This window comes from Microplitis demolitor, chromosome 2 (assembly GCF_026212275.2).
Source record: "Microplitis demolitor isolate Queensland-Clemson2020A chromosome 2, iyMicDemo2.1a, whole genome shotgun sequence".
Lineage (NCBI taxonomy): Eukaryota > Metazoa > Arthropoda > Insecta > Hymenoptera > Braconidae > Microplitis > Microplitis demolitor.
The window spans coordinates 5,856,399-6,000,577 of record NC_068546.1 but is presented as its reverse complement, the minus strand read 5'-3'; the positions used below and the strand labels follow the sequence as shown (position 1 = coordinate 6,000,577).

Here is a 144,179-nt window from a genome sequence, read left to right as displayed (position 1 = left end):
ATAAAGATAATGCTCAATAAAACTTTTCAATAGTAACAAAAGCTTTAAATGCAATTCATGATTATAATTATGAATAATAAATTATATTTTACTCAATAATGATTAAATTATTCTCCGCGAAACATAGATAGTAAATTTTCATCATTAATTTGTCTATTTTATCCTTTTTTTAGTTTATAATTTTGATAATTTTAACAGAGGCTTATAACGGGTTGTCTGGTACGAAACTCCTTAGAGTGGTTAAGTGAGGGAACCTGTTTGGGCTCAGTAACTCCCGATCAGAGGAAGAGGCTTATAAAAGGCAAGTTTATGACAGGTGGTCGACTGTAATGTTTACATTTATTTATTTCATTATATCCGTAAATAGTATATTTTTTACGATATAAAAGTTCATTATGCGTCTCAGTAATCAATTGCAAAAAAATTAATTCGATGTTTTTTTTAAATATTGAGTATTTTTTGATTCTCATGTTGTATTTCTGACAATTACGTGGAATTGATAATCACCGTTTATTAGTACTGCAGTATCAGCGACAATAAGATTATGTTTTTATATTTTTTTTATAACATGATCAATTCTGAGAGTAAAAAAAAAGTAAATGAAAGTTTCAATTCGATCGCAATTTAAAAAAAATATATAATTTTATTAAAAAAAAAGTAATTGATGACTTTTAGGGGCGAAAAATTCTTTTAACTTTTCAAAAGTGAACTTTGCATATTCTTCGAGTTTCGGTCTAATGTAATTCATTACTGGTATAATTGCCCAAGTGACAAAATGATAAATAAATATGATAATAGCTGATAAAGCTGCAGATTCCACACCGGCAAGTATCAATAATGTGACTCGCAAAAAGAAATATTTCAACAAATATTGAGTCAATGTGATAGCTATATTAATAATGAAAGAAATAAGTTGATCGACGTTTTCCATACGAGGTAATTCAGTAACTAATTTCATAGCTAAGTTTAATATCGCATTCCATATTTCTCGAGGCATTTTATAATGCTCCATTGATTCCAATGTTTCTTGTAAATCATGAGGAGCACGAAAATGATCAGCCCGAAATCCTGTAGCTCTTTTTAAATAATTAAAGAGATCTATCAAATAGTGTACAACTCGAGGTCCTTCCCGAGGAATAAGACTTGATGAGTCGCCCTGTTGGAAAAATAACATAAATTCATTAGGTAAATCATGTATATAAGTCATTCCATGCAAAATCACCTCATTTTTTAATTTCTTTAAATTTTTGATTTGGCTAACTTTTAGTAAATTTTACAATAATCTAGGTATTGTTTTTGTCTTAAGAATAGAATTTTCATATAATTTTGTCATCATATATCCTAATTATTTAAGCAATTTCTATTGAAATTGAAAAAAACAATGAAATACTATTAGCTACTAAGGCGCGAAATTCCAAAAGGTTTGAATATACATTTGTATATTTTATCATCATTATCATTTTTCAAATCATTCAAACGTTTTAAATTATTTTATTTCGGAAGCATTCACCGAAAAAAATCAACTATATTATAAAATTTACTATTTGAAATGTTAAAATTCCCCATACTGACACCAGGGTTCCGGGTTATAATTTCAAACAGTAATTTTTAAAGTTTCTTTTTTCCGTGTTTAAAAGAGTTCATTTATTCTTTATTTGAATCACACAAAATAGCCTTAGAAAGAGTATAGAAAAAAAATTAGGTGATTTTCATAAATTCCACATGAAGTCAAATAAAAATGAAAAAAATATTTTACTATTATATAAAAATTCTGAAAATAAAAAAATTTTCGTTAAATTTTTTAGTACTGAATTTCGTTCACCCACTTTGCCCTTTTCTACAGTTCAATTTTTCATCTACTTTCATCTTCATTCTGAATATTCTGATATTGCTTCATTAATACAAGGTAAGAGACCCAATACCCGATCAGGGAACTCGTACTTGATCACTCATGTATTTCTATTTGTATATCTATATTTACTGAATTTTACTAAATATAGATAAAAAAAAATACATGGAGTGATCGGGTATTATTTCCCTGATCGGGTACTATAGGCAGGTCTTTTACCTTACCATTATTTTCATGTTTTGAAATAAAAAACAAATTTTTTTTTAATACCCCTTTTTGGCTTTAAGAAAAATTTTCTTAAAGTCAAATGGGCGTTCCTGTTTAGAAAATCTAGAATTCAATAGATTTTCATAAATTCTCATAGAGATTTTATAAGAATGAATGAGTTTTATGAGAAGTGCTATAGTTAAGTATAGGGCCTTACACATACAGCTATAAGAATCTATCGGATTTTTTAAACAGAGGTATATTTTGAGATGTGTCCTTTTGAGGTTAGTAATTCAAAAATTTTTTTTATTGATCTTAAAGTTTTAAACAATTTTGGGTTGAATAACAAAAAAAAAATTTTTTTTATACGCCCATTTGCACAAAACTCTTTCTAACTGCTGTAGTAGGCCCTTTTGGCATTTGTCACAAGATATTTTCACACGATAAACTGTTAATATCTCATTATACTAAGGCTTTTTAAACTTCATTTTATTTTTATGGCATAATAGTTACTCTTTTTTTTTCTTTTTCATCGTAAAATTAATTCTATCATTGTTTCGTATTACATACATTTCTTAAATCAGTAATTCAATGTTAAATTTGCTTAATATCTAATTTTAAAGAATTAATGAATATATTTATTTCTATTAATTTTGATAAAAATAAAAAAAAAACATTATTTAAACCATAAAATTTTGCAAAAGTTATTACGGCTTGAAATAAAATTTCTCAAAAATTATGGCTCTCTTAATTTCTACCTAAATATATATCATGCATGACTTTATTATAATTACCATAGTTTCCAAATTGTTATTTCTATTTTTTAAATAAAACAGAAAATATTCGAATGAAACAATTAACGAGAATCAGATCCCCTTCTTAGTACTTTCACTGATATTGTAAGAAAAAATAAACGTATAAAATTTCGTTGATGTGGCGTCATCAGCTACTTCGAAATAATCAGGGGAATTCCACTGAAGTATCGATATAATTAATCGATTTAAATTTTACAATACTTTGATAACTCATTCGATTTTTTTTTTTTCAAATTTATTTTTCGAATGTGTTTCTATATCAGAATTTGTAATGATAGATTCGAAAATAATCCTAATTTTTATGGTTAATAAGTATACGTTGATATATTTATAATGTGTAGAACAACATTATATATTTTATTGTATATTATGTCATAAACGTACTTCATTCCCAGAAACGCTGTTTCAATCGATAAAATCGCTAAGCCAAAATTTTCATCTCACTAGATGACGTGCAGGTTGTGTTAATTAAATATTTCATCAAATGATAACTTTTTCTGCGAATTATGAAAATTCACCTTTTCATTACAACCCATTTTCATGATTCGCAGAAAATATTTTCGGCAATCAACCAGCAGCAAAAATATTACGCCATCTATAATTCAGATTTTGAATCGTAGATGAGTCAGATCAATGAAATTTTAAGGACCAATTTTTTAAACCGAGTTTATTCTGGTTTAAATTAATATTACTAGGGCAATATCTATTATAAATATATGGATATACCAGCAACAATAATTTAAACCAGGATTTTAAAAATAAATGGCCCTAAAAAAGGATGCAATTTCAATAACGTGTTATGAAAGGGCCTTAACATGTATTTCTAAATTCTTCAATTTATTTATATAATTGTAATATAATGAAATGTTAGGTTGAAACATTGGCAATCTGTATCATTAAATATTACTCGCGAGCTAATTCTCGGTAGATAAATTTGCATATTTGATCAGCTTCACAAATTCTCCGCCATACAGGAACATAACAGTGTATATTTATTTTTAATTTTTATGTTGGCAATTCTTGTTTTTTATGCAAATTTTCGGGTGGGCTCTCATTGCAGCGTGAACAAATTAATTTTTTTTTTTTTAATTTATTTTTGTTTTCATAAATCGATTGTTGGATTTGTTCTTAATGGATTATTGTAATTTATTGTTTATTTGACTTATGTTTTATTTCTAAAAAAAAAAAAAATAATAGGCACATAACTGTAAAGTTGACTTCATGGTGCACCATATACTATTTCATTTTGTTTTTTTCATGTATTAACATCTTTTTTGTTTTATAGATTCGAAATAAAAATCGTTCGTTTGGATTTCATTGAATCTATAAATTATTGAAAATAATTTTTGTACTCAATTGTTATTTTCGCTGAAAAATTTAAAATAATTGTCTATTATCACTGAAAAAAACTAAATAGTTAAGAAAATTTATTTAATTTTATTATGGATTATTAATAATATAAATAACTTGCAAAAAATAAATCATAAATGTTTATGTATGGAGTATGTATAGAAATTGACCATAAATGCTCTATATATAGGGATATAAGAATAAAAAGTTAAGCCTGTGGGCCAGCTTCAAAATTTTCCTCAGTTTTTGAAGTTAAGACTGGACTGTACCTAACAAATTCTCGAATTTTAAATTCCCATACGTATGATAAAGCATGATAAGACATGAGTAAACATGACCAGGGTTAAAAATATTTTAGTAATTTTTATGATTGAAAATTCTCATGTGTGATCAGATATGAGCATAACTAATCATTCATGGTCATGCATGATCAGACATTACCACACGTAAAAGTTCGTATTGAGGAGCGTGACTCTTTCGAAATGACCATAAATGACCTGACGTGGTCACTAGGGTGTTTAAAAAAAAAACAAATTCTTTTTTTTTATGGTATCCAAAAATTGAAAGTATAACTGAAAATGGAAATTTTGGTACCAATCCGGACTTTTAATAGTGATATTAAGGTTTGCCTCAATCCATTTTTCTATTTTCCATTTAAATAACACGGGGAAACATTTTTTTTTATAATTTTCTAGCTCACAAACCAATCGATAGATTTTTATGCCCAGTAAATGTTTTTTCCTAGGAAATTGAACGCTCTACAAAAAAAGTCTCTTATTATTTTTTGATAAATCCCACTGTTCAACAGTTATTTAAGCTTCAAGTCAAATTTATAGTAAATTTTGAGATTCTGAATCAGAAATCTATTTTTTTAAGAGCTTGACATTGAAATCCAAATAACTTGTGAGCAATGTGAAATTCCGAAAAAGTTTATTCGTGATAATTTGTAAGGAATAAAATCATCTACAAAATAGTTTCTACGACATTTTTTGATAAAACTGATACCTTTGCCAGAAAAGTAAAAAAATCTCAAAATGTACTATAACTTTGACTCGAAGCTTAAATAACTGTTGAATAGTGGGATTTATCAAAAAATAATAAGAGACTTTTTTTGTAGAGCATTCAATTTCCTACAAAAAAATTTACTGGGCATAAAAATCCATCGATTGGTTTGTGAGCTAGAAAATTATAAAAAAAAAAAAATGTTTTCCCGTGTTATTTAAATGAAAAATAGAAAAATGGATTGAGGCAAAACTTAATATCACTATTAAAAGTCCGAATTGGTACCGAAATTTTCATTTTCAGTTATACTTTCAATTTTTGGACACCATAAAAAAAAAGAATTTGTTGTTTTTTTTTAAACACCCTAGTGGTCATGCATGATCGTGTTTGATTGACTATAAATTATGTATTTTCAGTTATGAATCATAAATGATCAGATATGAATCCTACATGATCAAGCATAATCATTCTAAAGGATTTGTCCTTTGGAAAAGAATACTCATGCTTGCTCATGCATGACCATGTCTGGACCATGGATGAATCATAGTGGATCATGTTTGATCATGCATGATAATATAAATCATGCGTGATCATGCATGGATTGTGCATGGTCATGCGTGGATTATGCATGGTCATGCACGCCGATTTTTTCCCGGGTATGGGCATGTTCAAGGATTTTTCTGTGACATTTTTATAAATAATATTTTTCAGCAACATTATTTTAAATAATATTAGATAAATTTAAAAGTTTATTTAAAAAATGAAATATTAATTATCCGTACGGTTGTACAGAGATTTTATTTTATTTTTATACATCGATACAGTTAATATATAATACATTTAATGTGTGTTAAAATAATACACTTGTAACACACTTGGTTTTAGAAAAAACCGAATAACCCTGTTCCGCAGTACCTTCCGAAGACATTGTGAAGACAACGGTCAAAACAGCATTCGTCATTTTTTTCACACTGATTTGAAAAATCATAATTGAAATAATTATCATTAATATTATTAATTTATAAAATATATATTATTGAAAAACTTACACTTTTCATATATCCTGTGCAACCTTCAGCACCAAATTCCATCATCGAAATAATGGCTACCATTGCAATAAAGAAGAAAAGTAACTTGGACATTTTTTTATGGCTGTTGATTTGAAATTACGAATTATTTTAATTATAAATTGATTACAGATAATAATAAATTATCAAATTAACAAAGCGAAGAAATAAAAGTAATTACTGAAATTTATAGTCAGGAAACAAGACAGAAAAAAAATTACAGTTTCACACAGAAAGAAAAAGATTTCTTGGCGTAAGAAATTTTTTTCATTATGAATTGAAAATAAAAATTTTCTTAGGACAAGAAAAAATTTAATGGCTCAAGAAATTTTTTCATACCCTAAGAAAATTTTATTATTATTTTCAATCCATAGTAAAAAAAATTTCTTGCGTCAAGTAAAAAGTTTTTACGCCAGGAGATACATTTTTTCTGTGTCTAAATTATTATTTCATTGTTTGACAAAATTCTTTAAAAATTATAGTTTCAAATAATAATTTTATCAAATATAATTCTCAGCAGTATGTTTGACAGTTCCTAATGTATTTTTAATTAAATTCTTATGAAAAGAACCAATTTATTGAATTTAAATAAAAATATGTAATATAAAAAATGAATTAATAATTTTATGAGTTTAAAAATACACAGAAAAAAAAAGAATTTCGCTGCACAATAAATTTTTTCTTGTCTCAAAAAAATTTTCGTTTTTAATTCATAATACAAAAAAATTCTTGGGTCAAATAAAAATTTTCTTGGGGTGCGTAAAAATTTTTTGCACCAAGAAATTTTTTTTTTGTATCGTTTGAGTCCATTTTATTTTTTGCTCCAAAAATCACGTTTTTAAATAATTTAAAAATAAATGACTTCATACTCACTTTATTTTTTATACTGCAGGAGCTAATATATTGAGTGTCGTTACAAACAAGAGTGTGAATGACAAAACGGAATTTTGTTGGGTATTCAGTAAAGAGAAACATACCCCCACATTACAGCAATGAAATTTATGATAATAAAATCAAAAGCCGTCATTGACGGCATACTTACGTATCCATAATGACGTTTTTAACTTTTTAAAATTTTAAATCTAATTAAGAGTAAATAACGTCAATATACTTAATTGTTTTGTAGAAGCGGTTGAAACTTAATTGTCATTTATGACGTAGATGTCCCAATACCGAAATGACGAAGGATATACAACTGATTTGTATCGTTTGAAAAATATTTCAGTAGATAAAAAAAAAAATTTTATTACATCATATAAAATCGACATTTCACTATTTCAAAATAATCAAACTATTTGAATTTGCTTAACTTTAAAATATGTAAAAAAATTTTTCAGCAATAACCGAAAGATCCAATACCGGAACACTAAAGAAGCCTTGTCCCAATACCGGAATTTGGTTGACCTACACTGTAAAAAATTCGCGGAGTGAATGCGGATTAAATCCGGAGTGAATTCGGAGTGAATGAATTTTTAATTATTCACTCTGCTCAGAATGAAATTCACTCCGTAAGGGAGTTTTGAAAATATAATTAATAAAATATAACTTCACTCAATATAATCGAAGTAAAAACTCGTGTATCAAATTACTGATCAGCTGATACGCACGCACACACGCACATATTTACACACACGCATACCTTTGCACACACACGCACACATTTGCATGCACGCGCACACATTCGCACACACGCACTCATTGCACACCCGAACACACACACTGTTTAACAGTTTAATATAAATGAAAATAAACTTTTTCAAGTATTAAAACTCCGGACAGGAGCGAATTGGGAGTGAAATAAAATCCGCGTCACTCCACCATCACTCCGCTAAAAGAAACTCCTAATTCACTTCGCATGTGGAGTGATTTTTTTTAAAACTCCGGAACTCCGAGTGACGGAGTGAATGGGAGTGAATTCGGATTTAATTTCACTCCGGATTCACTCCCGATGTTTACAGTGTAATACCGAAACCTTAAATTAAATAAGGTATTTTTTAAGTAAATGAGTTCAAAAAGTTTTAAAAAATAATTATCAAAAACATTATGATTTCTTTTTTTTTTTAATTTTCATTTTCCATTAACTTAAAATGCATTTAATATTCCTAACCCGGGTCAAAAATAAAACTTGATTCAGGCTCGCTTCACCTTATTTTCTTTTAAAGTTATCAATTTGCCGACGATTTTTTGATAAGATCTCGACTTTTTCGACTTAAATTAAATTTTTTTCAACTTTTTGAACTTTTTTAACTTCCCGCTAAGAAAATCGACGATTTTCAAAAATTTCGGGAAGTTATTGTTTTCACCCCGATTTGTGAAAATCGAGTTTTCATCAGATGTCGACGTTTTGAGGTCCTAGGAAGCTATTCTGACTATTTTCAGAATGATGTCCGAGTGTGTGTATGTATGTATGTGTGTGTGTGTGTGTGTGTGTGTGTGTGTGTGTGTGTGTGTGTGTGTGTGTGTGTGTGTGTGTGTGTGTGTGTGTGTGTGTGTGTGTGTGTGTGTATGTATGTATGTAAACTCTTTGTAACTTTTTAACTAATGAATCGATTTGGATGGTTGAGGTGGTAATCGAAAGAGCTTGTTGGCCATCAACTTTCCTGAAAATTTCAGATTATTTGATCGAATAGACTCGAAAATATTTGCGAATTACGAAAAAAAAAAAAATTTTTTTTTAGTTTTTTATTGATTTCTCAAAAACGACTTATACGATCTACTTCAAAATCTAAGCAGCTCTAGTACTCAATAAAACGCGTCGATTGCCACCTCAAACATCAAAATCGGATAATTCGTTCGAGAGTTATCGCGGGAGAAAGAAATGGTGAAAAATGGTTTTTTCTAAATATTTTTGAAACGACTGACGCGATCGATTTCAAATTTTAACCAGCTCTAGAATTCAATAAAACGCGCCGATTGCCGCCTCAAACATCAAAATCGGTTAATTTGTTCGAGAGATATCGCGGGAGAAAGAAATGGTGGATAATGGTTTTTTCCAAATATTTTCGAAATGACTGACCCGATTAATTCCAAATTTTTTTTTTTAGTATTTTGAAAGTATTTCAAAAACGACTTGATGAATCAATTCAAAAATCTGATCAGTTATAGAACTCAATAAAACATGTCGATTGTCGCCTTGAACGTCTTAATCAGTTTATTCGTTTGAGAGAAATCGTTTGAAAAAAAATCGTAAAAAACGTTTTCTTTCGAAAACAAAGGCATACAAAAGTATTTTCGAGCTCGAAGAGAAAATGTATCTACAGCAATTTTCTGAGCTCAAGGAGCTCGAAATAGGCGGGAAGTTTTGGGGCTGGCCCGCAGGGTCAACCGACAGACCGATTTTTTTTTTACATTTCAATTTAATTCAACTTACATGAGAACGTGAAATCTACTATAGAACAATCTTTCAGTTAATAAATTGTATTAAGAAACGGATAGAAATAAACTGTTAAGGTTTAAAAAAAAATAACAATAGATGTACATAGACCGCTATAATTTTTTATTTTTTTAATAAAAATAAGTGAAATATTTACAAAATATTGTTAAAATATCAATAGTGATACTGCAGTCAACAGCGAATTAAATCCCTCTCTTCTTCGGTCCATTCGATCGAATAATCACAAATCAACAGGAAATTCAACGGCTGATAAGCTCTTTCGATTGTGGCAAGAACGATCTAAATCGATCGATTGACTAAAAAGGTATAGAAAATTTACACACACACACAGACACCCATACAAACACTCGGATATCATTCGAAAAATACCCAAAATAGCTGCCGATATGACCTTGAAACGTCGACAACTGATGGAAAGTCGATTTTCGCTAATCGGCGTAAAAATTCCAAAATTTTTCAAGGATCATCGACTATAGTATAGATATATCATAGCAAGAAGTTGAAAAAATTGAGTACTTATTTTACGGAAATACTAAGAGAATTCCTACTACACGGAGAAAAAATTAAAGGAACTGTTCCTAGTACGTTGATGAAATATTGTCCCATACCGTTATGGTAATGATTACTAGCGATTATGGGATATAGACCCATACTTTTTGGAAAGGTTTCCATAAATATGGTAACAATTCCTATCATTATGGTAACAGTTCCCATATCGCATATGAAAAAATCATGGTAATGATTACCATACTCATAGGAATAGTTCCCATAAGCAAATAGGAACCAATCCTATAACCACATTGTAACAGTTCCTATAATATTATGGTAACCATTCCTATAATATTATGGTAATCATTCCCATAATGTATGGGAATGTATGGGTGTGATATAGCAGACATCAGACAAATTTAAAATTATTAATAAATCGAGTAAATAATTAATAATATAAAATTTTAAAAAATGCAAATTCAAAAAATTTTGAAATTAATAGTGCTTTTTCTGTAAATATTATTTTTTTAATTATTTATCTTATTTATTTATAATTTTAAAGTTCTCTGACGCCTGCTACATTCATACTCGTTTTACATTAATATTATTTAATAATTATTAATATTTTCACCATGAATAAATGCAAAAAATAACTTATTTTATTTACTGTTCCGGTATTAGGACAACCGAATTCCCGTATTGGGACACGGCTATTTCAGCGTTCCGGTATTGGGTCTTTTGGGTGTCATAGAAAAAATTTTTTTTTTTATATTAAATTTAAGAAAAATGAACTAATTTGATTATTTTTGAATTGGTAAATGTCTATTCTATATGATGTAATAAATTATTTTGGTTCATAATTTATTTGAATATTTTTAAAATGATAAAAATCAGTCATATACCCTTCGTCGTTCCGGTATTGGGACATTTACCTTATACGTGAGAAACAAGCAAGCTTTCCAGAATGTGTTTTTACACACAGAGAAAAAAAACAGTAACCATTGCTGCCCTGGCACATGGCACTCCAGAGTGAAATTCACTCCGGAGAAAAATTTTGAAAATATTATTAAAAAAAAAAACAACTAAATTAAATCGAAGTAAAAACGCACACGCACACACTCGAACACGTGGACACATACTCACACATTCGCACACACACTCACGAACATTCGAACACACGTACGCACATATTTGCACACACGTACATACACTTATCCATGGATATATATTTTTATGATACCATATTTTTCATCTTGATCTCATTGCGTTTAGATTAAATCGACATTGGTTGACACCAAAATCATTATTGATTAATTACATAACATGCATAGTTTAGAACAGGAAAATATGGATCATGTTACTCTCGCGCCGAGTGCTCTTCTAGTTGAGTTATCCGAGCCTATGGCATATTTCGATCAATTTATCTATTATTTATTGAGCCAGACTGTTTATCGTACGATAGCGTTTTTAAATATTTTTAATAATGCTGTTAAGCAAAAAAGTATGTTTCCATACACGCACATACAGAACTGTATACGTGAAGCGTTAGTCACTTCTGTAAAATGAGAAAGGAAAATTAGGATAGGAAGGGATTGGTCAGGATAAGAAAGAAACCTTCTCAATGAAAAATTTATGAATCAATATTTCATACAAAGTCACCGATGCTCAAAAAAAATCTACGATCAACCGAGGCTCGGCTACCAATGCTCGGTCGAGTGTCGCTGTACACTATGATCAGCTTATGGCTGGTACACCATCGGCCACCCAACTATATTCATAGCAATGAAAATATCACATCAGCTATTTTTAAACATTATTTATCTGTATATACTTTTCATAAGACAGGATCAATCCTTACTGAATATAATAGAAAATAAATTGATCATTGTCATTAAAAAAAATTTTGTGGTTTATAAAACTATTTCTGACCGTGTAGAAAAATATCGGGGATTAAGAAATACATAGATAATAAATCCCAACCGACTAATATACGCTCACTGTTAATTGTTAATGATCATATTACAAATGATCGTGATCATAGACTGTTTCCGTAAAAAATTTTATGAATTAAGATTTTATGTATTTAATACCTTAAGATTAGTGGTGGTGATAAGGACCAACATGATAAAATGTAATTTGAATGATTAATACATTAAAAATTACATTTACACTGTGAAGATTCGCAGAGTAAATGCGGATTGAATCTGGAGTGAATGGATTGTTAACTATTCACTCCCTCCGGAGGAAAATTTTGAAAATATTATTAAAAAAAAAAAAAAAAAAAAAAAAAAAAAACTAAATTAAATCGAAGTAAAAACTCGCGTATTACGTTACTGTTCAGCTCATAGGCGAACACATGGACACATACTCACACATTCGCACACACACTCACGAACATCTGAACACATGTACGCACATATTTGCACACACGTACACACACACACCCGAACACACGCACACACGTGAAAAAAATATATATATGTAAAAAAAGATATTTACAAATTAACACGATATCTGTGCACGTCGTTTCTTCACATGATGGAACAAAGCCCAGACATCTCGTGGCTTTTGGAAACTGGCTGCATCACTCGCAATTGTCTCCGCTGAAGATCTGGCTTCACTTGCTTGGGAACAGTGATCAGTTCTACTTCCTTCTCGACAACGACTGGTTGAGGCATCCGAACCATCTTCTTCTTGGGCACCATTTTTGTCTTTATGTTGACGCTAATGGTCGTTTTAACTCGTTGAACGTTCACTGGATGAAAATTTAAATTACCGTCCAGTCCACATGTTGGCAAAGAAGTGTTGGATGGAGTCACTTCGCTAAATTCTTCAATTTTAGGTTTTTTATATTCAGCATCATGCTCAACATCAAAAATATCGGCGCACCGTTTGAATCCAGTTGCAGATTGTGGACTTGACGACACTAAACACTTCACATCACTCATGATGATTCAATTATGAAAATTTGGAGTTTGAAATTTCAGTTATACCCAGAGACAACTTGGCTAGAGTTTGAAACTCAATGATGTTGAAATTTTAAGGACCGACGTTTAAATGCACTGCAATATTTCAGGGAGGGGATTTTGGATCCAATGGGACATTTGCACCGTAACATCAGTAATTAGATCTTTATGGTAAGGGTCAATGGCTACACTGAGAGAAAAAATCTGTAACTGCAACTACAAAAAAATAGTGAAATAATTTTAGTTACTTCAACTATTTTTTTAAAGTCATCTGAATAATAAATAGTTGCAATAACTATTTGAATTCGTTACACTAACTAAATTAAAATAGTTGTCTCTTTTTAGTTATGGCAACTACTGAGATTTCTTTCAGTGCAGCTAAGAAAATCGATGATTTTCAAAAAATTCGGGAAACTATTCGTTTCACCCCGAGTTTTAAGAATCGGGTTTTCATCATATGTCGACGTTTGAAGCTGCTAGGATACTATTCTGACATTTTAAGAGGTGTGTGTGTGTGTGGATGTTAACCCCTCATATCTTTCTAATGAATGAACCAATTTAGATGGTTCTTGCGGCATTCGAAAGATTTCTTCTGAACTTAGATTTCCAGAAAATTTTAGATCATTTAGTCAAATAGACTCTAAGATATTTAAGAAATACGGAAAAAAAAAAAAAATTTTTTCCGTTTTTTGTTTTTGATATTTTGAAAACTGTTGATTCGATCAATCAAAAATCTAACCAGCTTGAGGTCTCGATAAATTTTATGTTATTTTGCTCAAGTAAAGCATAATATAATGTACTAAAGTGCATTCAAAATCATACCAACTCATCGTCGTTACGGTTTTTTTAGACCGCCATGTAATGTAATGTAACTCATTCTTCAGTTTAAATAATATTATCGAAAAAAAAATTTTAAATTCACCGTTTTTAAAATTTTTCTTGGATATTTCATGTATTAATGCTTTGATATGAGTCAAAACTCATTTAAATCCTTATTTCAATCACTTACATTGATTTTCGCCTAAATATACTTTTTTTTTTTTTTATTGAACATAATTGTGAATAAATATATAAAAAAACGCTCATTCATTAATTATTTTCGAGCTCGAAAATGTATTTATACTAATGTTTTCGAGCTCAAAAAGCTCAAAAATAGCAGGATGTTGTGGGTTTGGCCCGTAGGGCCAACCAATGCCCAGATTTTTTAATCGAGTTCAAAATATTTATTTTTTATTAAATATTCAATCATTTCTCGGGTCAAACAAAAACTTGATTTAGACTTGGTTTACCAAGTTGAAATTTGGAGCTGTTTTTCACAAGACAAACTCAACTTTTTTTTTACGTAGATAATAAAGTACATTGAGTTTTCCCTTGGTTTAGACTTAACTGGCTTACTTAGTCACGATTTAAGACGAAAAAGTCTAAATCAAGTCGTAATTGACTTGGTTTAGACTTATCCGACTTAAATTATAAGGCGAAAAAGTCAAAACCAAGGTGAAATAATTTTTATATATTAAAGCAAAAGTAAGGTGAATGACTATCGTGCTTGAAGTAAACACGAATAAGTTCAAATTAAGACCAAAAAATACAAATAAGTTGAAACTAAGATAAAAAATCTGGGCGTCGGTTGACCCTGCGGGCCAGCCCCAAAACTTCCCGCTGTTTTCAACCTCAAAGGGCTCGAAAACATTAGTGTAGATATATTTTCGAGCTCTTCGAGCTCGAAAATGCTATCACATGCAATTGTTTTTTTACGATCTTTTCAAGCTCTAACAAGTTACCTGTCATGCTGAAGTTTGAAAATTTAAGAATCGAAAATCATCAATGAAGCGGTTTTTAAAATTTAGTTCCTGGTTACGTTCAGTAAAATAAGTGTATTGAGGCAGAAATCAATGTCAGGGATCAAAATCAAGATTTAAATAAGTTTTGACTCATGTAAGAAACAACGAAATATGAAATATCCGAGAAAAATATTAAAAACTACATTTTTTCGATTTTTTGTTGATAATATGATTTAAACTAATAACCAAGTTCGATGACACTATATGATCGAAAGAAACCATAAGAAGGATAAGTTGGTATAATTTCAGATACATTTTGGTAGGTGATATTATGATTTATCCGGAAAAAATAACATAAAATGTTATTTTTTTAACTTTTCCACGCCGATATCTTTCGAACTAATCAATCGATTTTGACGTTTGAGGTAGCAATCAACGCGTTTTATTGAATTCTTGAGCTTATTAAAATTTGAAATCGATCGCGTCAGTCGTTTCAAAAATATTTAGAAAAAACCGTTTTTCACCATTTCTTTCTCCCGCGATAACTCTCGAACGAATTATCCGATTTTGATGTTTGAGGTGGCAATCGACGCGTTTTATTGAGTACTAAAGCTAATTAGATTTTGAAGTAGATCGTATCAGTTGTTTTTGAGAAATCAATAAAAAACTAAAAAAAAATTTTTTTTTTTTTCGTAATTCGCAAATATTTTCGAGTCTATTCGATCAAATGATCTGAAATTTTCAGGAAAGTTGATGGCCAACAAGCTCTTTCGATTGCCACTTCAACCATCCAAATCGATTCATTAGTTAAAAAGTCACAAAGAGTTTACATACATACACACACACACACACACACACACACACACACACACACACACACACACACACACACACACACACACACACACACACACACACACACACACACACACACACACACACACACACACACTCGGACATCATTCTGAAAATAATCAGAATAGCTTCCTAGGACCTCAAAACGTCGACATCTGATGAAAACTCGATTTTCGAAAATCGGGGTGAAAACAATAACTTCCCGAAATTTTTGAAAATCGTCGATTTTCTTAGCGGGAAGTTAAAAAGCCATTTTCATGGAATTTCATCAGCCCATTTGTCATACAAAATATTATAAAATCGTTTTCTCACGAAATGGATTTTCATAAACGTTTTAATGCTAACTTTGTTACCAATTATTCATTATAGACGCCAGACAAGTAAAGTACTCAAGTTATTTATAAGGGTGATGTGTGTTAGTATACATGTATTTTGGTCAATAGGTAATATCGTATAAACAATGTATCAAATATTTAATGCTTTAAAAATGTCTTTACTCGAAATATTCGATACCCGTACCTAAATAAAATGTATTTTTTCCTAGAGAAAGCTGCAGACATACACAGGTATAATTATGTCGCCGGATATTCCCTTACCTTATCTGCACAAATCCTTAGGATTAATATTAAAATAAGTCTAAATGGGAAAGTAATGAACGATGTAAAGTAGCCATTGACCCTTACCATAAAGATCTAATTACTGATGTTACGGTGCAAATGTCCCATTGGATCCAAAATCCCCTCCCTGAAATATTGCAGTGCATTTAAACGTCGGTCCTTAAAATTTCAACATCATTGAGTTTCAAACTCTAGCCAAGTTGTCTCTGGGTATAACTGAAATTTCAAACTCCAAATTTTCATAATTGAATCATCATGAGTGATGTGAAGTGTTTAGTGTCGTCAAGTCCACAATCTGCAACTGGATTCAAACGGTGCGCCGATATTTTTGATGTTGAGCATGATGCTGAATATAAAAAACCTAAAATTGAAGAATTTAGCGAAGTGACTCCATCCAACACTTCTTTGCCAACATGTGGACTGGACGGTAATTTAAATTTTCATCCAGTGAACGTTCAACGAGTTAAAACGACCATTAGCGTCAACATAAAGACAAAAATGGTGCCCAAGAAGAAGATGGTTCGGATGCCTCAACCAGTCGTTGTCGAGAAGGAAGTAGAACTGATCACTGTTCCCAAGCAAGTGAAGCCAGATCTTCAGCGGAGACAATTGCGAGTGATGCAGCCAGTTTCCAAAAGCCACGAGATGTCTGGGCTTTGTTCCATCATGTGAAGAAACGACGTGCACAGATATCGTGTTAATTTGTAAATATCTTTTTTTACATATATATATTTTTTTCACGTGTGTGCGTGTGTTCGGGTGTGTGTGTGTACGTGTGTGCAAATATGTGCGTACATGTGTTCAGATGTTCGTGAGTGTGTGTGCGAATGTGTGAGTATGTGTCCATGTGTTCGCCTATGAGCTGAACAGTAACGTAATACGCGAGTTTTTACTTCGATTTAATTTAGTTTTTTTTTTTTTTTTTTTTTTTTTTTTTTAATAATATTTTCAAAATTTTCCTCCGGAGGGAGTGAATAGTTAACAATCCATTCACTCCAGATTCAATCCGCATTTACTCTGCGAATCTTCACAGTGTAAATGTAATTTTTAATGTATTAATCATTCAAATTACATTTTATCATGTTGGTCCTTATCACCACCACTAATCTTAAGGTATTAAATACATAAAATCTTAATTCATAAAATTTTTTACGGAAACAGTCTATGATCACGATCATTTGTAATATGATCATTAACAATTAACAGTGAGCGTATATTAGTCGGTTGGGATTTATTATCTATGTATTTCTTAATCCCCGATATTTTTCTACACGGTCAGAAATAGTTTTATAAACCACAAAATTTTTTTTAATGACAATGATCAATTTATTTTCTATTATATTCAGTAAGGATTGATCCTGTCTTATGAAAAGTATATACAGATAAATAATGTTTAAAAATAGCTGATGTGATATTTTCATTGCTATGAATATAGTTGGGTGGCCGATGGTGTACCAGCCATAAGCTGATCATAGTGTACAGCGACACTCGACCGAGCATTGGTAGCCGAGCCTCGGTTGATCGTAGATTTTTTTTGAGCATCGGTGACTTTGTATGAAATATTGATTCATAAATTTTTCATTGAGAAGGTTTCTTTCTTATCCTGACCAATCCCTTCCTATCCTAATTTTCCTTTCTCATTTTACAGAAGTGACTAACGCTTCACGTATACAGTTCTGTATGTGCGTGTATGGAAACATACTTTTTTGCTTAACAGCATTATTAAAAATATTTAAAAACGCTATCGTACGATAAACAGTCTGGCTCAATAAATAATAGATAAATTGATCGAAATATGCCATAGGCTCGGATAACTCAACTAGAAGAGCACTCGGCGCGAGAGTAACATGATCCATATTTTCCTGTTCTAAACTATGCATGTTATGTAATTAATCAATAATGATTTTGGTGTCAACCAATGTCGATTTAATCTAAACGCAATGAGATCAAGATGAAAAATATGGTATCATAAAAATATATATCCATGGATAAGTGTATGTACGTGTGTGCAAATATGTGCGTACGTGTGTTCGAATGTTCGTGAGTGTGTGTGCGAATGTGTGAGTATGTGTCCACGTGTTCGAGTGTGTGCGTGTGCGTTTTTACTTCGATTTAATTTAGTTGTTTTTTTTTTTAATAATATTTTCAAAATTTTTCTCCGGAGTGAATTTCACTCTGGAGTGCCATGTGCCAGGGCAGCAATGGTTACTGTTTTTTTTCTCTGTGTGTAAAAACACATTCTGGAAAGCTTGCTTGTTTCTCACGTATAAGGTAAATGTCCCAATACCGGAACGACGAAGGGTATATGACTGATTTTTATCATTTTAAAAATATTCAAATAAATTATGAACCAAAATAATTTATTACATCATATAGAATAGACATTTACCAATTCAAAAATAATCAAATTAGTTCATTTTTCTTAAATTTAATATAAAAAAAAAAATTTTTTCTATGACACCCAAAAGACCCAATACCGGAACGCTGAAATAGCCGTGTCCCAATACGGGAATTCGGTTGTCCTAATACCGGAACAGTAAATAAAATAAGTTATTTTTTGCATTTATTCATGGTGAAAATATTAATAATTATTAAATAATATTAATGTAAAACGAGTATGAATGTAGCAGGCGTCAGAGAACTTTAAAATTATAAATAAATAAGATAAATAATTAAAAAAATAATATTTACAGAAAAAGCACTATTAATTTCAAAATTTTTTGAATTTGCATTTTTTAAAATTTTATATTATTAATTATTTACTCGATTTATTAATAATTTTAAATTTGTCTGATGTCTGCTATATCACACCCATACATTCCCATACATTATGGGAATGATTACCATAATATTATAGGAATGGTTACCATAATATTATAGGAACTGTTACAATGTGGTTATAGGATTGGTTCCTATTTGCTTATGGGAACTATTCCTATGAGTATGGTAATCATTACCATGATTTTTTCATATGCGATATGGGAACTGTTACCATAATGATAGGAATTGTTACCATATTTATGGAAACCTTTCCAAAAAGTATGGGTCTATATCCCATAATCGCTAGTAATCATTACCATAACGGTATGGGACAATATTTCATCAACGTACTAGGAACAGTTCCTTTAATTTTTTCTCCGTGTAGTAGGAATTCTCTTAGTATTTCCGTAAAATAAGTACTCAATTTTTTCAACTTCTTGCTATGATATATCTATACTATAGTCGATGATCCTTGAAAAATTTTGGAATTTTTACGCCGATTAGCGAAAATCGACTTTCCATCAGTTGTCGACGTTTCGAGGTCATATCGGCAGCTATTTTGGGTATTTTTCGAATGATATCCGAGTGTTTGTATGGGTGTCTGTGTGTGTGTGTAAATTTTCTATACCTTTTTAGTCAATCGATCGATTTAGATCGTTCTTGCCACAATCGAAAGAGCTTATCAGCCGTTGAATTTCCTGTTGATTTGTGATTATTCGATCGAATGGACCGAAGAAGAGAGGGATTTAATTCGCTGTTGACTGCAGTATCACTATTGATATTTTAACAATATTTTGTAAATATTTCACTTATTTTTATTAAAAAAATAAAAAATTATAGCGGTCTATGTACATCTATTGTTAATTATTTACTCGTGACATGAACTTCTGTTTTATAATCAAAATATATTTTTTTTAGCGTGATATGTGAATTTTTTAAGTCCTGAAGATTAATTTGTGAGCGAAAACAATGGTTGCCCTAACTAAATTAATTTTGTTGCTGTAACGAAGTGAGTACTTGTACGCTTAGCTTATAAGTTAAGTAACGTCTAATATCCTTCACTGTTAGTGCAACTTTAGATATATTATTACATTATTAGTTAAGATATTGATACTTGAATGGAGAAGTTGAATTTTTAAATTGAATAATATGGTACTTATATTAAATAAGTCTATGTTTAAATTAATTATCCGAATAGTTTCGTTGAAAATATATTGAACTTGATTAAAAATAAAAAACCATTAATTAAATGTAAAACTATTTGAGGACAGTGAACATATTTGAATCAATAATAAATTTATCATATTTAGTAAAGTGGCTAAGGCAGTCGGTCGGTACGCACGTGGCTCGGGCGATCACCAAAGTTGAGTAGCATCGAGCATGATTACTACTTGGCTGGGTGATCGCTTGGCCACGCGTTGGACTCGAACGAAGATCTTCTAAGCTTTAGGCGCGGGATGAAGATCTAGTGATCGGTAAATGGGAATTTTATCGACCGCTGGAGCTTTACTCAAACCGAAACCGTGACTCAGAGAAAAATCCAGTAAATCTAACTATAAAATGACAGTTAAATAGCGCTTCAACTATTTTTTCGGAGTTACTACACAGTAATACATAGTTATTATAAATATCTCTAAATAGTTGTGTTAAATCGTTTTTAGTTTAATTAATTATATAAATAGTTAATGTAACTTGTAACTGATTTTTAAATTTGTATTCAATTAGGACTTTTTAATTTGTTGAACTGAACTTAAATAGTTAATTCATCTATAACTTTTTCATTAAAACAAACAAAAATATTGAGTATCATTACAATTTTTTTAAGGTAATTTAATGTATATTTTTTAATTAAATCAATTAAATAAATAATTAACGTAACTGCCCGGGTATAAAAAATTATATTGAATTAAATACTTAATTATATTGCTTTACAAATATATCACTCACATGGTTTTAATTATTAAAAAGAGACTCTATAGTTTTAATTATAATTAATTTTTTTTTGAAAGTTCAATTTTAATTTTAAAGATAAATTATTTTTTGAACCATTAATTCGCAAATGAGTTGTGAAATAATAAGTATTAATGTCTCGATGTAATATAGGATATACTATAATATGATCCAAAAATGTACTTGTCACTTTGTCAAATGACAGAGGTGTACTGGTACCGAAATTGTTGTCAAGTTTGGAATATAGCAGTTCTGAGATATATCTCTTGCCAGGGACACTACAAGCGGCTGTTGGAGAATTTATTTATTTTTTTTAAATTTTATATTGTAATAAAATAACTTTTTTTTTTTTTTTTTCAAAATAAAATTACCAGAGTTTTTAATTCCTTTAGCTAAAAAAGAACTTCATTACAAATTTACAATAAATTAATTTTTCAGACCAAAAAAGTATTTTTTTTTTCTGATAATACTGAGCAGTTTTTCATTGATAAAATAATTTACTCTGCTCTTAGTCTCGTTAACGAATCAAGCTGTTAATAATTATTATAATTTTTAATAACTTAATATTAATTATATTATGATCCTTACTATATTAATTTACTTGAAGAGATTAAGAAAGAATTAACATCTGTAAACTTTGGATTAAATAACAAGTAAAAGTCAATTTGAATATACGACAGATAATTATAATTTTAAATGCACAGCAAGGAAAGTTTTAATCCGTATCTTTTTTACAGGTGAAGTTTACATTACTATAATTTAATTGTTTTACAAAGTTTTATTTCAGATTCATCAAACTTTTTTGCCTTACAATTGATCCTGTGACGAATAACTTCATTGGATATTTGTAAGATAATAAACATTTTTTATTGCCATTATACTTTTTTTTAAATATTCACAAACATGTGACGGGCTAATACCCTGGCGGATTGATTAAACCGATTAAAAGAGATTTAATTTGAGTTTCGATTTATAACAAGTGTTAACAAGATTTATGTTGAGTTTAAAAACCTATTTTAAACTGAAACTAGAAGTTTAGCTGTGCAAAAAAAATCTTACATAAAACCGTAATTAAACCAGTTTATTTTTGGTTCGCAAACTGTAAGTAAACTGGATCCAAACTGTTTTTAAACGAAAGAATATTTAAATTTTTCTGATAGTAGATGAGATAATGCATTTAATAGAGTTTTAATTTGGGTTTTGGTTCGAGCTCAAGTTTAAGAAGGGTTTATTTCATTTAATTTTGAAACCTCTTTGTAAGTGGTTTAATCATAGTTTGCTGTAGAACTACGAGTAAGGCTTAGTACTGTTTTATTCGCTCTATTCATGTTTGTAAATTATAAATTTTTTCAGATTAATGCTGGTTTATTTTCGGTTCAATTGTGGTTTATTCTTAATATTTTTATTTTTAAAAATAGTTTATAATCAGTTTAATAATCCCGGATCAAAAAAATAACTTCAATTTGATTTTTTTGACTTAAATTGAAGTCAGCTAAGCCAAAATTAAATCAAATTCGAGTTTTTTAACTTAAATCGATACTAATTAGGTCAAGTTTGCCAAAATCAAGTTAGAAATGGGGGAATAGAAACCACATTTAATTTTGACTTGCTTTTGGCTAACTTGACGTACTTAGTATCCATATAAGTCAAAAAACTCAAAAAGGTTTTGTCGACGATTACGCAAAGTCTTATCTACCTTTTCGTACGTCAACTATATCTAAAATACGTTTCCTCGGCTACTTGTCTTCAAAGATTGAATTTACGCTTTCAACATCTATTACGTTCGATCTACGATTTAAATTTTAAGGGATTTTGAATTAGTTTTTTTTTTGCACAATTGAACCATTTAATTAAAGTTTATATCGTAATTTTTTGAATCCACTAGGATTAGAAATAAGATTGTGTATTCATAAAAAATTTCTATAACTCTTTGCAGCTTATTTAATAAGCATTATATCTGTGAGAATTTACGATATATACAACATGTATAATATTATGTAAGCATATTATTAGATAAAATTTATCTGAATGAGTGGCATTTTTCTATTTCAACTGATCAGTTCAATATGTTTTCCTCAATCGGCGCTCAATTCGTCATAACATAAACTGGAGATATGTCTTCATATTATATATATGATCAAATAAATGGAATGAGCCTATAAACTTTCCTTACTTTTGTATCTCACATTGCATATACTTGAGATTATTTTTTTATTAATATTTATAAATATAAAAAAAGAAATTTTCACAGATAAATTATCTGTAAATCCATGGAAATAACGTTTTCCTCATATTTTAAGTCAATACCATTGTATATTTTATTTTTCCATACGACTATATATATATTACGACCAGCTTTTATTATTATAATACAATACAATTATTATAACAATGACTCCAATATAATTTCATCAATCGTTAACTAGGAGTGTAATGTGGGCGTCTGACTAACATCAGAGACTAAACAAAAAATATAAGATCAAACCCCAATTTTTTTACTTAATATTGTTCTACTAATTAATACCTTCAGGAAAAAATTGTCAAGATATCAGATAATATTGATTACGTTTGATTTTAAGACTTAATGCATTGATTTTTTAACGAAAAACTGATAAATTATGACCTACTTTTTTATTTTTTTTTTTTTTTTATTAGAAATCTAGGAAGAAAATAAAAAAATAGAAATATTAATAGGGATCTTAGTAAGAAACAATTTTGTTTACTGGAACAATTAAAAAAAATTATAACAAAAAATGATATAAACCGCATTTGTCTGTCTACACTAGACATATTATATTACCATATATTGCAAAATATCACGTGGGTAAGGAGCTTTCCGTTCATCGCGCATCATGTTGATTCCTACTTGGGTATCCCCTCTGAGCATCTTTAGATTATAAACGTCGCTACAATGAAAGTGGGACACTAAAAACAATCCACCCAATTGAGAATTAAATTAAATTATAGTCCTAACAAACTATTCGATGATCTCATCCACATAAACCAAATAAACAGTCCCGACAAAATGATAAATGTTAAAGCTTATATAAAAAAAGTTTTATAACGAAGAGAACATATAAAATGCAAATGATCATTTTTCCTCAGCGATTTTTTATTTTGTGTTGCTGTCGAATTACAAAAGCAGAAATTAACTGTCATAATTTTCCCGGCTTATTGATTACGATCTTAAAACAAATTTTAGAACTCTACACATATTTCGAAATCGAATTGACTTCAAATTGACAGCAATTTATGCCGAATAACTTCTTGGTTTCGAAAGACCGTTCAACTTTCACAATAAAGTCTACATTGGCGCGAAAATTTAAAAATCAATCACCTGTCGAAATTCGACCCATAAAACAAGTTCGTATCGTTTATTAATATTTATATGATTTAAAAATATAAAAATTGTTAATTATCTGCTGATCTGCTCCCATTACAATCGTTAGTCCTCAGGAAAATTTGCGTGAGACAAACTTTATATTGTACATCAAAATTGTATGATATAAAAATATTTTGACATTGATGTCAAAAAAACATTTATTTCAATTTCGAATTTCGGCGACGCCAGTTAGTCTACGAAAAAATCACGAATTGATCTAACTCTTGTTCCATTTACCTTCAGATTTATACAGAGCAGATGTTGATTTATTGTTATTTTTAGAATTTTTATCATTTTCTTATATGAATAAATTATATTAATAATTGACCATTGTCAGCATTAGGTTGATTGATTTCCTTATCTCTTTCCATTGATTTAATTTTTTAAATCAATACATAAATCATTTTTGTGTTTAAATATCAAACGTAATTAATTAATGAGTATGAATATAGCTGACAATTGGCAATTTTTTAAATTTTAAAATGAATGAATAAAATCTAAGTAGAGTAAGAATTAAAAAATGCGTATTTAAATAAATACAAAATCGGTAGATGCATTTTTTTCAATTTCATTATTGTAATTAATTTATTTATTTATTTTAAATTTATAAATTGTCTCATATTTACTACATTCACGCTCATAGCTAATGATATGTTTTTTAAGCAGGTATAATTTGAAATCCTATTTTTAAATTAAAAGAACAGTATTGTAAGTAAGAAATCATTAGTGTGATAATTTATGAGTTTTAGTTGATAACATAATCGTGTAAAGTGTTAATACAAAAAAAAGTAACAATTATTTATTCACAAAAAAAAAAGGATTTCTTATCACAAAAAATGTTTACTTGTCCCAAGAAAAATTTTGTATTATAAATTAAAAACAAAAAATTTTCTTAGGACAAGAAATCTTTTCTAATCTTGAAAAAATTTTTGTTTTCATTTGATAATGCCAAATATTTCTCACACCAAGAAAACCTTTTTTTCTGTGTATACTTAAAACATAAGACCCTGAAGTTAGTCGACGTCTGATAATTTTTGGATTTTTTTTTCAACAAATCTATTCCAAAACAAAAAAAAAAACTGCACATGTAGAAAATTAAAACAACTAAGGTAAAGCCCATATACCCGCTTACTTTTCATTGGAGTGAGATTAAATCACACAATTTAAATTAATAAATAAAATGAAAGACCATATTTTTTTTTTTTTATAATTATTTTTTAAAGTTTCGAGTATTAGAATAAAATTTTAGTTTGAAGAATAATGTTGATAATTAATTTTTTAAATAAGGTCCTTGAGTGTACCCATAGTCGCTCACTAAAAGTTGTGATGCACCATTACTCGATCAACACATGGCCCTATAGTCACTCAAAGACAATATCAATCAAACTATCATAAGTTTATTGATTTGGAAAATAATTTATAAACTATACTTCTTTATTCTTTCATAATATAAAATTTCATGAATTTTAAAAATATATTTAATAAGATATAGTTATAACAATTCTTAAAAAATTTGACGTAACCTAAATTTAATCTAACGAATGAACGTTAAAGTAAAAAATGCCCGGCTGAGCGCGATTTTGAAAACAGTAATTTAATTTAAATTTATATTCTATTATAAAATAATTTGATACATCATATTTTAATATATTTAGATTTACAAATAATTATTTATTAATAATAATATTTTTAGTTGTAATTTTATTTTTTTTAATTATAAAAAAACGCCTTAAACAGTTAAAGTGAGCGACTAATGGTACTGAGCGGGTATAGGGGCTTTTACTTAATAGATGCAATTTTTAAAAATAATTGTTGTTTTATATTTCACTGATTTTAAAATTATCAGACGTCAGCTAACTTCAGGATCGTTAAAACTTAGATATTTATCATCTCAAAATAATATTCCATAATCATTTTTTGCCTCAGCTTTCTCTTAACAAAAGTCGAATTATAAAAAATTATAAATCAAACAATAACTATTTATATTAATAACTGTATTTTACGAATTCAAAATATGTTAATTCAAAATTTATGTTTTTTTTCTTTCATTGAATAATTTTTTTATGGCAAAAGCGTACGTAAATAATGATTTTTATGAAAATCTAATACAAAATTTCATTAGACGTAATACACATCATACATATAGCAACTCGTGAGTAAAACTGCACAGAATTAGCATTTAACCTTGGAGAGGTGAACTTGAAGTGTAAATTTTGCATTAGAAATTAGCTATTGGCTTCTATCTATTTTATCAAAGATATTTATATATATAATTTTTTAATAACATAAATAAAAGTAGGTGTGTACGATAATAAAGGTGTCTCTATGAAAAATGATACAAGATTATAATAAAATAAAAAACATCTGCTACTCTTGATATGTAGTAGAAATACCAAGATCAATCGAGCAGTTGAACTCGATAAACAAATCCTTTTTTTTTAAACCATCATGTTACTCTATCTACTTCTTCATATTACATGTTATCCTCATCAATTTATTTTTTTTCTTTTTATCTTTTAATTAGTACTATAAACTCCACTTAAAGTAAGCCTCGCCTTCACAATAAAATTCTTTATTATGAAACAAAAATACTCAATTGAATTCCAAGAAATACATATACATATAAACAATAATTTTAAAATCATCCCAAAAATTATAATAAATTATCTTTAAATTACATAATATATTTTTGCATGTAAATTAATAAAATATTAATGCTCTTATTTTTTCTATAACGTTAATTAATTTTTTCATTGTTATTAATAATGATTCTAAAGTTAACAGACAATTAACAATTTTCGAATGTTCTTTTCCACAATTTAATTTAAAAAAAAAAAAAAAAAAAAACTAAAAATTTGGACATGTAGAAAATTTAAAAAATTTTATGTGCAATTTTTTAAAATATTTTTTTTTAAATTTGACGTTCAAAAAAAAAAAACAAAAATTATTAGACGTCAAATAATTTCAGTATCATTATTAACAAGTAATTAAGCACTTTATTTATTTGTAATGAAACTAGATCACTATATCAGCATGTGTAAAAACACGTGATCTCACTTTCCTAGCAAAAGTTTTTTTTTTTTGTTTTCTAACATTCAACTTACACATTATTACTTATCTATATAAATATACATAACATAACAGTTTCGTGTTATATATATGTATATAAATATATACATCGAAATGCAATGATAAACGATCATTCTACCGTAGTATGGACCTCACACATATATATGCATACCTATATATGACTTGTTATTGTATTTTTACAACATTCTCTTCTATGAGTTAGTACGTTGCTAAGCGTTCTTGGAATGATTACCGGCCAGCTTCCTTCCGATCGATAAACTCATGGACTATCACGCTACGATTTTATATTACGTCAACTTAATATAAAATCTCATTTATTTTTTTTTTCTTAGTAATATTAATCTATTAGGTGGATCCAAATATAGTAAACAAAATTCCCCTGATGCCGAAGCTTAGCCGACGTCTAATAATATTTCCATTTTTTTTTAAAACCGATAAATTACAAAAAAAAAATATTTAAAAAAATTGCACCTTTAGTTTTTTACATTTTTGAAAAGTGCATATTTTTAGATTTTTCTAAACATCCAAAATACTGAAATTATCCTACGTCAAATAATTTTTTTAAAAACAAATTATAAAAAAAACACTATTTCAAAAAAATTGCACCTATGGTTTTTAAATTTTGTACATGTGCATATTTTTTTCGATTGATTCCTTAAAAATAAAATTCAAAAATTGTTAATTGTCTCCTGACTTCAAAATCATAAAATTTTCATGATACTGAAATGAGCCGTCTAAAAATTTTTGAATTTTTTAAAAACGATAAATTATAAAAAAAACACTATTTAAAAAAAATTGTACCTTCAGTTTTTCAAATTTTTTACACGTGCACAATTTTAGTTTATTTTTTAAAATGATTTATTGACAACAAAACCCGAAAATTTTTAATTGTCTCCTCCAGAATGAAATTTTCTTAATAAATTTAAAATTCAATTATAAACAATTAAAGTTATGACTCAATAATTAATTGCACTTAATTGATTAATAGTTGGGTTCAAAGATAGTCTAATAAATGACAGATTCAAATTGTTATAAATTAATATTATATTAAATGTATATTAATAATTTTAATTAAAGGTCAATCGACAAATAAAAACTTGGGGATGTTTCTTAATCCGTTAATACAAAGTGAGTGGAAATTGGTCCTTGGTACTTTTTTTTATTAATACACCAGTATAATTGTCTCTACGCAAGTAGATGTATGGTAATTAATATTTTATTATATTTTACAATAAGAAATATCACACTTTTTTTCAGCCGCAGCAATTAAATGATTACTCATATTGTTAACTTGAATAATAGTTAATATTTAGCGGCCAGTTAATCGTTTAAATTATATTGCACACGCTCTTCTACTTGACTTTTGCTGATGTAATTATTGCACAGTAGAACTATATATATATATATATATATATATATATATATATATATATATATATATATATATATATACATATATATATATATATATTGCTATGTATAGTGTAGAAGTAGTTTGCGTATATCACACTAGTTGAAGAATCTATACCGAGCAGAATCACTCTATGAGTCGGTTTTGAACGGTTTCTATACTTATTCATATATAGGCCTGTCTACAAATACTTATAAATATATTTAAATATTTATATCTATAAAAATAGTATTATACATACATTCATTTATATCTAGAGTCTATAATATATAATATCTGTTTTATATTATATATTTCGTATAGTAGTTCATCCATGTTCGCAATTCTACCAGATGTAAGTAACGTTTTCAGTGGAGTCTTTGCACTTCTACATGTGCGTGTGTGTTAACGTCACGTCATATGGTTTTTTAAATGTTAATTTGGTTTCTGTGGTGGGTTCTTAGTTTTCTTGGTCTGGGTCTTTACCAGTGTCTTTACTTCGTTTATTATACTACAGACTACGGGTTTAGATTCAGTCGCATTTAGTCGTGAGTCAGTGAGGTTTGTTATATTTTGTGATATTGTTTGGTGCGACTTTTGACTTTCTTTTGGTTTAATAAATTATTTTATGTATAAATATAAAGATTATTTTTTTATTTTATATATTTATATCACTTGTTTCAAATTTTATTACTGAAACTTTTGAAATGTAGGTTAATTTTATAAAATTTAAATTTTTAAATTATTTTCAAATTTTTATTATCGATTTTTTTTTATTTTATATTTAAAAAAAAAGTTTTTCGTATAAATTTAATTTAAGTTATTTTTTAAATTTATAATTTGTTAAGTTTATTCATAACTTATTGATATGATTTATAATTATTGATAATTTTTGAATGTTTATAATTTATTTCATTGTTTAAGTCATCAATAAATATGAAGATTAAATTTATGTTTTGTTTTAATTTATTGTATAATGTAATTAAATATAAAGCCAATTTTTTTTATTTTTAATTTAAAATAACTCACTCTTATATATTTATAAATATTTCAAGGGTAAATTTCATATATATTTTACTATTGCCATTGTTATTAATATAGTTCTCGAATATATTCGTTATATATTCATTATATAAATAATATTTAATTTTTATAATAAATGTTTTCTTATCAATTTTTGTTATTCAATGCATCTAAAATGTTAATTATAATTTATACCTTTCTTAAAATTATTTATTGATTAATAAATCATATTTTTACTCAATTTAATTTTTTTTATGCAAAATTACGAAATCACCCAGTAATTAATTTTTTTTTCTTTGCTTACAGAAATATTAAATAATGATAATTACTGATTCGTTCCGTCGAAGAGTTGACGTCAAACTAGTGCCTTAAAAAAAATAATAATAATTAAGTAGGAAGTAATTAGATTACAAGAGAATAACTGGACTGTACCCGTTTACTCATAATTTTAATTTCGATGACAAAATTTATTAAGTGATCAGACGTTTCACACTCATCTTCCTTTTACTTAATTTTTTTTTTAAATATCAGTATTTTAAACTTGGCTGTGAAAATATATTAATTACAACAATGGATCCATACTCATTAAGGTAAGATTTACGTAATTTGTTAAATAATTTACATTTTAATTTTTTAGTCGTTAAATTACTATGCATGTTTTGTATATTATTTATTGCATAAACTTTTACTATAAGTACTTATTATATCGTTACCATGTCTACTTACTAACGTACATTGTGATAAGTTTGATTGAAAAAAATGTATATGTAAACATACATATAATTATAATAAAATTTTTTTTATGAGATTTCAAATACATAATTAATTTTATTTATTAAATTTCAAATAAGATTTGTTTGAATGATCGGAAATGATCCAAGTTAACAGACAATAATTTTTGGATTTTTTTTTTCACAAATCTATTATAAAATAGAAAGAAAAAAAAATATACACATGTAGAAAATTTAAAAAACCATAGGTGCAATTTTTTCAAATTTTGTTTTTTATAATCGTTTTGAAAAAAGCCTAAAATTATTAGACGTCGGCTAATTTCACTATCATCATTTTTATGATACTGAAAGTAGCAGACAGTAAAAAAATTTTTTTCTTTCTAATAAATGAGAAAAATACTTATAAGAAAAACTTAAGAAAATCGTACATGAAAAACTATAAAACCTTTTTGTACAAAGTATAAAAATTGTATTCTACTTACAACTAATCAATTCATAAAAACTAAAAAATTGTCTGATGTCTGCTACTTTCAGTATCATTTATTTTTAGAGTGATAAATATCAGCTTTACGAATTTGTATGCTTTTTAAATGTAACTAAAGTGTAAATATTTAATATACTAAAATTTCTTAGTTAAAGTTTATTTTATAAATTAAAATAAATTTAATTTTCAAAATATTTTAATAAATTTTCTGTTCGCTAAAAAATACAAAAAAAAAAAAAAAAGAACAGTTAAGATAAAATTAAGTAATAAAAATATTGTTTCTTGAAGAGTATCAAAAGTTTTTTATTATAAAAATAAAAAATGAATTATGTAAATAAATTTTAATTAATATGATTAACAAATATTTGTTATAGATCTAATAGAAAAATAATTTTTAAATAATAAAATAGTTGATTCATTAGTGATAATCTGATAATATGTCAAGAATTAACTTATATTTTTTCGTAATATATACACAAAGAATTTATAAATTTTTTGTTGACACAATCGTTTGCAATTTTATTTGTTACACCAATGTATATCATTTGACTCACATATGAATTTTTAAATCGTGAATCGATGATGATAAGTCACGATCTATTACATACATATACATAAGTATAAATGTTTATATATTTTCATGAAGATAGGAATACATATGTACAGTTATCTATGTATATAAATTTATCCATAAACACATTTGTATTGAAGTTCGAGGTTACATCTAACTATTATTTTGCCGAGGTCATTGTTGACCGTTATCGCGAAATACCAACAGATAAAATATTTTTTTAATAATTTTATTTACTCAAAAAAAATTTTAATTAAATGATACAATTTTTTATTGCAAATAAAATAAAAAAAATTTCATTATTCATTAATCAAAATTTTATTTCTTATAATTTTGGATTAATTACACAAAAAAAAAAAATTAGTATTAATTTTTTAAATTAGTATTAACTTAGTATTAATTTTTTTAAATAAAAAAAAGTAAAGTAATGAAAAAAAATTTTTAACTTCTGCGGAATATTATTCTTGATTTGTCAGCTTGTTTAAGGATTAAATGAAGATGATGATACGTTGAGGACGTTTGTTGCAAAACGATTACGGTCATTTAATCTGACACATGATATGCTATATTTATTCACATGTATGTCTGTATAATCACTTGTATACAATGCAATACCCCAATGCATCTATTCTGCACGTGAATTTTATTGTAAAAATTTTTTTTTCTTTTAATCATTCGTGCTAATACTTTTATCACCATATTTTATTGAGTTTATTGTATTTATTATCATTATTTAAGTAGTTTGTAATTTTTAAATAAAGCTCAAGATTAATAGATAAGTAGATTTTTAATTTATAAACAACTTGAATGAATTTTATATAGATTAGAAATTCGAGGTGTTTTTTTTTTATTAATGATAAATATAAAAATTTATTATGTGTATTTACAGATTAATTTAATTGAGTGCAATTGCTTTTCTATCTAATAAATAAAAAACAAATTTTTTTATTTATGCTATTTATAAAATAGGTTTTTTTTTCAAATCTTGGACTCTAAATCATATTTTTAAATTTACATATAAATATCATATATATCTTCTTTTATATACATTATTAATCAGTAAATTTTCTTTATTAATTATGACTATTAATGTAAAATAATTAATAAAATTAAATAAAAAAAAAAAAATCGCATTTAAAAAATTTTCAAATTAATAAGTGCATTTTTCACAAATATTATTTTTTTCATTATTTGCTTTATTTATTTATAGTTTTAAATTTGTATGATGTCTGCTACATTCACACTCATTATTAATTATTTTAATAGGAATAAAAGTTTAATAAAAGCAATAAATAAAAATTAATAAAATTGATTTATTAATATTATTTTTTGTCAATTTATTTTACATATTTGACAATAAAATATAATTTATTATTGAAATCTCTTTATCGATGATGTTTTATTAAGGAGACAATTTATTAATGATAATAATAATACATAAATAAATAAATTTGTATACAATTGATATTAAATGACAAATGTATTTTCTTTATTATTCTATTTGTATGTTGAGGACACTTGTTCATTTGTACTTTGGACCTAACTCAATGTATAGCAAGCTAATCGTTTACTGTCAATATAGTAATAGTTACAAATTAACATAGGATTGTTAATAAAAATAACTATTGTTTATTATAAATTATTTCAAAATAAATAAATGAATTATTTAAATTGACTTCTTTTTTTTATTTATTTAAAAAAATTTAACAAATCCATTTTTTTGTCGTCATTAATAATTAATTTAATTGTGAAAAAATTTAATAAATAAATTTTTTTTCTTTTTTATTGCAGTGTTGAACGTGAGGCCTCGAAAAATATTGAAGAGAATGAAAGAGAGTGCTTCAAGGATGCTATTGTATCCAGTAGAAGTCTCAACAAAGGCTATGTCGAACGGACACAACTTAAGAATGCAATACCTGAGGTAAAAATTTTATTTTTCACAGGTATACATTTTTTTTCTTCTTATACCTAGGAAATTCTTTAACAATAGAATAAGATGAATTTTTTTTCTACGAGTAACAAGGAAATGATTTTCTATTAGAGAAATAGATAAACTGATAAATGTTACTGTTGTAATTGTTTATGTGTTTTTACTTAAAAATGACTTTTTTTTTTCTTTTAAGATTGCTGCCTGTATTTTGACGACAACTTTTCATATGGTCGTTGGATTAGGTATGGCTTATTCAGCTATTTTAATTCCTCGTTTAGAAGAAGGCGCTTTAGGTCCTAAAGCTACAAAAATGGAAACTTCATGGACAGGTAATTCAAAAATTAAAAAAATTTTCTTATTGAATAAATTTCGTTTTTAGTTAAAAGAACTATTTAAAAAATAAAAAAAAGTGCCTAAGTTGAACTCGCTCTATTTTGAATTGTAAAAATATTTTTAGCTAATTTTTCCGGAAAACTTTTTTTTTTTAATTGTTGGATGTTGGATTAATGGAAAATTAAAAAATTTAATATCCAAATTTTTCACACCAAATTTTTATTTGCTTCAAATTATTTTTCAATAATTTGTGTTTTATTTTTCATCATTTTGTTAAATCAGCAACTAAAAAATATATATATTGAGAAATTGACAGCCCAGAATAAATCACTATACATAATCTATGATAATTCATACGTGTTCCATATAAATCATTTATGATCAGTTGTAAGTATTTACATCCTGAGTAAAAAAAAACTCAGGTAAAAAAAAAACTTGCTTTGAGTGGCTTTGACTTCATTCCTTCTGAAGTTTTTAGTTCATCGATGTATCCTACAGATAACATGTCATTTTTTATAACTTTTGTAACTTGTTTTTTATTTATTTAACATGATATTGGCTAAACTTCTTAACTCATCTAGTTGACTTGCTAAGTAAATAAAAATTGCTCCAGGCTTATTTTTCTCTTGACTTAAAGAACAATAAGTCAGAAGAGAGTCAACATCAAGTCATATTTTTTGAAGTAAAATTACTTTTGTTAACTTTATTATTTAAAAAATTTTAATGAATTATTTAAAGATATCATAGATTTAAAAATTTAATAATTTATAAAAATATTGTTTATTAATTTGTATTTACCACGTTGAAACTTTCTGAAGTAAACGGAGATTTAATCCTGAGTGAATGCGGAGCCGATGATTTTTATTTACTTTCATCCTCTTGGAGTGAAATTTATTCCGAAAGAGAGTTTATTTTAACATTAAAATTCTGGATTAGAGAGGATGCAGATTAAAATAAAATCTATATCATTCGAAAAAATGACATTTAGGTCAACGTCACCGACGCATGACTTAAAATTGATTTTTTAACTTAAATCAACGGTGAATAAGTCAACGTATCAAGAAGGAAGTAATTTTTTTGATCTAGGAACCTTTTCTGAATGGTCATTTCAAATAAATATAAAACTCATGGTTGATCATAAACACAGAAAAAAAAATTATTGGCGCAAGGAATTTTTTATCGCTCCAAAAAAATTTTCGTTTTTAATTCATAATGCAAAAAATTCTTAGAGCAAATAAAATTTTTTTTCGAGAGAGTAAAAATTTTTCGCGTCAAGAAATTCATTTTTTTGTGTACACTTGAATTTTTTACTTCAGCTTTTTTTCTTAAATTATGAGAGCTAAAAAAAAGTGATGTTATGGGAATCATTCCTATAATATGTAGGATTCATTTTTATATATTTTAGGAAGCATTCCTATAATTATAGGAAATTATTTCTTAGCTCAAGAAATTTTTTCTCGCTTCAAAAGAATTTTCTTCTCCCAAGAAAATTTTTGTTTTCAATTCATAATGCAGAAAATTTCTTGGAGCAAGTAAAAATGTTAATGGGGCGAGTAAACTCCGAACCATTAAGTTATGAAACACATCAGTTATTTACTATGCTAATTTATATAATTTAGATTTATCTTGATTTTTAATGTTTAAGTTGAACATCTGTTATCTTTAAGCCTTTTATCTCCAGCTTAATAACACTAATAGTTAAGTAACTATTTAATTTGAATTAAATGTAAGTTTTTAAAGGCATAATCTTGTCATATTTGAGAAGAAAAAAAAAATAACAACATCATATGAAACAAAAATGAATTTCCGAACTTTCTTTTATAGTCTAGGCGCTGTATTACCTTTCCGTATATATTTTGAGCTCTTCGACTAAAGTAAGGTTTTTTTTTTGTGTATTTTGACCCGTAAAATCTGAATATCGTTTTTTTTTTTTTTTTTTTTTTTTGTAAACCCGAGAAGTCAATTGTTTCATCAATTATTCGAAAAATGTTTTTTTTCGTGATCGAATATATTTTTTTTTAGATATTTTTACCAATTTAAAATCGCAAGTTACTTTAATGAAACTTTGCTAAACTCAATATTTTTTAAATTTTGATTTTTTTAATATCGAAAAAATTCGATTTTCATAAACTTTGAGCATTAATTACATAAACAAAAATTAATTTATGACTTCATACAGATCATCGGAAAAAGCTTTCTTTCTACTTTCTATTTATGCTATCATAATGCCAAAAATATAATGTTATCGTTCTCATAAAAGCATTTGAAGTTAGTACTTTCATACTAATTAGAAATGATCCGCTATACGGAAAGAAAATTATGGGAATGGTCCCAGGAACAGCACCCATAAGAACGTTACCCATACAAATTATGGTAACCATTTCTTTTTATATAGTTTTCATTCCTATACGATATGGTAATAGTTTATATGTAATTATGGTAATAGTCCCTATGTCATTATGGTAATCATTACAATATATTATGGTAAAATGATTATCATAATATCATAGTAATGATTACCATAATATTATAGTAACCATTGCCATACAATATGGTAACGATTATTTTATATTATGGTAATAATTCCCATAACACAAAGAATTTCTAAATGTTATCTAACCATTACTATAATAGCCCGGAAACGATTATCATAGTATTTTCTTAAATTACGAGCGTATCACTCATAATTTCTAGTAATTTTTACCATGACGTTATGGGTTGATATTTCATAAGTAATCATAGATTTTAATTCTTATAACAACGTAAGAATATATAAGAATTTCTCTGAGAATATCTTATAAATTATTTACTTAATTTCTGATGAAAAATTTTTATAAGAATTTATCAAAAGTTTAAACAGAGTTACATCGGAATTTTTTACAAGCAAAAATAGAGTGAACCTCACTTATGCGCTTTACTTATTATCTTTCGAGTAAACAAATTTTTCTCATATCTGCACCAAAAGTTTAAATTCCTCCTCTGTTTAGAGAGAAAAAATTCGTTCTTTCCTTTAATGAGAAAACAAATGATAAGAATTAGCGCATGCGCCATTCTTGCCACAAAATCAGGCAAAAATTTAAACTTTCAGGTGCAGATTTGGTGAAAAATTGTATATACACCACGCTGTAAAAAATTTTTCGGACCCGGTGTAGTGTAAATGACGGTGTCAAAATTTCGGTGAGAAAATTGCACGAAATATCGTGTTAAATTTGGCGGTGTGAATTAAAAATTTTTACATTGTCACGCATGTAAATGTATAGTTTACGATAATTTTGCATTGAAGAAGAATAGCCCTAAAAATATTTAAATGTTAAAAATACTATTTAGTATCTAAATAATATTACTATAGTTATTGATGAAATAATTAAAGATGTTCAATGATCATTTGTTGCGCGTCAATCAAAATTAACGAGTAACACGGAATGGTATGAAAAAAGTAAATTACACCGTACTAAAATTACACGGATGGAAAATTTACACCGTTATTTCACACTACACGGTCGTGTAAAGTTCTCCGAGTCCATTATTACACTGAAATTTTTTACAGTACACGGAGGAAAATAGGATCTTCCAATACACGTGTTTGCCGGTTAGGCAATCACGCACATGAGTTGAAATGTCCTACTTTCCTCCCCAGGTGTATAATACACTATTAAAACTGTTGAAAAAACATGAATAATTTAAGTTTTAATTTAATAAATTGTTTAATATATGAATAATTTAATTTACAGCTAGTATAATTGTGGTAGCTGTACCAATAGGTTCTTTAATAGTTGGTTTTTTAATGGAAGCGTTTGGTCGTATTCGAACTCTTCAATTAGGTGCAATACCCTGTATAATAGGTTGGATTCTAATAGCAAATGCCCAAAATATCCCTATGATATTGGTTGGACGTTTCTTAACAGGAATAGCCATACCAACGGCAACCTCACCTTCAATAGTTTATATAACAGAAGTAGGATCACCAGATCTTCGTGGTTCATTAATGTCATTTGGTCCCACATTAGCATCATTTGGAATGTTATTATCATACTTAAAGGGTGCTTATTTACCATGGAGACTGGTGGCATGGTTGGCAACTATTTATGCAATAGTACCAATATTTTTAGTACAATTTTTTGTTCCGGAATCCCCGGTCTGGTTAGTATCAAAAGGCCGTATTGATGATGCTAAAAAATCTCTTGCGCGACTTTATAAATCTGAAGAAAAAGAATTTGGAAAAATGTCAGTAGCAGAACAAGCATTTACAACTATTATGAAAGAAAATGAAATAAAATTAAGTGAACAAAGAAGAAGCAAACGAGGAAATTTATCAACAAAACTTCGTGCTTTCTTAAAACCAACTGGATGGAAACCAATGCTTATTCTTTTTCTTTTCTTTTTGGTCCAACAATTTTCTGGTATTTACATCACCTTGTTTTATGCTGTTACATGGTTCCAGGTGTGTAATTGTTTCATTTTTATTTAAAACGCAATCTTAGTTACTTGGAAAATAGAATTTCTTGGCGCAAGAAATATTTTGCATTTTTAAATGATTGAAAATTTCTTGCACCTAAAATTTTTTTATTGTCCCAATAAATCTTTTTACCGCCCCAAGAAAATTTTTGTTTTAAATTCGTAATGCAATTAATTTCTTGGGACAAGTAAACGATTTTTTGCGCCAAGAAATTTTTTTTTCTGTGCAGGATTCCCTACTTTTCAAATATCTCCAATAATTTTTTACTGTCATAACTGTAATGAAATTTGAATAATTAATTTTGAAAAAATTAAAGCATTAGTTGGAAAAATGAAAACGTAGTTACAATTTCGGCAGGGTATAGATTAAAAAAAAAAACATTAATTCTATTTTTTTTAAATTACCTGTTTAACAAAATTTTGTAAATGAATTTAAACTTCCAAAGCTTTTAATCCCGAATTATAATCTCGGCTAATTGGATAAACTAAAAAATTAGGGAGGGAGGAGGTTTGCATGAAAATATTTTAATTTTACATACTGAGAGACAAAAATAAATACTTTTATAAAAAAAATAAATTCTTGATTCAAAAAATTTATTTAATGCAAATTTGCAATAAAGTTTTTTTTATTGAAGGAACTACAAACTAATTGATAGTAATTTTTTTTTTTACTTATTGCAAAATAAATTAATAAATTCTCTTATCAAAACTTACATGATAAAAACCAATAAAATATATAAATGTATGAAAAGTTTATTATCAACGGATATTTAAATTATTGGTAAAAGAATTTTCTTCAATAATTATTTATACTATAGCAATTGATAACTTTAATCAATTTTTAGTTATAAAAAAATATCAAAACATGCAATAAATTATTGATTAATAAAATCATAGATGTATAAAGAGTGTGATAGTTATATAAAAATAAGTATTTTTTAATTTAGTTATTTAAAAAATACATGAAATTAATAAAAACATCTACTCTTATCAATTTTGGACACCCTCAGAAAGTGGCCACTAAAATTCTCAGAACATTACATTTTGTCATCATAATAAAGACCGTTTAAAACTTATGAACGGAATAGTAGTCAATATTTTGTTAAATGTTAAAAGAAAATGTTAAGTGTCTACTTCAGGTTCAGTTTCCGAAATCGGTGTTTTTGCTAGGGTTGTAAAAATAATAATTAAAAAATAATACACTACGGACTATTTTTTTAAATAGTCAATTCAAATTATTAAGATTTCCCCTAGTAACACATGTTTGAGCGAGGTTCTGGAATAAATATCTTGAGCAAGATCCCTAGCCGTTAGTGTATTTTCTACGCATGTGTCTTTCGCAAGATTCGTGTTTCAAGAAACCTATGTCAAGATTTGTGTATGTCTTGCTGATGTCATTGTACGCAAGAATATTAAAGATATTTTGAACACGGTGCATGAAAAAGTGTCTGACGCATTTTTTGCACCAGTAACTTACAGTAGGTACTGACGCATGACTTACTCAAGATCTGCACAAGGCTCAAGATCAATTTTGAGTGTTGAGCAGATCTTGAGCATGTCATGCACAACTATTTTCAACTACAGTCTTCCTTCAGAATTGAGTTATAATCTGGCACGAATTTCTTGTGTAAGGCTTGCAATTTAAATCTGGTTACAAGTATCTGCAGCAAGACATCAACGTAGAAAAAGATACTAGCATCTATCGATCTTGAGAGCAGACATGCTCAAGAATTGAAAAAGATTTTTATATGGGTATTAAATAAAAAAAATAATGACTTCAAATTTTTGAAAATTTTCAATTTTCTTAGCGGGAAGTTAAAAAATTCTTGATTCAAATTTTTAGATTATGATTTTTAAAAATAATCCGTAATTAAAATTTTGAAAATACACATTATTATTTTTAAACATAATTCGTAATAGAAATTTTGAGATTATTAATTTAAAAAAAAATCCCTAATTCAAATTTTTGGATTATTTATTAAACAAAAATTTCTAATTCAAATTTTTGAATTATTAATTTTTAAAAAATCCCGAATTAAAATCTTTAAATTATTAATTAAAAGGAAATCCTAAATTCAGATTTTTGAATTATTAATTTTTAACAAATCCCAAATTCAAATTTTCCAATTATTAACTAAAAAAATTCCTGATTAAAATTTTTGAATTATTAATTTTAAATAAATCCCAAATTCAAATTTTCGAATTAATAATTGAAAAAATCCCAAATACAAATTTTCGGATTATTAATTTAAAAAAAAACTAATTCAAATTTTTGGATTATTAATTAATAAAAAAACTCTTATTCAAATTTTAGGGATTATTAATTGAAAAAAGTAATCCGTCGTAAAAATTTCAGGATTATAAAGTAAAAAAAAATTTATGACTCCGTAATAATGCCTTACTTGCAACTCTGATTTCTACCGCATCATTTAAAATATTTTAAATAACTTAATTTCTTGAATAAAGAATATGTTTGTTCCATAAAAGTAATTTTCTCTCTCAGTGTATGTAGTGAACTAATATCGAGATTTTTTTTGGTTGCTATAAATAAATAATAATTTTAAATATATTTTTTTTAGGAAGTCAAAGCTGGTGTCGATGAATATGTAGCATCTATTTTAGTCGGTCTTACTCGTTTCTTATGTTCAATGGTCAATACATGGCTTTTGAGACGATACAAAAGACGCCCACTCTGTATAATTTCATCTTTAGGAATGGCTATTTGTATGTCAGTATCGGGGTACTTTACATTACAAATTAAAAATGGTAGTACCAGCGGTAACTGGGTACCCGTATTAGGTCTTCTGCTTTATGTCTGTACTTCAATGATTGGAATGCTTACTATTCCATGGACAATGACCGCTGAATTATTTCCATCGGAAATTCGTGGAGTCGCACAATCTTTCAGTTACGGAATGGCTAATGCTCTGATGTTTGCAGCAGTTCAAAGTTATCGAGATTTATCAGCATTCTTAGGAGGTTTGTTCAAATTATATTCATTTATTAGAATAGATAAATGTCTTCTACATTACCTTTACTTTGTTACTGTATGACCTTGGTGATAGGGTCGAGGTTTTGTCAATAATCTAAAGGGTCTGAAATACCCGTATTTTTTTAAATCCGACTAGAAAATATTTTTTTATGTTAGAGCCTAAAATAAAATATGAACTATACATTAAATGGTATTTTGATTAATTTTTAAAAATGACACAAATTTTTGAAAATCGTTTTCTCTTGATAGTATTTTTTTTTATTTTAAATAAAATTTGACATCTGAATTTAAATTAAACAAAAAAAAAAAAATTGATAAATTTTTTCATAGAGTCAAAGATCCAATTACATGTGCAGTGAACATTTTTTTTTCTTTGTATAGTTTATAAAATTTGATATTATTTATTTTGAAAAAAAAGAAAAAGAATCATAAATTAATTGGAACTGCGGATGTCAACTTGTATGATTCTTTAAAAAATTAAAAATGAATTTGATGTGAGTAAAAAGTACATCAAGCTTAATTTGAATAATGTTGCAAAGCATAAAATTACATATGCAAAATTGCTGTAACTTTTTTTTCAGAGCATTTGTTTAAATATTACAGGGAGAGAAAAAAATAGTTCTAATTCCTGTGTAGAATGGTAACCATTACTAATTAATAATAATTATAGGAATGGCTTCTATAATGCAACTGGGATGGTTTCCATTCTATCATGAAAATATTAATTTGAAGAAAAGTGTGGGAATCACTTCTACAATACACAGAAATATTATTAAATATAAAAACAAAAATTTAAACATTGAAAAAAAATTCGTGTTTGGCAAAAACATAAAAATTTTTTGTCAGCATAGAACATTCAAGAAAATTAAAATTTTGGAAATAAAAATTTAAATTTCGATAAAATCTCAAATTTCGAAAAAATTTCTGCACTATTTTGCAAAAAAAAATTTTATGTTATGATAGGAATAGTTGCTATAACATTATAGGAATAGTTCCCATAACATTATGGGAATAGTTCCAATAGGTACAATTCCTATACCATTATAGATACTATTGCCATAATGTATAGCAAAAGTTCCCATAATCTTCTTTCCGTGTAGGCAATTATACACCTGAGTTAAAATCGTCTATTTTCCTCTCTTGGTGTATAAAATACTCTTTTACATACCCTTATAGTTTTCAAGTGTTAAAAGGATGTAAGGTACCCGCGGGTAATAAGACCTGTCCGATAATAAGGCCTAAGTGACAGAAATGATATTTAAAATAATCACCTCCACTAAAGGCTATTTTTGTAGAAGGGTTTTACATAGAGATGTTACGACAAATTTATAGAGTCCCGATACCGGGTTCCCTGTTTTCTATGTTTTTCATCATCCGTCATATTCTGTCGTAGCGCAGAAGAAATTATAAAAAAACAATCTAGTCTTCTGACTTTTAAAAAGGATACTGATAGTTTTAAGTGATGTTGAGCAAAGCAATCTAGTCTTCTGACTCTTATAAAGTATTGTTGCTAAATTTAAGTGATGATTCATCTCTAATACCAATTTTATTAAGTATAATTAAGCTATTCCAGTTTGTTTTACCCGTAGGTCTTATTACCCTACCGTAGTAAAATAAGGCCTATTCGTATGGTTTTTGTAAAAGCATAATTTTTTGTTTGTTTATGTGAAAAATTACCATTAGTTCATTACATTTTATGGCTAATGTATTGAAACAAAGATTAATGATACATTTCGATAATTAAATGCAATATTTTCGATTCGATTCAAAATCTCCTTTAGCTAAGCCTTATTACCCGCTGGTACCTCATAACTTTATATGTCCTCTTAGTATCTGTAATACAATATAATTATATTTAATACTGTTATTGTTATTTCAATATTGTAAAATAAATATAAATTTTCGATGCATAATATTTTGATAATAATTTTTCTAGGTTCTCACGCAATTCAGTGGTTCTTTGCCGGTGTTTCTGTTGGTGCTGCAATATTCGTTTGGCTTTTACTTCCTGAAACGCATGGTAAAAAATTGTCAGAAATCGAAGAATATTTCCACAACAACTTCATCGCGGCTGGTGCTGATGCTAAAGCTCGAAAAAGACGAGCTAAAAGACGCGCAGAACAAAAAGCTCAGGCTCAAGCTAGTGTGCCATTAAATCCCAATCCAAAGAGAGCTGAACCGGTTTAGAAAAAACAAATATTCAAATTATTTAATTTTATTTTTATTTATACTTAAAATTTTTTAAAACATTGATCCATTTTTTACATTTTTTGTTTATTCAAACGCATCATTACATTTAATAAATTTTTTTATTCAATCATTGATTTGAAGAACTTAAGTAAGGATTTTTACTAAGCAACAAATTGTAGGGAAATTTACAAATTTTTACTAATAATTGATAGTTGATAAAAAAAAATTATACAAATATAATTTATAACAATTGTGCTTTGATAAGACAAACAAAAAAATAAAAAGTATTTAAAAAAATGATAAAAGATAACAAATATATGAGAATCATTGAAGAATTTTTGAGCTTTCTGTGGGGCTTGCTAACTTTAAAAAATATTTTTTCAATCGTAATTTTTAAATATATATTTTTGAGTAATTTTATGCAAGTGGCCTTGATAAATTATATAATTTTTTTTCTTATAATAATTATAGAAAACGAAATAATAAATTATAATTACTTAATAATTTAGTAAATCAAGGGTCAAGTTTTTCAATCCGGGATTTAGTTTAATTTTAAATTAATTTATCGTTTTTTCGTAAATTTTGAATAACTAAATCTCAGATTTAAAAACTAGCTCTGTTAGTAATTAAATTATAAAAAAAAAAAATATATAATATGAAAATAAAAAATTTTCGCTCTTACAATTTATTATTTTTCTTAACTTAAAAAACGAAGTAAATTTGTAAAGGCTGATATGTACTCTAAAGTTCAAAAATAAAATTTTTTCATAACTATTATTACACAACGTCAAACAAGTAATTTTTTTTGTTACAACTTTAGTCCAATGTGATTTTAATACGAAATATGTTATTGTTTTAAATATAAATAAAAATAACAGTTGCCATTTTATGAAAGTAAAAGTTGATAATATAAATAAATTAATAATTTACCAAATAGATTCTGAAAAAATTGTTATCAATTTTTTGATAAATATGTATTATTGTCTATTGTATTGTATTGTTTAATAAATTCAATTAATTTTAGTTATAATATTTTTTATTATTCATTACTATTGCCCGCTAAAATTTGTTTTAGTTCCTCTCCTTTGAAATAGTTGTAAATCGATTTTTTAAGATAAATTAAAGTTGAAAAAAAGGCCATTCGGCATCCGAAATCGAAGTAGATTTCTCACTCTTCCTTTAATTTGAAGTTCTAAGATAAAATTAAAGTATAAATTAATTTTTTATTGACATCTTTGATGAATTTCAAGATCGAAAATCGCCAAATAACATTAGAATTTTAACCATAACACAGTACTCAATCATGTAACTTTAAACCTTTATCAAAATTTGAAAAATTATCCTAAAACATAAAGTATAAAAAGAAAAAAAGGAAGCCAGGGCAAACCCTTGCAATAGTTTCGACATTCTGTATACATAATAAAAATATAAGTTTCCGTTAAAAAAAATACTAAAGATAAAAACCATAGAAATAAAATTTGTCAGTAATTTGAAAACTTTAAATTGCCACCATTTCCCAAATACTCAAGCGATCTTTTAAATTTTTGAACTTGATCAATATAATTGCCTGAAAAAAACAGCATACAAAATTTTATAATCATCCGCCAAAAACTTTCAAAGGTATATAATAATGAGTTAATGACATTTTTCCATAACGCAAGAGTGAATCATGAAACTTTGAACCCTTATAAAAACTGTAAAAATTATCGTAAAACAAGATATAAAAAAAGGAAAATATAGCTTATTTTATTAGCTATCAGGTTTTTTTTACGTAGTAAGGATAGAGATGTCCGTTAAAAAGTTATTTACGAAAAAAGCTAAAAAATAGCATTTTTCATTATTTTTAGAATTTCAAATGTCCACCCTCTCTAAACTAGTTGACCAATTTTGCTCATCTTCGAACTTAACCGAGCTAATCATTCATAGAATAAGTTTTCCAAGTTTCCTTAAAATACGTTAAAAATTGTGGCCACTATACATACATATATACATATATAAACTTTTGAACCAAAGGTATTTTTGGAACCTACTCAATGAATTATGATAGATTATGGCAAAATTCTTTGAAAATTTCACCATAAGGACAAATGCGCAAGATAAATTTCTATGAAATCTACTAAAAACCGTGTAAAAAAAGTTATTGACGTAAGGGTGGAAAAGTGCTGAGGGGTCTGAACTTCAAAACAACCCATAATGGGAAAATTTTTGACAATTATTACAACACATCTGAAAATATAAAAAAAAATCTGTCTGTCAGTTGACCCTGCGGGCCAGTCCCAAAACTTCCCGCTGCTTTCGAGCTCCTTGAGCTCAAAATCATTGATGAGAATACATTTTCGAGCTCTTCGAGCACTTTTGTATGCCTTTGTTTTCGAAAAATAACGTTTTTTACCATTTTTTTTACAACGATATCTCTCGAACGAATTCATCGATTGAGACGGTTGAGGTGGCAATCGACGCGTTTTATTAACTTATAGAGCTGATCAAATTTTAAAATTGATTTATTGAGACGTTTTTGAGAAATTTTAAAAAAACTAAAATAAATAACTTTTTTTTAATTCTTTCGTTAACGGTTTCTCTTGAACGAATGAACTGATTTTGATGGTTGAGATGGCATCCGACGCAGCTTACCAAGTTTTAGAGCTGATTAGATTTTGGAATTAATCCATCTAGCGAATTAAAAGTTATTCAAAAAAAACATTATTGAAAAAATTTTATTTTTGAAATACCTCGGAACGCATCTTACCAATTAAGCTCAAATTTTCACATCTTATAGTATGTAACAAGCCGCGTCGAATGACACCTCGACGATCAAAATCGGTTCATCCGTTCAAAAGTTACAGAATATTTACATACATGCGTACATACACTCGGACATCATCTTGAATTTAGTCAGAATAGCTTCCTAGAACCTCAAGACGCCGACATCTGTTGGAATTTCGATTTTTGCAAATCGGGGTGAAAACAATAACTTCCCGAAATTTTTGAAGTCATCGATTTTCTTAGCGGGAAGTTAAAAAAACAATAGTATACTTAACCCGCGAAAACTTTTCAAAAAAAGCGTTGATTATTTTAAACTTCAAGACGTGACACAATAATGAACTTTTTTTAAACTTTTGAAAATGCAAAGGATAAATCAATGATTAATTTGATACTATTCAAATATGGCAAAAAAAAGTTAAAAATCAGCTTTTTTAGGCCGTATGTTGCACTGAAAAAAAAAAATAATAAAATTTATCATTTTTAATAGAGTCAACAAAAGTTTACAAAAGAGTCTAAAAACGTTTGATTAGATTATTAGTTAATTGTTTTCTTCTTTGTACTTTCAAAAGTTTAAAAATCATTTAATAAAAGTTCATCACTGTGCCAGATTTTGAAGTTTAAAATAGTCAACACTTTTTCAACCTTTTTTGACGATTCTTTTTATACGCCCATGTAAAACCTAGCAATTTTAATAGATAATCAATAATTATTAATCTCAGGAGCTTGGACGAGGTTGAATAAAAGAATTAAATCATTAATTATTTGAATATTTCGTCAATTGTATTTTGACTTCATCAGCAAAACTTAAGACAAATTCTTTATGTCCAAATATCACTCGAGTTAAAATAACAAAACTTGATAAAATTCATCAAGTAACAGTAATCCATTTAATTAATTTATTGTTATGTAAATTTTTTGGCAATCAAAGTTGGAGTTAAAACTCTTTAATATATAATCTTGAAAATTTAAAAAAAAATTAAAAAACGTTATTTTTGGAGCTTAGTCCTCTAATAACTTTTGAATGATAAGGCATAACTCAGTTCCTTAAAATTCATGTTTTAGCTTATAAAATAAGTATTAATTCTACTATATTGTATCGCTATTTTTAATTGAGTAGTTTGTTTATTCTGAGGTTTCAAAAATTTTTGTATTTAAATAAGAAATCTGCTTTTCCAATCCAAGTAACGCCGTATGGCTCTTTTTATATATTCATAAATTCAAAAATAATTTTGATAAATTTTTCTATCGTGTCATGTTTTGAATACTTGAATCTTCTTCAACTTCTTATCAACCAATTTTTTTTTACCAAATTACCCACTACTTAAACGGCCTGAAGCGGTTCAGATATATTGATATTTATAACTTATAATAATGATTAGATCATTATTATTATAAAATATAAATCAAATTTCTTGTTCAATAATAAATATAATAAAACAAAATACAATAATTGATAACAAGACACACCGGGGGTCTGCGGACATCCCACTGATGTCAACCTGGATCATTTAAAATATTTTAAATATTGTGATAGTTAAAACGAATTTTGAAAATGTAAAGTATATTTAATTTATTAATAATTACCTAAATATGTAATTTTCGTAAAATTAACAATACTACTAATAAATCAATAATTTAATTGAAGTTCCATTTATTTTTTGTTAATATTAGCTTTTGCTCTTAGGTGATCGTAATTATCTTATACTCCCCTATGCGAATAAAAGCTTAATGTGTTGATAGCTTTATTACTAAAAAAAGAGATTTTACTGCTATTTCTGATATGTGATAAGTATATCTTTGAACTATACCCGGACCGTTAATAATACTTTTTTGTTTTTTTTAGAAACAAAGATATTTATATACACGGTATTACACTTACCTCTGCTATAAAAATTGCTTCAGTTGACCCTTAAAATTGACTCTTACGAAGTTTTTAAATATTTTCAAACTAAATGTGAACTTGTCTTAAATATTCAGTAAAAAAATTTTGGGCACTATCTTTATTTGATATATAGAGGGCACTGGAGCAAAATGGAATACCCCCAAAATTTTATAAAAAAATTGTTCTCTTTTTTAAATGTTTTTTGAAACTTCCCAAAATCACTTATGAAAATATAATTGAGCTTTATTCTGAATTTTCGTTCACCGATTTCGAAAAATTTTGTTGGGTGAAAAAATTGTATAAATTCAATTTAATTTTTTTTCTTATCAATTTACAATAAAAAAATTGCCAGTATCAAATTTTTTCAGGCGTATTTTAATAATCAACTTAAAAATATTTACAATTTTTTTAAATTTAATTAAATTTTAATAATTTTTTAATCTATTACTTTACCCAGGTAAAAAAAATATACGAAAAATGTTCGAAGCTGAAACATCGAAACGTAACACGATTTCGTATATTTTTCAAACACATTTCGTACATAAAATTTTTTGGATTTTGAGTCCACTTTTCTCAAAATACAAAGGAAACTTTTCGAAAATTTTTTGAATATGGAATGTGTTCAAAAAAGGTTCGAAAAGTTTACTTAGTATTTTGAGGAAAATAAACTCCAAATTCAAGAAATTTTATGTTCGAAAAATATCCAAAAATTGTTTAAAATCTATTGGAAAAATTATCGAAGATTTTAAAGCAAAAAATATCAACGTTTCAGAAATTGAAAATTATAAAAATTTTCTTACTCCTCTAAATTGAAAGAATCTGAAAATTTGAAAAATTTAAGTTCAAAAGAAAAAAATACAATAAGTTTTTTATAAAAAATTTTCTAAACCAAAAAAACAAATTATTGAATGTTCGAAAAAAATACGAAATTGTGTCACCCCATGTAGGAACTTACAAGCTCTGACAACGGGGCTAAGCACGGACCAGGACTGGGTAACCCAGCTCTGGCTCCCCAGTGTCGGCCCTAGCTAAGGCCCAGGACTGGGCAACCTAGCTCTGGCTTCCCAATGTCGGCCCTAGCTTAGGTCCAGTCGTGGGCAACCTAGCGCTGGCTTTCCATCCTTGGCCCGAGATTAAACCAGAACTAGTAAGCCCAGCTCTGGCTTCCTAGTGTCGGCCCTAGCTAAGGCCCAGTCGTGGGCCCTAGCGCTGGCTTTCCGCTGTTGGCCCCAAACGAGACCCAGTCATGGGTAACCCTGCTCTAGCTCTTCAATATTGGCCCAAGCTTGAACCAGAACTAGTTCACCGAGCTCTGGGTTTCCACGGTAGACCCTAGCTAGGACCCAGCTATGAATAACTTCTACCCATACAGGAAGCCCCCGAGTTGAACGACGGGGCCATGCCTGGGACATTATTGGGAAGCCCGTCTTGGCAAACCTATACTGTCCCATGCCTGGGCCATAACTGGTTAATTAGTATTGGCCATTCCAATGATTACCCAGGCTTGTCCCAAGACTGAATACCCTAGCTTTGGCCAACCCTAGAGTCACCCTAACATGGGCCAAGATTGAATAACCTAGCCTCGGCCGTTGGATGGTTACCCTAACATCGGCCAACACTAGATAACCTAGCCTTGGCCAAGCCGAGAGTCACCCTAACTTGGGAATTATGGTGGTAGAGTAAGATAATTAAGCTGGGTTCTTGATAATTAATCAATTAAATTTAATAAATTTTATTTTAAAAAATTATGTAATTATAATATAAATAATACGAAATTATTTTTTTCTTTCTTAATCGAAAATATAAATTAAATTGCTCTTTATATTTCATAAAACCGAGTGGTTGTAGTAAAATGAACAAGTAGAACATATAAAAGTTTCAATTGAACGCTAGTAGGTTCGTCCAGTAGCCAGCGTTCAAACCCAGCAATCAGAAGGACGGCAGTTCACGCCCAGAGCCCAGCAGAATTTTCACCGAGTTTTTTTCACGTTATTTACTTCACTTAAATAGTTTAAACGTTAATGATCACAAACTCTAGTACTTTAATAATAATAAATTTTTTTTTTTAATTGAATTTATGTGTATTTTCGATGCATGGGCCAAGTCTGGCAACCAAGCATGGGCCAGGTCTGGCAAGCAAGCATGGGTCAGGGCTGGCAACCAGGCTTGGCACCCAGTTATCATTCCAGACTTCTACCAAGGCTGGAACAAGGCTGGCTTACAAGCTTGGTCCAGAGTTCAACATAGTTGAACCAAGCCTGAGCCAAGCCTGGGCCCGTCGTACTTTCCTATCTGGGACGTTTCAATATTCGAACATTTTTCGTATATTTTTCGAACACTTTTTTTTTACACGGGTAAGCAATGCATAATTTTATAATTAGTTTTTTAAAAACATCTTCTTTGGAATTAAAACTAACATAAATCATTTACTTTGAAGTTAATAATAAATAGTGATTAGCAAATAAAAAATTAATAATTTAAAGTAGGCAGTTAAACTTTTTCAAAAATTGAGTGTCAGTCAAAAAATGTTAATGACTTTTATTTTATAATAAAAACTATTAAAAACTTTTTTTTCAAATTTATTTAAAATTCAGAAATTTTTTTTTTCACTTTTTCAGGGGGTGTCCTGTAAAATAATAATGAAAATGAGTTAATTTTCAGCAAAATATTAGTAGTTTCCTATGATTTTCCATTAAAATAATAATTTAACGGATTACAAATAATTTGATTCAACCAACAGTTGATCTAATCAATAAAAAAATGAATAATAATTCTGATTAAATCAGATTGAAATCCAATCGGTCATTCCCAGAATCGCTCGTAAGCATTCCGATTGACAAATTGAATCTGACTAATAATTAAAAATTTGATCCTAAGTATGATAAATTTAAAATTTCAAAAATTGTTTTTGTCGCAAATAATTTTTTATTTATTATCTCAAATTGGCAATTACAATTTAACAATTACATTATTATTATAATTATAATTAAAATTATTATTATTATTATTATTATTATTATTATATTATTTATATTATCAATAGTACATTTTTATTTATTTTTTATAAAAGTAATAGTAATTAGTTAAAAAACAAAAAAAACACTTAATCGCCATTTGCATTTAGAAATTATGTTATATTTTATTATATATAAATAAATCGCACCTTTGTCGTAGTTTTTTAAAATCTCATTTATTCTTTGTCATTGTCTTTATTATTATTATTATTATCATTATTATTATTATTATTATTATTATTATTATTATTATTATTATTATTATTATTATTATTATTATTATTGTTATTTAATTATTATACCCACAGTAAATAATACGGAAAGTTAACAAAAATGAAAAAAAAAAAAAAAATTATTCGTCTTTTTGAATTGTTAAATAATAATAATATATTAACATACAAATGTGATTATGTTATTACTGTTAAATAATAATTTATTTATTTACTTATCCTTTCACTCATTTGATAATCTTTCACTTTCATTCGCTTCTACATCACATCAATAAAAATTATTATTATTATTATTATTAATATTAATATTATAATTATTTGTTGCTTAATTATTATTATTAATAAATATATGTAGTAAAAATTAATATGTAAGTTACAAAAAAGCAATAAGTGATGTAAGTTAAATAAAAAAGTTAATTCATTTTTTTAATTAAACAGATAAATAAAAAAAATTAAATTCATTATTTTTTACTGAAATTAATGAGGCTAATTATTGATTAATGAAAATTAGTTAACAGAAGTAATAATTATAAAATTAAAATAAAAATAAATTATGAATGTTTATTATTATAATTAATTAATATGAATGATTAATTACTTATGTTACTCGTTAATTTTTAATCGCAAAAAAAATTTTGATTATGATTTCACGCAAATTACACGGAAGATATATTACAGTGTTTATATTAAATAATTATTCAAGCATTAATATTTATTAATTAATGCGTGTAAAAAATTCGTTTTACAATTCAGATGTCATTTATAATTATTGTATTATTTTTATTTATACTATTATTAGAGTTTTTAATATTAATATTAATACCAGTAATAAAAAAAATGTATTGTATCAATGGCACGATCTTATTATAACAAAGGCATATATATATTCATATTGCTAATGGTAATGACCTATATTAATTCAAATTTTCTTAAATAAACACAAAATTAATAAAAATTAATTAACATTCACTCATCAGTACTTTTGCTCTAAAGTTCGTCCGGCTCGAAGGACCAAAATGTAAAATTAGAATACTTAGAAAAATAGATCTGGTGTAGGTGTTATTGTTTGCTACCAAAAATTATTAATAAACACATCTGTATGAAAAATTAATTAAATTTTTATTCACATTTATTTAATTTAAAATGTAACATAAGAATATTCAGTAAATTATATGCATTAGCTACACTTTTAAGTGAAGAGGGGTCAGAACTTTTTTCTCTGTCACACTCAAGTCGACGAACGGTACTATATCTGTTGCACTTGTGCAGCAAATGGAAACTTTGTCCATGTTTTTCTCTTAAACAAATGAACATTTCTGAAAAATGAAAACATAGGTTGCTAGATTTTAGAACATGCGTCGAGCCTCGTTCTTCTTTTTGCGTTTGAAGGTTTTGTTTAAGAGAAAAGCTTGGACAAAAATTGCTATAGACCCTCCTTAAATAAGAAAATAAATGTGAATAAAAGTTCCATTTATTTTACTTATAATTTTAGTTAGCAAACAAACCTATACACCAGATCCATTTTCCTCAACATTCGAATTTCGGAGTTGGTTATTTTTGGTCCTTCGAGCCGGATGAGGCAGAGCGAACCTGCTGATGATTGAACGAATAATGATTCAAATTAATTTTATTATCAATTGTTTATTTATCAAACTAATGTTGTTAAATAATACTTAATTTTTTATTTAAATTAAATAAAAAAATTTACGCATTGATACTTAAGGGAATTCAATTTAAATGCTGCTTTATTATTAAGTGTAAAAAAATATTAATTTGATTCGTAGTATCGTTTATAAAAATGAATTTTTATTCTTTAAAACGATTCTTAGTCATGTTTCCCTCTTTAAAAAAATTTTCAATGACCAAATATAAAAATTTTATTAATGAATTACAATATAAATAAAAGCGATAATTTTAAAAAAGTTAACGTATTGCAATGTCGTCGAGATAGATTTTTTAAAAAATTGCTTATGGTTGTTACCAATTAGGAGTTAAACAAAATTTGCTAAATAAATTTTTAGCTTACAAAATTTGACATTTCAAATTATAATCCTTACAGATTCTGCTGAAATTTATTTTGAAAATTTCATGGAACTTCTAATTAATAACAATTGTAAGGACTTTTTTTCAAATCTATATCTCAATAAAATACTACATTACGTTCATACTTTTTTAAACTAATTTGTTAATTTTTTTCTACTAATTAATAAAATTTTAATACGGTTATTACAGTTGAGTCATTGAATATTTATAAATAAGTGGGGAGCGCTGTCCAAAAACCGCTTTCTTCAAAGTTTGCGGTATTTTTAATTTCTCTTTTTTCAAAAGAAATTTTTCTATACTAAACATGTGAAATAATATTAAAAAATGTTTATAAATTTACTTAAATTTTTATCAAACGAAAAGTTGTAAAATAGTTATGCATTAAATTATTTTTTATGGTTTCAAAAAAAACTATTGAATAAAAAAAAACTATTTTTTGTAAATTACTATTTTTATATACATCAAAATAGTTCAAAGTGAAGTAAGGATTGTAGGATAATTTTTTTTTTTTTTTAATAAATTCATTAACAAATCAACGATATTACATTACAATAACTGATATTTTTGTCAAGATTTACTTTACAAAATTCAGTAGTTATTTATTTAAGGATAAATAACTGTAATAAATATAACTGTGACATAATAACCGTAAGTCCAATAGCGCAAAAATTTAAATCTATTAAAAATTATATCGTTTAATTTTTAGAAAATTTTTGGGAGTGTTCTAATTAAATGAGTATAAAAAAAATTATATAATCGTATTTTCTAAATGTTCGAAGCGATATATGCCGATAAATATTTTAAGCTTTATCAAATTATAGGATATGTAATACAAATGGTAATTAATGTATAATTTATATTTACGGTTATTTTGCTGATTGGTTATTTTGGTTTCAGTTATTTTATTAAGTTTATTTTGTACTCCAGTTGTTAGTCACGTAGAAGGAAAAATACAATGAATTTTTTGGAGATTCAAAATATTGATCCTGAAAGTTAGAAGACAATTAACAACTTTCGGACTTTTTTTTCAACAATTTAAAAAAAAATAAATAAGCTAAAAATATGCACATATAGAAAATTAAAAAAACTATAGGCGCAATTTTTTTTCTATAATTTACACTTTTTAAAGTAAATCCAAAAATTATTTAAAATATCTTGAAGTTAGAAGACAATTAACAATTTTGAGACTTGTTTTTCAACAATTCAAAAAAAAAATAAATAAGCTAAAAATATGCACATACAGAAAATTAAAAAAACTATAGGTGCAATTTCTTTAAATATTTTTTTTTTATAATTTACATTTTTTAAAGTAAATTCAAAAATTATTAAAAATATCCTGAAGTTAAAAGACAATTAATAATTTTTAGAATTTTTTTTAATCAACAAACCAATGAAGAAAAAAAAACTAAAATAATACACATGTAGAAAATGAAAAAAACTGTAAATGCAATTTTTTGAAATATATATTTTTTCATAATTTATGATTAAAAAAAAAAAAAAAACTATTAGATGTCGGCTAATTTTAGTATCATTAAAAATATTATTTAATAATATTTCAATTATTAATAATAAATAAAAATTAATGTGGATCAATAAGTAAAAATATGAATATATTAATGTCCTTTGCCAAAAATAAAAAATACTAGTATGAAATAAAAAAAGGACTATTTTCTTTGTCTGGAACCTTTGATTATTGTTGCGTTAATTAATAAACTATTGTAAACTATTTATTTTATTATGCAATTAAATTATCGGTATAAAATTTTTTTAAGTGAAAAATAAACCGAAGTAAAATTGGTTTGTTTTAATAGATAAATATATAGATTTAATAAATAAATTTAATGACAAATAATGCATATTCACCTGGAAAATACATCGATGACTGGTTAAAACTTTTCTTTTTTTTTTTTTTTAATATATTTACAATAAATAAGTTTTAAATTATTTATCTTCATCTTCATTTTCCTTAATCATTCATGTCACAATTAAATGAAATTGTGATTTTCATATGTTGCTAATTAATTAATAATTAATAGTAATATTCAAATGAATTAAAGGTTTTAATTTAAAAGACTTTGATTTGAAATAATGCAATAAATGTTTTGTTATTTCAATTAATATTGTTTTTTTATTTATTTATTAATTACGTATTAAATGTTACGGATTTGTTGCACTTTTACCAATAAAACGTAATAATAATGACTCATGTCTCTCTTGAAATCTTGCAAACCGCTTCAATATTGAAACTCTTAGTGTCTCTGAATTACTATTACTATTACTATTATTATTTTTAAATGTTAGTTAATTTTTACTATGATTACTTCTCGGACTCGATGATGATTGAACAGCTTCTTGTGCTTTTTGTATATAAATATTTAATAATTTTAATTTTCCACCATAAAGATTTTTACGGTATTTATTAAATGCTTCTTCACCAATAGCAGCATGAATTGCTACCATACAAAATACCGCTGCTTTACGTACAACACTTTCTGGATTCTCATATGCCTATAATTTTATTTGAATTTTATAAATTAATTAATATTGTAAGAATAAAAAAGTCATTTTTAAATTATCAACTTTACACTGAGAAAAAAATGACTCATAAAAAATTAAAATAAATTTTTGATCCTAGAAAATAAATTTTTTAGTTTTCAATAAAATTTTTTTTGTCTAAAGAAATTACAAATTTTTTTGTTGAATTTTTGAAAAAAAATTTACAAATTCTTCGATTAAAATTTTAAATTTTTGTTGTAAAAAAACTTTTTAGGTGCCTTCATATTTTATTGACTTCAATAACATAAATTTTAATAGAAGAATTTTTTAATTTTTTTTTTTTAATATTTTATTTTGCAATTAGTAAACTTTAAAAAAAAAAAAATTACGGCAAATAGTTTGATTTTTTTAGACGAAAAATAACTTTATTGTAAATTTATAATAAAATAATTTGTTGTACCAAAGAAATATACATACATATTTTTTTTTTATAAAAGCCATTTTTTTCTCAGTGTAAACAGTAAACAAATTTTTCTTAATTGTGTAAAAAAAATTGCATATTTGAATTTTTGAGTTAAAAATTTCAAATTTTTGTGTGTAAATTTTACCAGGGTGGCCACAAAGAAATGATTTCAAAATTCCCTGATATTTCTTGGTTTTTCAGGTAAGTTTTTCATATTTTTGCCTGCTTCTGAAATTTTATTGATATCATAAAGATATTCAAAGTTTTCATTATATTTTCATTGTTAATAATGAAATTTGATGATTAAGTCATGCGAGGAACCAAAAAAAATTCAATAAAATAAATTAATATGGCCTACTTTTAATTATTCGATGTTAAAAATATGTAAGTTAAAATATTTAATAAGAAGTTTTATGATTGAAATAAATTCAAAATACACTAGTCACAAAAATTAAGGGATATTAAAAAAATTTCAAATTTTTAAGTGATTTTCCACAGGTTGTAACTCGAAGGTAAATGGTCGTACTACAAAAACAAAAAAGACAAATTGTAACTTCAAGTGTCTAGTTTTCTGATCTGATTTTGAAATTTTTATAATATTCACGGTTCCGGAATAATAAAAAATTAATATTATTATCGAAAAAAATTTATTGAAGTCCGTAGACCGTTTCTAAGACGAGCAAAAATTTGGAAAAATTTTTTTGATGGTTTTCTTAGAATTACTCCAGAATCGTGCATGATTAAAAGAATTTCAAGATCAGATCAGAAAACTGGGCACTTGAAGCTACAATTTGTCTTTTTTTGTTTTTTATTGTACGACTATTTTTCTTCGAGATACATAGAGTTGAAAATTACTTAAAAATTTGCATTTTTTTTTATATCTCTCCAGTATATTATTGAAAAATTTTTACATTTTTAACTGTCGCAATTAAAATCACGAATACTTTTCGAAATTCCCTGGCATTTCCATGGTATTTCCCGGTTGCATTAAATTCCCTGTCAATTCCCGATATACTTGGTTTTCCAGATTTGTGGCCACTCTGTTAACATACTGCTATAATGTCCCGTGAAAAAAAATTGTTGGAAGAAGGTTAAACAAGCTTTGATAATTCCAAACTTCAAAACATGACACAACGATGAACTTTTAAACGTTTTCTAAACTTTCGAAAATTAAAAAAAAATCCATGATTGATTTAATGCTATCAAAATACGTTAAAAAAAAAAGTTCAGAAATAGTTCAAAATCATTTTTTTCTGACCATATTTTGCACTGAAAAAAATGACAAAATTCATCACTTTTAATGAAAAATCAAAAAAATTTTACAAGTCGAAAAATATTAATTTATATATAAAAAAAATAAGATTTCTTGACACAAAAAATTTTTACTCATCCCAAGAAAATTTTTACCTATCTCAAGAAATTTTTTAAGGCAAGAAAAAAAGTCCCGCGCCAAGAAATTTTTTTCTAAGAAAATTTTCGTTTGCATTTCATAATAAAAAATATTTTTTGCACCCGGAAATCCCATTTTTTCTGTAGTATTACATCAGTTTTCTTCTTTATATTTTCAAAAATTTAAAAATCGTTTAAAATAAGTTCGTAATTTCCAACCTTTTCTCGACGATATTTTAAAACCAGTTTTTCATCTACTACAAAAAAATATTATTTACATACAAATATAAATTTTACCTGCATAAGTGTTCCCATAACATCATCAATTTGTGCCCCAAGCGCTTCTTTTCCTCGATGCTCAACTACATTCTGTATCATCTTAATAGCCGCAACATTTTTCGGAAAAGGTTCAGTTTTAGCTGTAGTCAAAGCTAAATGAATCGTTTTATGGGCTGGTAAAACAGCAGCAATCATAGCAGCACAATCTTCAGCAGCTTTTAGTAATTGAAGAGGTTTAGCACATTGTGCACTCGAGTGACCTCGTCGTGGGCTACTGCTTGAACCCTCATAAGCTTCCGACTTATGTTCATTTAAAACTTTTAAAATCAATAAATCCGCGAAATCATCAAAATAATTTGTTAAATCACGACACTTTAGCATTTCAATCAAAGTTTTTAGGACTTCTATTTCAAGACTTTTATCATCTAATGCCAAACAATCGAGCATTGTTTTAAGTAATTTTTTAAATTGTGTTATGACGTATTTTGCACCATCACCTTCACGAATATAAAGTTGAAAATCTCGTAAAACGTTGGCTTTATCTACAGTATGTGTCTCTGGACTCTGAAGTAAAATTAACGTTCTTTCAAATACTTCCGGACCACGTGGAAGTTCTGGTGATACACCGGAATTATGTCCTTCATATCCGTTGTTACGGCGATCAGGTAAAATTAAATCACCAGCTATTGTATCACTTGAGCCGTTCACGGCAATAGAATTGACACTGCGACCACGTTGAGTTGGCGACGAGACTGATGATGATCTTCCAGAATTCGATAGAGTTAAAGATTCTATTTTTTCTTCAACATCTGCCATATTACTGATACCAGAATCTTTACTTGAAGTCGCACCTTCCATACGTTCGAATCCATAATTTTGAATTTCCGCTGTTGTACGTCGCAGCGATTTGTAAACTTCCTCTGGGTTCAAGTGATCATCGGATTCTAAATCGTGACGTAATATCCGAGCTGGAGACTGAGGAACTCGAGGTATTTGACCACTTGGTGAAGCTGGATTTGAAGCTGGTGATCGTTTCAAATGATTTTGAATTAAAGGCATTGCGATATCTTGATACATTTTAGGAAGTTCGTTCAACATCATTGGAAATAAAGGCGGATTTAGATTATAAAGGGCTATTATGGCTTCTTGAGCATGACGACGAACTTCTTGACTTTTTACGTCATTTGTCCAGTCTAATAAACGTACGAGTGCGGATTTACAGCTCGGGGTTAATGATGAAGGCTCAGCATTCTCGGTTATGTGAGTTAAAAATGTAAGCGTTGCAACTTTTACTCGAGAGTTTGGAGTGTGGGCGGGATCAGTTAAGAAACGCATGACTACGGGCAACAATTGCTCACTTGGAAAGTATTCCCTGAAACAAAGTGATTTTCATTTAAATATATTTTTAAATTCGGTTTTCATTATTTATATTATCAGACGTCTAGTTTTAAAACTGGGCGTTAACAAAGAAGCGATAATTTAATTTTTTTTTAATTCTTACTCTATTTATTGACTACTATCTTAGGCTTGAGGAAATTAATTTAGAGGACACCTTATTTTCTATGAATTTATTTTAAAAAATCTACGGTTATTTTCAAAACATACAAAAAATCAATGAGCAGTAGATTTTAAATCTGAATAAAATTTTTTTTTATCAAATTAAAAAAAAAATAAATTTTATTGATTTTTAACTTTCCGCTAAGAAAATTAAAAATTAAAGAAAAAAAAAAAAAAGGAAATTATTGGTTTCGGTCCAATTTTCGAAAATCGAGTTTTCATCATGATTGTGCAACAGCATATCCGAGGACAAAATAACCAGGACAAAATATCCGCGGAAATAATATCCGATGAATAAAATATCTACGGACAGAATATTCTGAAAATAAACATACCAAAGATATGAATTCATCACATCAAAATTTTCATAGTTAAAATCATAGTCGAAGAAAGTTATTAAAAACATATTTTTATAAAAATTTATCATTTAATTCATTAAATACTCTATGTGAAAATACATATGATTGATAGATACATATAGGTGTGAAAAAGTGCTCTTTTTTCACGAATTTTGTGTGTGTACAATAAAATATCTATACAGACAGAATATCGTGAAAATTGACATAACAAAGGGATGAATTCATCACATCAAACTTTACATAGTTAAAATAACAGTAAAAGAAACTTATTAAAATCATATTTTTAGAAACATTTATCATTTAATTCATCACATAATATATCGATAAATATTTAATCAATTAAATTTTTTTACGGATATTTTGTCTACAGATTTGTTGTCCACGTATATTTTGTCTGATGGATATTTTTTTGCGGATATTTTTTCCACGGATATCTAAGCGTATCACCAAAATGCATCAATTACCGCCTCAATCACCCCAAGCGATTAATGCGTTCAAGAGATATCGTCGGAGAAAGAAATGGTAAAAAACGGTTTTTCGCGAATATCTTTGAAACAACTGAACCAAAAAATACCGAAATCTAATCAGCTCTAGAATTCAATAACATCGATTGCTACATGGAGCATTAAAATCAGTTAATTAGTTAAAAAAAAAAAATATCGACGACGAAAAGCTTGAACCGGGTCAACTAGCTTCTGGATTTTCTTTTATATAAGAACGTTTAAAACTGGTAAAAAAAAAAAAAAAAAAAAATAAGTTATAATCAAAGTTAAGCTTTTTTCAGTTAAAAATTGTGATTTAAAACGACAAGAAAGTGTAATGATTGAATAAAAATCGGGCGAGAAAAAGGTTTATTTAATTTTCTCAGTCATCTATTTAAAATGATTTATTTGCTCCGCTTATATGGTAAACTCTTACCATGTATTATCATATCCCATAACATAATCATGGTTATATATTTACTTCATCCCTAATTCATTAATTAAGGTACCAGCGGGTAATAAGGCTTAGCTAAGGGAGATTTTGAATCGAATCGAAAATAATGCATTTAATTATCGAAATGTATTATTAATTTTTATTTCAATACATTAGCCATAAAATGTAATGAGCTAATGATAATTTTTACCATAAACAAACAAAAAATTATGCTTTTACAAAAACCATACGAACAGGCCTTATTTTACTCCGGCAGGGTAATAAGGCCTACGGGTTAAACAAACTGGAATAGCTTAATTATACTTAATAAAATTGGTATTAGAGATGAATCATCACTTAAATTTAGCAACAATACTTTATAAGAGTCAGAAGACTAGATTGCTTTGCTCAACATCACTTAAAACTATCAGTATCCTTTTTAAAAGTCAGAAGACTAGATTGTTTTTCTATAATTTCTTCTGCGCTACGACAGAATATGACGGATGATGAAAAACATAGAAAACAGGGAACCCGGTATCGGGACTCTATAAATTTGTCGTAACATCTCTATGCAAAACCCTTCTACAAGAATAGCCTTTAGTGGAAGTGATTATTTTAAATATCATTTCTGTCACTTAGGCCTTATTACCCGCGGGTACCTTATTTTTCGTGATTTTCCAAAAGTTTAAAAAATATTTCTACCCGATAACTAAAACTAGACGTATAAAATAATAAAAGATAAAAAATATATAGGCATATTATACAAACCTTACAACATCAAGTGATCGATTTATTTTTGTTTGAATTGATACAAGAAGATCCATTCCAAGTTTGTTGAGTAATCGTGTACATAAAACGTAAAGCCAATCAACTAAATCCTCACTGTGACTTGCAATAAGTTCATTAAGGGTATCCAAAAATAAACTGAATACTTTGGTATGTGAATCCATAAACATTTTTGTGAATATATCCGTTATTTGACGTAATTCCGTGGCTGTCAATGTGTTTCCGTTCATCAAAAATTGTTGCAAGTCCATTAATCCTTCCTTACGTTCACCCCACTGTTTACGTCCGCACCATTCTATTATTTCTTTTATGTCCTAAATTTTGATAATAAAAATAATCTATTAAAATTTTATAGTTTGTGTTTAATTATTGTATTACTTTAATTATTTAATATTTAGTTAAAATTATTAAGTTAACAATTAGCACAAAAGACAATACAATATGATTTATATTTTGATATTAATTTAGTAAAATAACATTAATTACTAAATAATAAAATAAAAACAATCATTAGGAGTGGGCGAATAATTCGAACTTACGAATTATTCGTATCGAATCGAATAATTTGAAATTTTTGGATTTTGTAAGTTTTCGAATTATTTGAAAATTTACGAATAATTCAAAATTTTTTTTTTGAATGACTTAAAGTTGTACAAGACTACCCGTCATAAGCCTCTTCCTCTCAATCGGAAGTTACTGAGCCCAAATAGCTTCCCCCACTTAACCACTCTAAGGAGTTTCCGAGTGGTTTCCGAGTTTTTTTTAAAAGTCACAAACCACCCAAGTAGCACAAAGTCAACTTTAAGATGTCTTTTAAAAGGATAAGACAAATTTTTTTTTGGCTCAAAGTCACCTTTTTTGGTATAAATACGACATGCAAATGTTGGTTCCGGAGACAGAGCCAAATTGTGTTGTTTTTTCTGTCTTATTTCAATTAAAAAGTCATTTAGATGACTTATTTTACTACTGTTTGTACTTTACTTTTTGTCGTCCCTTGGGTCAAGTCTTTTAAGTAGATATTTTTTCGGTGACATAAATTTCTGATCGTTTTGTCAACATATTGGTGCCTTATCGATATGTCAAAAAATAGCCTAAAAACTAATATCTCATAGATGTCTCAAAGGCAAGTGTGCTACTTGGGTTGATTCAAAATTTTTCGAATAATTCAGAAATTCGAATTATTCGATCCAAAACCGATTCACACACTCCTATTAATCATGGTCACAGTTAAAAATTTAAAAATTTATTAAAATCAAAAAGTTTTTTTTTTAATAACACACCTTCGGCCCTGATGTATCCCACGTATCGCGATAGAGTCGTTGTTGCGAACCGCTCCAGGAAAAAGACTATTTGTCCACAATTACATGTGAAATTTGACAAAAAGAAAAAGAAAAAAAAAACAAAAAAAATTATGAATAATGTCAATAATTTACACTGTTAAAAATTTTTTTCTATTTACAAAGTTAATTTTCATTGAAATTTATTAATTTTACTTTATAAATATCTACTTTATACATATTTCCAAGACTTTAAAAATTACTTTTAATGAAAATATCATATAATTAATAATGTATATTTGAAATTATAGTATTAATTTTTGTTTTTTAAGTGAAATTCGTTTTTGATGATCGTGAGTTTATTAAAATCGACATAAAATTTTAAATAATCTAAAGAATAATTTCAAATGACATACAAATTTTTTGAAAATTATTAAATTAAATATTTTTTAAAATTAAATAATTTATAGGCAATTAAAAAACAGTCACTGAAATGAAATACAAGAAAATATATTATGATTTAAATTTTTATTAATTCATAGCTGTAAAATTTTAATGATGCTGAAGTTAACAGGCAATTAAAAATTTTCGGTTTTTTTTTTATCAACAAATCAATTAGAAAAAAAAAATTACAAATAGGCACATTTAGAAAATTAAAACAACAAGTGTGATTTTTTTAAATATGATTTTTTTATAATTCATCATTTTAAAAAAATTACAAAAATTATTAGACGTCGGCTAACTTCAGTATCATAAATTTTAAGTAATTTAAGTTAATAGATCATCATATTTAGTTAAATGATATTTTTCTGAGTAATTTGAACTTAAATTTTGAGGTAAATTTTTAACAGTGTAGTAATTGTTGTTTCAATTTTTCATTACAATTTGAATTAAAATAAACATGTGATAATAAAAGTGGAGTAATTATTCAAGTTAATCCAATAATAAATGAAGTAGAAAGTATTAATAAATAAAAAATAAAATAAAATTTATATACAGCATGCGTTCATCAATATTAATGATTTTAATTCTCACAAGTTTGAAAAAAAAATAATTATTTTCAAAGACTAATTTTATTCTTTTATGTAATAAATGGATTTATTTATTATCGATACACAGAGAAAAAAATAATTTTATTTTTAAAAACACATTTCTAATCCTAGGTATTAATTTATTTTAAATTTTTAATAAATTTCGTTTTTGATTGAAAAAATTACAATTTTTTTGGAGTAATTCTTTGTGAAAAAAAAAATTTACCCGCTATGAAATAAAAAAGTATCAAATTCTTTAATCAATACTAAAAATGTCCGTTCACAAAAAACTTTGCATCTGAGTATTTTATTGGTAAGGTAAAATCCCCTATACCCGCTCACTTTTCATTGGAGAGAGATTAAGTCACTCAATATAAATTAATAAATAAAATGAAGAACCATATTTTTTTTTATAGTTATTTTTTGAAGTTTCGAGTATTAGAATAAAAGTTTAGTTTGAAGAATAATGTTGATAATTAATTTTTTAAATAAGGTCCTTGAGTGTACCCATAGTCGCTCACTAAAAGTTGTCATGTACCATTACTCGATTAGCACATGGCCCTATAGTCGCTCAAAGACAATATCAATTAAACTATGATAAGTTCATTGATTTGGAAAATAATTTATAAATTATGCTACTTTATTCTTTTATAATATAAAATTTCATGAATTTTAAAAATGTATTTAATAAGATATAGTTATAACAATTCTTAAAAAATTTGACGGAACCTAAATTTAATCTAAAGAATGAACGTTAAAGTAAAAAATGCCCGGCTGAGCGCGATTTTGAAAACAGTAATTTAATTTAAATTTATAATCTATTATTAAATAATTTAATACATCATATTTTAATATATTTAGATTCACAAATAATTAAATATTAATAATAATATTTTTAGTTGTGATTTTTATTTTTAAATTATAAAAAAACGCCTTAAACAGTTAAAGTGAGCGACTAATGGTACTGAGCGAGTATAGGGGCTTTTACCTTATCAATGATATAAGTTTTAATAAAAAAATTTGATAATTTTTTTTAAATATTTTATTTTGCAATGAAGTAAAATAAAAAAAAAATATCTTGCAAAAATTTTATAATTTCCTCAGTCAAAAAAAAAAAAAATATTATTCCACACTAATAATAAATTAGTGATTTGGATCAAGAATGTTTTTTTTTTTAAAGTAATTTTTGCTATTTATGTAAAACTCCTCATACTACTTAATAATTTTTATTGTAAAAAAAAAAAAAAAAAATGAGTATTAATAAATAAATAAAAAAATTTTTGAAAAACTTACATCACTTGGTCGTCGAAAATTTTCCATACTACGCTCAGAACAAATACTACTAGTCTCACTATCATCACTATGATCACCTTTACTTCTGGGTGTTTTTGGAAGATGGTCACGATCAAAAGTCAAAGCGTCAGCTAGAGCTGATTCTGCAGCTTGTGATTGCTGTAACATTTTTTGAGCCATCACGGGTGGTCGTGGTGACATATATAAATTACGTTCACGTAACTTAGAACTGACACTACGATCTAAGCCAAATCGTTGAGGACTTGGATCACGACTTGTTTCATTGCTTCGCATTCCTTGACCAGAAAGTCGTCTTGGACGAGCAATAAATGACTCTCCTTCACGATTATAAGATGCATAGGACATTCGTGATGCTGGTGAACATGATCTACTGCTTGCTGTAATTTTAAATAAGTTATGATCAGATTGAATATAGAAAATTTATTTAGAATAGAATAAAAGAATTTAATGTGAAAATTTATATTTTTTCAGATTTTCTGAAGATAAATAATTAAAAAGTTAAAATTTTTCTGTAAGTTGTAAAGTTAAACGTCCTATCGTTAAAATTTTTAATTATTAATTAAAATGAAATTGTAAAAAATAAATTTTTAAAAACTGAAGAAATTTTTTCTCAATTAATGCAATTAATTTTTTTCAAAGTTATGATCATAAAAAATTTAAAAGTATTAAGATCTATGGTGATCTAGTTTTTCCATTTTTAGATCTATGAAAATCAAGAGAAATCACTCAACTAAAATAAACTCAAAATTTTAATTTTTATGGAGATTTCAAAACTTTATAAAAAAAAAATGTTCGAAAATTCTAGATCTAAAGAGACTTTCAAAGATCTGAATTGATTAAAAAAGATCTACTCTGATCAAAGTAGATCTGAATCATGGAAAAATTCGATTTTCGTAGATCTTATTAGATCTTTTTTTCGGAATACGTCAATTGAGTAGTGAAATTCATCTATTTTTAAAAATAAAAGTATCAGATGTTCTTTGGGTCAGTAAAATGCAGCAATAAAAATTTATCTCAAGATAAAATGAAAAAGTGAAAATGATTTAAGTTGATGGAAACCCGGATTTCAAGTTTGGCAAAAGTAGAACATTACCGACTAGCGGAGAGCTTCGCGTTCGAAATATGCAATTTTTTAAAATTTATGTGATTATATTATTATTAAATACTATGAGTATGCAAATAATTACGAATTATTGGTATCGAATTATTTGATTCAAACTTCGAATCGAATAATTCAAATTTTCCGAATTATTTAAAAATTTACGAATAATTCCAAAACTTTCTTTTTAATGACTTAAAATTATAATATTTTTTCCGATAATTCAAATTTTTCTCAGAGGTAAATAGAGCTCAGATACGAATCTACAAAAAAATTATCTCAGTTACTTTAAAAACTAAGATCTCCTTTAAATAAAAATTAAATATTTAAAAACTGATGAAAATTTTCATGATTTGAAACGAGTAATTAGAAAAGTTACAAATAATTCGAAAACTTTCGGATAACTCTAAAAGCGGCAAATAATTCGTAAAGTTACGAATAATTCGAAAAGTTACGAACAATTAGAAAAGTTACGAACAATTAGAAAATTTTCGAATAATTAAATTTTATCAAATTATTCAAAAATTTAAATTACCCGATTTGAATTTCGAATCGAATACTTATATTCACTTCGATTAACACACCTCTGTCAAATACCATAAATATATTAAACTACAAATAAAAAAAAACTTAGTCAATAATTTTCATATTTAATTAATTAAAATAAATATAAATCAACCACGATAAAAAAATTAAAATTTTCAATTTGATTTTAATTATAAAAAGTTGTATTTACGTTGAGATTGTGAAACTCCTGAGACTCGTGTTTTCGTTCTAGCCGATCTTTCAGGACTCGTAAAGAAATTGGTTTCAACTTTCGCTGCTGGTCGAGCTAAAGAAATTATTGTCAAATTATAAATATATATATATTTTTTTTAATTAATTGAAATCATAAGTAATTACTCACAGGTAGTAGCTTTAGTACGGTTTATACTAGCATATTTTAGTCTTGATTGTGCACGTCGAGCCGCTTGAAGGTCTATTGCACTATTCGACCTAGGTCCTGGAGACACTCGACCTTAATTATAAAAAAAAACATTAAATAATAAATTAATTAAAAAAAATAAAATAAATTATTAATATTAATATATTTCAATATAATTTCAAATGAATAAATGAAAATACCGTAGCCCATAAATCATTTAAATTAATTAATTGATTAATTAACAAATAATAATGTGAAATTTTAATTATTTATGATAGTACAATTGAATAATTATTTGGAATGAAAGTGATTAAAAAATTAATAAAATGGTTAACAAAAAAAAAAAAAATAAAATAAATAAATCCCATGTGAAAAAAATTCGTTCTAAAAATGTTCCAAAAACTTTCATGACTGAATTTTCGAAATTGAGACAATTTTAAATTTTAAGTTAAACATTTTTTGAACTTTTGAAATTAGAAAGTGAGCAATTTTTGACTAAGTTGTTCCTGCGTGTTTTTTGTTTTTTTATTTTTTGAGCAAAAATATTTTGATTTGACAATTTTTTGAATTTAAAGAACACTTTTTTTTATTTTTTTTATAAAGATCAATTAAAAATTATGAACATTTACGACTTTTATCAGAACTTTTATTACAGCTTTTTGGGAAGATCAGTTTTTTTTTTTTTCACTTTTTGTACTCGTTCAAAAATAGTCCAAAAAATGAGTAATTTTGAACTTATTGTGAACTCACAAAATTGTCAATTCAAATCAATTTTACTTAAAAAAATTGAAAAAAGAAAAAACCACAAGAAAAGGACACCAGTTGAACATTTTCCACACGTAATTATTTTAAAGTTCCAAAAACATTCAACTCAAAGTTCAGAATTGTTTCAATTTTGGAAGTTTACTGTCAGGAATATTTTTGTAACAAATTTTTTTAACACGGGATGAGAAAAAAATAATGGTGAATGATAGAACATATTGAATTACAGTAATTGTCAGTTGGTCTTTGTAGAACTGGAATTCCAGACTGACGATAAGATCGTGGTAGAGATGGTGTCCGTTTAAGTGGTCCATATGGTGGACTTTGAGTTTGATGTAAATTTTCCGTACTGCCTTTTATTTTTGTATTTTTCATATAATTATTTCATTTATTTAATATTTATTTGGCACATGAAGAGCAGCATGAGAACAAGCAATTGATACGATTTAAAATAAATAGTATGTAGAGCAAAAGAATAGTGACAGTAAAGACAGACAATTATGAATATATTTATCGATAACAATTTACATAAACATTCAAAAAATTCATCTTTTTATATTGATTATTTAAAAATTTCAAAAATTATTTAATTTTACTTAAAAGGTTATTTAAGTTATAAATATTTTTTTTTCTTAAAATTAATCTATTATTTAGATTTTACTTAATAGTAAATTAATTTTATACGGCTACAAATGTTTATAAGTATAAAAATCAATTTTTTAAAATAAAAAGTTGAATTTTTCATTCAAATTATAAAATATATACACAAATTTTTATTAAAAATAAAAAAACACTTATATTAAAAAAAAAAACATCAAAAATATTTTATTCAATTATATTGATTATACCTGCTGCACTCATCGTCGGTCGCGTAGATCTTGGTGGTATACTTGGTGTTCTTGTTACAGCATTTAAACTATTTACACTACCACTATTGCTTTGAGATAATAAATTCCGTTTGTGCGATGCATCCATAGATTTAAGTAGTGCTTCTGCTTGCTCAGGAAAATGATCTCTAAAGGCCCAGTACGCTCTAATAAAGTTAAAAACAAATTTTTTATTAATAGAAAGCAATATTAATTAAAATTCAATTAATTATAAATTTGTATCTGAATAAATTATTAACATATAAAAAAATTTGGTATTTATGTAGAAGTGAGCTTCATCTATTATTAAGACATAACTATCCAGTATTGTACATATCGCGTTTGGATAAATTACATCAACGAGTCTGTAACGGCAGACTGATGATACTTTTTGTTTTTGCACAGAAAAAAAGGATGAATTGAAGTTAATAATTTTTTTAAGGCAAGAAAAAAATTATCCTGATGCAAGAAAACATTTTTTGGAACGATAAAAAATTCTTTGTACCAAGAAATTTTTTTTAACCCTAAGAAAATTTTTTTCTGTGTATTTTTATTGATATTTTTTAGTTATAACTCGATTCTAAAGTTTAAAATGTTTAACATAAGCATAGAACGTTGATTCCGAATGAATTAATTGGCAACTTAACTATGAGGATTTATCATATGTACTTTTGAACCTTATTAATGTTTTTGTTAATAGTTCAGTTGGTTTTACATTCAAAATAAAGAGCGACGTAAATATTACTGAATTTTTTAGAAATGGTACTCTATCAATTAAAAAAATTTATTTAAAATTAAATTAATTAAAAAAAAAAAAAACAATTTTTTTTTTGAAGGAACCGCATTGTCTGTAAGTCATCACTTTCTTTTACGATTGTTACATCAACTTTATTGTCAGTATTTATCAGATAGATATATAGACAGAAAGTAAAAAGAGAAATAGATAGAAGTGGGTTAATTGAAAGAGAGGAGACTAACCTCATGTGTACATGTAAATTTAATGTCAAATTATCTGTTTTGAGATTTATTGATTATTATTAAACGGGAAAGATTTAGAGCACGATTTGCAAAAGGGTTCTTGCAATAAAAAAAATTAGGCCGATTGATTATCTCCTTCGAGAGTTATCATACGTAACAATTGACAGCACTGATTTTTTGGATTGAAATAATTTGTTTAAAATCAATGCACTGTAAAAAATCGGGAGTGAATTCGGAGTAAGTACGGGTACTATTTAAATCCGAATTTACTCCGTGACTCAGAGTTCCGAAGTTTGAAAAAAAATCACTCCGCATATGATTCGGAGTTTTAATATTGAAATAAACTCCCTTTCGAAGTGAACTTCATTCTGAGGGGCTTCAATAAATACACATCTGCTCCACATTTACTCCGGATTTAATCCACGTTTACTCCACAAATTTTTTACAGTGCAATCAAATCCGTTTTTGTGCAATGAAAAGAGTGTAGAAATGTTTTCGTGTGAGTAAAATAGGTTAGAAGTACCATTTGTGGCCACTGGTCCATTTTTGGACATTTAATACTTTATTTTAATGAATGAAAAAGTATAAAATAAAATTTCAATTTTAATAGTGGGCTAAAAATATCTTCGAAACACATTTTAAAAACCAATTATGTCATTGCATATTTTACAAATTATTTTATTTGAATTTTTTAAGTGTCTAAAACTGGCCCTAAAGTGGCCAAAAACGGTACCTCTACCCTAGTCGAAAAGAATGTAGTATCAGTACAGCACCTTTAGTGCTTTCGCGCTTGATATGTGCAATGTGATAACTTACTTTCTCGCAAAAACTCTTGCTTCAGCATCAGGATCACCAATTCCTTTACCAATAGCATCTTGCAATGTTTTAATATGTTTTTGTAGTAACTGAGTTGACCATGTCTGTAATATTAGACTAACATATTCACAAGCAGCCCGACGTATGTCTTTACTTTTACTTGTAAAAAATGCGGTAAGTATTGGAATAAACCGTGGACTGTGAGTATGTTGAAATATAAACCGTAACGCTACTGCTCCTGATGATGATACAACCTAAAAAAAAATAGGAGTTGTTTTAATTTCAATTATTTATTAGTAGTCAAATATTTATAAATAAATGAAAAAACTTATGACAATTACCTTGGCACTATTTTGTATGAGATTCATTACCGACCCAAGTAAGCCTTCAATAAAATGAGCAATTTTATTTTTTAATTGTCGGCTTAGATACGCAAGTGTGATAGTCGCTTCTTTGACAACTTGAGATCTCAAATCAGTACAAGCACCCTCGTATGGGTTTTGTAAGCTTTTTAATAAATCCATAAAATTTTCGTAAGATGCCCCACCAGCCATTACTATAGCGCGTAATTTTTTCAGCTGAAATTAAAAAAATAAATTTGATACTGAAGTTAGCCGACGTCTAGTAATTTTTTGATTTTTTTAAAAACAATCAATTATAAAAAAAAAATGGCACTCGTAGTTTTTTAAATTTTCTACATGTGCATAAGGGTGGCCCAAAAAAACCGATTATTTTTTTTTTCGATTCTCTTATGAAAATTTGTTGGTTTACGATGTTTTAAGAAGCCTCTCCAAAATCAGCTCGATAAAAAATTTTCAAGGGATCGCTCACGAATTTTTAAAATATCAAAAATGATCTAAATTGTAATTTTTTATTTCAAATTTTTTTCTCTCTCGTGGCAGCAATAGTTTATATTTATGAAATCATGACTATGCTGAAAATTTAAGCCCAGAATTGAAATATTAAAACCTCGCTCAAGAATTTTGAATGTTTCCAAACGCTGTCTTTGGAACGTTTTCGAGCGACCCGTGAATATTAATAATAAAACGTCTCGATTTTTTACCATCAATTTGCATCACAATGAATGAAAATATAACCCGAGAAATAAAAATAATAAGTTATTTACATACTTTTTTATATTTCAATTCAATTTTTAGGTTTTCTTGCATATTCAAAACTTACCAAATTTTATTGTTTAAGACTGTCCTGTATATTTTTAGTTATGCAAAAGTTAAATTTTAGTGAAATGACAATAACTGAGTTATGAAAAAATACAAAAACTAATTCAAAGTATTAGTCACATATTATCAGTTAAAATTCAAAATTCTTGAGCACCGTTTAAATATTTAAATTTTGGGCTGAAATTTTCAGCATAGACATGATTTTACGAATATAAACTATTGCTGCCACGAGAAAGAAAAAATTTAGAACTGAAAAATCCGAATTTCAATCATTTTTGATATTTTAAAAATTCGTGAGCGACTTCTTGAAAATTTTTTATCGAGCTGATTTTTAGCGAGGCTTCTAAAACATCGTAAGCCAACAAATTTTCATAATAGACTCGAAAAAAAAAAAAAAAAATATTCGGTTTATTTTCGACCACTCTAATGCGCATATTTTAAGTTTTTTTTTGTTAGTGATTGAAAAGTTCCAAAAAAATCCGAAAATTGTTAATTATCTTCTAACTTGAGGATCATAAATGAATAAGTGTAATTTTAAATTAATAAATAAATAAATTAAAATAGTTAAATTTAAAAAAATGTACGTACCGATTTTTCAATTTTTTAAACACGCATTTTTTTATTTTTATTCTAATTACATTTTATTTATTGATTCAAACATTTAAAAAATTGTCATTTGTCAGTTACATTCACGCTCATGAAAAAAAAATATATTTTTCACAAATGATTATATAATTTTTAAATAAATTATTATTATTATTAAACTATAAATTAATCAGGTAACTACTAAAATTACACTTTATAATTTTTTCCTTTATGATTAATGTAAAATAATATGCATACGTTCGATAAAAAAAATAATACGTGATATGCAACAGTAATAAAAACTAAATTTGTTTTTAAAAACTTACTTGATCGATTCTTTGGTTCCAATCTTTTTTGTCATCGCCAATAGTATCACGTATTGATTTAAAATGCTCCTCAAGATCTTTGGCTGAAAATAAATGTACCTGAGGTACATCTTCGAATGCTGTCAAAAATGATTCTTCGTCAACTGCACCAGCACTAGCGCTACCTGAATTTAATCGCTCGCTTAATTTTATTCCTTTTTTTTCATGGACGAAATAAATTACAGAACCCAAAAAAAAATTTATAAAAAATAATAAAATCAATAGAATAATAAGTAAAATACGTGATCGATAAAAATATTCAATTCAAACATTGCCCAACAAAAATAACCAGTAACACAAAAATCACGATGTTTCTAATGGACCCACCAGTGTAAAAAAAATTCGGTCCAAAGATTCACAAAAAGTTCGAAGCTTGGAACTTTTAAACTTAAGACAAATTAGAATTTCGAGTGGAACTTTTGTAATTTTGATAGTAAAAAAAAATTTATCTAGACATGGTGACCACAGATTTTTGAAACTGAAACTCCCTGACTTTTCCAGATATTCCAGTCAAATAATTAAAAAATTCCCTGACCATATGTAGTGATATTAAATCATTGGAAATATTTATTTAATTCAAAATAAAATGTTGTAATTCAGTTCAATAAATAATCTATCATTGTCGTTAAATAAAACTTTATTTTATTATTTGTCAATGTTCATAGGTTTTTTTTATTTATTAAATGAATAATTTTTTATTTTTTATTTTAAATCTATGTTTTTATATAACTTACTTTGTAATAAAATATAAATAAACTTTTTATTTTCACTAGAATAAATTTCATAAATAAGAACGTTTTATAGAATATTAATAAAATATTAATCAAATACGCGAATAATAAATATAGTGAAACTTATTAGTTTAATACTTATTTATACATTTAATGTTTTTAGTTTTTTAACTTGTCAATATGCATGTTGGTAGCTTAAAGATTCTGACAATCGGTTTCTACTAAGACTTTTTTTTCTAACAGCCTTTTTAATTCTAAATACTTCATTTTTTTTGCTATTGAAATCAATTTCTATTAATTTTTTTTCAAGATGGTATTACAATAGCATTCGCGCCGCACCACTTTTTGAACAGTTTTGACAGAAAAAAAAATTTGTCGGATTTTTTTAGTTAAAAAAAAAAGAAAGTAAAAATTTTTCTAGCTTTGTGACGACATTCCCTGACTTTCCTCTGATTTTTCCAAGACATTTATAAATCCTTGACATTTTCAGGTTTTCCATAAATGTGGCCACCATGTCTAGTATTTTATATGAATTTTGTTTAAAAAAAGATCTTTTTTAGAATTCATTTCTCAAAACGTATTTTTAATACATTTTACGCTCGTTCCGAAAAATTTCCCATTAAAAACCAATAGCGCCATATGGATAAAAAAACGTTCATAAAAAGTTGCAAATAAGAAGTTTTAAAATTTTTTCGAAGAGTAAAATGTAGTAAATATTCGTTTTTAAAAATATATTTCAAAAACGTTCTTTTTTTACTCGATATTAGTTCATAGAAAAGTCTCAAGTTTAGAAGTTTATCATGACGAACTTTTTTGAAATCTTTTTGGAACGAATTTTTTTTATACGGTTAAACTGATAGATATTTTGGTCAGTGAGATTTTTGTTGGTAGATATTAATTTTGAATATTTTTACCTGATACCAATAAAAACAAATTAATACAAAACAAAAAAATAAAATAATTATTAAATTAATTAAAATAACTTTAGTGTTTACCTATAGGAGGTATTTTAGAACTTGGTCCAAATTGGCTCTTTTTTGGTAGAACACTTTTTATTTTTTTCGCTGGTGCAGATCTTACCTGAAATTCAAAGTAAATATTTAAATTTAATTTAATTCCTCTATATCTATATATATTTATATCATTGATATGATTATTTTTTTTTTTTGTAAAGTAAATTTAATAATTAATTTTGTCATTTGGATTTACCGCTCTGTCCAGCTCATCTGTGTCTCTTCCGACTGCAACAAAATGTAAAAAAATGTTCATTAGATAAAAAAATGTATGCATTTATTTTTATACATATTCATAAAAGTAAATTATTAGAAGTAAGTTAATAGTATTTAAATCATATCTAATAATTCAAAAAGTTCAACAACCCGGAACATGGTACCATTCAATTAAATTTTTGAAAATATCAAATTTTTAAATTCTTCAATTCAAAATACGAGTATTTAAATTATTTAGAAAATCGCGGATTTGAAAACTTGTAATTAAATTATTCGAATTAAATTCGAACACACAGATCGGGTTTTGAATACGAAATTTTTTTTAACGGTAGATCAGCTCATTACAATGAACTAGTCGAAGGTATTTCACTAGTAAATACGGAAAGAAATGAGGCTTGGCAATTTATTAAGAAATAGTAAATATTTATATAAAAATTTAAAATATATAAGAAAGGAAAATTTATAATTTAGTATCAATTATTTTATTAGTCTATATACTAAATTAATTTTTGTTAATGAGTAAACGATGTTTTTTATTCAATTATCAGTAAAATGAATATAATTTGTATAGTTAATGGAATAGTATTTATAAAAAAAATAATTTGAAATTTTTGCAATTTTTTCTGTGGCGAAATCAGTATTTGGAATAACATTATTCAATGGCACTAAATATCATTTATTTAATTGATATATATCATAAATTGATTAACTTTTACAACTAAGATTAATTTATATCTGAAGGCAATAAAATTTTTTAAAAAATAATTTATAATACAGTCGGACTTCGTTATAAGACTATCATTCTGTCTTTTTTATAAACCAGATATCACGATAGTTTGAGAGAGAAACTAATAGTCTTATAACGAGGTCCTACTGTAGTTATTGTTAATTTACAAAAGTTAGTTAATTATTTTTCATTAAATACTAAAAAATACTACACGGAAAAAAATGATGCTCAAAATTTTAATAGTTTGTAGTTTATTTTCGACTTAAAATTAGTATACTCGATACTAATATCAAACCAGGATCATTATATATATTACAAAATGGCTATTATTTATATTAAAATTTGAAACACATAGAAAAGCAAAATTTTTAATTTCGTATATTAAAATTAATATGAAAAAGAATCGATAAATTGCTATCTACAGTTATAACTATTTAAATAAATATAAAAAAATTAAAAAAATGAGGAACCGAAAAATTAGTAAACGTACATAATAATATATAAAGATCTAGTATACGAATTTTTCATTTTATTATTTACCACTTATTCGATTTATGTATATTTTAAATTAATTTATAATGATGAATAAATGATATTTTAAGCTAATAATTTATCAGTGATATCGAATTTATAGAAAAAAGTTAGTAACTTTTGAAATTTTCGGCTGGAAAAATCAGTATCTGAGAACCAATTCTTAGTTTGACCAATCATTACTTTTTAATAAATTATGCCTTAAATTAATTAACTTTCACTAATAAGTCACGTTTTATACCTAAAAGTAATAATATTCACTTACTTTTAGGAATAATTGATAGTAATTTTTAGGAATCTACACAAATTAGTAAACTACTTTGCATTAAGCACATAATAGTACTAATTATTGATAACAGATTCCACTTTTTACTATTATTTATTAATTTTTAATATTCAGTTTTTTCCGTGTAATTATTGATAATCAATTTTACTTCTTACTACTTTATATTACACAAAAAAAAAGGATTTCTTGGAGTAACAAAAATTTGGCATTCTGGAATGAAAATAAAAATTTTCTAAGGACTGGAAATAATTTTTCAGCGCAAGAAAATTTTCATTTTCAATTTATAATGCAAAAAATTTCTTCGGATAAGTAAAAATTTTTTTGAGGCAAGTAAAATTTTGCGCCAAGAAATCCTTTTTTTTTTTTCTGTGTAAGTTTTAATGTTTTGTTTACTAATAACTGATAATAAATTCCGCTTTTTGCTAATTTTGTAAATTTATAATATTTCCGTGTATTCGTATCTGAATTTTATTTACCTCTGGCACAAAAATTCAAAAACATCCTTCAAATTTATTTTTTAAAAATAATTATAAATATATATAATATATGTAGTAAACTATTATTACATTGTAAGTAATTAAATTAAATAATACATAAAACTTTCTCTTATCATAATTATAATTAATACCTAGCGTTTCGTTGTAAATTTCATATTGATAAATTAAAAAAAAATAATTATAAATATAAACAATATTTAAAAAAAAAATAATAATAACAATTATATTGATACTGATTGTAAATTTCAATTTAAATGCAAAAATTAATTAATCCATTGATATATTTTTTTATTTTTTAAATATATAACTGTATCTACAGATTATTTCATGCTCAAATGCATAGAATAATTTCTGTGTTTATACATTAGAAATGATGCATTTAATGCAGGTAATAATTATAGAAAAAAAACTAATAAGATATTAGATAAATAATTACAAATAATTGTTTATATAATTTTAACTATTATTTCTACATAAAAGTTGACGGAAAAAAATTTATAATAATGCAGCAATAAAAATACTTTGTACGCTTAAATTATGCAATCATTAATTTTAAAGAAGCATATCAATGATTATACATTAAAAACAAAAAAACGAAATTTTAACGTCAATGTTACACTAATTGAAGTAATAAGTTATTTAAATGATACGAAGAAAAAAATACTATTCTAAAAAATAAAACAAATTTTTGATCCAAAATTTTGTTTACTTGTAGATTTGAAATATAATATATCTGAAGATCAGAACGTTTCTCGCGGAACGAAAATTAAAAAAAAAAAAAAAAAAAAAAAAAAAAAATGAAAAGCAAAAAGTCAACTAGATCTAGATTCCTGAAATATTTCGCAAATGCGCTAGTATGTCAGCCAAAAATTGCAGCAACCCCCAGTTACCCGTTGTCACCCTTAAGCAGTCAAAATGCATAAAATGTCTTCATTTTCATTGCGCGAAAAACGTTCCGATCTTCAGGTACATGAAATACAGTAATTTTTTGGCTGTAAAAATTACGGACTGTTGTAGAAAACTTTTTTTGAAAAATATTTACTGCAAAATAAATAAAATATTTTTTTTTGTAAATTTTCAAATTCTCTTATTAAAACTTATATTATTAAAGCCATTAAAATGTGTAGATGTATGAAAAGTTTTTTTATCAACGAACGTTTAATTTTGTTAATTTAAAAAAAAAATATTTGATTTTCTTGTAAAATTTTTTTTCACAAAAAATTAATACAAAAAAGATTACAATTTCTTAGTAAAACAAATTGTAGGAAATTTACAATGAATTAACTTCTTGGATCAAGGATATGCATATATATATTTTTTTTTATAAAAGTAACATTATTCAACACAGATTTTTTTTAACTTAAGAAAAATTTTGAGATAATTGTTTAAACTGAAAAGTTATTATTTGAGAGCAGAAAATGAATCCTCAATTTAACGTCTTCAGACGGATGCAAAAATAATTAAACTTTAACACAGTAAATATTATGTGTGTCATGTTTATAAATTCTTAAGACAATAATGTATATTGCTAATAATTATCGAGAGTTTATATTTTCGTCACAAGAAATATTTCTCATCAGTTTTTTTTATGATACTAAAAGTGCCATGATACTTTTGACCCGCGTAAAAAAAAATTGTTGAAAAAAACAATTGATTTAATACTAAATGAACGTTTGTAAACTCTTCTTCTTCTGTAAACTTGTTTAAACTCTCCATTAAAAGTAATAAATTTTATTATTTTCTTTCAATGCGAAACATAGTCAGAAAAACTATTTCTGAACGTTTTTATTTTTTACTACATTTTAATAGTATTAAATCAATTATTGATATTTCTCTTGAATTTTGAAATTTTCAAAAATTTAGAAAAAGTTCGTCGTTGTGTCACATTTTAAAGTTTAAAATAGTCAATGCATTTTCAAGAAATTTTGCTTTCACAGGCAGACATTAGCAATTTTTTTTTTTTTTTTAAATAAAAAAAGAAATTTCTGTAGAAAAAAATTTTTAAAAATTTGTCACAAACTTTTGAATATATTTTTTTGTATACTTTATAAATCTTTTTTTTTTACTTGCAAATAACATATTTATAAAAACATTAAGAATTGTCAAATGTCTGCTAGTTTCCGTATCATCATTTTATTTCTGACTGTGAAATTTATTGAAATGATTAAAAAAAAACAATTTTATGTAAATGGTAAATACAATACCTATATCAGGATATAACCACGGTGGTTTATGTACATCACATTGACATCCACGTGCTCGGGCACCCGGATGTTTAACAATATTATCCCATTGCAATATCCAACTACTACTAGGATCCCAAATTTTTTTATCAATACTAGGATATTTAACAAGACCTCGCCGACAACAATTTCTATGCAAGCTTTTTTCATCACTCCACAAATTCATATTCACGTAATTAATTAACAAAAGTATTCATTTAAGCAATTTCCTAATTAAATCACTCATAAATAAATCAACATGACAATCATCATAAATCATTAATCAGAGTAAAAGTGTCGAGAGTTAAGAAAGTGTGAAAATCCCACGAGTAAATAACAAGAAAGTTTATTTCATTGTTTCTTTCCCACTTTTTTTTTATAAATTATTTTTTTTTAATTTTATTTTCACTTCCTCTTTATAAACCACACATTAAAATGACCTCAATCGATTAATCAACTAATTAGTTACACTTAATAAACTATAATCAATCAATTAAATAAATAATTAATCACATAAAATTTATTACACTATTAATTTTTAAAACCACATGACAATTTTTTATTTGAATTATGAATTTTTTTGAATATGGAAAATAATTAAAAAAAAAAGTTTAGTGTATTTTTAATTGTCATATTTAATGAGTTGTTAATGAAGAGTAATAAAAAATAAAACAAACACATTTATGACACAAAGCACGAGTGAATACTCTTCAATAAGAAACTTGAACGTACTCTACTCGTGAATCACGTAAGTTTGTAGCTACTAGTAAGCCAAACGGTTAAACTATAATGCCTGTAGATTGTCCTAGTCGTGTTGTGAATGTTGTATAATATATATAAAGTGCGAGGTGTGTACATATATAAATATGTAGTAATATTTGTGTATTGAGAGGAAAGGAAGGGTCGACCTTCCCCTAAAGCATCTAGGAATCTATTCTACATTATGCTGCTTTTCTTTAACAAGGGGTCGAAAAATAGAAAAAAAATTCATGTTTTGCAAAATAATTATGAGCACAAATTTTTGTAATCATTTATAAAATGTTTTATAATTATCGTTAAGTAATCAGAAGATCATCCAGTAATAATGAACAAAAGTTAAATAATAAACTAGTAGGACAATGTTTTTATTAAAATTTTTTTTTGTCAAGGTAAAAAAGTAATTGACGCAGACGGTTTATATAATAACGATAAATGATAATTCAAACCGGAAATTACGATGATAAATCAAAGATGCAGCACAATATGGCCTTTAAGATGATTCGAAGAATTATTATTTATTATTTTAATTAAAATAATTCATTAATTATTTAAAAATAGAAGAAACCTATATTTTTAATTTGTTTATAAAATTGTTTTAAAATATGCCGATAATCAGCTATTTATTTTCTAAGAAATACGCGCACGCTTTACGAGGACTTTAAACCAAGTACATGTGTGTTTATACACAAAGTACATACCTATCAACTATTACAATAGCTCATAGATAGGAATTTATTACTTATTATTACATAACTTTAGTTATTTATTCAATAAATTATAAGTTTTTTTTTTTTTTTTACTAGAAAAAGTTTTTTTGCTGCAAAAAAATTTTCTTAACAAATTTTATTAAAAAAAAAATTTTGAAAAAAACTTTGTTTGTTTATGATAAATAAAGGAATTAATATTTTTTTCATTAATAATAAAGTTCAATTATTCCTGATTATATTTAAAATTTTTTATTGTAAATTTGAATAAATTTTTAAAAAGATTTAATTGTTTTTGTTATGAAAAGTTAAAATTGCGCTAAGTAATGGATACTATAAACCTTTCACTTTTCTCACATGCAAACTCTCTAGTAATTCAAAGGGAGGGGAATTTGAGATGAGAAAGAAAAGAAGAAATACTATAGAAGTAAGATCTCATACAAGATGAGGGAGAGAGATAGTTAAGGATTGTAATGACATTCGTATCTCATGGACAGGATAAATGGCAACCAAGTCAATAATTTAATTATTTTCTTTACTTTAATGCCATCTTATTAAGTCATCATTACAATAATTCTTATAAAAAGAAAAAATAAAAAGTAAATAAATTTTAACGCTAAACATGATGAGAATTTTTAATATTGCAACTTTTGAAATATAAAAGTTATTTTATTATTCTTTAAACGTTTTATTGAGGTAACTTTTAAACCACACGAATTCATTTAAATTAAATTGGAAATATTTATTTTTTATCATCTTTTACTTAAAATAATAAATTATACGATTAATTTAAATATTTTATCAGACATATAATTAATTATTTTATTTTAAGATTAAAAATCTGTTAGCGTTAAAGAACATTTATATATTTTTTTTTATTTACAGTTTTTTATATTTTAAAAAAATGTTAATTACCTATTTTTTGAAAACTTGTTACGTGCATAAATTACACGGAGTGAAATTTCAAAAATTTTTAATTACGACATTTCATGTACAATTTACATATTTTTAACGGAATTTTATTTTGTTTTTTTACCTAAATGGTTATACAGGGTGGTCACAAAAAAATGATTTCAAAATTTCCTGATATTTCCGGGTTTTCCGATCAAATTTTTCACATTTTTCCTTGATTCGGAAATTCTATTGGTATCATTGATATTCATAGTTTTTATTATATTTTCATTGTCAATAATTAAATTTGATGATTAAATCATGCGAGAAACCAAAAAAAAAAGTCAATAAAATAAATTAATATGGCCTACTTTTGATTATTCGATGTTAAAGATATGTAAGTTAAAATATTTAATGAGAAATTTTATGATTGAAATAAATTCAAAATACACTAGTCACAAAAATTGAGGGATATTGAAAAAATTCAAATTTTTAAAGGATTTTCCACAGGTTGTAATTCGAAGGAAAAGTCGTACAACAAAAACAAAAAAGACAAATTGTAGCTTCAAGTTTCTAGTTTTCTGATCTGGTCTTGAAATTTTTTTATTCTGCACGGTTCCGGAGTAATAAAAAATCAATCGAAATTATCGAAAAAAAATTATTGAAGCCCGAAGACCGTTTTTAAGATGAGCATAAATTTGAAAAATTTTTTTTTCGATGGTTTTCTTAGGATTACTCCGGGACCGTGCGTAATAAAAAATTTTCAAGACCAGATCAGAAAACTAGACACTTGAAGCTACAATTTGTCTTTTTTGTTTTTGTTGTACGACCATTTTCCTTCAAGATACAGCGAGTTGAAAATTACTTAAAAATTTGAACTTTTTTAAATATCCCTCTTATGTATTATCGGAAAATTAAAAAATTTTAAACCTTCTCAATTAAAATTCCGGATACTTTTCGAAATTCCTTGAAAATTTCATAGTACTTCTCGGTTGTATTAAATTCCCTGATAATTTCCGGTTCATAGCCACCCTATTATATATTTTTAATAAATCGTTTGAATTAAATTTTTTATCAAAACTAATTATTAATAATTTTGTTTATTTTTTAATTTCAAGAAATATTTAAATTATTTTATCTATTGTTTATAAAAAGTAAAAAAATATAAAAGATTTTAAAGTAATTTTGAATGCTTCATTACCGACCACAATCATTATTTTCTTCACGGCTACTTAAAGCTCTAAAAATATATATGAAATCAACTGAGTCATTTTATGCGACTGTAATTGACCAACTTATTTTCTTTTCTTACTTATACATCTTTTTATCTATTTTTTTGTTTTGTTTTGTCTTTATTATTCTACCAAGCCCCATGTTGTGATCTAATCGAATAACAGTTACGTGACTTAAAAATGATAAATTTAACGCTCAATTATTATTCATACCATGAAAAATTTTTAAAGAATTGCAAACATTAGTATTGATATATTTACATTTTATAAATTGACAAATAACGTAATTTATATAAAGGAAGAAAATAAAAATAAAAAAAAAAATATTTGACATAATATAATGCATGACAGACACAAATTGCATGAAAAATATTTTATTAAGTATAAATTGTGAGCACACATGTGCGATTGTGTACCAGCTGTTCTCAATCAAAATTATATAATTTTTACATTTTTTTAAATTGATAAGAATTTCATAAGCTAAAAAAAAATTTTGCGCTCAATATTAAAACGAAACTTTGACGTGTGATTTTAAAATTGTAATTTATTATTCATAAAATAATTTTAAAAAAATGTTCAATTTAAAATTTTCGGAAGCGATTGATATTTAAAAAATGAGGAAATAAAAAAACAGAAATAATTTCAAGGTTACGCAGAGATTTCTAAGATTAAATTTTAAACGAAATAAATAAATTTAATGAAATAATAAATAAAACATCAACTTGTTATTTGTAAATATTTTTTTTAATTAATAATATTTAAATATTTATAATTGATATTAGATTATAAATATTTAATAATCATTAAAAACTTATTTACCTTGAATTCATAACGTGTGATCTTTATTATTTGTTTATCTTCATAAAATCAAATTTTATCTACTTTATTTTTATCTTTGTCACTTCCGTTCTTTTTATATTATATATTTACTTGGAAAATATCAGTATAAATATACAGTTATATTAAAAAATATAATTGTAATCCTGTTTTTAACATTATTGAATTGCATCTAGACTTACTCAATTGCGAAATTCGATACTTGATATTTGTACGATGAAATCAAAGCTACTCGTTACGGTAGATCGAATTAAGACATGAGAATAAATTATTAGAATGTCTTCGACACGGTCAGATTTATTAAAAAATAAAAGCGATTTTTGCAAAAAAAAAATCTGAAGAAAATTTACTTGATTCAATTTAAAATAATTACATGCGATTATATACATAAAGAAAAATTCAAAAATAATAATATTTAGTCGAGAATTTATGAAAAAGTATTTTGATAATTTCATTAAATTAAAGTTAATCATATTAATAATATTTATTAAAAATATATAAAGGAAGGGGAGGGGGCAAAACGGGGCACTTAAGTTTTCGAAGACTCAAATACGTAAAATCTTTTTTTTTTTAATGATATTCAAATAAATCAAAAAAAATTTCCAGTTGCCGTAAGAAAAAAACTTCATTTTTGCGTGCAAAATGGGTAGAGGAGAGTGGGGTCAATTAAACCACGGGACAATTGAACCAGTAAGCTTAAAAAATAAAAAAAAATAGACAAATGAGTCATCCTCTTGGAATTATATGGTAATACACTAAACCTTAGTCTGACCAAAATTTGGAACCAATATGATGATTTAATTTTTAAAAATTCAAGTTTTTGTGTTTTTAGGCATCTGAACTTTGTTTCTCAGCTCTTGACAAATTGTTTAATAATTTTTTAATTTTCAAATGTAATCTTAAAATTTTTTTTGTAATACCTTCTTACATATATTAGTCATAAATTTCTACCTTTACTTCTAGTAAAATAATTCTTTAATATTTTTTTTTAAACTAATTATTTCAATAAAATCATATGGGGTCAATTGAACCAGCACTCTCGGGGACGGTTGAACCACACGAATCACACTGTGAGCATCAGATATGCGCGCTCATCTTGAAGAATGTGAAAACAAGCGAAACTAACCAAGAAAAAAAATAATTATACTGACAGAAGTTTTAAAAGAGATTGTTATAACATATAATGTTATATAAAATAATCAATATTATTAGAAGTGTTGTAATTTTAGTTTTAGGCTGTAATGAATAGTAAATTATTCATTAAAGTCATTCGTTTGTGGTTCTAATACTCTTGGTTCAACTGTCCCCGACTAGTGGTTCAATTGCCCTCGCAAAAGGGACCATTTAACCATTTAATACAGTTGTACAATTTCGTATTTATTGAAAATTTTCATCATCTGTCGAGTTATGTGCTTATGAGAAATGATAGTCTATATAATAAATTATAACTTTGTAAAAAAAAAAAGTTATCATTTTGCTTTTATTCATATAAAAAAAATTGTCAAAGTATTTTTGGTTCAATTGACCCCACACTCCCCTACCCCCTAAAAAAGATAAAAAAAAAAAAAAAAAAAAAACATTTCTGGATTTTAAATGAATTTGATCAAGTTAAATTTTTTTGTAAATAATTTACATGAAGAAAAATTACATTTTACTAATTATTGGATGCAAAGGAAGAAAAAAAAATTTATATTAGTTTTTATCATAAAACAAAAGTCATTAATATTTTCGGACTGATACTCGATTTTTGAAAAAGTTTAACAAAAAAAAATTTAACCAATGCTCTAATATATTGACAAATAATTTTGGAATGTTAAAAAAATTTTTTTTTTTATAAAATTTTGAGGGTGTCTCGTTTTGCCTTCCATCCCTGTCCCTTATATATATCATATGTTTATTTTTATTATTCTCTATTTAAACAGTAAAATGTTGGATTTTTTTCAAATAAAAAAGATAATTTAATTTTATTAAGATATTAAGCCTTGATTATATAGAAAATACTTAATTGTTTTTTGAATAAATCCATAATCTGATGATTATTAATTAATTTAAAAAAGTAACTGATGAAATTGATTTATTGTCGTTTTCAGCAAATGTTAAAAAATTACTCTGCTGATTAAGTATGCATACTAATTTTCACAAGTCAAATTTGGTGCAATATCTCTTATGATTAATTTAATTAATTACTTTTGTATTTTTATTTAAATTTATGTATTATGTCGGTAAATTATAATTTTAAAAAAATTTAATTTTTAATTTTTACTACTTAAGAATGATCAAGTCAGTGGGATTTAATTAAAAAATAAAAATAATTAAAACCTCCACAACAAGTCCCTTGAGTCGCTTTTAGTACATAAATAAGTATGCTAATTTTCTTACTCATACTGGGAGATAATTTAAATTCAATCTTAAATGACTGTTCGTTTTTGTCTCTCTTTCGCTTGAGAATAAATGACTGGGACTTTTCTTTTTACACTTAAACAATCAATGGAAACTTTGTCCACTTTTTTTTTATGAACAAATCAGAACTAACAAAAAAAAAGACACTAAGTGGCGGTAAAATACATTCGTTTTTTTTGGAATTATATGTTACGATCTTTTATTTTAAAAAAATGGACAAAAATAAATGATATTTCTCCTTGAGACTCGGAAAAAATGATCAATTTATAAATTGTAATAAACATATTATATCACTGCCTTATTTTCAAAAAGGCGTAACCCACATTTAGGAAATTTTACATGAGGTGTTGAAAATTATAATGAATGAAATAAAAAACATAATTAATAAAATAGAAAAAATTTACATAAAATTATGATATTTCACAATATGTATAAAAAGATCATAAAGATTTAATTTGATAAAAAAAAGAACTTTGAAAATTTGTGGGTTACGTTTTAGAATAAGGATAGCAATATAAATTTATTCGAATCGAATATTTAGAAAAATCCGAATTATTCGATTAGGATTCAAATACTTATTTGAATTTCAAATAGTTAATCTTTATTCACATAATAAACTATAAAAATTTTAAAAAATAATTTATAAATAATTCAGATTATTCAATCCGAATATCAATATTCAATACTATAAGAATAATTTATAATTTCAAATTATTCATAAATCCCTAAAAGTTTTATGAAATTCTATACAAATTGATCAATATTTTTTATTTTATTAATTGTATTTAATCTATATCTATAAAATGATGAGTATTTTTTTCAAAAACTACTGAATATTTTGACACGAAATTTGCACTATAAATTTTTGCGTATTTTAAAGAAGTCTTTTAGCTATATATTAATATCATTTTTATTATAAAAATTCTATTTTTTTCAAACTTCATTTCAATAAATTTTATCGATTATGGGTTTTTTTTTTTTTTTTTTTTTTTTTTTTTTCCAAATAAAATAAAAAGACGTTATATATGGGTCATTCCACGTCAAATCGATCACATGAGAACCCGACTCTCTTCGATTTGGCTGGAAATTTTTTTTTTTTTACCCAATCAAAAAAAATTATGAATTCAAAAGAAAAAATGATTTTTTTTTCAATAAGCTATAGCTTTTTCAAAAATTGACTTATCAGACCGATTTTTTTTCAAAGTTGTCGTTTTCAAATGTAGTTTTTGAAGAAAATTAGAAAAAAAGTATTCAATTATTTAAAAAAAATTTTCCCATTAACATAAAGTACATATTTTATATTGCTATTCATTTTTTATTACCCCGCGATGCGGGCGGGATCTGTTGGTATTATATATAATGACTGATTAAATTATTATTATTACATAATTTTAAAAAATGTAACTTACCATCCATTGCATTTGCATGTGGAAAAAGATCGCCTTCAGCCCTGACTTGATCAAATTTTTCAACCAGTAACTGCCATCTTAAATTTATAAAAATTATAATTTAAATATTCAGTCATTTTTACAAAAAAATTTACATCATTTTGTTCACTGTAACAAAAATATTAAAATAAGAACTTACTTAGCTGCAGGCAAATTATGATTACGTTGTAAGTCATTACGAAATCTTTCACCAACGTGTCTATAAATATTGACAACTGTATTAACGGCAGTCTCACGAACTTTTTCATTAGGATCCGATAATAATTTTACGATACTCGGTATTAATGATGATAATGACAGTAAATCCGCACCGTGCCTTTAATAAAATACATTAAATTAATAATAAAAGTATATTCTATATTATTAATTAATAAAAACAATAAAGTTATCTATTTATTAGAGTATATAATAAAATTGAATTTAAAATTAAATGAAATTATACTTACTCAGCTAAAATTGTTGTTAACAATAATAATGCTTCTTCTCTTAATTTAGCGTTTTTATGACTAAATGCTGGATGAATACGATCCAATAATTGTTGTGGTACCATACTTCCTTTTTCTAGAATCTTTAACAATACCAGTCTTGCTTTTTCTCGCGTTAAATCTTTACTGTCACCTGAAAAAAATAAATTATTAACGATTAATTATTAATTTTTAATGTAAATATGGTGACCATAGATTTTTTAAACTGAAATTCCCTGACTTTTTCAGCTATTCTAGTCAAATAATTAAAAAATTCCCTGACCATATGTAGTGATGTTAAATCATTGGAAATAATTATTTAATTCAAAATAAAATGGTATAAGTCAGTTCAATAAATAATCAATCATTGTCGTTAAATTAAACTTTATTTTATTATTTGTCAATGTTCATAGGATTTTTTTATTTATTAAATTAATAATTTTTTATTTTTTACTTTAAATCTATGTTTTTACATAACTCACTCTATAATAAAATATAAATAAACTTTTCATTTTCACTAGAATAAATTTCATAAATAAGAACGTTTTATAGAATATTAATAAAATATTAATCAAGTATGAGAATAATAAATATAGTGAGACTTATTAGTTCAAGACTTATGTATACTTATAATGTTTTTGGTTTTTTAACTTATCAATATGCATGTTAATAGCTTGAAGATCCTGACGATTGGTTTCTACTAAGACTTTTTTTTCTAACAGCCTCTTTAATTCTAAATGCTTCATTTTTTCGCCATTGGAATCAATTTCTACTAATTTTTTTTCAAGACGGTATTTGAATCGCATTCACGTCGCGCAACTTTTTGAACATTTTTGACAGAAAAAAAAATTTATCGGATTTTTTCAGTCAAAAAAAAAAAGAAAGTAAAAATTCTTCCAGCTTTGTGACGAAATTCCCTGATTTTTCCCTAATTTTTCAGTATATTTATAATTTTCCGACATTTTCAGGTTTTCCAGAAATGTGGCCACCATAAATTATTGTTATTATATTAATAAAAATAATTTATACCTAATCTATCAATTGTAGGCTGGATAATTGATGATATATATGGCTTAAAATCATGTCCCATACGATCAGCAATTTGTGTAAGTATCTCCAATCCATTTTGAACGATCTAAAAAATTTAAAATACATTATTTTTATATTAATGCACAATTATATCATTTTTTTATTTTCTACTTTCCCTGATTAACAGACAGTTAGCAATTTTCCGACTTGTTTTTTTCAACAAATCAATTACAAAAAAAAAGAACTAAAAAAATGTACCTGTAGAAAATTAAAAAAACTGTAGGTGCAATTTTTTTTAAATACTTTTTTTTGAATTTGTCATTTTTAAAAAAATCTAAAGATCATTAGATGTCAGTTGACTGTAGTATCATATTTTATAACATTAACATTAAAAATAAATTTTTCGTTGTAGTTGAATTGTTACAGTATTTAAAAATAAAATATAGATAATGTCTAATATTATTTATACAGTAATTTTATCACGATTTCAAAAACAGAAAGAAAAAAAGATACAGCTAGTGAAGCCTATTTTAGATATCTCGGGGTAAACGTTCTGGAATGCGAACATTTTCTTATTATTTCCTTTTACTTTAGTTTGGCCCTTAAATAAGCATTAGAATTTGTCTTTTGAGACACTCAAATAATTATCCATCTTGTATAAATAAAATTCATTACAAGATATCTACATGTTACACAAACAATATAATACTAATACTCATAAAATAAAAATGAAAAAACAAACAAAACAAGAAACACGACAAGATAAAAAATAAGACGAAAAAAAAAAAAACAATGATTCGTAACTGTACTACAAGGACAATACGATTATTTATATAACCTTGACATCGATCCAATCAACTAAAAATGCAAATAAACAAATTTATATTTTTAAATTAAATGACAAATTCATTTATAATTTAATAATTTAAAAACCATTCAGTCTTGGTTTACGTTTAACTCCAAACTCTCATTGACAATTCAAATCTTATTGAATTTATTCAAACAAAATAAACAAAATCTTATTTTCATACTAATATTTAATTAAATTTTTTGAAAAATGAATTTAAAAAATATTTTTTTTATCACGCAAATTTAAATTGATAAGAAATCTTACAACGAAAAGAAATTCAAAATTTTATTAGACAAATAAATGTTTGAATTAAAATTTATTTGAATTTTTAAATAAATTTTAAAAAAATGATTGAAATGAATGAAACAAAGAAATAAAATAAAAAACTAAATTGAAAACAAGTTTTCGTTTCTACAACAAAAATGGTGTGAAAGTTTTAAATTCCTTATTAGTACAACAAAACGTAACTGTTACATATAAGGAATCACACGTTACTCTAGGTCATTAAAAAAAGTATATTAATTATAATATTTAATTAACTACTGTAATATTATTTAGAATACTAATTAATGATAACGATATATACTATGACATATATGTATAATCAATAATGAGTCATAATTAAAAATAAATAAATGATAAATAAAATCTAAATACCTTAGCATTTCCATTATTTAACCAAGGAATAACATTATCAATAAATAATCCAATGTCTTGACATTCAATGCTGTTATTTAAATCACCAAGATACGTTAATAAATTGTTGCCAATAATCATTTTTGTTTTAATATCGCTAGTTGATAGTAAAGGCATAAAGCCATCCATATCTCTAGGATTTAACGTCATCGTCACCGCCGAAAAAAAAACTTGTTTTTTTTTTTATCACACAATTATAATCACACGTTAATTAATCACTTAATTTATAATTACTTTAGTTACTTAATTATCAATGTCATTATTTTATCTAAGTTTCATTTTCTTCAAATAAATAAATATATTATTTTTGAGACCGATTCTATTGGCCTCAATTAATTGAGCAACATAATTATTATTTGGGTCACTAATGAGGATAAAAAAAAATTATTATTAATTAATTATTAAGGATAAGACATTTTTTAAAAATAATATTATTGGTTATTAATTAATACTTCTGATTGATAATTATGTTTTAAAACTATACACTTTTGTAAACGAGTATTTCACGTATTTTGGCAATCACTTAATTCAAAAATATTTTTGACTTTTTGATATTTATTTTAAAAACACTTACACTGTAAATAAAATAATTAATAATTTAATTAATTAATTATTTATTACTTTTATTTAATTTAATTAATTAAGGTTAATGATGTGGTTATTTATATTTCAACAAAAAATTTATTTGTCGCAAACTGTAGACCTGTAGACGTAAAAAAATGAAATAAATAAATTTATAAAAAAAAAATTTTAGATATATTTAAATTTGACAAGATGATATTTTTAAATTTAAAAAATAAATAAAGTTATTTTAAGATGACTTTCACTTATGAATGATTGTTTTATGTTAATTTGTTAATTTATTACGTTTAATAATAAAAATGTAGGAGTTTACGTGAATTACAAGTAAAGAAACTTGCGGCAACCAACGCCATTTTGGACAACTTTATTACTATTCCACTGTATGGTTACATCTATTGGTCGTTTTTTGGATCCATTGGAAATATATTTTTTTTTTTTATTTCACACCTAGGGATGTTCAAGATCGATTCTTGCGGAATCGATTCTTTTATATCTACGATTCGATTCTTTGTCTCGAACGATTCGACTTACGTATGAAATCGAGATGTATAGAAGGCGCTGATTAGAGCGGGATTTTAAAATTCAAAATAAAATTATGACTGTAAATGTGATGAGTGTGAATGGAGCAGACATCAGACAAATTTAAAATTATCAATAGATAAAGGAAATAATTAATAAAATAAAATTTTAAAAAAATGCGGATTTTAAGAATTTTGAAATTAATAAGTGCAATTTTTACAAACGTTATCTTCTTAATTATTTATCCTATTTATTTATAATTTTAAATGTGTGTGATGTTTGCTACATTCACACTGATTAAATGATAGTAAATCTAGCTGACGTCTAATAACTTTCTGATTTTTTTTTTTAAAACGCAAAATTATAAAAAAAAAAAAAATGGAAAATTTCACCTAAGGTTTTTAAAATTTTCTAAATGTGCATTTTTTAGTTTTTTTTTTTTTTTGAGTGTGAATGTAGCAGATATCAGACAATTTTAATATTATAAATAAATTGGGTAAATAATTTAAAAAATAATATTTATAAAAAATGCACTTATTAATTTCAAAATTTTTTAAATGTGCATTTTTTAAAAATTTTCATTTATTAATTATTTACTCCATTTATTAATAATTAAAAATTCGTCTGATGTCTGTTACATTCACATTCATTTTTTTTTGCATTTGGATGTTAAAAATAAAATCCAAAAATTTTTAATTGTTTGCTAACTTCAGATCATACTGATTAAATGTAGCAGTTTGTTAATTACATGCAAAAAAATTAAATTATTAAAATAATATAATGTGAAGAAATGCATATGCTGAATTTTGAATTGTCTAAACGTGAATTTTTTTATTTTTATTTTATAAACTTATAAAATTATTATTTAAAAAGTTTTAAAAATTTGCAGATGTCCGCTAACTTTACTATTATAATAAAATTGTGTATTTTTTCTTTTCACAGGTGTAAAATACAAAATAAATACGACAAAATATAGGACGGGGGTGGGCAAAACGGGGTATATAAGAAAGTATTGAGTTTTCAAGAACTCAAAGACGCTAATTCTTTTTTTCTTTTTTTTTAAATGATATTCAAAGTAAATAGAAAAAATTTTCAGTTACCGTAAAAAAAAAAAAATCATTTTCGCGGGCAAAATTGAGTACCCTCTATAAAATGTCAAACAAAAAAAACAAAATTTTCTGGATGCTGAATAAATTTTTTTGTAAGTAATTTACACAAAGAAAATTTACATTTTATATAATTATTAAATAAATAGGAAGAAAAAAAAATTTTTTTGATAGTTTTTATCTTAAAACAATAGTCATTAATATTTTTCGACTAATAGTCGATTGTTGAAGAAGTTTAACAAAAACAAATTCAAAATAATTCTCAATTATATTTAAAGGAGTAATTTTGAAATGCTTGAAAAACATTTAAAAAAAAAAGTTTGTTTTATAAAATTTTAAGGGTACCCCCCCCCCCCCCCCTATACAGTTGTGATTTATTTTCTTTAAGAAAGGTTTGAACTTTTTTCTCCATCACACTCAAGTCGACATTAGATAGTCATAAAAGTGTAAGGTCAATCTTTCCCACACAAGACATGGGAAAATGAAAAACAATTCATCATCAAGCTAGAGAGATCTCGAAATTTGCCCTGCTTTGAATAGCCACTAAAATTCCAATTCAACCTATTAATCAAAATACTCTGAGAAACAGGATGCAAAGTCACAAAAAGAATAGCAAAATTAAGACTATGTCAAAGGATAATGTTTTACACAGATGAATTAAGAAAACTGCAAATGATCTTAAAATGGGTTTTGCATTCACTTAGAGAGTAAAGTTTCAAATAAGCTTTGACTTCAAATATACAGTATACAATTACTATCTGATATTGAATGATGGACAAATTTATAGAATATACTATCAGATCTCGCCGCTTCTCGGGCAATAAAGATGGATTGTATTAATATAAATTATATGTATATACAAAAGAAATTTAATTTGATTGGAAAATAAATTAAAAGCTGCCATTTCTTATGACTTTATTAATTCTTATTACTTATTTATTTTTGACATTTACTTATGACTTTATTAATTAATATTCATCATTAATATTTTCATAATAGAGTTATTATATTACTATCAAAAAAGATACTTCTACATCTGTTGAAAAACGGAGAAGAACCCGTGCCATAGAAATCTTTTTGATATTTGTAAAATAATTTATATTAAAGATTGTCTCCAAATTTTGAATATAACAGTTCTGAAATATGTTTCGTACCAAGGACACTACAAGCGGCTGAGCGCCATCTCGTGGCGAGCACTGAACTACTTCCGCTGCTGTTGCCTAGCATCGGCGACATCCCTCTCCTTCCTATATTTTTTTTTCTTCCAAGAAATTTTTCTCTTAAATTAAGCAACTTTTTTTTCTTGGTTGAAACATACAAAAATTCGTCATTAAAAGAATAATACTTATTCCAAGAAATTTTATTTTCTTCAAACAAAAAATGACATACTGCTACAAAAAAATTAATATATCTCTTGACAAAAAAATATCTCTGATTTTAAAAAATAAAAACTTTTAAAACAAACAAAAATTTTTCGATTTAAGAATAAAAATATGACGAGAAAGATAAATTTTAAGTCAAGATAATTATTTACTTGGTGTGAGAAAATTTTCATTTTCTGAATCGTTAAAGAAAATTTCTTGGTTCAAGTTTACTGTATTTTCTGTATAGAGAAACTAAAATTCGAAAGATATGTTTAAGTTTTCATAACATACAAATAACGAACCTTATGAGCTAAAGAAAAACCTTTTATAGCAAAATACCCAAACTACATGAACAGTTTTTAAATTTAAATAGTTTTATAATTTTTAGATTGCAAAATAATTTCAGCTATTAATATTGATTTGAAATGTGTTTTGAAATTATCTGATATTTTTGTGAATTATAACTACGTAAGACAAACAGTTAACTCAAAAAAAAAAACGATTAAAAATCAATAAAATTTTGATGCAAATTTCGTGTAAAAATATTCAGTAGTTTTTGCGTGATGGGCGCTAAAAAGAAACACCGCTTATCTTATAGATATAAATCGATTTATTTATTTATTTTCCAAAATAAAAAAAGGTTGTATATTGACAAAAAATTTATAAAAGAAAAAAAAATATTTTATTTATTAATGAAAAAGTAGAGGTAAATAATTGTGAGAATTTATATTTGTTCAATTTATTTATTGACTTCTGTAAATTAGTGATATTTTCTTCTCAAACAAATAAGTAGCCATACATTAAGAATTCTTTTTCTATTTATAAATAAAAAAAAGTATTTTAAAGGAACAAAAAAAGAAGTTTTTTTTTTATGATTTATGAATTAATGAAGATGCTGATATATACATTTAACTATAATTACATATCATACAATATAATACAAATATCAATCACTCATGATGTGGTGCATAAAATGATCACTGTGCACGATTAATATATAATTATTAAATAATATCAATTTGTTCAATTTAATCAGGTAAGAGACTTAGTAACCGATAAGGGAACTAGTATCCAATCACGTATGTATTTTTATATCTATATTTACTAAGAGTGTGCAAATAGTTCGAATTTTACGAATTATTTGCATTCCATCGAATCGAAATATTCGCGCTCGAATTTTTTGAATTATTTGTGAAGTCTCTAATTATTCGAAAATGTACAACTAGTTCCAAAATTTTTTTTTTTAATCACTTAAGACTGCAATATTTTTTCTAATACTTTAAACTTTTTCAGAGATAAATAGAGCTTACACATGAATCTAAAAATTATTATTGGTAACTTTAAAAACTGAGCTCTCCATTAAATAAAAATTGAACATTTGAAAGCTGATCAAAATTTTCTCGATTGAAATCGAGTAATTTAAAAGTTAATAAATAGTAGTAAATAAATCAAAAACTTTCGTATAGTCCGAAAATTGACGAATAATTTGAAAAGATTCGAATAATACGAAGATTTGAATCATTTGAAAAGTTACGAACAATTCGAAAATTTTCGAATAATTCCGAAACTCATTTCAAAATTCGAATCGAGTGTAACTATTCGATTCAATTCGAACCCGATTTGCACACCCATAATATTTACTAATTTTACTAAATATAAATATACAAATACATGGAATAATCAAGTACTAGCCTACTGATTCAGTACTAGGTATTTTACCTCATAACGTCATAACATAGTTAATATAATTTAAACTTATTTCAAATTTAAATGTACACAGAAAAAAAGAATTCCTTGGCTCAAGAAAATTTTCGTTTTCAATTTATAATGAAAAAAATTTCTTAGAACAAGTAAATATTTTCTTGGAGCGTCGAAAAATTTTTTGCGCCAAGAAAACCTTTTTTTCTGTATATTTTTTATCATTTTTTATATTCAGATATTTTTTAGAAATAAAATTTTTTCTACATATATAATTTTTCTACAATTTAATTTATATTAATTACTCATTTAATGATGATTCATAATATCAATTAAATATTGTTAGCTTCTCCACTAGTTTTTGATAATATTTAAAATATTGTTACAATAAATAAATAAATAATACTTAATAATAATGATAATTTAATTTTTAATCTATAAGGTACTATGTCACAAATCACAAATTCATTAACATTTTTATTTTTTGATTAAAATAATATTAATTGCTATTTTTTTTTAAATTTCAAATTACTTTTTCTTTTAATTTATTTAAATTAATTATTCAAATAATTTTTCTTAAACTATATACATAATAATGGCGATTAGGGTTGCCAAAAAAATTTCTTGGTTTACGATGTTTTAATAAGCCTCGCTAAAAATCAGTTCGATAAAAAATTTTCAAGAGGTCGCTCACGAATTTTTAAAATATCAAAAATGATTGAAATTCGGATTTTTTAGTTCTAAATTTTTTCTTTCTCGTGGCAGCAATAGTTTATATTCGTAAAGTCATGTCTATGCTGAAAATTTCAGCCCAAAATTTAAATATTTAAACGGTGCTCAAGAATTTTGAATTTTAACTGATAATATGTGACTAATACTTTGAATTAGTTTTTGTATTTTTTTATAACTCAGTTATTGTCATTTCACTAAAATTTAACTTTTGCATAACTAAAAATATACAGGACAGTCTTAAACAATAAAATTTGGTAAGTTTTGAATATGCAAGAAAACCTAAAAATTGAATTGAAATATAAAAAAGTATGTAAATAACTTATTATTTCTATTTCTCGGGTTATGTTTTCATTCATTGTGATGCAAATTAATGGTAAAAAATCGAGACGTTTTATTATTAATATTCACGGGTCGCTCGAAAACGTTCCAAAGACAGCGTTTGGAAACATTCAAAATTCTTGAGCGAGGTTTTAATATTTTAATTTTGGGCTTAAATTTTCAGCGTAGTCATGATTTCATAAATATAAACTGTTGCTGCCACGAGAGAGAAAAAAATTTGAAATAAAAAATTAAAATTTCGATCATTTTTGATATTTTAAAAATTCGTGAGCGACCTCTTGAAAATTTTTTATCGAGCTGATTTTGGAGAGGCTTCTTAAAACATCGTAAACCAACAAATTTTCATAAGAGACTCGAAAAAAAAATAGTTGGTTTTTTTGGGTTACCTTAATGACCATGGAATATTTTTCAATTCTAAAAGCGATGATTAATTTTTTTTTTTATTTTAATAAATAAATAAATAATTGTACTAACTATATTGCTTGTTTTTTAATTGGGTAATGAGAGAAAAGTTTATTTTTTAATTTAATTTAATTACTGACCGGCAGAAGTATATTGTCTAATATAATTGTTTTCTTTTTTTTTTTTTGGCAAGATAAAGAATAAAAAAATAAACAATGTCCATAAATAAAAGTCAACAGCTTTAAATAAAATACTAAATGAATAGATTTTTAAAATAGTCTATCAAAATATAGCACGAATTGAAAATAAATTAAATATTTAAAAAAATAGTAATGCACAATACTATTTATATTTAGTTTTGATGGAATGATAAAAAATAATAGTCTTAAATAATTAAATATATTTTTTCTATTGTTGTTCTTGGAGTTGTTGTAAAAGTGGACAAACTTCAACCAATGGTGTACCGAGTACTTCTTGACATACTTGATTTATATCCGGTTCCATCATTAACGAAGAAATTTGATCTTCTGATAACATTTCCACACTAAGAAAAATAAAATAAAATTAATGTAGACTTTCCTGATTAAAACCGATTGAAAATCGGATTTCTATCAGATTCAATCGAAAACAAACATTTAATCGGAATCGCTCAATAGTGTTCCAAATATCTGATTGAATTTCAATCGGATATAATTGAAAAAAAATATTTATTATTTTTCGATTGAATCCGATTGAAATTTTTGAACCAAATTCTGTTGGAAAATTCGTTAAACTCGATTAGAATTTTCCAATCTGATTCAATCGGAGTTTTTACTGTTCAAAATTTTCCTTTTAGATTCATTAATGTATTGCGCTGCAAGGGATAAAATAAGACGAAAGCGAGGGCTGACCATCCGGAGTCTAAAATTGTATTTTATCTCGGGTCACGCTTCATATTTTTTATATTATCTGTATTGATTGGGAGTGTTAATGTCTGGAGCCAGTCAAAACAAGCTAACTTTTAACCAATAGCACAGCAAGAAAATAATACTGTTTTTTAAATATGCGAATTTTAATAATTTACCAAAAAAACAAAAAAAGTGGCTTTTTATTAATTTAATAACTTTTTTTTTTTTTTTTTTTGAAACTGGTATTATTTTTATTTTCCAGACACAGCTGTCAGTTTGGTTGGTTATTAAAATGGAACATGTACTTAGAGGTTTATAAATAAACGTGATCCTGACAGGGATGAAATTACGTCAGAAACTAATTTTGCGGGCGGAAGCTAATAGGTTTCTGTCCGCTAAATCTTATTAGTCTGAAATTGGGTTGTTTCGACTGGAAAACAGGCATTGAAAATCAGTTTCAATGCAGGTGACAGGAAAATCGAATTACTTGAAATTATTAACGAATTAAAATCAGTTAAAAATATAAAATATAAATATTTGTATAAATCAACTTATTTATATACTTTATTTTTCCATTAATTAAAATTTTTAGGTCATAACTGTCATAAAAATTAAAATCAAAGCATATTTTCTTTTATTTAATTTCGATAATAATTTTTTTTTTAACTTCCGTAAGTTAATTAATTTTTAGTTTTAATGGTAATAGTTTTTTGAAAAAACATAATTTCAATCAAAAATTATTTTTTTACATGTACAAAAAATTTTAAAATATGAGAAATTGCACAGCAAGATTTTAATAAACTCACTATCACTAAAAACTAATTAAGGTTTTAAAAAAAAAAAAAATAGTAGTGTATTTTAATAATTTTTCAAATTAAAATCATAATAATCCTAAAGTTTGTAGACAACAATTTTCTGATTTTTTTTTCAACATAAGAAAAAAAAATATACACGTAGAAAATTTAAAAAACTACAGGTGCAATTTCTTTTTTTTATAATTTATCGTTAATAAAAAAAGTCCAAAACTTATTAAGCATAGGCTAATTTTAGTATCGTAAATCATATTCAATATTTTGATTAATGTTGTTGTTGAATCGTGTCCATGATATATGTTCAATATTCATTCGGACATAAAGAATTTGTATTAAGTTTTGCTGATGAGGTCAAAATATAATTGACGAAATATTTAAATAATTACTAATTTAATTCTTTTTATTCAACTTCGTCCAAGTTCCTGAGATTAATAATTATTTGGATTAATTACGCAAGACGTACAAAGAAAAAAAAAAGATTTCTTGGCACAAAAAATTTTTACTTGCTTTCAAAAATTATTTGCATTACGAATTGAAAAAAAAAAAAATTTTTGTTATAAGAAAAAATTTCTCGCGTCAGAAAATTTTTACTATATTCTCAAGCTAATTTTTGTTTTCACTTCATAATTCAAATTTATCATTCTTGCGCCCAGAAATCATTTTTTTTGTGTACATTTTGAAATAATCCCATTGTATTTTCATCAAAAATTATGCTTTAGTTTTTAAATTATTTTAACAAATCGAAACTTATGTAAAATTCATAAATTTTCATGACAATTATCGTTGGAAATTAGAAAAAATCTTGACAGTATTATTTAAAAAAATGAAATATAATTAAATAAAAATTCAATTAATATCCAAGTACTTCTCAAATTATAAAAATAAATATTAAAATATTTTACCTTGCTAAACTTTCACTGTCAGATGTTTCTTCATCAGGATTTAAGTAACTCATAGTTTTTTCTAATGGACTAGGAACTTTTTTGCCTTTTAATTCAGCAATTTTACTATCATTTTTTTGTACCAATTTGTCATCTTTATCAGCTAATTTTGGTTCACTCGATCGTCTTTCCGTTAAACTCGATATATTAAGCATCATCATTCCATGATTTAATAATTCTTTCATTCGTTCACCAGTACCAGTATTCCATAGCATGTCTAATGACTGCCTTCTTGCCGCATTACCTGAAAAATTTCAAATATAAATATGACCTTTTACTTAATAAAATTAAAATTTTAATTTAAAATTTACCCGGAGCACAAGAACTTTCTCCATAAGCGGCTGAATTTCTTGTAATCCAATTTGTTAAACTACTATCTAATCTTCCCCGACATTTAGTAGAAGGACTTCGTGTTATTTCTGATTTTTTCTGATCTTCAATAGTCATTTCATTATTTTGAACCGTCGCAGGCAATGATTGCTGATGACTTAGACGTTTTTTACTAATATAAGCAGGGTCTTTATTTTCACCAGCAATTATTGATTCTGGACTTAATTCACTAGGCAATGGTTTGTAGGGAATTTGATCATCATCATCAGAATAAACATCATTATTATAATAAATATCATCTGGTGAATTATTTAAACTTATTTCAGTCCACTTTTCATTATTTTCTGTATTATCATTACTTTTACTATTTGTATGTTTATCTAAATGATTATTATCATGATTAAATTTATTTTCTGATGACTTTGATGATTTCAATTCATTAGAGCCAGTTTGTGCTGAATTTGATGATGAAGACGATGCTGTTACTGATAATGATGGTGATGTTATTAATTCTGATAAGCGTGAAGTTGATACACTTGTTTTTTGTGGTAATTGAGTGTTTCTTATTGTTGATAATGAGGCTATACTTTGAGGCCTTTTACGTTTTATATATTTACGAGGTTCCGTTGATGCTAAATTTAAATTACTTAATCCTAAGTACTCTGTTGTGTCTTGAACCTTAAATAAAAAAAATTATTTATTATTTTAAAAACTTAATTTCAAATATAAATATTAGGGTGCTTAATTTGAAACGAACATTTTTTTTTTTAGCGGAGACAAAAAAATTTTGTTATTTATGTTAAGTGAAAAATTCCCTGAAAATTTCAGCTCTTAATTTTAATTTTAAGTACTTCCTCTCGAGCATCAAACTTTTCTTTTAAATTACTATAACTTAGCCCGATTTAGAGCTATCATTTTGAAACCAGTTTTTATTTGTAGAGTAATTGCTGCTTTTTAAAAGCGTATAAAACGATTTTGGTCTAATTCGATCCATGTCGATTGTATCAGCTACGAAAGTCAATTTTTCACTTTTTTCATTTATTTTTGTTAATAGTGAAGAAACGGCTCATTTTACCAAAAATATGCAGAGAACCAATCTTTTAGGAAATTTTGTCCTCTACAAAATTACTCATGACACTTATATTGCTAAAGTGCACTGTTCATGAGATACATCCATTCTAACATTTTACAGTAAAAAAGTATAGTACTATAGTAAGCTTACAATTTTTTTTACTGTAAAATGTTAAAATGCATGTATCTCATGAACAGTGCACTTTAGCAATATAAGTGTCATAAGCAATTTTGTAGAGGACAAAATTTTCTAAAAGATTGGTTCTCTGCATATTTTTGGCAAAATGAGCCGTTTCTTCACTATTAACAAAAATGAATGAAAAAAATGAAAAATTGAGTTTCGGAGCTGATACAATCGACATGGATCGAGTTAGACCAAAACCGTTTTATACACTTTTAAAAAGCAACAATTACTCTACAAATAAAAACTGGTTTCAAAACGATAGCTCAAAATCGGGCTAAGTTATAGTAATTTAGAAAAAAAGTTATTCGATTTACATGCTTTTTGAATGCGAAAACTTTGATGTTCGAAAGGAAGTACTTAAAATTAAAATTAAAAACTGAAATTTTCAGGGAATTTTTGACTTAACATAAATAACAAAATTTTCTTATGTCCGCTGAAAAAAAAATTTCCGTTTCAAATTAAGCACCCTAATAAATATAATAATTTAAATAATTACTTTAGTAGATATTGAAGATGTAGGACTTATTTTATCAGGAAGACGAAGATATTCATCGCTTGTATAATCTGTACTGTCTGGTGATCCTGTTATGCTTGATTCTGAAGAAGATTCGGGATTTTTTTTTGTATTACTATGTTTTGAATTTTTTTCTTTGGAATCTGCGCTGTCGTATTGCCTTGTCTGTTTATAGAAAATAAATATTAATTATTTATGTTTTAATTAGTTCGTACTTTGTAGATATATAAAAATTGTTTTGAATAAACTTAAAATTCGAAAAAAATTTTTTTCTATTTATCATATTACGGATTGCCAATTATATACTTTGTGATAATTATTAATTTATAATAATAATTATTATTAACACTTACTCGATGAATTTCATCACTTATTTTTTCAAGATTACGCAGCGCTTCAGCATAAGTCATTTTAGCTTCACCAACTGAACGTTCTAATTCACTTACACGTAATTTTTGTTTTTCCAACGCTTGATGAAACTGCGCTTTCATTTCATAATACGGTCTATAAAATTAATAAACAAAAATATTTAATAATAAAATGTAATCATTATCCCAGGAAAAAAAATTTTTATATAATTATATAAAATTTCCAATAAATCTTTAGATAAAATTGGATACGAATTTTGGTTTGATCTAATTTTATATAGTTATATATACTTATATATAATTAATATAAAAAGTTTAAAATAGTTAGATACAATAATATATAATTATATAGAATTTTATATAATTATCTATTCTATATTATTAAAAGAATAAGGAAAATTTTATTCCCGCCATATCTATATGATAGAATCGGTTAACGTTATTAAATTTGGTATCGTTAGAAAGGTCTTGACTTGAATTTTTGCCTTTTCATGGTTTAAACTCTTTTTTATTGCCAGTTATTAAGATAAATAAATTTATCTATATCATTCGAATTACATTTAAATTACGCAGGAAAAAAGACGGTCGTATTTATTTTCTTTAAATAAATTAATATTTTAATTATTCTGTCACAGAATATGACTGAATATATATAACTATTATGTTTATAATTAAGAGAGAATAAGAAAAGTTTAGTCCAAGCCATGTCTTCTGTGATAATAAAAAATAAACAAATTTAATTTGGTGTCAGTGAAAAAGAATATATAAGACGATTAATAAAAAAAAATTTGATCGTGCCAGATTTTTTTTGGATCCCGTGATTATACAATCATTGAAATCAATAGGTTAGCGAGTTGATGATTAGATTTGTCTTATTAAATTTTAATGATAATAAAAATAAACAAAAGATTCTAGGGTAAGTTTTAGTGTAGAGATTTTAATAAACATTAAATTAAAATCATATACTATATAATCATATAAAATATATTTAATAAATTTGGCAAAAATACTCGGGGCAGTTACGTAGTGACCGCAGGTTGCTCGTATATGATTATATCTAATTATATATAATTTTTTTTTCCCGGGATTATTTCTTAATTTTTTTTTTTTATTACCATCAAGACTGAAATTCAAAAATAATTTTTAGACAATACTAGTAAAATTTTTAATGACTAGATAAATATAATCATGCGGTACAAAATATAAAAATAAATATCTAATAAAAATGGTGAATAATGTACGCTAAAAATAATATTGTTTTTTTTTTTTACCATTATATTTAATTGCTTATAAGTTACTATTCTACTTACAATAATAGCAAGTTGTGTTGGTAGGTGATACTATTTATCAGAAGCAAACTGCGACGTGCACCCAAACTGTCAAGATGAATATATAAACGAAGAAAAAAAAACAAACAAAAAGAAATAAATCAAATATATTCTACAGAACAAAAAGTCGCATAATTGATTCTTTTTGGAAAACCAAACAGCATTTACTAATTAATTATAAATGAAATAACTAAAAATAAAATTGATATTTTTTGTCAATTTGAAAAACAAAACAAAATAAAATTTTATTATTTATAATTCCACATGCAAGCATTCAAAAAATATTTAAAATAAATGATAAAAATAATTGATAAAGTTTTTAATTTTATAAAATTAACTGACCTCGATTTAGTAACTGATCTTTTCAGTTCTGATTGTAACCGTTGAACTGTGTGTTCTGCATTGTGATAAAGTGCAGTCATATGTCGGTGTTCAGCTTCTGAAATAGCCCGTTCATGTTCAGATTCATTGACTCTTTCGGTTGCATGATTTAACATTTCCTGAAAATAATTTTATAATTAAAAAGGGAACAAACAAACATAAATATAATGGGTAATTTGATTGCAGCTGATTCATAGTGACCACAGATTTTTGAAAATAAAATTCCCAGACTTTTCCAGGTACTCCAGTCAAATAATTAAAAAATTCCCTGACCATATGTAGTGATGATATTAAATCATTGGAAATATTTATTTAATTCAAAATAAAATGGTATAAGTCAGTTCAATAAATAATCAATCATTGTCGTTAAATTAAACTTTATTTTATTATTTGTCAATGTTCATAGGTTTTTTTTATTTATTAAATTAATCATTTTTTATTTTTTATTTTAAGTCTATGTTTTTATATAACTTACTTTGTAATAAAATATAAATAAACTTTTTATTTTCACTAGAATAAATTTCATAAATAAGAACGTTTTATAGAATATTAATAAAATATTAATCAAGTACGCGAATAATAAATATAGTGAAACTTGTTAGTTCAATACTTATGTATACTTTTAATGTTTTTGGTTTTTTAACTTGTCAATATGCATGTTGATAGCTTGAAGATTCTGATGATTGGTTTCTACTAAGACTTTTTTTTTCCAACAGCCTTTTTAATTTTAAATGCTTCATTTTTTTGCTCTTGAAATCAATTTCTACTAATTTTTTTTCAAGATGGTATTACAATAGCATTCGCACCACGCCACTTTTTGAACAGTTTTGACAGAAAAAAAAATTTGTCGGATTTTTTTAGTTAAAAAAAAAGAAAGTAAAAATTTTTCCAGCTTTGTGACGACATTCCCTGACTTTCCCTTGATTTTTCCAAGATATTTATAAATCCTTGACATTTCCAGGTTTTCCGGAAATGTGGCCACCATGAGAAATTCTTTAATAAATTATTTATACGGAATTAACCAGGAATAGAAAGTCTTTAGACTTGTAAATCATTATTCTAACTCCGTAAACTTCTTTGACGGTTCTTTAAATATTTTCAAAAAGACAATTCATTTGGAAATTAAAGATTAAGTAAAAAATTGAGTTCAGGAATTAAACTAATTATAAGATTTTTTTTTCGCACTGTGATGGTGCTACTATATATTGTATTTTTATGTAAATTGCAGAAAGCGTTAATAAATAAACAAATAATCATTAGTTTGATGAAATCGATTACCTGCCACGCGTGATCAAAACACCTTCCTTCCATTCTAAGACCTTCTTCTGCAAGATAAACCATTTCTTTAGCTGCCGCATGTTGCCCATTAGCTCTTTCAAATCTAATAGCTGCTTTTTGTGCATCCCGAAGTGCCTAAAAAAATAGAAATCATCCAATTAATTAAACAATTGATTATTCAATTAAATGAGTTAAAAATATTATACTTATAAAATTATGCAAACAAAAATTAGAGATTCATTTATTTTATTTTTTTTATTTTTAAGACAAAATTAATAAAATTTAATCATAGCTAAAAGTAAAATCATAAAACATTTTGCTGAATTACAAAAGATAATTGAAGATAAATTAAAACAAATGGTTTATAGAATGTCTGGGAAACTAATTTTGACGTATTTATAATTTATAATTCTATTGGAGACTCGATCAATATATACTTAAAATTCAATTATTATAAATTATTGATAATTTATTAAATATATTCACTGACCTCTTTAGCTTTAAATCGAGCGTCATAATAAGGCCGAGATTTTTCAATACAGGTACCAAGTTTTTTTGATAAGTTATCAATTGTCATTGTTGATTCACATAATAATTCTCTGAATGTTGCTCTTGCTTCCTATTAAAATAAAAATAGTCAGCTTAAGACCATTTACAGACCTCTACTTTTCAATACTTTTTAATGACTTTCAGTTGTCATAAGCGTATCAAAATTTTATCAATTAATTACCCTGATTAAGAAAAATGCCGTGTATATTTATATATTAGTCGATTCAAATTGTTTTGAATAATTTAAAATCATTTATCTCAATCAGGGTAAAAAAAATTAATGCATTAATTAAAAATAGGGCAACGTAGTCGTGATTTCGCTGAAGTATAGTTTAAAAAAAAAATTATAGTTGATACCAATTGGGAGTTAAACAAAATTTATTGAATAAATTTTAGTAAAATCTCTATGCCAATTTTATGATTGAATTTATGATTCTTAAGTTAGTAGACAATTAACAATTTTCGTTTTTTTTTTTCATCATGAATTTAAAAAAAAAATAAAAAAGACATGCACACGTAGAAAATTAAGAAAACTATATGTGCAGTTTTTTGAAATATTTTTTTATGTACCTGAAAATCGGAACCTTTTTTCGCGCAATGAAAATGAAAAAAATTTGTTATTAGATTGCTTAAAGGAAATTTCCTTAAGGCGGGGGTGGCCTAAGATTTTCGGCTGACATACCAGCAACTGTGTTCGAAACATTTGAAAATCTAGTCATCCAGTAGATTTTTTTACTGTCAAATTTTTTTTTCGTTGCACTAGAAACGTTCCGATCTTCAGGTACATTTTTTTTTTCATAATTTATCATTTCTTAAAAAATCCAAAAATTATTAAACGTTGGTTAACTTGAATATCATCTTGAATTTTTAAGTTTTGTAGGCTAAAATTTATTAAACAAATTTCGTTTAACTCCTAATTGATAACAACTGTAAATAATTTATTAAAAATTCTATAACTCAACAAAATTACGACTACATTGTCCTTTTTTCAATTAAGGTTTTAATTTTTTTCAATTAATTGATAAAATTTCAATACGGCTATGACAGTTGAGAGTCATTTTATATTTTTAAAAAGTTGATACTGTCTGAGAATGCCCTTAAATAATTAAAAACTTTCAATTTTTTTTAAACTTGTTAACTATAATTTCTAAATAACATTCAGTAATAATTACAAGTAATTAAATGCTACCAAAGAATTTCAAATTTTCAGTAAAAATTACAAATTTCTGAGTGCAAATTTAACAGACATCAGAAAAATTTAAAATTATAAATAAATTATAGAGTAAAATAATTTAAAAAATAATATTTAAAAAAAATGCACTTATTAATTTTACAATTTTTTAAATGCGCATTTTTTAAAAATGTTATTCTATCAATTATTTACTTTATTTATTAATAATTTTAAACTTGTCTGATATTTACTGCATTTACACTAATAAATTTTTCTGAATTTTTTTTACAATAATTTTTAAGTCGAAAAATAAAAGAATATTTTTTATAAATATGATAATGATTAGATTAAAATCAATTGTAAAAAATATGTAATTTACATTTTAATATTATTATTTAAATTGTAAAAATGAAAAAAAATACTTACGTCTAAATCAACTTCAAGTTTATTAATATTATCAGTAGCAGTATTTAATCTTTCAAGTTCAATCTTAAATTTAAAAACATACATTATAATTAATAAAAATGATATCTCAAGTATTGTCATAAAATATTAATCCATAAAATAATTAAAACAAATAATATTTTATTAGATTCATAAAATAATGATTTTTTTATTACTTGCACTCTGGGATCTACTGCATCATCGACTTTGTCATCATCGTTGGCACTTTCTGTCAGATTACGTTCACTCATAATTCATTTATTATTATTATTGTTATTATTATTTAATTTATATTATTATCAATTACACTAATTAAAACTTATATTAATTGAAGTAATATTATTTACAGTATATTCATAGCCACCTGTATCATTGACTTTAGACGTCAGGTGGCCATGTTGGAATATAAAGTTTCTCTCTCTTTCTTTCTGTCTCTTTCTCTCTCTCTCACCCCTTATCTGTTACTAATTTATTTGATCTATAAATTAATTGAATTAAAAATCAATGTTCTTTCATTAGTTAGATATTTTTTTTTTTAAATTAGAAAAGGGACCAATTTTTTTGCTTATTCAAAAATATAATTTTTGTTTAATGAATTAAAAAATTTTTTATTTAAAAAATCTGCTAAAATAAAATTGTGAATAAATATTTAAATAATATAAATAAAATTCAAATTTTTGAATAAAGAAAATTTCAATGCAAAAATAATTTACGAGTGTCAATATTAATTATAAATAAATAGGGTAAATAATTAAAAAAATTACATTTTTAAAAATTGCAAACTCATTAATTTTAACATTTTTTAAATGTGCATTTTTTAAAAATTTCAATTTGTTGATTATTTACTCGATTTATTACTAATTTTAAATTTGTCTGGTGTATACTACATTTACACTTGTAAATAATTTGCATAATTAATAAAAAAAAAAGTTTAATTAAATAAAACATATTTTGAATGATCTTACAGTTAACGCACAATTAACAATTTTCAAATTTTTTTTTTCAACTCATTCATTACGAAAAAAAGAAGAAAACTGAAAATATGCACATGTTGAAAATTTAAATAACTAGAAGTGCAATCATTTGAAATATTCTCTTTTATAATATATCACTTTAAAAAAAAATACAAAAATTATTAGACGTCGACTAAATTGAGTATCATTATTTTTAATAAAAATTTTTGAAATGCTTAAGTATATTTATGGCATATATTTTTTTAATCCAACTACTTGATAGAAAAAATACTAGACGTCGGAAAATTCTAAAATTGAGAAAAAAAAATCATAAATTATTAAAAATAATTTGAAAATATTCACAAGGACAAAAAAAAATATTTTTATGAATTTTTAAAATTATTTTCTATCAATATTGCGTCAATTTTTTGGAATATCAAAAAATTTTTGGTCGTCTGTATTTAAAAGTTTAATCGGAATAATAATTATTTAAAATTTGTTTATTTACAATAAAACTTATATTTAAAGTCTTTATATACAAATAGAATATTTTGCTCAAATAATTAAAAAATTACAAATTTTCAAACAAAGAGATGATTCGAAACAATTCAATTTTAATACTATATCGATACACATTTATCATTGAGTAAATCATTTTATTTAATCAGGGCGTAGCTGAATTGGCAATTTTAAAAATTTTTTGTTGAATAAATAAAATGTAAAAAAAATAACAATTAGTAAATGCGTATTTAGATAATTGAGAAATCAGTATGCGCATATAATTTATTTATTCATAATTAATAAATTGTCTCTTGTAGCAGCCATTCATACTCATTTTAAATATTCAATTTTCCTATGAGAATATAATTTATAAAGACAAAATTTTTCAATCGTAAAGCACAGTCTGATGCTTCGCATCATGAGTGGTGCAAAAATTATTTGATATTTGTTATTTTTACTGTCGTTAAAATTACTCGCGATAAAAATTTATTATGCATAGTCAATTCTACAAATAAGTAATGTATATTTTTATGTACAATCTTATAAAATATGGGAATATATCTGTGAACTTGCTGATAATTAGCAATTTTTTAAATTATAGGATAAATAAATATGTAAGTGGAGTAAATTGTCATGTCTGCTACATTCACACTCATGATAATTTATAAATTTAAAGTATAAATAAATAAATTATTTAAAATAGTGAAATTTAAAAAAATTCCCGTGCCGTTTTTTCAGTTATTTAAATACATGTTTTTTAAAAGTTTAATCGAACTTATTTACTTTTTTTTAATCGAACATTTTATTTATTTATTAAAAAATTTAAAAATTGCCAAATGTCAGCTATTTTATCCCCATAAAATAAGACAGTAAAGTTAGTGGACATCTGACAATTTTTTAAATTTTGAAATAATAAAATAAAGTGCTTATAAAATAAAAATAAAAAAATGAAAATTTAGACAATTCAAAAATCAGTATATGCATTTTTTAAAATTATATTATTTTAATTATTTAATTTTTTTATTGATGATTAAAAAATTGTCTTGTCTGCTACGTTTTCACTCATAATAAAATTCGAAATTTAAAATGTTGATAATTAAGAAAATTATATTCTAAATAATAAATTGATCTTCAGTTGGTAATAAATTTTATACATTCTGTTGTTATTAACCTAGAACTATTTCACGTATGAGTAAAAATAAATATCCCACCGGTACGTGTTGTAAACAAATAATCATACACTTAAATTATTGATTAAATTTCAAATCAAATAATAAAATTAATCAAACTGTCAATTAATAACTAACTAATGATAAAACATGTGGTTATTAGTCGATAGCAGTAAAAATATTAAAAAACTAAACAGTGGAGATACAATAACATTTGGACGCAGTAATACAGATATCGTATTGTCAAATGATGCTTCAATAAGTCGTAATCATGCTAAATTACAAGTCATTACAGAAGATAAAACTGAAAAATTATTTATAAAAGATATCGGTTCAAAATATGGTACATATTTATTAAATGATGATGAAAAAAGTGAACAATTCAAAATAACCAATGAAGGTTACAATGTAAAAAGTAATGATAAAATACGTTTTGGTTTACGTAATCATATTTATTCATTAATTTATAAGCCAACAATAAAATATCATGTACTAATTTCACGTGTTCATGGTAATGATAAAAATAATTTAGAAAATATATTTGAAAAAATTGGCGGTAAAATTTTAAATTCGTGGTCTGATGAGTGCACACATTTGACAACAACTAAAACAGGAATAACTGAAAAAGTTGCTTGTGCTTTGGCATCAGGAATTCCGATTGTCAATATTAATTACTGGGACGATTTATTAAAAGCTAAAGAAGAAACAGGAACAATTCCAGATTTAAAAAAATATATGCCGCCATTAGACAATTCATTTTTGGATGATAAACAGGCAACGTTGTCGCCAAATTTAATGCGAAAAAAAATTTTTAATGGTCTTATTTTTTATCATTTTGAAAAATTACAGCGCGAGTTGTATTCAACAATGATTAGATTAGCGGGTGGAAGATCTTTCGTTTTTGATGAATCGGTTAAAGTAGAAGATACTGTTGAAGACAATGTTATCATTGTTCAGCCGTCTGATGATATTGAAACTCAATCATCTTCTTTTGAACATTTTCAAAAAATTTCCATGGAATTGGCGCGAAATAAATTACGTACGATTCCATCAACTGAAATTGCACTTGCTATTTTTTACTGCTCTACAGAAAAATACTGTAATCCAAAATTTAAATATAGAAAATTATTTAAATCGACAAAACCGACAGTCGAAGAAAATAAAATGAAATTTCCAGTTGTGGCTCAGGACACGCAGGACTTGGATAATTCACCTAAAGTTTTAAAAAGTCAGCGAATTATTCCTGAATCTGTACCACTTGACTTTTCAGTAATTGAGAACCCACGTGTATCAAAAAATAAATTAAATGTCAACGTTGATAGAAGAAAAAAAAGTCTGGAAAAAATAGATAAATCTAGAGATATACCAGAATCATCTTCAAGAAATTTAAAAAATATAGAATTATGTAAGAAGAATGATGTTGAAGTTGGTGGTAAAGATAAAACTGACGAATCGGATCAGATATTAATTGCTATTGATAATAAAAATCATAAAAAAACTGCCGAGCCAGCAGGAGTACAAAAATCAGCTGAAATTAAAGTCAAAGAATCGCGTACAAAAAAAAATGATGACATTGAAATGGATGATGGAAATGTTGAAATTCCAGAAATCTTAAAAAAAAATAAATTAATGGATAATAAAAAAACAGATAAGTCTGCAGTTAATTTACGTGAAAATGAAATCGAGAAATCACGTAAAAATAAACTTAAAGATGCAGCTGATAATTTAGAAGTTGATACTGATAATAGAAAAAATCATGAGCCTGAAACAAGGAAGAGAAAATCAATTGATGAAGACGTTAAAAATAAAACTGTTTGGGATATTTTGTCAAATACTTCACAGCATAGAGGTAATAAAATTAATATTGTTAATGATAATAATGAATTAAATGATAAAGAAAATATTTTTTTTTATTTAGAGTCTCGAGCTGTGGATAGCGATGATGATATTAAACCAGATGTCTCAAATATATGGATGGGTAATTCGAATTCACAAAGTAAGGAAAGAGGACAGAAGAGAAAAAAAATAACCCATGAAGAAGAAGGAAGAGATAAAGAAAATGGGATAGTAAAATTTGTATACATTGGAAGACAAATTGATGCTGGCAGTTCAACTAATTTGAAAATAAATCATTGTAGGAAAAATAAATGTTGTATACCAAAAAGAAGATTGAAGCGTGAAGACATGTACGTGTGGGATCCAAAGCAAAAGACGTAAAAAGATATTATTACTGTTAATATAGTTATTATTATTATTATTATTATTATTACATTTAACTAAATAGTTAAAACTTTCTATGTTGTTTTGTATTAATTTTCTTATATTTTAATAATTAATGTTTATATATAATTCTTCTAACAAGTATTTTTAATTAGCGTATTTTGATTTACTTATTGTTAAATTTTTTTCAATACTAGTGTGCGAATGGTGTTCGAATGAAATAATTTGAAAATTTGAATAATTATTGATTTTACTGACGGGCAAGGGATCCATCTCTGATTTGTCTCATAAAATCAAAAAGACTAGCTCGTAAAATAGAAAATTCATCAGGGACTGAACAAGTGGATAATAGCTTATTCGTAACTGCAGGAAATCAGAGTTTCAGCTCAGAAATTAAAATGAAACTTTTGATATCTTGATGACGTACGGTATGTATAAAAAATTTAAGTTCAAATTTTTAGCTCTTGTACGTAAACTAACATATAAATTTGATGTAAAAGAAAAGCTGCTATTTTACATCAAGTTTATATGTAATGTTACGAGTGAAAAAGAGCAAAAAATTGAAATGAAATATTTTGTGTACTAGAGGTCATCGAGATGTCAAATGTTTCATATCAATTTTTGAGTTAAATGTTGACCATCTAGAAAGTTCTCATCGAAGTCAATTTTTGATCTCACGTATACATGAAATATCTGCTTTAATTTGACTATTGGTTGAACTAATCTGTCCATTGAGGTAAATGGTCACGAATAGAGAGGAGCCTTTTTTAGGGTATTCAGGCGAGGTTTCGTCTTACTATTTTATCTCGAAGCGACTTGTTCACCAGTACAGGGAACTGGTGTCTGGGGGACCCTCTCCCAGCCCACTTCGATCAGAGTCTCTTTATTTTCTGAGATAGTAAGAGCCCTTATTAAAAGAAGCGATTTAAAACGATTCGAAAAAAAAAATTTCAAATACTTTTTAATGCTTTTGAATCGCCCTTCTTATAGGCATTTAACATTATAAATTGTTTTAAATCGCTTCTTTTAATAAGGGAGTGTTTGGCAGACAGGTATGGACTCATGGTGGTGTGGTGAGACACCACGCGCCAATGGGGGGGGGGGAGTTCTTTGAACTTTCCTCTGATTAATGTCCATCTTGAGTTATTTGCGTCACTTGAGTATATTTTTCAATTAAGGAAGTCATCTAGGAAGGAAGTCAGGGCTTCACAGCACGTGTATACCTGAAATAGGTGAGAAACGTTCTTTCGTAAAACGGAGGTGGACTTTGATCCTGATACATTAATTAATTGTTAATTTAACTAGTGATAAATTTCAAAAAATTACAAAAAATTTTGCTAAGATGCCTTTAAGGAGGTTCGACCGAAACTAGTGAGTCAAAGTAGTGTTTGAATTTTTTTGTTTGCTAAATTCTCCTAATAGTTATAGAAAATTAATAATTATTACTTATTTAATTAAAGAAAGCAATGAAATGACTGGGTTATTTTTGACTCATTGATTTAATAAAAAAATTTGGCAACAGCGCGTTCGAACTTTTTAAACATCGATATTCAAATGAAAGCGGGAAAAATTTATTTCTAATTTTGTCTCTCTTATTAATGTATTTCTATCTTTGTTTTTTCTCTTAGCTGCTTCCGCGATGTTGCCAAAAATCCTCAATAATATATATCTCTGTCGATGAACGAGATTAAATAATAAAGTTTAATTTGAATTATTTAAATAATCACAACGGTAACACTATATTGTTAAAATTTTATCATATTCTAAAAATATTCAAGTTATGGCATATGGTTTTTTATTTCTTAAACTTGGGAGGTTAATAATGAAAAAAATCTAATAAGCCATATCGAGAGCTTGTCCGCCATAAGAGTCTGTGTATAAGAACTTTAAAACGGTCATTTTTAAATCGTTTTTTTTTTTTTTTAAACTATACGGTGGATCATATTCCAATTTTGAGAATACATAGATAAAGTACTTCTTTACATGCATACTAAGTTTCAAATCTTAAAGTTGGAAAATCCTTTTTACATTAGATTTCGTCGAACCTTCTTCATTTTTAAGAAAAAGAGAACACAGTATACTTAATACACTCTGCGACATCTACCAATATTAACATTCACTTTCAACTCAACTCTGACCATGAAACCAGAGTACAACAGAACCATGGAGGCTAGAGTAGATTACTCACCCCTCCACTACTGTAGCCTTCATGAACAGAACAGTTATCGCAGTCTAATCTAATCTAATTTAATGTGATTCACAGTAAGAATTTATTCTTCGTCCTAATACGTGTGTATTTAGTACATTAATTTATTTATTTATCATCGTTTTAACTAATTATCTAAATAAAAATCCAAATTTCATTTTTGGTGGATTTTAATTTTTTAATTGTATTGTTTTAAAAAAATTAACCTCAAAACGATTAAAGTTTTTTTCAATTGTATTTATTTTAAAAATTTTAAAGTTTTGTCGCAATTGTTAACTATGGCCCAAAAACTAGACCAACAGCTTTCTGAGTTAGAACAACTTGAAGAACTTAAAAGATGTGCAGAACTACATTTAGAGTGTTCTGATATATATCTTCCTATGTTACGGAGCTTTTCAAATCCATGTGACTCAGAAAGAAATCCTAATCCTTGGAAGACTCTCAAAGAAGGATCTTACTATCTTGGAAACGCTTATAAGTTAGTTCAACAACATAAAAGTATCATAGGTTCACTAGATAAAAACCTGGTGCCAGTGGATACTTTGTTGACATCACTAGAATTTAATTCAGAACACATATCATCAGGGTACTCAGACGAAGCTTACGGTGGAAAGGCCAAATGTTTCGTATCTAAAGGTCAAGGCACCAGGTACTACAATTTATTGCACAGTGACTTGAAGAAAGATGTGAGATTATTCTTACAAATGGCTGAATGTGACATCGACGTTCCTATTAAAAACTTTTTAAAGTCAATCAATCAGAGATTGGAGGCTGCTCTATACAAAGCCATCAAAGATGATAATCTTACGGTTATGAATTGCAGCCAGAAGGTAGTCGATTTCAAAGACAACGATGGAAGGACCGCATTGCACTGGGCTGCTTACAATGGCAACGTAGATATCGTAAACGCCTTGTTCGAAAATGGCGCCCAAGTTACTCTGAGTAACAAAAGCAACACGCCGTTGCATTTGGCTGCTTCGAAAGGCCACATAGAAGTTGTTAAACTATTACTGCAACATATCAGTTTCAGTAAATCGAATAGTATCATCAATGCTAAGACAGTTGGTGGCAATACGTCCCTTCATGTCGCCGCTAAAAATGGATGCTTGGAAATTGTTAATTCTTTGTTGAGACATGGCGCCATTTATGACATTGTTAACAAAGATGGCAAGAAGCCTATTGACCTCGCTGAAGACCATGAAGTCGTTGGTTTTCTTAAATTTGTCGATCAACTGTTTTTAATAGTTAGAAACGGTTTTAGTGAAATCATTAACAGGCTGAAAATAGAAAAAGGTGAGTTTCTTGCGGCTGCGGGTGCTCGAGATCGTCAAGGAAATTCATTAGCCGAAGTTGCTATTTTTAATGGGTATAAAAAGCTTGCGGTTAAATTGTCAAAAATGTTGCAAAAGGCTGGTAAGGAAATACGATAGTTGACCATCCTTAAATACTATTGGTAAATGGATTCTTTTCTACATTAAGAGAACTTTATGGTATTCTTGACATCAGAAATTTATAGAAAAAATAATATGATAATAGTAGCATGAGGACAATATGGAATTATGATAAAAACTACTCATAACTGAAATTTTTCAAATACATCGAACAGAATTTACAATGTGTATTGTAACTTTCAAAAGACAACAGATTTAATTTAATTTTATTAAGTTTTACTAACTGCATCTTAATTGATTATGCAACAATATAATATTTTGTGAAATATTTGTAGAAAATAAAATAAAAGCAATAAATTAAAAAGAATTTATAAATTAAAAAAAGCTGAAAAAATGGATTAGGTGTATTCAACAGGTCAATAGTCAATATACATCCCGAGTCAAAATATTAAACGTAAATTGAACGTTTTCAACGTTTTAAACGTAATTTGAGCGAGCCTTTTGGACGATAACCAACCTATGAGAAAGAAAAGAAATCGAGAAAAGAACGCACCAAGCTTTATTGCAAAGTTCTCCCGACTGATTTGCAAAAAGATATGTAGTATTCCCAAGGTCTTCCTCGGGAACACAATGGATGGCGCTGTCACCTAAACGAAGAACATTAAATTGAAGACTGACACTGCCATGAAGTTGCTCGATCAAAAATTATGTTATCTATAAATAATTATGTTGTCTATAGATAACTAAATTATCTATCTTAAATACTACGTATTTTTTTGCAAATCAGTTGGGAGAACTTTGCAATAAAGCTTGGTACGTTCTTTTCCCGATCTCTTTTCTTCCTCATAGGCTGGTCATCGTCCAAAATGTTAAATTAACGTTCATAACGTTAAAAACGTTCAATTTACGTTTAATATTTTGACTCGAAATACAGTAACTGAGTAGCAACGAAATATAAGTATGTTAATTTTGTAAAATAAATTATAATTTGTTACTCATATCTCAGAAATCACCGTTAACAATGATAAAAAATCTGGAAACTGGTTGATCCTGCTGGCCAGTCCCGGAATTTGTCGCTGGTTTCGAGTTCATCAATAGTCTTGCTGGCATTTTATCCCCCAGAACTGTGCCCACGACCATTTCGAGCTAAATTACCGAATTGATGTAAATCGGTCTACAAAGTCGTTATTGGATAAACTTACTGCTGCCAGCTGACATATTTTTTTTTGTAAAATGTCTTTTGGCAGCACAAATAGCCAAGTTCACATTTTGTAGAATAATTCTCATAATAATAATAATAATAATAATAATAATAATAATAATAATAATAATAATAATAATAATAATAATAATAATAATAATAATAATAATAATAATAATAATAATAATAATAATGATAATAATAATAATAATAATAATAATAATAATAATAATAATAATAATAATAATAATAATAATAATAATAATAATAATAATAATAAGAACAACAACAACAACAACAACAACAACAACAACAACAACAACAACAACAACAACAACAACAACAACAACAACAACAACAACAACAACAACAACAACAACAACAACAACAACAACAACAACAACAACAACAACAACAACAACAACAACAACAACAACAACAACAACAACAACAACAACAACAACAACAACAACAACAACAACAACAACAACAACAACAACAACAACAACAACAACAACAACAACAACAACAACAACAACAACAACAACAACAACAACAACAACAACAACAACAACAACAACAACAACAACAACAACAACAACAACAACAACAACAACAACAACAACAACAACAACAACAACAACAACAACAACAACAACAACAACAACAACAACAACAACAACAACAACAACAACAACAACAACAACAACAACAACAACAACAACAACAACAACAACAACAACAACAACAACAACAACAACAACAACAACAACAACAACAACAACAACAACAACAACAACAACAACAACAACAACAACAACAACAACAACAACAACAACAACAACAACAACAACAACAACAACAACAACAACAACAACAACAACAACAACAACAACAACAACAACAACAACAACAACAACAACAACAACAACAACAACAACAACAACAACAACAACAACAACAACAACAACAACAACAACAACAACAACAACAACAACAACAACAACAACAACAACAACAACAACAACAACAACAACAACAACAACAACAACAACAACAACAACAACAACAACAACAACAACAACAACAACAACAACAACAACAACAACAACAACAACAACAACAACAACAACAACAACAACAACAACAACAACAACAACAACAACAACAACAACAACAACAACAACAACAACAACAACAACAACAACAACAACAACAACAACAACAACAACAACAACAACAACAACAACAACAACAACAACAACAACAACAACAACAACAACAACAACAACAACAACAACAACAACAACAACAACAACAACAACAACAACAACAACAACAACAACAACAACAACAACAACAACAACAACAACAACAACAACAACAACAACAACAACAACAACAACAACAACAACAACAACAACAACAACAACAACAACAACAACAACAACAACAACAACAACAACAACAACAACAACAACAACAACAACAACAACAACAACAACAACAACAACAACAACAACAACAACAACAACAACAACAACAACAACAACAACAACAACAACAACAACAACAACAACAACAACAACAACAACAACAACAACAACAACAACAACAACAACAACAACAACAACAACAACAACAACAACAACAACAACAACAACAACAACAACAACAACAACAACAACAACAACAACAACAACAACAACAACAACAACAACAACAACAACAACAACAACAACAACAACAACAACAACAACAACAACAACAACAACAACAACAACAACAACAACAACAACAACAACAACAACAACAACAACAACAACAACAACAACAACAACAACAACAACAACAACAACAACAACAACAACAACAACAACAACAACAACAACAACAACAACAACAACAACAACAACAACAACAACAACAACAACAACAACAACAACAACAACAACAACAACAACAACAACAACAACAACAACAACAACAACAACAACAACAACAACAACAACAACAACAACAACAACAACAACAACAACAACAACAACAACAACAACAACAACAACAACAACAACAACAACAACAACAACAACAACAACAACAACAACAACAACAACAACAACAACAACAACAACAACAACAACAACAACAACAACAACAACAACAACAACAACAACAACAACAACAACAACAACAACAACAACAACAACAACAACAACAACAACAACAACAACAACAACAACAACAACAACAACAACAACAACAACAACGACAACAACGACAACGACAACAACGACAACAACAACAACAACAACAACAACAACAACAACAACAACAACAACAACAACAACAACAACAACAACAACAACAACAACAACAACAACAACAACAACAACAACAACAACAACAACAACAACAACAACAACAACGACAACAACGACAACGACAACAACGACAACAACAACAACAACAACAACAACAACAACAACAACAACAACAACAACAACAACAACAACAACAACAACAACAACAACAACAACAACAACAACAACAACAACAACAACAACAACAACAACAACAACAACAACAACAACAACAACAACAACAACAACAACAACAACAACAACAACAACAACAACAACAACAACAACAACAACAACAACAACAACAACAACAACAACAACAACAACAACAACAACAACAACAACAACAACAACAACAACAACAACAACAACAACAACAACAACAACAACAACAACAACAACAACAACAACAACAACAACAACAACAACAACAACAACAACAACAACAACAACAACAACAACAACAACAACAACAACAACAACAACAACAACAACAACAACAACAACAACAACAACAACAACAACAACAACAACAACAACAACAACAACAACAACAACAACAACAACAACAACAACAACAACAACAACAACAACAACAACAACAACAACAACAACAACAACAACAACAACAACAACAACAACAACAACAACAACAACAACAACAACAACAACAACAACAACAACAACAACAACAACAACAACAACAACAACAACAACAACAACAACAACAACAACAACAACAACAACAACAACAACAACAACAACAACAACAACAACAACAACAACAACAACAACAACAACAACAACAACAACAACAACAACAACAACAACAACAACAACAACAACAACAACAACAACAACAACAACAACAACAACAACAACAACAACAACAACAACAACAACAACAACAACAACAACAACAACAACAACAACAACAACAACAACAACAACAACAACAACAACAACAACAACAACAACAACAACAACAACAACAACAACAACAACAACAACAACAACAACAACAACAACAACAACAACAACAACAACAACAACAACAACAACAACAACAACAACAACAACAACAACAACAACAACAACAACAACAACAACAACAACAACAACAACAACAACAACAACAACAACAACAACAACAACAACAACAACAACAACAACAACAACAACAACAACAACAACAACAACAACAACAACAACAACAACAACAACAACAACAACAACAACAACAACAACAACAACAACAACAACAACAACAACAACAACAACAACAACAACAACAACAACGACAACAACAACAACAACAACAACAACAACAACAACAACGACAACGACAACAACGACAACAACAACAACAACAACAACAACAACAACAACAACGACAACGACAACAACGACAACAACAACAACGACAACAACAACAACAACAACAACAACAACAACAACAACAACAACAACAACAACAACAACAACAACAACAACAACAACAACAACAACAACAACGACAACAACAACAACAACAACGACAACAACGACAACAACAACGACAACAACAACAACAACAACAACAACAACAACAACAACAACAACAACAACAACAACAACAACAACAACAACAACAACAACAACAACAACAACAACAACAACAACAACAACAACAACAACAACAACAACAACAACAACAACAACAACAACAACAACAACAACAACAACAACAACAACAACAACAACAACAACAACAACAACAACAACAACAACAACAACAACAACAACAACAACAACAACAACAACAACAACAACAACAACAACAACAACAACAACAACAACAACAACAACAACAACAACAACAACAACAACAACAACAACAACAACAACAACAAGAACAACAACAACAAGAACAACAATAATAATAATAATAATAACAATAACAATAACAATAACAATAACAATAACAATAACAATAACAATAACAATAATAATAATAACAATAACAATAATAATACCAACAATAATAATAACGATAATAATTTTTTTTCCCTTCAATACCATTTTAATATAGTGGAAACTTAAAACATGCAAACCTTCTCAATAAGACAATTTATAGATAAATTGAGAAAAAATACAGATTGCTCGAACTGGGAATCGAACCCAGACCATGTCGGTATCGCGCCGAGTGCTCTACCAGTTGAGCTATCCGGCACTATACTATATGCCATTCAATTTGATCTATAAGTTATTGAGCCACACCGTCCATCGTACGGTATTACACCAATTTAATATAGACTTTTTTTTTACGATCTCTCTCAATTTCGTCTGGGTGTACAGCTTGGAGCATTAATGCCTGGTCACATTATTTCTCACTCGTAGTCAATCTATTGAAATGTATGGTAAGCGCTTGAAAAATAATGTTGGTTACACTGGAGCGCAAGTAAAACGTGAACTTGGCATATTTGTGATGTTGTTAATTAGGATGGCTAGTAGTGGAAGAATTTGACAGTTTTAAGTAAACAAATAAATATAAACAGTGAAAGAGGTTATCTTTAATGTGAATTAATTCGAATCAATAAAATTGTCGGATTTTATTTCATTAACATGTCGAACTTTTCTATTGTTAATTCATTGAATTAATATTTAAGTTTTAAAATAAATTATAATTTTATAAATTATTAATTTATTTACAATTTGTTTCAACATATTCCTTCACAATATCTAACATGAGCAGATTCACTTAATCATCTACAATGTGAGCATTTAATGAATCATATGCTCCATATTGACCTGGATTTATTTCTCATGAGATTTATTTCTCATTAAATGCTCACATTGATAGATGCTTAAGGGAAAGTGAATCTGGACATGTTAGATATTGTGAAGAAATATGTTGAAAAATATTCTAAATAAATTGATAATTTATAAAATTATAATTTATTTTAAAACTTAAATATTAATTAAATTAATTATCTATAAAAAAGTTCGGCGTATTAATGAAATAAATTCCGACAATTTTATTGATTCGAATTAATTCACAATAAAGATAATCTCTTCCACTGTTTATATTTATTTGTTTACCTAAAACTGTCAAATTCTTCCACTACTAGCCATTCTAATTAACAACATCACAAATATGCCAAGTTCATGTTTTACGTGCCCTCCAGTGTAACCAACATTATTTTTCAAGCGCTTACTATACATTTCAATAGATTGACTACGAGTGAGAAATAATGTAACCAGGCATTAATGCTCCAAGCTGTACACGAAAAGTTCGTAAAAAAAAGGAGGGGGTAAAACTTCACGGTCTAGGCCGTGAAAAAAAGACGGTATAGTAGAGTCTCTAAAAAAGAGTCCCTTTACGGACGCCACCCAGCGCTTAAAGGTTGAACCTTTGGAGCAAGTATAACAAAAATATATTTTTTATACATATGTAAGATATATTTTTTTGATGAATCTTTTTCATGGGGCGAATAGTGCTAGTTCCGAGAAATTTAAATTTCGTTAAACAAGAAAATGCAATATTACTACAAAAAGCTAACACATCTTTATTCTTGAAACAAATAAAAATTTTTCTACTAAGTACCCGATGAAAAAAGTTTTTGTCTAATCATATATAATTATGCATAATCGTCTATATATGATTGGATCTCATTTAGAATACCTTTAAATTATTAATTAAGTAATTTAATTAGGATTTATTGATTTCATCAATATAAATATCGATTAAATTTAAATAAAAAAAAAAAAATCCTATTCGTTGACCACCACTTTACTACGAGGTCACCCATCCAATCAATGACCTACGCCGATGCTGCTTAACTTTAGTGATCGCTGGATTGTACTCTGATCCTCTAGTCTGTTATGAACTTACAATAAAGAAAAGTTTATGGCATTACTTAACTCAAATAATCAAGTCGATACATCATACGTAAATAATGCACCTAATAATGAACTTGATTTTGTACATAAATTACAATAGAATTCAATAGATACATATAATCAAATCTATTTATCTATAAACTTATAAATATTCGTATATAAATCGATATCGATTAATACTTTTAAATTGCTGCCGAAACCTTTGAACATTTTTTAAGTATTGGGAATTTAAGTTTATTTGATAGTTGACAAAATAAAAATTTAATAACATTTATATTAAAAAATTGTCATATTATGTAATATATATATATAACTACATATAACTTGTAACATGATGGAAAATTCGACATCGACTCGTGGTTTGAATTTATTGGAAATAATCAATAGTTACCGGATGAGCAAATTCTAGTGACATCTAGAATAAAAAATTTCGACTTTAACTGAGCCATCGATCGACCGCATGGATTGAAACGGGAGATCGGGGATAGACCGGACTGAACGGCCGCGTTTTTGTATTTGAACAATTCGACTCCGACCAACCGACCTATTTCGATTCCGAGTTTTCAACAATCCGATTATTGATCAAAGATTAATTAAAGTGACCGACACCGAAATTCCGAGTGAGCGATAGCCTGACGACTGGGAACATGCCGAAGCCTCGGTCCGAAACCTGAACACAGTGTGCAACCGATTTGTAAGTGAACTAGTAAACCGTGGTCGTGTAATAATTATTAATTAATTCTCCGTGACAACTGTATGATAGTGAAATTACGCGTTACTGAAATAAAATATTATTTTATATTTTATTTTATTCCAATCGAGCAATTCCGAGAATTACGGATTATCTCCTTCTCATTCGTTGCGGCAGCCGAGTCTTGCCATGTAAAATACTCTGACGTCACTTCGAGTATTTCGTTAAGAACTACGTCGAGTGTGTTGATGAAATAAACGACGAGTTTTTTTTTTCTTTCGACAACTGACTGTTATTTTTTTTTTTAGCAAAACTGACTGTTTCCGATCAACAACGTTTTGTTGTACTTTGGTTTATATCGAGTCAAGCCGACAACGGCATTTATTATGTTTGTGTAACCGACAATTTGTGTGAAACCAATCAGTTATTTTGTCTATTGAATATACGACTAATTTGTTTAATTCTGATCACTTATTTTATCGTAATCTTAACTGCTTGACCTTTCCCCGATCCGCCACCCTGAGCCGACATTTTACTAATTATTTATTTGGTGATTATAAAATCACCTGGCGCCCAACTTGAAGGGTTCTGACCAAGGTTGTCAAATAGTAAGTGTACTCGGACTTCACTCCGGTAGATCCCCGGTGGTGAAAAACCCGTTACAAACTTTATATCAGTCATGTCTGATCAGATCCAATTATATATAAACTTATGCACGAGCATACATGAATTTATAGTAGCCATGTCTGATCAGATCTAATTTATATGGATTTGTATCAGTCATGTCTAAACAGACCTAATTATGTATAGACTTATATATACTTAGATCTGATCATATATAGACTTATATATGGTAGTAAATGGAGTTGACAGCCAAGTATTATCATGTCTAATTATATATAGAGTCATATATAATTAGATCTGATCATATATAGACTTATATATGGGCTAATAACAGCCAGATATGATCAGATCTAACTATGTATGGGGTCATATATAATTATATATAATCATGCATGATTATATATAACTTCATATGTGATTATATATAATCATATATGATTATATATATGAACATATATAATTATATATAATTAGACAAAAACTTTTTTCATCGGGTATCAAAATATATGTTGACTTGAGGACAAAAATTTTGATACAAGATAATTATTTACGTGGTGTAAAAAAATTTTGATTTTGCGAATCGTTAAAAAGTATAATTTTAAAAGTATTCGTAACAATTTGAAAAATTGAATCGTTTTTAATTGTTCTAAATCGTCTTATGGATCAGAAATTCAACTATTATATGTCAATTGAAAAGTATTTAAAATAATTTAAAAAAAACAAGTCGTTTCTAATCATTTCGAATCTTCATACAGAACGGAAATTCAATATTATTTGTCGATTTGAAAGTATTCAAAACAATTTGAAGTACTGAATCGTTTTTAATTGTTCTAAATCTCCTTATGTATCAGAAATTCAACTATTATATGTCGATTCAAAAGTATTTGAAGCTATTTGAAATATCAAATCGTTATGAATTGTTTTTTGAATCTGCCTACGAATCCGAAATTAGTTTACTATTTGTCGATTAAAATGTATTTAAAACAATTTACAAAATTAAATCGGATTGAATCTTTTTAAATCGCCTCGACGAACCAGAAATTCAACTATTTTTTGTCGATTCAGAAGTATTTGGAAATATTTGAAAAACTAAATTATTTTAATTCTTTTTTAATCTTTTCGTATACGTCGATTCAAAACAATTCATTTTCATTCACACTTAAAAAACATTTTCTATTAAGTCGATTCGAAAATATTTAAAACGATTAAAAATTTTTTTTTTTGAATTGTTTTGAATCGATTTGAATTGTTTCTTTTAATCAGGGCGCATCTATATCATACCAAAACGGATCGTGTTTATCGCGATCTACTTTTTAAGCGCCACCACTCATAACCATCAAACTATTAAATAAAAAATTTACATCAATTACTTACGTATATTCTATTACTTGATTATATTTCTTGATATTAAATAATAATTTTTTATTGCACTTATTAGAATTATTAACATGTGATGATTCATTTCAACTAAAAATAAAATCGTAATAAAGTTAAAGTTAAAAATTCATCTATTTTAACCTCAAACTTTTTATGGGCATTTGCCATTATTATAACAGAACGGATCGTTACTATAGCAAAACGATCTTATGATTTCGGGATCCGCCTGGATCGCGATAATCATAATCCGATAGACCAACACTTTCCGAATCCAAAGTATAACCAACCGAGGAGAGTGAATATCACGATACCGTTGAGTGGTGAGCACAATATTTTTTTTTTCCGTGTAGCCAAGAAAACTTGACGGCATGTAATGTCCATTTTTGCCTACGTAGGATTTACAAAGTGTTCGTGTTGTTGGTCCATGTATTCAATTATTCGGTTATCAATAGCACCACTCAGGGAGAGGTGATTCCACATTTGTAAATGCTGTACCATTTCACAAAGTCCGACATCGCCGGCATGTGGACACACTGGAACTGATCGTTTTATTTTGTAATAATTGTTGAAATAAAATAATCATTATTGGTCCATTCAATATCAGCTTAAATTTGAAAAATCCTCTAGTTAATAATAACAGTAAATTTTTTTTTAACTACGAAAAATTATCTTAACTCCAAGTGTCTTGCTTCAGACTTTCTAAAGACTTATGACGTCGATTTGCTGAAGACTTAAGATATAAACTTATATTAGATCTCCCTGAGAATCCTACTAGTAATAAGGTCGCATCTTAGAAATTTTTTTAAGTCAAACAAGAAAATATTATTATTATTTATTATTCCCAGAAGTACAGCTTGATATTTACAAGCATTCATACATATTTCACTTACGATTACTTTAACTTTATTTTAATAATTTAATACGATAATAACTGAATAAATATCAAATATCCAACATACATATTTTTAATATATATATATATATATATATATATATATATATATATATATATATATATATATAAATCTAAATAACTCTTTGCACTTTTGTTATGCTTAGTTTCATTGGTAGTATCGCTCTCGCTGATTGCACTTGTCCTTCTTATAGCTCTCCAACCTTTTTCTTTCCGATATTCTTGAATAATATACAGACCTCCTTTATTGGTGGACCTCGTAGCACGTGTCTAACACATGTGTCCAGGTCTGCATCATATTTACCATCTGTAAGTTTCTGTAGTTTGACTCTTACTTTGTCTGAGCACAACTTTCTGGCCTCTGCGCAGACAAAAAGATGATTGACTGTCTCTGGTTCACCCGAGCATATATCACATTCGGTGTTACGAAAACCTTTCTTATGTGCCTTTCCATAATTTCCACACCTGAGTCTAGCCCAAATCTCCTTCATCCAACTATCAATAGATGGATCGCTCCAAAATGGTTCAGCTGATGTGCATGTTTTTACAAACTTATATAATTGACTAAAAGATGACTCCTGAATCTTTTTATTGTTGCTGCTGTTCTGCGCATCATAATAGTGTTGTAGTCCTGCTTCCAGTCGCTCCGCTATTTGTTCTGGTTCAGCTTTATTCCAGATTAATTCTGGTATGTCCTCGGCATTTATTTCCTTCAGAGCTTTCATCAGGTCCTTACTCCATCTTGACGGGTTTCCATTAAGAATGTTTCTACATTCTTCTCTGAGGCACTTCCTTGGCCATCTGTGCTCTTCCATTTTCATAATGTCCACCAGGTAGTCGCTTGCTCTCTTTCTTGTTACATATAAGTAACTCGGTACATCCGCTTCCGCTCTCCACAAGTACTCGGGCGTGTTTTTGGCGACTCCCAATGCCATTTTATTGGCTTTGGCATATAATTTCTCGAAGATGCTATTGGGCGCCCATCCCCAGATTTCCACTCCATACATTGCACCAGAGTTAGCCAATGTACTGTAAAGATATAAACGATCTCTTAGTCTTGAACGTCCTGCTCTTTTGATCAATCCCCACGTTGAGTTTATCGCCTGTCTTGTTTTTCCTGCTAGCCACCTGGTGTGCTTTTTAAAACTTCCTCCGCATGTGAACCAATATCCGAGATACTTGAATTCCTGCACAATATCTAGTTCCGCTCCCTCATATGTCCATTTTGTTTTCTCATTGTCACGTCGTCCTCTTTTTACTATCATAATTACAGTCTTCTTTTTGTTTACGAGCAGGTCATTCTTTGGTGCGTACTTTTCCAGAGACTGCAGCATGTTCTGGAGCCCTGTTGCTGTGTCCGAGACCATTGCTATATCATCTGCATATTTAATAACATGGAATCTTTTGGTGCCCATCGTTGTACCACCAATATTCTTCTCGCTCCATATATCGTCGATGTCATCGGTGTAGATATTATATAAGGCCGCACTCAAGGCACATCCTTGACGTACCCCGCTTGTTGACTCAAATTTACCAGTTACTTTATCGCCAACTTGTATCTGGTTCCAGGTGCTGTTGTATATATTTTTGATCATATTATGCATTCTTCCATTTATCCCCAGCCTATGAAGTTTTTCGAGTAGCTTTTCCCTGTTTGTTCTATCAAACGCATTTTTATAATCCACGAAGCATATATACAGTTTGCCCCCTGGTTGTTTGAGTCTATTGTTGATGAGCGTATTGAGGACAAAGACATGATCCCTGGTTCCTCTATTTTGTCTGTATCCAGCCTGACTTTCTCTTATACAACCTTTTTCTTCTAGCCAGAGGTTGATCCTTTTCGCCATCAGGTTGGTCAGAATCTTGTATCCAGTGTCCAGTAAGGAGATTCCTCTGTAGTTGGCTGGATTATTTGCTTCCCCTGTTTTGAAAATGGGGACTATTATAGCCGTATTCCATCCCTCTGGTAGCTTTCCTGATGTCCAGATTTTGTTGATTGCGTTCAGGAGTTCAGGTTGTCTCTCTCCGGGGATGTTCTTGATGAACTCCGCCGTTATTCCATCTTCTCCAGCGGCTTTTCCGTTCTTCAGTGTCTTCAAAGTTCTTTGTAATTCCAGCATTGTAAAATTCTCATCCAGGGTGTTGTCTCTTACTACATTAATATTGCTGTCTGCGCTCTCTGTGCTTAAGGTTTTGGGTGAACTGATGGGGTTACAGTTCAGCAGGGAGGAGAAATGCTCAATCCATTGCTGCCCGCTGATTTCCTCACTTGGCATGTTGATGTATTTTCCTCTGTAGGCGTTAATAGTTCTCCACCAGGCCGACATGTCTCGACATTTATTGAGTTGAGTCCACTTTTCGTTTTTCCACTCTTTCTCTGCCATGTCTTTTGTAGTGCGGAAGATTTTTCTGCTTTGGACTAGTAATGCTTTGTTTTCTTTATTTTCATCCTGTAGATACTGTTTCAGCATTTTCCATACCTTTTTCTTTGCCTGTCTGCATTCAGGATTGTACCAGGGTTCCATATAGCTGCTTCTCTTGGCCTTTTTCTTTTTTATCATGCCGCAGTTCTTTGCTGTGTCTGCTATTGCTGTTTTTAGCCTCTGCCATGAAACAGGGTCTGCGTCTAGGTCAAACTCCTCCCATCTCTCCATCAGTAACTCAGCATATGCTTCGGCTTTCTCTGCTGCCCACCTGAGAGTTTCTTTCCTTTTCGTATAGCCAGTTGTTTCATTCGGCGCTGCACTTGTCTCTTCTACGGGCTGTTTATAATCTCTTTCGATTATCACCTTGACCGGCAAATGGTCAGATTCAGGTCTTGTTCCAATCGTGAGTTTCTTAATTGTCTGTAAGCATTGTATTCCTACACATATCACGAGATCCAGGACTGATGCACATACTTCACTACTTCCACCGACGAACGTGACCCTTCCTTCTTCATCCCCTTTGACACTGCCATTGGCGATGCTTATGCCCATTTCTTCGCATAACTTGATTAATAAACGGCCTTCCACATTGATAATCTTGTCCTGGGAGCTTCTGATGCTTTGAAAGTCTTTTTCCCAATCACAGTATACGTAGCCCCTGCTTTCCCCTACCCTAGCGTTACAATCTCCTATTACCATCACTGTCAGTCCCTCACTGGTGCTCTCGTCAATTTCATTTGTAAGTGCTGTTATTACTTTTCTCATACCTACATTGTTGTAAATGGTTATAATGCTGATATTTCTAAACAAGAAAATAATAAATTCTATTAATTTGTCAAAAATAAAGTTTTTTTTTAATTTCCGCAAAAAAAAAAAAAAAACAATAATATCAATTCTTGTTAGATAATTTTTACCATAAATAAGGAAAAAAGGAGTTGGTGCTATAAAAAAAATGAAATAAGGTAAATGTCCCAATACCGGAACAAGACCCAATATCGGAACGATTTGATAATCATTATATTATATTCTAAATCGTACGTGATGAAACTAAATAAAACTTTCTTTATTTGAAACCTTAATCCTTCAGTTAAAAAATAAGATATGAAATAGATTTTAGAAAATATTTAAAATATGAAAAAAAATGTTAATTAGAGCAATAGTCTCGGATTCATGACTTTTTCATGTCTCTTAATGGTTTTGCTAAGAAATCAGTCAATGGTCTTAAACTTGTAGAAAATGCATAGAATTACTTTTCAATAATTTTGTTTTTGTATATGCATCTTGAATGATATGAAATTCAAGAAAACATTTTAAAAATATGAAAAAAATAGTATTATTATATCAATTTTACTGTTCGTCTATTGGTACACCAAAATGAACCCGTGCCCAGTACCGGAACAGCCAATCATATTAATGTTATCGATAGACATTAACTAAGGCTAAATCAAGTACAATATTAATTATTACTGGAGCCCTAATATTTAATGCAGTATGTATGATTGTTATAAAAAATAGATTAAGTATAGATAAAATCTAATTTAAATCATAAAAAATAAATTTTTATTTTTAGTTCTTTTAAAATTATTTTTCTAGTATAACCTCAAATGATTTATTTTGTTTCTATTCTTTAGTTCAAAATATTTATTTTCATTGAATATTCAATCATTTAAAAATTTTAAATACATTTTACATTATGGGTGTGATATAGCAGACATCAGACAAATTTAAAATTATTAATAAATCGAGTAAATAATTAATAATCTTAAATTTAAAAAATTGAAATTCAAAAAATTTTGAAACTAATAGTGCTTTTATCGTAAATATTATTTTTTTAATTATTTATCTTATTTATTTATAATTTTAAAGTTCTCTGATGTCTGCTACATTCATACTCATTTTATATTAATATTATTTAATAATTATTAATATTTTCACCATGAATAAATACAAAAAATAACTTATTTTATTTACTGTTTCGGTATTAGGACAGCCGAATTCCCGTATTGGGACAAGGCTATTTCAGCGTTCCGGTATTGGGTCTTTTGGGTGTCATAGAAAAAAATTTTTTTTTTTATATTAAATTTAAGAAAAATGAATTAATTTGATTATTTTTAAATTGGTAAATGTCTATTTTATATGATGTAAGAAATTATTTTGCTTTATAATTAATTTGAATATTTTTAAAACGATAAAAATCAGTCTTATATCCTTCGTCGTTCCGGTATTGGGAACTGACCATTTCGATCACGACGTCTGGTGGCAAAAAAAAATACTAGTTGTAGTGTGCACTTTAGTATACAAGTATATAAAATAATTCATAAAAATTAATTAAAAAATAAAAAAAAATTAATTATTCTAAAATGGAACTCATTAAATTAAACCCTCGTTTGAAAAATAAAAGTAGAGTTTATTGCGCTGTGAATGGTTGTGGTAGTAAATCAAAAAAATCAAAATAATCAAAAAAATATTAACATTAAAGCTTATAAACACAAATCAATAAAAATACACCACTATATTTAATTATTTTTACTAATGCTTAGAAAACGCCGAGTCTTTCAATCTAGTCCGAACTTTTTCAACTATTAGCTTTTTTTCATCTTCAGTAAGCTTTTTTACGTCGATCCATTCTGGACACTTGCGTTTTATAACACTCGTAGAAACAACTTCTTCATAGACTTCACCTTCGTAAACATCATCAAGATCTTCATCAGCATCTTGCTGACTTAAAGAATTATTCGCAGCTACCGGGTCTTCTGTTACATTTTGGCTACTTACATATTTACGTTTTACCTTTGAAAAACAAGCATGCTGGAGGATTGGTGTTGAATTATATTCTTTAACAATTTTTTCTTGCTTATTTTTTCATCCACATTTTTTATCAGTCGCAGATAAGACATCTAGTTGATTTCCTTTCCTAAAATTAAAATTAATGTCATTAAATAATTAATATCATTTTTTCTGTGAAAATTGAGGTTAGAAAATTACTTACCGGTAACAATATAATAAAGCAGCTACTACATGTTTACATTGTGTTCCTTTGCCAGCCTTGCATGAGCATTTTAGACTTAAAATTTTTTTAGATTTTGATACTGATCCCTCAATTTCGTGAGGTTTTTCTTTCAGATGAGATGTTTGTAAACACAATGCCGAAAAAGTCACAACATCACTGTTTATACTTTCAATATTTTTACCACATTTTAGTAAATGACCCGCTGCTATTATTCTCTCGGCATCTTTAATGTTCTTCTGAGCTGGATTTGATCCGACCCAGTTAAATATTTCCTCGATAGTAAACATAAATAAATAAAATTCACAACACTAATCTAATGTAAACATATCAGTAACTCTTTACTTGCACACAATACGTAGCCATGTTTTTTAAGCCACGTCCACTGGTCAGTTCCCAATTGGGACATTTACCTTCTTAGCCTACAAAATAAAAGAACAGAAAGTTTTCAACAGTATTAAATATTTATTGTAAAATATATATACATAACATCAAATAAAAGTTAGCAAACTATGTTGTTACTACAAAGATTTATAAAATCTTCTAATTCTTTATCATTAAAAGATGTTGCAATTGTTTCGCAACATTCATACAGTAAATGAGTGTGAAATAAATCAAATACTATTTCTCTACTTTTTTCTATCAAGATACTTCTTTTAATGGCAGTTTTTAAACGAATTCTAACAATGTCATAATAGTTAAACAATTCCTCGGTATAATCATCTAGACATAAACTCCGAAAATCTTTCTGAAATGAAAGTTTTACTAACTCCGTCATTTTACAATTCAATACATACCAAAAAGAAATTTTAGTATTTCCAATTGTTATTTGTTTTAAATTTCTGATATTATCGTCAACTCTTTTTTTAATATGTTCAAGCTCTGGCACATTTTTTTCTGGGCTGCTGTCGTGGCCTGAAGATGAGTGTATTGCCGATAGTAATTCTTCTTTAATTGGGAAACCAATCATATGTCTACTAAATATGTAATACAATAATTCTATTTTCAAACAACAAAAATAATTCTTAAGACATAAAATGTATTCCAAATCATGTTGATCATTTGGGGAGATAGCTTCCTCTATTAATTTTGAAACCTCAATTACTGCATAATTAATGTTCCTACAATCGAAATTGGTCTCAAGAAGTATAAATCCGGTGACCGATAGATGTCCATACATACACGTGTAGTGAACAAGTGAATCATAAGATTTGTTTGATCCAAATTTCACATTGACGTCAGCTCCAGCAGCGTATAAAAGTTCTATTATTTTCAATTTCTTTAAATCAGAATAAAATTCTTGTCTACTATAATAAATAGATTGATTATTGGCATTTACGACCAGGTAAAACAATACTGGTTCACCATAAATATCTCGATCGTTGGGATTCGCGCCTTTCGCCAAAAATGATTCAACTAACTTGGGATCATTTGCTTCAACAGCATGCATCAATGATGTTTTATTCGACCTTGTATTTAAATGAATATCAGCTCTATGCTCCAACAATAATGCTGTCATTTCGTCGTCTTTTCGAGCAATCGAGCAGTGTAACAGCGTTAAATCCATGTCCTTCCAAAAAATTGGTTGGTCCCATTTATTATGAAAGAATTTATTGTTAAATCGTAGATTTACGTCTGCGCCATTGTCCAAAAGCAACGCCGCTATTTTAACATAGTTCTTAAACACAGCGATGTGGATTGGATGGTGAACATCGGCGCATTTTGGGGTAACACTAGCTCCATATTTTAATAGAACTTTGACACACTTAACTTTATTATTTAAGCATGCAAGATGTAGCGGCGTAAATCCATTTTTTATTGGTCCATTTAATACAGAATCAAGACGTGCTCCATTATTAATAAGAAGCTTAATGATCTTGGGATGTCCATACCATGCTGCTAGGTGTAGAGGAGAACTGCCTTTTCGTCCTGAACTATTAACATTTACACCTTGGCGAATCCGCAGTTTGACCAGTTTAATATCGCCAATTCGAACGGCATATTTAAGTGATCCTCCAACTAAACAAATACTCTTTATAATTAATTCAACTCCGTTTTTCCTCAACGATTCCGAAACTTTTCCTAGTTCGTACTCAAATGCCGGCTTTGAAAAACGATTTTTAGTTGATACCACCGAAACTCCTGATTTATTTAACGTTTCTATTAAATCGTAATTTTCATCTTCATCTCGAACTTGAATACTTGAAGTAATACCACTGCTTGTAACACTCGACATATTTTTAATGATAAGTTTTATACAATAGACGATATACGCACAGGTTTAATTCACTTGCGGCAACACGTGGTCTTTACTTGGAAAAAGTATGTTTTACTGTAGTTTGAGTTTGAGGCAGGTCAGTGTCTTGCATATAGTTCAGCTATTTCCGCCCTCTACGTTTTCATCCCCATCCTAATAAAAATTAAGTAGGGGAGGGAAGGGCAAAATGGGGTACTTAAGGAAATACTGCAGTCATACAGTCATGCATAACCATATATTACCAATGCCAATTGTAATATTACAGTCATAAATAACCATATATTGCCAATTTCTATGTATATAGTCGTCCCAACGATAGCTTGGAAATTTTTCCCCACCACCATAATATTAGAATGCGCGCATGCGCCAAAGCTATAAAACCAACATTTAAAGGGTGGGGGAAGAAGCCGTGGTGGGAAAAAAAACCCAAGCTTTCATCGGGACGACTATAATCATTTTTTGTCATATCAACCGCGGAAGTTGAATTTTTCAGTAACATGCAGAGGGCGCAAACTATATGATTTCTGGCAATCTATAGTTTAGTTAACTTTCCTCGAACTAGGATCGAATAGTAACTTCTCTCTCTCTATCTGCCTCTACATTCCTACACGACTACTAAAATACGCACTATAGATGAGCTGAATTATCTTTTAATTCGACAAACGTCCGCTAGGTAGAACTTTCAAATTAAATAAGCAGTAATTAAATATTTTTGACTGTTTCTCTCGCAAATTCAACTTCCGTCGATATGACAAAAAATTTTGTTCGATACGTTATGCTCAAAGGTAAGAACCCTGACAGACTTGAAGTGACGTCACAAGTTTGAGTCTGTGGATACATTCTCATCAAGACCTCGTACTATATCCGGACTTGCTAAGAATGCGCCCATAACCTCAAACTCGTGACGTCACTTCAAGCCGTCAAATGGCTACCGTTCTGCATACGTATCGAAAATAACTATTTTAATCATTTCTTTCTCCCGCGATATCTCTCGGAGGAATTAATCGATTTTGATGGTTGAGGTGGCAATCGACGCATTTCGTTGAGTTCTATAGAGTTTTGGGTAAAAGTTATCAATTCATCTTTATCGTCATTTAAATATTTTACAACATTTTCACAGCAGTCGTAAGGTAATTTCGAACGAAAGACCGACGCTTTAACAACTAGGCTACGCAACCGACAGTGACGACTAAGTTTAGTTGTGCTAGACATATGTTATTATTGTTGATTATAAGATTGAAAGAATATATTCACTTTTGAAAAAACTAAATATAACTTAATATAAAAGAATGACACAGGAAAAAAAATTGTTGTTCTTCTGATTTGTGTAACTAATGAACCATAAATTACACGGTAATGTCCATCAAATATTTTTGTAGAGAATTGAACGCTCCCCTGATTAAACAACTGAATTCAACCGAATTCAAAATTTTGATTCTGTTATATTCTGTCGAATTCTGCAAAATAGAATTCAACTGAATTGAAAATTTGAATTAAACAGAATAAAACTGATTTAAAAATTTCAAATTCATTTTAATTCAGTTTAATTCGAATTCAGAACCAGAAATTGGAGAATTATTTTCGAATTAATCAGAATTAAACCGAATAGAATTATTTCAATTCGTTTTAATTTGGACAAATTCTGGTTTTTCTGCCGAATTAGACAGAATTCATTTTTAAGTTAGGTACCGAATTAACAGAATTTATCTGAATTAAATAGGATTAAAAATTTAATTCGATCGAATTCAGCTGTTTAATCAGGATCTACAAAAAAAGTCTCTTATCATTTTTTGATAAATCCATCTGTTCGAAAGTTATTGGAGCTCGAAGTCAAATCTATAGTAAATTTCGAGATCTTTTTATTTTTTCAGCAAAACTATTAGACTTATCAAAAAATGTCATAAAACCTTTTTTGTAGACAATTTTATTCCCTACAAATTATTTTTAATGAAGTTTATTCGAATTCCGCATTGTTTTCTAGTTATTTTCATTTTAATGTTAAGTTTTCAAAATCGATTAGAAGATTATTATTTTTATAAGTATACTTCTCATTATCTCTCACAATGTTCCACTCTTTGGTATTTGGTGACTTTGGTAGTGATTGTTTCAATCTAATCCTAAAGATTCGTCGCTAAATATATACATTATATATAGGTCATTCCACGCCAAATCGACCACTTTTGACCCCGACCTCTTTCGATTTTGCTAAAATTTTTTTTTCCTTTTCTACCCCATTAAAATCTTTTTTCAGGAAATTTAAAAATTTTTTTACCCAACCCAAAAAAAGTTATGTTTTTCAAAAATAAAGCTTTTATTTTTTTAAATAGCTATAACTTCTTCAAAAATTGACCAATTGGGCCGTTTTTTTTCTTCAAAATTTTTGTCTTTGAATTTACTTTTCAGAAAAAAATACAAAAAAATTTTAAGATTATAAACTCCGTGAAATTTTTGGCTTTTTTGGTTACGGTGCGAAACCATAACTATTCGCATGATACACATTCGTCATTATAGTGTGCTCAAAAATCTTCGGCTGAGAATTCTTAAGATGTTATTAATTCACGTGCGCACACGAACCACTTATGTGCAGCACCACACTGGTTACTATTCAGAATTTGACTGAGTCTTGTGCGCACATCACTTATTTCGGTGCTAACTCAATTTTCTTTCATTTTTCTAGCACCGTACTGAGTCTGGTGCGGAACAGTAACTATTCGAGTTCTAATCTTTCCGTGTACAAAGCTGCACAAAATTTAACAGGTTCTTATAATCCAAGTCTCTCCCATTCTGATTCTCCTTCCCCAATCTAAGAATATTGGAACGCTTAAATTGTATAGCATGTGTATTTGCACACACACATTCGAAATTTTATACGTCAAGCGTTCCAACGATTTGAAAACGTCATGGAGAAATGCACAGAGGAATAAATGCTGAATTCCCCCACGTGGATTTGGCATGGTGAAGATTTCCATGGTATACCATCAAAGAATCTATATGCGAATCTATGGTGGATTCATAGAGAAATCCATCCAAACACGCCATGGAGAAATCCACACAGCAATCTGAGCTGGATTCCTTCATAGATTTTTTAAATTGATGAAAGGCCACGTTTGATATGAAATTTTATAAAAATATTTTTTCATGGGTTGATATATTTCATTTTTGTTGTTGTACAATAACATTTATTTCTTCATGCATTTGATGTAATTTTTTTTTCTACGAGATTTCCTTGAATGGTAAGCAATGTCCTTGCTTCCAATGTCCATTGTCACATCCGTAGCCATCACAGCATTTGTAGTATAGCACCGGATGACACTGTAGGAAAAAAAATCGAATAAATTTATAAAACCATTAATTCACTTTGTTTCTTTTATATTTATGACAATGTAGTATTAAAAAAAAAAAAAGAAAAACCTTCAATTCTACTTTTTAAATAAAAACTATCAGGAAAATTAATTCTCTGATCTTACATATTTTCACGAGATTCACCTTTTGGTCTAAAATTTTTTTGATTTTCATTTTACGGACTTGCGGTACTAGACTTTTTTTTTATATACGGAATAAAACTTTCAAAAAATCCTTTTCCGCGAGTCCGTAAATTCAAAATTCAAAAAGTCATAAGACTTAAAATTAAAGTAAAAAAAAAAAATTTTCTTCATACCTCGTTCAAAAGTATGTATCTCCAGCATCAATTTCGCGGCAGAAAGTCTAATTGCGTTATTGATGCCATAAGGGAGGGCGTATCTTGAAAAATATACCATTGAAAAGACATAAAGGCGTAAAATAATTTTTTTTTCAGGAATCGACGTAGTTATGCTTGAAACCGGTAGAAATGCAAAAAAAATTTTGGTACGCTCTTATGGTACCTAGGGTACCTACAGGGTGCCATAAGGGCGTACCAAAAAATTTTAAATTTGAAAAAAATTTTTTTTCGTCATTTCTATGTGTTTCAAGTAAAAATACGTTGTTTCCCAAAAAAAAAATTTTTTGGTACGCCCGGGTGTAATAAAGGCGTATAATAGGCTGATACGTCTTTATGGCATTTGTAACGCGTAATATTTGTGCCGCGAAACATGATGAAATAATCTGTTATACTACAAGGGCAGAAAGTTGAGATTCCTGCCCTTGTAGTGTAATGTACTTTGAATTTTGAGCTTTTCCGCAGATTTCAAATTAAAGACTATAAATTTGTATCTGAGATTTCGTATTTGGACTCACAAGACTTAAATTCAGTTTAATAAAAAATTAAGTCTTTTGAAAATTTAAATAAAAAAAATTTTTTTTAAGTTCATTACAATTAATATTAAAATTTTTTCATCACTGTACTGTGACATTTTCTTACCCATTTGCCTCTACATCCTTCTTTTTCATCTGCATAGGCATAAAGGCCCCAAAATATGAGGATACCTAACAATAAAATATATTTCTGCATTGTAAATTTTTCCCGATCTGTACTGTAAAAATATAATAATTGCTTTCATTAATTATTACGACTTAACAAAAAGATACAATAAAAATGAGATATGTAGGTTTCTTATATGGGAATCCAGATACCCATGGCTTTCTACATGGATTCTTATATAAATCCCTACACTACTATATTAATTTTAATGGATTCTTAGATAAATCCATACTTTCCCATATAATTTTAAAATTGTCTGCTAGGACTCTGTTATAGCGCCCTTTAAAAGTCTCATTTACAACTGTTTCAATGTACGAGTTGTCTTTATGTTAAGATGCCCATATTTTTTAAACGGCAAATATGTATATTACTGTTTCAAATTAGGGGACTATTTTTTTTTTTTTATGAATATTAAAAAATCGAAAGAGTGTCTTAAAATATGGTTACAGTTTAATTTTAAGCTTAATATTGATATTTAGAGGTGGCTATTGATAATTTTCGATTTTTCATTTAGTAACATGGTAAAAAATACATAACTTCCGAAAAAATCAAGATACAAAAAATCTCATCTTGAATATTTTATAGCAAATTTATTAATCTACAAAAAAGGTCTTTAATGATTTTTGCATAAATTCAATCATTTACAAGATACCCGACGTTAAAGTTTAATAAAATTCAAAACACTTGTTTTTGCTCGTTCTGAATTTTATACCACGTCAACCAATGAGAATTCAGAAATTTCCAATACAATTTTTAATAGGAAACTGAATGCTCTACAAAAAAAATCTCTTATTATTTTTTGATAAATCCATTTTTTCAAAAGTTATTAGAGCTTGAAGTCAAGTTAGAGTAAATTTCGAGATCTTTTTGCTTTTCCAGTGAAACTATAAGATTTATTACAAAATATTATAATGTCTTTTTTGTTGACAATTTTATCCTCTACAAATTATTATTAGTCAAATTTTTTCAAATTCCGCATTGTTTTCTAGTTATTTCCATTTTAATTTCAAGCTCGTAAAAAAGTAGTTCAGATCGATTTCAAGAGCTCGACATTAAAATGGGAATTACTTTACTTCTATAACTTTACATTGAACTCTAATAAATTTTAAACAGATGGATTTATCAAAAAATCTCCAAATATCAATATTGAGAGCTCAAAATTTAACTGTCACCATATTTTAAGATACCCTTTCGATTTTTCAATGTTCATAAAAAAAAATGTAGTCCTCTAATTTGAAACAGTCTAATGTATATACTATCAAATACTATATTTTTCTATGGTTTCTATGCACAAGTGTCATGCACCGTTATAAGTAAATAAATAAAATAAAAATAAAAAACGAATTCTGATTTATAATTGATTTAAAAAGGAGCCTATATTTCAAATGAACAGTATCTCCACGGAGAGAAAATTATAGTAAACAGTTACAATATATTATGGGAATGGTTCCCATACTGCATGGTAACTGGTTTTTTTGAAATGTTGATTATAGGAACGGCACCCATATATATTATGGTAACCATTTCTATAATTATGGATATGATTCCCATACGTATCGGAATAGTTCCTATGGAATTATAGTAATCGTTACTATGTACGTATAGTAATGGTTACTATCATATTATGGGAATGGTTACCATAATATTATAGGAACAGCTACCATAATATTATGGGAATGGTTACCATAATATTATGGGAATGGTTACCATAATATTATGGGAATGGTCACCATAATATTATGGGAATTATTACCATAATATTATGGGAATGGTTACCATAATTTTATAGAAATGGTTACCATAATATTATGGGTATGGTTACCATAATATTTAGAAATTATAATAATTTTTGTTTGTAATAAGCATTTTTTTTGTATCTTCAATCTATTTGTGAAACTATATTACAATAAAATGGTAACCGTTCCCATAATATTATGGTAATACTTCCCATAATATTATGGTAACTGTTCCTATAATATAATGGTAACCATTCCCATAATATTATGGTAACCATTCCCATAATATTATGGTAACCATTCCCATAATATTATGGTAACTATTCCTATAATATTATCGTAACCATTCCCATAATATTATGGTAACCATTCCCATAATATTATGGTAACCATTCCCATATACGCTTAGGAACTGTTACAATGTGGTTATAGGATTGGTTCCTATTTGCTTATGGGAACTATTCCTATGAGTATGGTAATCATTACCATGATTCTTTCATATGCGATATGGGAACTGTTACCATAATGATAGGAATTGTTACCATATTTATGGAAACCTTCCCAAAAAGTATGGGTCTATATCCCATAGTCCCTAGTAATCATTACCATAACGGTATGGGATCATATTTCATAAACGTACTAGGAACAGTTCCTTTAATTTTTTCTCCGTGTCGTATGTGTAAAAAAAATTTCATCTCAATCAGATGAGTGGTTGTTTAGTTATAAACCCTGATTAAGTATGAAGTATGCTTTGCTCCACGTTAAGTGTATATCTATATAATAAAGGATTTACATTACTTTAAATCGTTTTAAATTGTTTTGAATCATTCCAAATCATTTTTTTTTAAATCAGGGAAAGTACAAACAGACGAAAATTCTAAAAAGGGTAGATATAGTATGAGTGGGTTATAAAAATGATATTTGACGCGTAATTTGAAATAAAAATAGCATGCCTATCCAAAGCCTATAAATTTCTATATATGTATAGATTAGGGTGCTTCGTTTCCGGCGAAAGTATTTTTTTTTTGTCGCTCATCAAGCAAAATATTGTTTTTTATGCTAAAACAAAAATTCCTGCCAAGTTTGAGCTCTTAATCCCAATTCTAAGTACTTTCCATTTGATTTACAAAATTTCCCATTTAAAATACACGTAAATTAAATTATTTTCTTTTTGAACTTTCTAATACTCAGTTGCGTTTTATGATATCGGCACAGTTTTGGTCGAAAATTGTAGGGCATTTGGTGTTCTTCAAAAGTGCCCATAGTAACTTAGCTGTGATTCCAGCTGTTTCACTTGTGTGCGCTGCGGAAGTCATTTTTCCTATGAAATTGACCTTTGTTGGCTTGCAGAACATAAACCAATGAAAGTACATTGAAAATGTTAATGGGAATTTTGTAGGAAATTTTATTCCATTAAAAAATAGTCCAATGAGTCAAGTCACTGAAGTCCATAGTTTCCAAGTTATAGAAATTTTAATAATTTGAAAAATAAAAAAAAATGGCAATTGATATTTTATTTTTTAAATTATTAAAATACAATAAATTATAAATACTAAAATATATAACAAAACTATTTATTATTCTATATGCAGAAAAAAAAACATTATTTGATTTTTTTTTTAAGTTAAAGAAAAATAATTATTTCTTACCAGTAATGTTTCGTTTGATTTCTAAGAGCTTCTGCATACCAACTACTGAAAAATGGACTTTTTGTTACCTGAAAACTTGTTTTCATACGTAAACAGCAACCTTGTCAAACATCATGGTCACTATACATCACAGAGAATATTGCAGCAATTATGCTGATAAAAGTTTATCATTTTTTATTTCAAATGTGGTTAACTCGTGAACAAAGTTATCGCAAACAATTATTAAAATTGGACATTTTTTTACCTAAGAACTTGGTTACGTCGTAAGCAGCAACCCGAGAAAAAATTTTTATATATAATCATATAAAATTATATATAATTATATATAACTCGATTATATATAATCATATATGAAAAATGGCCAAATATAATCATATATAATTATATATAACTGTATGTAATTATATATAATTATATTTGGCCATTTTTCATATATGATTATATATAATCAAGTTATATATAATTAAAAAATATTTTTGAAAAAAAAAAAAATTAAATACCAAATTTTTGATTTGGTTATTACCGCGCGAACGCATTACAAATTCAGAAACAAGAATTGATAGCATTAAATGATGAAAAAATCCTGGAACATCTGCTGGGTTCGAACACGGCTCCTTTTGACTGGTAGCCCTGAACGTTGATCACTGGTCCACATCACGAGAGTTCAAGTCATGTGCTTAATTGATGTATTTAGAGTGAAATACCGGTAAAGACCGAGTTCATAAGTTTTCGTGATAGATTTTTACACAATTTAAAAAAACTCCATGAACTTACATGAAATTTTATTTTTGTCGGCTTCGATGATAATTATATAAAATTTTATTAAGTTTCTTCAAATTTTTTCGATTTTCTGTTGTGATGTGAAATTTAAAAAAACTTATATAAAATTTTGGGAAACACTGAATAATTTCACAAAATTATATGAAATTCAACCGATTGAAAAACTGGGTATTTTCAGTTTTTGAATACCATGAAAAAAAAAATTTTTTTTTTTTAACACCCTAATGATTGTTTACAATTATATATGGATATATATATAAGATTATATATAATTATATATGATTCTAAATGAAAAAAATTTCTCAAAATAGTATTATATATAATCACATATAATATATATGGAGCTACATATGACTTTCTCCGTTTAAATATTGTATTATGTATGATCATATATAATCATATATAATTATATACAATTCTATATGGATATATATACGAGATTATATATAATTATATATGATCATATATAGTTATATATAATTATATATGATTATATATAAACATTTTTTCTCGGGAATATTGTGAAATATTATTAATTGTCACAATATCATAGATAATATTTAAAAAATTATGCTTATGAAAGTTTGTGCTTCATTATTTCAAATGTCAACTCGATAACAAAGTTATCGTATATAAACAATTTAAAAAAATGCAATACTGATCGAACAAGATAAAAAACTATAATGTTATAACATTTGCTACAATTTTTAGTTGCAAACTATAAAAATTTTTCAATGAATATTATTTGCCTGATCCATAAAATATTTGCTCTAGATTTGAGGATGATCATGCTGATGAAGTACCAGTCAACATCTAATTCGATTCAAGATGACTGATTTTCTTTACCCAAGAA

The 144,179-nt window shown here is 26.9% G+C and overlaps 7 protein-coding genes, 2 long non-coding RNA genes and 1 pseudogene across 21 annotated transcripts; 4 read left to right on the top strand and 6 right to left on the bottom strand.

Moving 5' to 3' along the window:
- Positions 1-649: 649 nt before the first annotated feature.
- On the bottom strand, positions 650-3,270 carry LOC103569876 (uncharacterized). Its single transcript, XR_008404543.1, has 2 exons — positions 2,851-3,270; positions 650-1,156 (listed from the first exon to the last, which is right to left on the bottom strand). It is a non-coding gene; the product is annotated as an uncharacterized LOC103569876 (long non-coding RNA).
- Positions 3,271-5,989: 2,719 nt separating this feature from the next.
- LOC103569877 (uncharacterized) lies at positions 5,990-7,289 on the bottom strand. The gene is made up of 3 exons (XR_548943.3): positions 7,164-7,289; positions 6,273-6,375; positions 5,990-6,194 (listed from the first exon to the last, which is right to left on the bottom strand). It is a non-coding gene; the product is annotated as an uncharacterized LOC103569877 (long non-coding RNA).
- Positions 7,290-29,097: 21,808 nt separating this feature from the next.
- On the top strand, positions 29,098-44,206 carry LOC103569879 (facilitated trehalose transporter Tret1). Of its 4 annotated transcripts, none has more exons than XM_008547412.3 (7): positions 29,098-29,319; positions 30,294-30,577; positions 33,565-33,694; positions 33,897-34,032; positions 37,768-38,477; positions 41,071-41,470; positions 43,420-44,206. In XM_008547412.3, exons 2-7 carry the CDS (start codon positions 30,558-30,560, stop codon positions 43,668-43,670), a joined length of 1,647 nt encoding a protein of 548 aa, XP_008545634.1. In that variant the 5' UTR covers positions 29,098-29,319; positions 30,294-30,557; the 3' UTR covers positions 43,671-44,206. The 4 variants fall into 4 exon arrangements, with proteins under 4 accessions (XP_008545634.1, XP_008545630.1, XP_014297824.1 ...); XM_008547408.3 differs by lacking the exon at positions 29,098-29,319 and adding an exon at positions 29,326-29,525; XM_014442338.2 differs by lacking the exon at positions 29,098-29,319 and adding an exon at positions 29,326-29,552.
- Positions 44,207-55,723: 11,517 nt separating this feature from the next.
- Positions 55,724-91,517, bottom strand: LOC103569880 (CLIP-associating protein 1-A). Of its 9 annotated transcripts, none has more exons than XM_053742883.1 (21): positions 91,449-91,512; positions 91,034-91,156; positions 90,543-90,945; positions 89,036-89,141; positions 87,989-88,160; positions 87,682-87,858; positions 87,506-87,580; positions 74,989-75,025; positions 74,775-74,859; positions 73,010-73,203; positions 71,259-71,495; positions 70,918-71,171; positions 69,106-69,290; positions 68,485-68,610; positions 67,478-67,588; positions 67,307-67,402; positions 65,451-65,848; positions 63,130-63,195; positions 61,832-62,163; positions 58,251-59,604; positions 55,724-56,113 (listed from the first exon to the last, which is right to left on the bottom strand). In XM_053742883.1, the coding sequence occupies exons 3-21, from the start codon at positions 90,729-90,731 to the stop codon at positions 55,907-55,909; spliced, it is 4,401 nt and encodes a 1,466-aa protein (XP_053598858.1). In that variant the 5' UTR covers positions 90,732-90,945; positions 91,034-91,156; positions 91,449-91,512; the 3' UTR covers positions 55,724-55,906. The 9 variants fall into 9 exon arrangements, with proteins under 9 accessions (XP_053598858.1, XP_053598857.1, XP_053598862.1 ...); XM_053742882.1 differs by having other exon boundaries at positions 91,034-91,284; positions 91,449-91,507; XM_053742887.1 differs by having other exon boundaries at positions 74,989-75,020; positions 87,504-87,580; positions 91,034-91,517.
- A 5,994-nt stretch (positions 91,518-97,511) lies between these two features.
- Positions 97,512-107,969, bottom strand: LOC103569881 (SH3 domain-binding protein 5). 2 transcript variants are annotated; one of them, XM_008547414.2, is made up of 11 exons: positions 107,758-107,969; positions 107,564-107,626; positions 105,908-106,036; positions 105,418-105,552; positions 104,101-104,258; positions 103,741-103,806; positions 102,416-102,566; positions 102,045-102,227; positions 100,275-100,971; positions 99,925-100,207; positions 97,512-97,867 (listed from the first exon to the last, which is right to left on the bottom strand). In XM_008547414.2, the coding sequence occupies exons 1-11, from the start codon at positions 107,830-107,832 to the stop codon at positions 97,732-97,734; spliced, it is 2,076 nt and encodes a 691-aa protein (XP_008545636.1). In that variant the 5' UTR covers positions 107,833-107,969; the 3' UTR covers positions 97,512-97,731. The 2 variants fall into 2 exon arrangements, with proteins under 2 accessions (XP_008545636.1, XP_008545637.1); XM_008547415.2 differs by lacking the exon at positions 103,741-103,806.
- A 2,254-nt stretch (positions 107,970-110,223) lies between these two features.
- LOC103569882 (nibrin) lies at positions 110,224-112,553 on the top strand. Its single transcript, XM_008547416.3, has 2 exons — positions 110,224-112,053; positions 112,123-112,553. Exons 1-2 carry the CDS (start codon positions 110,355-110,357, stop codon positions 112,419-112,421), a joined length of 1,998 nt encoding a protein of 665 aa, XP_008545638.1. The 5' UTR covers positions 110,224-110,354; the 3' UTR covers positions 112,422-112,553.
- A 2,095-nt stretch (positions 112,554-114,648) lies between these two features.
- On the top strand, positions 114,649-116,739 carry LOC103569883 (poly [ADP-ribose] polymerase tankyrase-2). The gene has a single exon (XM_008547417.3). It carries the CDS (start codon positions 114,909-114,911, stop codon positions 116,058-116,060), a length of 1,152 nt encoding a protein of 383 aa, XP_008545639.1. The 5' UTR covers positions 114,649-114,908; the 3' UTR covers positions 116,061-116,739.
- Positions 116,740-117,556: 817 nt separating this feature from the next.
- Positions 117,557-120,086, top strand: LOC128669067 (GATA zinc finger domain-containing protein 10-like; annotated as a pseudogene).
- A 7,174-nt stretch (positions 120,087-127,260) lies between these two features.
- Positions 127,261-130,263, bottom strand: LOC103569884 (uncharacterized). Its single transcript, XM_014442324.2, has one exon. The coding sequence runs from the start codon at positions 130,261-130,263 to the stop codon at positions 127,261-127,263; it is 3,003 nt and encodes a 1,000-aa protein (XP_014297810.2).
- A 1,764-nt stretch (positions 130,264-132,027) lies between these two features.
- LOC103569885 (ankyrin-3-like) lies at positions 132,028-134,741 on the bottom strand. Its single transcript, XM_053743252.1, has 4 exons — positions 133,611-134,741; positions 132,488-132,780; positions 132,394-132,412; positions 132,028-132,351 (listed from the first exon to the last, which is right to left on the bottom strand). Exons 1-4 carry the CDS (start codon positions 134,739-134,741, stop codon positions 132,028-132,030), a joined length of 1,767 nt encoding a protein of 588 aa, XP_053599227.1.
- Between the last annotated feature and the right edge of the window lie 9,438 nt (positions 134,742-144,179).

Bases quoted from the DNA above. Each gene is read 5' to 3' on its own strand.
- LOC103569879 (XM_008547412.3), top strand. From the start codon at position 30,558: ATGGATCCATACTCATTAAG. The intron at 33,695-33,896 runs GTAAAAATTTTA...TTTTCTTTTAAG, and splicing joins TTAAGAATGCAATACCTGAG to ATTGCTGCCTGTATTTTGAC. The intron at 41,471-43,419 runs GTTTGTTCAAAT...TAATTTTTCTAG, and splicing joins TTTATCAGCATTCTTAGGAG to GTTCTCACGCAATTCAGTGG.
- LOC103569880 (XM_053742881.1), bottom strand. From the start codon at position 90,731: ATGACGTTAAATCCTAGAGATATGGATGGCTTTATGCCTTTACTATCA. The intron at 63,196-65,450 runs GTAAGTTTTTCA...GTGGACAAATAG, and splicing joins ATTTTCGACGACCAAGTGAT to TCTTTTTCCTGGAGCGGTTC. The intron at 59,605-61,831 runs GTTTGTATAATA...ACTTTGTTTCAG, and splicing joins CGATCACTTGATGTTGTAAG to GGAATACTTTCCAAGTGAGC.
- LOC103569881 (XM_008547414.2), bottom strand. From the start codon at position 107,832: ATGAGTGAACGTAATCTGACAGAAAGTGCCAACGATGATGACAAAGTC. The intron at 102,228-102,415 runs GTAAGTGTTAAT...TTCTATAAACAG, and splicing joins TAAGTGATGAAATTCATCGA to ACAAGGCAATACGACAGCGC. The intron at 100,972-102,044 runs GTAATTATTTAA...TTTTTATTTAAG, and splicing joins CATCTTCAATATCTACTAAA to GTTCAAGACACAACAGAGTA.
- LOC103569882 (XM_008547416.3), top strand. From the start codon at position 110,355: ATGTGGTTATTAGTCGATAGCAGTAAAAATATTAAAAAACTAAACAGT. The intron at 112,054-112,122 runs GTAATAAAATTA...TTTTTTATTTAG, and splicing joins AAATACTTCACAGCATAGAG to AGTCTCGAGCTGTGGATAGC.
- LOC103569883 (XM_008547417.3), top strand. From the start codon at position 114,909: ATGGCCCAAAAACTAGACCAACAGCTTTCTGAGTTAGAACAACTTGAA.
- LOC103569884 (XM_014442324.2), bottom strand. From the start codon at position 130,263: ATGAGAAAAGTAATAACAGCACTTACAAATGAAATTGACGAGAGCACC.
- LOC103569885 (XM_053743252.1), bottom strand. From the start codon at position 134,741: ATGTCGAGTGTTACAAGCAGTGGTATTACTTCAAGTATTCAAGTTCGA. The intron at 132,781-133,610 runs GTAATTGAGGTT...TTTACTATCGAG, and splicing joins GTAGGAACATTAATTATGCA to GAAATATTTAACTGGGTCGG.